Source organism: Hippopotamus amphibius, chromosome 8 (genome assembly GCF_030028045.1).
Source record: "Hippopotamus amphibius kiboko isolate mHipAmp2 chromosome 8, mHipAmp2.hap2, whole genome shotgun sequence".
Lineage (NCBI taxonomy): Eukaryota > Metazoa > Chordata > Mammalia > Artiodactyla > Hippopotamidae > Hippopotamus > Hippopotamus amphibius.
Genome location: NC_080193.1, coordinates 1138528 through 1259552, shown reverse-complemented (window position 1 = coordinate 1259552; position 121025 = coordinate 1138528). Strand labels below are relative to the sequence as shown.

The following is a 121025-nucleotide window of genomic DNA, read 5'->3' as shown; positions in this document are numbered from 1 at the left end:
TGAACTTGCTGGGTCACACGGTGCTTCTGTGTAATATTTTGAGGCACTGCTGTGTGGAGTCCCTTCAGCAGTGCACAAGGGGTCCAGCTTCTCCCACATCCTCTACAACATTATTTTGCTGTTTTTTTTCTTTGTTGGCTTTCTTTTTTAAACAGTAGCCATTCTAATGGATGTGATTATTTTTTTGCTTTCAATTCTTCGGCGTTGCATTCTCTAATTTTTATAACTTATAATTACAAAGTGACATCCGTAAAACAAGATGTCCTAGGGAAGTCTAGCTTTTATCCCTGTGCCCTGCACCCGGTTGCCCCCACTCCCGTGGAAGAAACACTTGATTTTTTTAATGACTCTGCTTTCTCCCCCTTGATAAGTGAACTGTGTACAGTCGCCCTCCCCTCTCCTGGTGAGCACAACAGCACAGCGTGTGACTTCCCTTGCAGCGCGTCTCTCTGGGCAGTGTGGCAGGTGGGCGTGTTGCTTACTCCACAGCCACCACAGCGGTGGGGGTGGGTCCCCGTGCTTCCTCAGCAAGGAGCCTTCTGCAAAAGTCTGTTTGTATTTCGCCAGAGAATCTGTGAGATGGATTCCTCACAGTGGGGTTGTGAGCCTGGGATGACCACACGCGTGACATGTCAGGATGCTCAGGATGGGGTTGCTCTGCTGCAGTCCCACCCTCCCCAGATACGGCCCCTTTCCCCACAGCTTACCCCCCCCCCACCCCATATTGTCAATCTGATGGGTGAAAAAGGGCACTTCAGGGTGGTTTCAGTTTGCATTTATCTTGTGATCAAGATTGAGCGTATTTTTTACATGTAAGGGCCAGTTGCATTTCTTTTCCTGAAAACTCTTCCTGTCATTTGCTTATCTTTTTTTTGTTTGTTTGCTCGTTTACATTTTTGGTTTTTTTGCCACACCTCATGCCGGTGGCTTCTCTTGTTGTGGAGCACGGGCTCTAGGTGCGTGGGCTTCAGTAGTTGCAGCACATGGGCTCAATAGTTGTGGCTTGTGGGCTCTAGAGCACAGGCTCAGTAGTTGTGGCGCAGGGGCTTAGTTTCTCCACAGCATGTGGGATCTTCCTGGAGCAGGGCTCGAACCTGTGTCCCCTGCGTTGGCAGGTGGATTCTTAACCACAGCGCCACCAGGAAGCCCCCAGTGTTTTGTTTTTTAGTGTGAATGTTTTTCACGTCTTTCCATTTATCCCCAGGAATTTTATGTTTGGGGTGCTATTGTGTAGAATTTTGTGTTTTCATTTCCACCTTTTATTGCTGGCATACAGGAATACAGTGGCTCTTGCATGTGGACCTTGTCAGCTGCGGTGCTGCTGAATTACTCCCTGCTTAGGTGTTTGAAACTCTTTCATAGCACCCTCAGGATTTTATAAACAGCCTTACTGTCTGTGAAGCAGGACCGTTTCTCTTTTTCCTTCCAATCCATCTACCGCTGGCCACATCCCCCGCACAGAGCTGGTTAGAAGTGGTGAGAGGGAGCGTCCTTGTCTTGCTCCGTATATGTCAACACCATGAACATGTTAACCACGGTTTTCTTAGAGATCTTTATCAGGTTGAGCAAAGTGTTCTGTTATTTCTAGCTTGCTGATTGTTTTTTTTTTTTTTTTTGGCCACAGTTTGCAGGATCTTAGTTCACCGACCAGGGATCTAACCTGGGCCCCCACAGAGAAAGCATTGAGTCCTAACCACTGGACTGCCAAGGGAGTTCCCAAGTTTGGTGATTTTTTATTATGAATGGGTGTTGATGTTGTCCAGTGCTTTTTCTGCATCTACTGAAATGCTATGGTTTTCCTTCTTTAGTCTGTTCACGTGAATTAGCGTGACTGTGTCTTAAGCCAACCTTGCCTCCCTGGGATAAGGCCCACTTGGTCACAGTGCTCCTTTTTTATACATTGTGTTCAGTTTGCTTATATTTAAAGGTTTTTTTAATTAATTAATTTATTGGCTGTGCTGGGTCTTTGCGCAAGGGCTTTCTGTAGTTGTGGCGAACAGGGGCTACTCTTCGTTGCGGTGCACGGGCTTCATTGCGGTGGCTTCTCTTGTTATGAGGTGGGCTTCAGTAGTTGTGGAGTGTGGGCTTATCATTAGCTGTGGCTCGCGGGCTCTAGAGCACAGGCTCAGTAGTTGTGGCACACGGGCTTCGCTGCTCTGCGGCATGTGGGATCTTCCCGGACCAGGGATCGAACCCGTGTCTCCTGCATTGGCAGGCAGATTCTTAACCACTGCACCACCAGGGAAGCCCTAAAGATTTTTGTACCTGTGTTCATGGGAGAAATATTGCTCTATCATTTGATTTTCTTGGACGGTCCCTGTCTTGTTTTAATATCAGGGCAGTGCTGCCCTAATAAAAAAAAGAGGAGGGACATGTTCGTTCGTCTCCTTTCTGAAGGGCTGGTGTGTTACGCTGGCATTATTTCTTCCTTACCTGTTGAGACCCATCCTGGCTTTATGGTGGAAGAAAATTACACCTCAGTAATGTTAACACAGAAAAGTACCTGAGTCATCAGTGTAGCTAACTCAGTGCATTTTTGTAGAATAAGAAACAATGTTACCAGTGCCTGACTCTCCCCCGCCTTCCTGGTGGCCCCCTTCTTCAAAACTAGCTTGTGTCCTGACTTCTAACACATCACATAATTGTGCCTGTCCTCCACACTGTCTGCTGCAGTTGTTCATTTGTTTCCCTTGTTGCCCTGTATTCTTCTGCCTGAATAACCACGCTGACTTTTCTCTTGTCCAAGAACATTTCGATCATTTACAGTTTTTGTTTGTTAGCAATAGTGACCTCAGGACAGTTTCGTGCCCATCGTACGCCTGTCGGGCAGGCGCGCAGGTGTGGAACTGCTGGGTTGAGGCGCTCAGGCTTGCTGGACGCTTCACACCCAGCAGCAGCGGCAGAGGGTTCCAGGTGCTCCCTGACACTTGACCTTCTGTATCATTTTATATTTCAGACTGGCAGTGGGGTGAGTGGGTATCACACTGTGGTTTTAATTTGCAATGATGACTAATGAGGTTGAACACCTTTTATTATGGTTATTGGCTGTTTGGACAATGTCTTTTGTGAAATGCTTGTTAGGTCTTTCTTGTGTCCATTTTTCTATTCAGTTGTGTTTTACTGATTTTTAGTAGTTTTTTATATATTCTGGATGTACGTTTTTTGAACAGATATAGGTAATTGCAGATATCTTCCCAGGTCTGTGGCGTGTCTTTTCAGAGAGTCCAACTTAATTTTTTCACCTTTATAATTAGTGCCTTTTTGGTTCTGCTTAAAAAATGTCTGTGTCCTGAGGTCATCAAGACACTTTTCTGTATTTTCTTTGAAAAGCCTTTTTTTCTTTCACTTCTCTTTTATGTATGTTTTAAAATAATTGTATAGTTTATTCATTCTTAATTTTTGCCATCTTTATTGGAGTAAAATTGCTTTACAGTGTTGTGTTAGTTTCTGCTGTACAACAAAGTGAATCAGGTGTATGTACACATGTATCCCCATACCCCCTCCCTCCCTCCCTATCCCACCCCTTTAGGTCGTCACCAAGCATTAAGCTGACCTCCCTGTGCTCTGCAGCAGCTTCCCACTAGCCATGTATTTTACATTGGGTAGTGTGTATATGTCAGTGCTACTCTCTCCCTTCATCCCAGCTTCCCCTTCACCCCCCACCCCGCCATCCTTTGTCCTCAAGTCCGTTCTCTGCATCTGCATCCTTACTCTTGCTCTGTCACTGGGTTCATCAGTACCATTTTTTTAGATTCCGTATATGAGTTAGCATATGGTACTTGTTTTTCTCTTTCTGGCTTACTTCACTCTGTATGACAGACTCTCGGTCCATCCACCTCATTACATATAGCTCCATCTCATTCCTTTTTATAGCTGAGTAATATTCCATTGTATATACGTGCCACCTCTTCTTTATCCATTCATCTGTTGATGGGCATTTACGTTGCTTCCATGTCCTGGCTATTGTAAACAGTGCTGCAGTGAACATTGTGGTACATGTTTCTTTTTGGATTATGGTTTTCTCTGCGTCTATGCCCAGCAGTGGGATTATTGAGTCATATGGTAGTTCTATTTTTAGTTTTTTAAGGAACCTCCAAACTGTTTTCCATAGTGGCTGTACCAACTTCCATTCCCACCAACAGTGCAGGAGAGTTCCCTTTTCTCCACACCCTCTCCAGCATTTATTGTTTCTAGATTTTTTGATGACGGCCATTCTGACCGGTGTGAGGTGATACCTCACTGTGGCTTTGACTTACATTTCTCTGATGATGAGTGATGTTGAGCAGCTTTTCCTGTGTTTGTTGGCCATCTGCATGTAAGTTTACCTTTAACATACAGCTCTCCAGTATACCTGGAATTAACGTCTATATCTGATGTGAGGTAGGCAGTCAAGGTTGAGTTAATGTGAAGACCATCTTTCCCTGACGGCCCTGCTGTGTCTGCATGTACATGGGTACGTCCCTGGACTTCATCTCTTCCACTGTTCACTTGTCTTTCCTTGAACCAGGAAGCCGCAGTGTCTTAACTTCCCTGGCTTAAGGATATGTCTTGGTATCTAGGTTTGTGGGTCTTCAAGATCCAAATAGCTCCCCTTTGCACTCCCATACAGATTTTAGACTTGCCAATATCCACTACAGAACCTTGTGGGATTTCGATCGGCATTTGCAGTGAAACTACAGATCAGTTTGGGGAGAAAAAAGCATCTGTGTAACGTTGAGTCGCCAACCTGTGCGTGTTTGGATCTTCTCTCTCTCAATGTTTGCAGTTGTCAGTACTTCTGATGAATATGTCATGAGATTATTTTCTTGGTACGTGACGTTTGGGGTGCACATGTAGATGGTACTGTTTTCATTTTTGTTGTGGTGAGATAACATGTACACACACACACACACACACACACACACACACACACACACACACACAACTTGACTTCTGTAATATTAACCTATATCCTGAACCTTGGCTATAGAATATATTCAGCTTTTGGATTTTTATGTTCACGAAGGCCATTTCTGGGTTTTATTTCTCCTCTCCAGAGTCTTACACTGTTTCCTTTTGTGGCCTGACCAGACCCGTGACACCCCCGGTGCTGAACAAGGTGGTGACAGACACAGTGTTGTCTAGCAGGACAGCTGTCAGTGTATCACCTTTAAGCGTTCTGGATTTTTTTGCACTCACGTCAAGGGAGCGGTGTTTCGGGTACACGCCGTCCTGAGTATAGACCAGGCTTCCCCAAAACCTCCTCAAAGGGCCAGGCTCTTGGGTTGCTCTTCTGTTTCCTGCATCATCGGAAGAGGAACTTGTTCTTAAGATTTTACATTTGGTTCTGAGTCTCTAGCGAGACCCATCTGCTCGGCAGCTCGGGCGTTTAGACCGTCCACCCAGTACTGTAAGCAGCACTGACTTCTCCAGACGTAAGCTTTGCCATGTTGCCGAGTCTCGGACGTGGCATCCAACTGACTTTCATGTTGCAGCCAACTCGACAGGCGTCCTTTCCAGGGGTTGTGGTTTGAAATCAGGTCTGCTGTGTTCGAGTGTATTTCCACATTTTATGGTGCGTTCTTCCTGTGCCCCCCGTCCCGGTCTTCTGTTCCATCTTTCTGGAAGCCACACCCTATACTCTGGTTTCCTTTCCACCTGAACAGGCTCACCTCTGCCCCCGCCCCCAGCAAACACGGCCTTAAGGCGTATAACTGGGACCACGCCCTCGGCTCTTACGTGGGTCGTCTGGTGTTTCAGCTCCACTCTTTCAACCCCTAGATGTTTAGCGTTCTTCCAGGTGTCTCAGAGACTCCTCACAGTTCTGTGGGGTCAGCCTGAGGTGGTGGACAGGGACGTCGGGGCAACATGGGAGACGGTGTCCTGTGTTCACCAACTTTCTTGCCAGTTTTTCTATCACTTGTGCAGAGAAGTGTGTTAAAATTTCCAACTCTGTTAGTTTATTTCTCCCCTGAATTCTGTCAGATTTTGCTTCGGAAACACACACGCGATGTTGATAAATCTTTTCTCCTCTACTTTGGCGTCAGGTCTGTGCCTCTAAAGCGCACTTCTTCTTGTCAGTGTGTAATTGGGTCTCACGTTTCCATGTTTGTAATTCTTGCCTCCTAATCGGAGCGCTCAGTTCACTGACACGTAACAGAATGAATGGTGTTGGGGGACTGTCAGTCATCTGCCACTGTGTGACGTCTTTGTCCCGTGTTACTTCTTGTTTTCTTCCTTTCCTGCCCTCTTCTGGATTAATGTAATGTTTTAAAAAGTTCTTTTAGCTTACATACTGGCTGCTTCTTTTTATTTATCCTGTGCTTCCTGCAGCTAGTGTGTCTTTTTCACCAACTCTGGAATCCCGGCGGGGTGGCTGGGCTGTCTCAGTTCTCCCTCTTTTACACCTCGTTGTTGGTAGTTTCACCGCCCTGCCTTTCATTGCGTGGTTGTGTCGTCACCTCTGTCTTCCCTGCTGTGTAACCAATCTCTCGTGTGAATATGCTGCCATGGTGTTCTTAGTTCTGGGTCTTCGGAGGGTCACGTGGGTGGGGATGGATGCCCTGGGGAGGTTGCTGCACGAGGATGGTGGTGTCGGAGCAGAGTGCCCGAGGATGGTCGAGGGGGACACCGGCAAGGCCCGGGGCAGAGACAGGACGCGGAGTGACGCCTGCGGAGGAGACAGGCGGCCGCTGGCCTCTGTGGGAACCCTGAGCTGCTGGTACCTCTGTGCTGTGCTGGGCCGTCTCTGTGACGCTCACAGCCCAGCCGCCGGGGCGCCCCCACCCCAGCAGAATGTGCACTGGATCCGACACTAAATCAGCTTCCAGTGCAGTGTTTTTGTTTTTATTTTGTTCATGTTCGGTGAATATTATAATTTTTCTGTATTTTATACACAAGAAAATACTTCATGTACCTCTGAGACAAGACAAGGAGGGAATGTGTGCAGTGCAAGCAGAGGTCACGCCCAGGCAGAGACCGGCTCTGATTGTCGTTCCGGCCACACGGCCGCGGGGGCGACGCCTCGGGATGCCGGGCTCTGCAGGGGCGTTGCTGGTCCGTTTGTCCACGGGATGAAACAGCGGGCCGGGCGCAGGGGCGGGCAGGGACGCGCCCGAGGTGCTGGGATGGCGGCCCCTCGGCCCTCAGTAGGGGATGTCGTTCTGATAGTACTGGATCATGTCGTAGGTCCGGCTCCTGGGGGTGGAGAGCAGAGGGGGCTGAGAGGGGCTGTGCTGGCCCGAGGACCCTACCCGTGAGCTGCAGCCTGAGTGCCCCATCGTGGGCCTCTGTCTGCCCGCCAGCCCCTCTGGCCCTGGACACGTGCTCCCTCACCCACGGCCGCCTCACATGTGGGCTTAAGAGGATGCCCTTCCTCAGCTAGATGTCACCCTTGGTCCTGGGGCCCAGGAGGGGGCCGGGGGGTGCATCGTGGGAGCTGACCCCCAGCCCCGGAGCCTGCCACGTGGCGGGAAGGGGTCTGGGCGTCCCCCACCCCCAGCGCACATGTGCCTCACGTCGCCAACAGAGCATCAGGAGAGCCTGCCTTGGGCCGCCCTCCAAACCTTCCTGCCGCCTGGAGCCACCCCGTTGCTCTGCTCCCTGGTCGGCAAAATCACGAGGGGTCCACTGCGGCCAGTTCTTGGTCCCCAGGGTGCGGGCCTGGGGTCTCTGCGCCTCCAGGGGCCGGGAAGCCTCAAGGCCATCTCTGACTGTTGCAGCCCCTGGGAGCCCGGCCCCGTCTCTTCTGGGGCCCCTCCTGTCACTGCCCCGGCAACAGCTACAGGGGTTGAAGCCTCTGGGAACTCACTTCTGCACTTCACCCACCCCGCTGGGCCAGGCGTCTCAGGGCAGCACATCCTGTCGCCTGGCCCAGGTGCGGCCCTGTGCAGGTGCCCGCCGGGCGGGTGACACAGGTGGGGGAGCAGGACAGGTGACTTGCCTGTTGCTGAGGAAGCAGCTCTGAATGACCTTCACAATGAAACTGGCGGCCTCTCGCTCCGTCATGTTGGGGCTGAACCTGTGCCTGGCGGGGGGAGGGGCTGCATCAGGGCTGCCGCCCCCGAGGCTCCCCCAGGCCGCCCTCCCTGTAGGGACGCGGCCTGGCCTCCTGTGGGGACGTGGTTCCCAGGTGGCCTCGAGGGCTTGGGCGCCTTCCCAGCACCTCCTGGCCCGAGGGGCCCGCGTCCGGGGTGGGACTGGCAGGGAGCTGAGCCGCTGCAGCGCTGGGGGCCCCAGGGCACGCCCTCTGCGGAAGGCAGGGCACCTCACACGCTGGAGGTCTGGGGACAGCCCTCACCCAGGACCCCCCGTGTGGGTGCTCGAGGGGCGCGCTCAGCCTGGGTAACGGTCCCCGTCATCTCAGGGCAGTGCCGCCCCCACGTGGCCTGCGCGTCTGCCCAGGACCTACTTCAAGAGCTTGATTGTCTGGCCACGGAAGCAGGGCAGGCCCGTGTCCAGCATGAGGGTGACCAGAGAGACGACGGCGTCCATGTAGGGCCTGGGGAGAAGCAGGGAGTCAGGGGGACACAGGCCTGGACGGGGGCCCTGCCCGTGGCCCCCACTGTGGTTCTGTGTGCAGCTGTGGAAGGGACCCTCCCTTCTCGCAGGGAACCGTGTGGGCACCACGCAGGCTTCAGCAGCCTCGGGTTGGAGTCCAGGTGTCACCACAGTGCTCTATGGCCTCAGCCACCTGACACTGGGGAGCCAGGACTTGAGTCCCGGCACGCAGCCTGAGGGTGCAGGGGCTCAGGCTTGGGCAGAAGGGTGAGTGGGGTGCTCAGAGGGGCCCCGGGGCACGAGCAGGAGGGGCCGAGCCTGGGAGGCGCAGCACGTGGCGGGGCCCCGACGCCTGGAGCTGGACGCTGCCGGCGTGGGTGGCGGAGAAGTGGCAGGAAGGCCAGGCCTCGGGGGCTCCCCCTGCCCCAGTCCACCCTCCACCAAGGGCCTGAGATGACCTGAGGGGAGCTTGGCAGGGCCGGTGGGCCCAGGACAGGAGCCCCTCCCGGCTCCTCCCGCCCGCGGAGCTCACCGGACGGCCAGGTAGCCGCGCACACACATCTCCATGAACCACTTGAAGGGCGTGGCCTCCATCTTGCCGCCCATGATCATCACCATCTCGTCTGTCAGCTTGATGTCCGGCTCCCAGCCGAGGTTGCCGCCCGGGGAGCTTTCAAACATGAAGCCGAAGTCTGCAAAACCCCCAAGAGCCATGGTGCGGGGATCAGCTCCGGGGCAGAGCCGTAGGGGACGCGGGCCGGGGGGTGGGGGGAGCAGCGGTCGAGAGGGAGCCCAGCCCCAGCGTCCCGCCGCAGGGCGCCCGCCCACCGATGTGGATGATGTGGCCCTTCTTGTCCAGCATGATGTTGCCGTTGTGCCGGTCCTTGATCTGCAGCAGGAACAGCAGCAGGCTGTAGGCGGCCATGCTGCGGATGAAGTTGTAGCGAGCCTGCGCGGAGAGGGCGTGCTCAGGGCGCCCGGAAGCCCCAGAATCCCCAGAACCCTCGGGCCCGTGCCCAGCTCAGCAAGTCAGACCTGGGAGCCGGAGTGGCAAGTGCGTGCATCTGGGGTGCAGAGCGGGGCGCCTTCCTCCCACCCCCCCGAATCAGCTTTCTCTCGGGGAGCCCAGCTCGAGGCCCCTTTCCTCCCGAGGAAGGTTACGGACGCCTCGGTTCTATCCCCAATCATACGAGGACTCGGGAAGCAGGGTGCTGACCAACGCGGGAGCTGGGGCTGGGGGCGGCCCTGCTGCCCACCTGCTGGAAGGCCAGCGTGGACTCGTCCCCGTACTGGCGCGTGAAGTAGTCATACATGCCGAAGTCTGTCTGGCGGCCCAGCTGGTCCCGAGAGGTGCAGTCGGGGATGCACTCGATCACCCCGCACTAGGGAGGAAGGGCCGAGGCTGCGGGCGCACCGCGGGCCAGGAGATCGGGGCAGCGCCCGGGCAACGGCTCAGGGAACTTACCCCAGGGGCGGTGGCCACCACGCGGTACGGGAACACGAAGAGGTCCAGGCCGACCAGCTGGAAGATGTTTTTGAAGAGGTCGATGATCTGCAAGGCCAGCATGTCCTGGGGACCCGGAGACACACAGGGTGGTGGCGGGCAGCTGGCTCCACACCCGGGGAGGGGAGGAGGGAGGCCCCCGCCAGTCACTGCCCACCGCGCCGCGGGCTGAGGGCGAGGACGCCCTGTCTGGCGGGCGCTGTAAGGGGCCCCCACCCCCAGGGCGGTTCCGCGAGCGGCCAGGGGTGTTCGGGGGAGGGGGCCGCTGGAGAGACCTCTGGGTTTAGCAGAAAGCCCTAATGTACTCAGAGGCACCAAAATCAACCGGGGAAGCAACAATTCCTATTTCCGTACGAGGTTGGGAAGCGTGCCCAGAGCCAAGAGGAGGCGCGGGTACGCCCTGGCCGGCCCCGCCCCGGACGACCACGCCCTGCACTCCCGGCCCCGCCCACACACTCTCGGCCCCGCCCCGGACGACCACGCCCTCCCCGGCCCCGCCCCCACCTGCCGGCAGTCGTCTCCCACTTTGAAGATGGCCGCCTGCCAGGAGACGCGCTGGCCGTCGGCCTCCGGCGCGCTGCCCTCCTCCTGGGAGTCGGCGCGGCAGCGCAGCCCTGCGCGGGGAGGGGCCGCCTGTCAGCCGCGGGCGGGGAGGCCCTGCTCCTGGGCCCGAGGAACCCCGAAGCGCCGGGGAGGCCGGCGGGCCCCGGGGGTCGGCGAGGAGCCAGGGCTCCCCAGCCACGCCCGGACCTGCGGGGTGACCCTGGCCCGGGGGGCGGCCGCGAGGATCCTCCCCGACGGCCGGGCCTCCAGCCGGAGAGAATGCACGGCTGCTGCCCAGGCCGCCAGCTGCGGCCACGCGGCCGAGGGCCCACCGCCCGCAGAGGAGGGCCCAGACGGACAGCCCCGAGGCCCTCACGCTCACGGCGACCCCAGCCTACATCAGACGTGCCCCACTGACCTTCCTTCTCAAGTTCACTCACTCCGCATCGTTTCACCTTGAACTTAGCCAGATAGGGTGCCTTTGCAGCACTGGAAGACAACAGAACAGGGTGCAGGTGACAGGCACGGGAGCCCGCGAGGGGGGCTACGCGGGGGGGGGGGGGGGGGGGGGGGCCGCCTCACCTCTGCATGGGCGTTCCGGACTTGTAGTCGATGTCCAGCACGATGGCCTCAGGGTTGCTGGGCAGGTAGCAGCCTGAGAGGGACAGAGGGGACGTCACAGGGCCCAAGCGGGAAGAGGTGGCCCGGGGCTCCGCCCGCGGCACCGTCCCATCGATTCCTTGTTCCGGGGCCAGTGAGGCTGTCTTCCCCGACTCTGTGCTGTTCCCCACTCCGGGCTGCAGACGCTTCCCCAGGAGGCCGCCTCGAGCCCTTGGCTTCCTAGGCCGCTGGCCGTCGGACGTGGGGGAGCCCCGGCGCCCGCCCACCTGACACCCCCAGCTCGGCCCCTCCTGGTCAGGGACAGCGGTTCCCTGAGCCCCTGGAGGTGGGGCTGCTCAAGGCGGGGTCCTGACAGGAGGGATGGGGTCCTGGGCAGCACGCGGGCCCCCACTTCCGTCTGCCCGCCTTCCCTGGCCGGCCCAGCCTCCCTCTCACGGACCGAGTTCTCTGCTCTAGAGCCTGGCTGGCTGCCCTGTTCACTGGGGACACAACCTGGCAGCGTGGTGTCCTCTGGGAAGCCGAGCCGTCACTGGGGTGGGGTGGGCGGGGCTCAGCACGGTCAGGAGAGGCCCACCCAGGGTCCTGCGCTGTGCCCACCACCCAGGTGGGCCACAGACATGTGTGCATGGCCAGGGTTTTAAACGAGCACACGTGACAGTTAAGTATGGAGAGCTGCGCAGTGATCTCTGGGTTCCTGTTTTGTCTTGAAAAGACATGAACCTGACCACGTGGCAAGAGCACCAGGGCAGGGGGCACGGGCTCTCTCGTCAGACAGGCCCCAGCACACCTGGGATGCCCCCACCCCTCCCCACGCCCTCTGTCTGTGTGGCCTGCGTTGCTTGTTACACCTGAGCTTTGGAACCTTCTAGAACCACAGCTGCCAAGGACAGGGCCTTGGCCTTTAGAAAACAGCTGTAGCCAGGAAGACCAAGAGTGACCGCTGGCCGGTGCACGTTCTGGAGAGGGACGCCAGCCACCCAGGGCCCCCACACCCCCGTCTCACTGGCCTTGAGCCCTGCTCACCAGGCTGCACCTTCACTTCAGACAGAGCCGAAAGACAAGCCCTTTTCCTCTCGTCACCTTTAGGGTAGGGCCTGGGGAACGAGACACAGACCCCAGCGTCAGCGGCTTTGGGGGACAGCCGGGCCCTGCTGTCCAATGGCCCCAGCCCCGCACTCCGCCGGCTGCGGCAGGGGGAGGGGTGCTGCTGTGCAGCCCACGCTGCGGCGTTGGGCCATGGGCTCTGTGGTTTCTGGCAGCCTGGCCTCGGGCAGGCCCTCAGGCCTCTGTGCCCCAGGACGAGGCGAGTGAAGTGGAACTGCACCTCTCACGTGGTGGAGGCCCAGGGAGCTCCCCCTGACCGTCTCTCTCTGCCGCAGGTCGCCGCTCTGTTTAGAACTGGCTAGGAGAGGACCGCGGGACACGTGGCCCCATGGTGACGGGGGGTGGGTGGGGGAGCCTGAGCGCTGGGGACAGTATGGGGACAGGCGCCTGGAGGATAGCACCCAGGGCTCCCCTGCCGGTTCCCCAGGTGCCGGGCAGCACCGACGACTCCAGGCCCCGTCCTGTACAAACAGGCAGCCGAGACATCCAAGGTCATCGTCCGCTCCACGTGAAGGGGGGCCCAGGAGGTAAATCAAGAGGACCTCAGGGGCTTCCCTGATGGCACAGTGGTTAAGAATCCTCCTGAGAATTCAGGAGACACGGGTTTGATCCCTGGTCCAGGAAGATCCCACATGTCACGGAGCAACGAAGCCCGTGCGCCACAACGACTGAGCCGGCACTCTAGAGACTGCAATCCACAACTACTGAGCCCGTGTGCCACAACGACTGAGCCTGTTCACCAAGAGCCCACACGCAGCAGCGAAGACCCAAGGCACCAAAAAAAAAAAAGGACCTCAGGGTTGCAAAGGAGTCTGGTTTCCCTAACACCACTGCACCGGGACCCTCAGAACCTGGAGAGCAGATGGCCTCAGGCTGGGGCAAGACCCGAAGTGAAACTGAGATGTGTTTTCTGTGCCTCCGCCAGGCCTGTGGGGGCCCTGGATGGCGGGAGCAGACGCCCCACCTGGCTGTTCCTTAGCGGCGGCCACAGGGGCACCGTGTCTGCAAAGCTCCACGGGAGACTCCCACCAGTGGGGCCTGGAGGACATGCCACTCACTTGATGATAGCTGACACGTTGGTGATCTTGTTGAAGAAGTCGAATTCCCGCTGGTAGAAATCCTTGGCCGGGCCGGACAGGGAGCCTGTGATCTCCTCCACCAGCTGCTCCAGCAGGTCTCCGATGTCGGCTGCAGGAAACGGAGGTGAGCCCGCAGTCCCGGGGACGTTCTCCGCAGACCCCACCCAGCGCAGGTCTGCCCTCCCTCCTCAGGGCACCGATGGCCTCATGGCCGTGGCGATCGGTGGGTCCCGGGGTGCTCGCGGGGCCGCACCTGAAGTTCAGGGTCTCAGGGGAGCGCTTGTGTCTGAGTGTCCCCTCTCCCAGGGAATGTCATGTTTACTTGAAGGAATGACTTGAAGGTACCGTCATTCAGACGTAGATTTATGGCAGGTGTTTTCTTGAAAATGAACAAAATAAACCTGCCATTTAAGGAAAACAACTACAAAACTTTGTTAAACTCGACAAAAAGCCTGACAGTTTCCCTACAGCACTTAGAAACGCTCTGTCCTGTGAGGCGGCCGGGCCTCCGCACACGGGATCTGTAAGGGCTGCGCCACAAAATGTGTTGGCGCTGGGGACCCTGCCCCACGTGTCGGGTGTGGCCACGGTGGGTGTCACGGGTCCCGTGAGGGCGAGTGCGGGGCAGGCAGGGGCTGGACGAAGAGCGTGAGGCTCTCAACACGGGGCAGACGCCACACGGCACCGAACGCGAGGCGCCGCCTGCCGCGCGGCCTGGACGCCAGACGCTCCTCCCTTTCCAGCTACGAGCCTGCGAGGCCCGAGCTCCTGCGGCCACTTCAGCCCGCATGGCACGTGCCCGTGTGAGACGCAGAGGCAGCATGGGGTCTCCCGCAGGCACTGACGGGACCTGCACACCTGGAGGCAGTGCCCCTCTTCTCGCGCGCTTTCTAACTTATGTTTACGAGGAACGGTTTCTATTTTTCATTTCCCGTGTTGGGGAGCACGACGACCACAGCCCACACGCACAGGCTCTTGCAGGGTCTCTGCAGTTGTCAAGGGCGTGAGGGTCCTGGGACGACCTGGTCTGGGAAGCACCACCTGGGCCCAGGCAGGGGTCAGAGGTGAAAGTGGAGGGAACGACGGCCCCCGGCAGGCGGGGAAGACGGGGTGGGGCCCGAGGGACGGGCACTCACGGTCTCTCTGGTGCCCCTCTTCATCCACGTAGATGTTCGTCTTCATGTTCCAGATGAACTGGTGAGCCAGGAGCTGGGACTTGGACGCCGCCCACAGGATGTACTCTCGCACGTAGCCCATCTGTAGGAGAGCGAGGTCACGGTCAGCCCAGGCCGGCCACTCTCACCCGAGCAGCACGGACTCCGTGCTCGAAGACCGGCGAGAAGCGCGGTCGGGTGGCGCTGGCTGAGCGGCTCTCCTGGGCTGCGGAGTCCAGCCCGAGTCCAGCTGGCTGGCCAGTCGCCGGGGTCTGTCTGTGCAGGCCTGCGCCAGCCTTCGTCTCCTCGGCTCCCTCCCCTGGACTCTAAACCCTGTGACTCTAACCACTTTCTGCTGTTGTCTGACACGTGGCGTGGGCGGGCGGGGTGCGAGCACCCCTGTGATCAGTGTCCAGAAGACAATGCCCACCGACGGGTGGGCCCCAGGAAACCCTACGTCACTCCCAGCTCAGGATGAATTCCGACGTCCTAGGTTACAAAGGCGGCTGGCCTTTCTGGAAGACTCCTGGGGGCAGCCTCATCCACCCCAGTCGTTTGCCATCCCCCGATCAAATGGACAAATGTCCTCAACGTGGGTGGGTGGGCTTCCCAAACAGGTGACACTTCAAATAACCCAATTCTAACCCAGGAGCTGGATCTAAAGATGAACCGTGAACGTGCAACCCCCGGCACAGGGCCTCCAGGCACAGCCAGGACACGGGGTGGTCTGGGGTCCCGCGGGCCCAGGGCAGGGGGCGTGTGCACAGGTGCTGCCGCCCTCAGACGCAGGCTCGGGGGTGGCCCCGGGCCGGGCGTGGGCGGGGAGCGCTCCGGGCTGTGGTCGCCCCGTGGGTATTTGCTGTCCAGCCCGTGTGCACGTACACACCCTGTTACAGCTGAGCTGTCCCCCTGCCCCCAGTGCCTCAAACGGTGACTGCATTTGGAGATGAGCCTTTAAAGAGCCGATGAAGTTACATGAGATCAGCGGGGGCCCTGATCCAATGCGATTCATGTCCTTATAAGAAGAGATTAGGACACAGGTACAGAGGGATGACACACGGGGACACGGGCAAGCCGCCGCCTGCCCGGTAGGGAGAGGGCCTGGGGGAACCAGCCGCCACCAGGACCTCAGGTGTCCAGCCCCCAGGCTGTGGGGGAGGAGCTCCCTGCTGTGTGAGCCCAGAGTCTGTGTACGTGGCCAGGGCGGCCTGAGCTCACTAACAACAACCCCCGGCCACTTCCCGCAGCAAATGGGGAGCTGCCGAGACCTCGCCCAGCGGGTTGGGGCCCCAGGCCAGGCAGCCCACCCTCCGCAGCGGGACTGGGCCTCGGGCGCTGGACCACGGCGGGTGGGAGAGCTCGGGCCCTGCTCCCAGCTCCCAGGCTACATCCCCTGCCTGCCCGGCCCTCGTTGCTGGCCGGCACGTGCTGCACAATCTTACCTTGTCGTACCTGAGGGCCTGCACGATCTGGGGGATGTAGAACAGGATGGCGTCCTGTGGGAAGGAGTAAGCAGCTGTGACTCCAGGGAGCGTTGAGAGCACCACACGGACGGGTGTCCCAGGGCCCCACCTGCATAGACTGGCCCTGCTGTCACCACGTACATCTGCCCCTGGGGACACATCCTCACCCTCGGTCAGGCCTGCCCTCCGCACGCCCCGCCCCGCCCCAGGCTGTCCCAGTGGCCGGACTCACCGGCGGGAAGGAGCGCAGGACCTTGACCCCGTACTGTGCGGTGAGTGGGTGCGGCGGGTACATGCTGGAGAAGTAGGACAGGCCCGTGGGCGGGTCGGCGGGCGCCCAGCACAACACGTGGCTGAGCTCCGGGGCGTCGGCGTCGATGGTGTGCCAGGTGACCAGGAACTGGGGAGGGGGCAGGGGGTCAGGGGCGGGCGGAAAGCCACGAAGCACTTATAACACTCCCGACCCGATGCGTATAACAGCACGGCTTCAGCCAGGGTAACGCGGTCACCGTTTTTCTACTGTAAACATGGGAAACACTTCATCCCAGGAATGGAGAACATAGGAACTGGGAGAACTGCAGGACCGCTGGCAGGCCAGCGGTTCCGGTCACGTTCCTCGCCTCCAGGCATCCCTGGGGGCGGCCCTGCTCCCCCGTCCTCGGACCAGGCCCTGGCTGCCTGCCACGCTACCTTGATGGCTTCAGGGATGTCGCTAACGGCCCCTGGGTCCAAGCGAACCAGACGAGTCACCTCGTTGCCGATGGCTTCTGTGTTTTTGAACCTGCAGGTGCAGAGGGTGTGGATGGTGGACACCGAAGCCGGGGGCCGGGGACGAACACCCAGTGACAGCTGAACGCTTTGGCCACTGACATGGTGTCGACCGTGACTGCCCGTGACCCGAGGGCAGGGCTCCCAGGAGCAGGGGTGACCCTCCCTAGGACACTTCCCGTGGCACCCCAGCAGCTGGGACATGGGTGCGAGCGTTCAGGAGGAGGCCGTGAGCAGGCAGGCAGCGTGGGCGCCGGGGAGGAAAGGCCCCCCTGGACGCAGGACACGGGCTCTGCTGGGATTCAGCACAGGGGGCCTGGGAAGCCCCCCTCAGCGGCCACAGCCTGTGTCCCGTCCCCGTGAGAGCTGCCGCGGGACGCTCTCGGGATGCTCAGCCGCCAGCCGTCACTCTGAGTAGTCTGCTGCCTGAAGACAGCACCCAGGAACAACCCTAACCCAGACCCACCTCCTGGAGTCACTACAGGGGTTTCCTTTCCTTGTCAAGCAAGACGGGGCCCTGGAGTGCCCTGATGTGACCTCCTTGGGCTCCGGGGTGCTGGGCCCCTGGCAGAATGGACCCCCCACTGCACAGGAGGACTGGGGAGCATCCGGAGCTATGATGCTCCCCTGACGGTCCTTGGCGGGGACACGCGCCCTCCTCCCCCAGGCGCCCTGCCCTGGACCCCTGCAAGGCCTCTCAGGCAGCCCACCTGGCTGGCAGCTGCACGGCCAGGTGCGGGGAGATGCTCCAGGCGAGGTTCACGTTGTCCTTCCACTGCTTCTCGCTCAGGCTGACGTACTTGGACCTCCAGTTGGCCACGCTACTCTCTCCGGCCTGGTCCAGCTCCAGCTCCGGGGCCGAGAGCGGGTTGTACCACGTGATGAGACGCTCGATCTCGGTGGCCTGGCGAGGGGCACAGATGCTGACTGGTCTTGGCGTGGCCTGTGCCCCTCCCCCACTCCGGTGCCGCGGGCGTGGCGGGCGGGCGGGCCTCACCAGCAGGGACAGCAGTAGCGTCCGGCGCTTCATGTAGTACTTGTGCAGCTGGGAGCCGCGGTTGGTCTTCTTGGACATGCCTGGGGGTGGGGGGAGGGCACAGTGTCCCTCGGAGCCGCTCCGCGACCCCGAGGACCCGCGGGACCCGGCCGCGAAGCCCCACTGACCCGACTTCTTGGAGATGGTGGACATGCCGCTGGACAGCGGGTACGTGTTGATCCAGCCCTGCGTGGCCTGCTGGCGTGAGCCCACCGCTATGTCCAGGTTGCTCCGCGTGTCTTGGTTATCTGCAGGCAGACACAGCCTCCTAAAACCAGGTGCCTGGACCTCCACCGCAGACGAGGCCGCCGTGGGGGAGACAGATGGCTTCCCGGCACGAAGCGGCACCGGCGACGTCCTGGTGAGCCACTGCAGACGGAAGCCGTGCCCCCCGCCCCGCCTGAACCTGAAGCAGAGCAAACCGAGGCGCCATCCTGACCAACTACAGCACTGGCTGACCCCCCGGGGTCCTCCCGCACGGCCATGACAGACCGCAGGGCTGCCTGCCCTGCCCTGAGTGGAGCCGGGAGCCGCCTGGACGATCACTGCGCCTGCCTCTCCCTTGCCTGGCGGCCAGGCCGTCCTCCTGGCGCTGCCTGAGGAGATCGCGCCTCCCCCGAGCTGCCCCGCTCCGAGCTCCAGAGAAACAAGAGCAGGGCTTCCTCCCACGGGGCGGCTGCCGGCTCCCACTGCAGACCCCGTCCACCCCCCACCCTCCGAGACGCAGCTCACAGGTCACTTCTTCCAGACAGCTGCCCCTGGTCTCCAGCTCCTGCAGGGCAAATGCCTGTCCTCGGGGCACGCTCCCACGACCCTCCCCCCTCCCCCCCACCCCACGTTGAAGTCGCCTGACAACAGGACCGGCCCCGCCAGGTGAGAACGGACTGTGTCCTATCCCTCCCAGCACACGGGCCGTGGCCCAGTACAGACCATCGGGCACGCAGGTGGCACCTGTGAACAGCCCGGCACTGTGACATTATGCCAAGGGGCGTGTGCCCGTCTGCTCAGAGCCCGGCCCTCTTTCCTGCTCCCAGCTGCGGCGGCGCTCACCTGGGGGCACCAGCTGGCTGGCGGTCAGGTACTTCTTGTCCGAGAACATGGCGGTCCAGAACCGGATCAGGATGCTTATGTCCTCCCGCAGCCTCTTCTCCCCCTGCGTGGGGAACCTCGGGGGGCAGCTGCAAACACCGGGGCCGCTGTGAGCGCTGGGCACGCGCGCTCGGGAGGCACGGCCTCCCAGTGACAACCCGGGGACCCAGCCCAGGGGCGCTGGGAGGGGGCGGCACCTGAAGTAGTCGAAGGCGGTGGAGTAGATCTTCTCGCGGAGCACGTTGCGGATGGTGGCGTTGGGAAGCACGTCTGCGTGCAGGAGCGACAGGCCGAGGGTCAGCAGCCTGCGAGAGGACCCGGTCAGCGCACGGCCCGCCCCCGCCCCCGCGCCTGGAGCTCAGGGGCCCCTGAAGGCGCCAGAGCCCCCGCCAGGCTGGGATCCGGACGCGGTCACTGGCCTCGGGTGACTGTGCCCGGACGTCTCAGGAAAGGTTTTTTAAACCTTCGTTTTGTTGGGGGGAAAACCACGTGTGTGTGAATCTGCCTCGGCCAGAAGCTCCGGTCCCACAATCTGTCTGCAAACCACTCCCTGAGGCGCCGTCACCTACGGGGGCCACGAAGTAGAACATTTAACTGGGTTCGGAGGACAGTCTGCCAGGTCAGGGCCGCTGGGCAGGTGTCCGCAGACACGCTCACCGGGACGGACAGCCCCGCCGTCCTCTCTAGCCATTTCCTGTGGCTGGGACGACCCAGCCTGGACCCCCATCGACTAACCCATGCTAGTTGCAGTCTGTAAAAGCACAGGCCCGTGACAGCGTGGAAATCAGGGACACGCAGAACTAGCCCTTCTGTCCTGGTCTGAGAAGCACGGCCCAAGGGGGCACCCAGTGGGCTGCAGGACAGGGGCCCGGAGCCCAGCGAAGGGTGGCGAGCACCAGCGGGCCCCTCACCCGCTTCCATCGGACCCCCCAGGTGTCTGCAGGCCCACGAGACCCCTCCCCACGCCAGGCCAGGCCTTCCGGCTGTGTCTGCAGTGCCCCTGACCACTGCATCTGGTTTGAGGCCCCCTAGGCCACATGCTGCCCAGGGCAGGGTGTGCCCTCCCCCTGGTGTGGCTGTTTTTGCCCAGGGCTCGGTGTGCTGTTGGCACGATCAGGTGTTTCCCGTGAGCACCCTGGAGGACCAGGGGCCCGGGCTGGCTGCCGCGTCCCACTCTCCACTGTGTCACCGGAGTCCCGGCGTTCGGCCGGCCACGTCCCCGCGTGAAGGGCTCCCCGCACACGCACCTGCCGTGGACAGCACGCTGCCCTGTGGCCCCAGCCATCGCGTGCGGATCCCTCTCCCAGGGGCCCTGCATGTCCTGGGGGCTCGGTCGGTCTCTGGTGAACATGGGATCAACCCCCGGAACCGCGGGGGAGCGGGCCCCGGGGCGAGTGCTCACTTGAAGCGGGGCCCGATGGCTGCCACGTGCCGGTTCATGCTCCCCGTGGCGCCCCCGATGCTCAGGGACATGGACCGCTGCAGGAGGCTGGAGAAGATCTCCACCTGGTCGGAGCTGCAGTACTTGGCGATCTCGAACCGCTGTACCAGGAACTGGGAGGGAAGGGACACGCTGCTGGAGGGGCCAGGCGACCCACCCTCGAGCCACCACTGCCTGCCAAGGAGGTGGGCCCACGGGAGGGCGGGTGGGCTCTGCGGGGCAGCGGGACGAGGCCGGTGGGGCCTGGGGAGAGATGCGCCAGCTCCCCCCAGGTGGGGGCAGTCTTCAACCTGGAGCCCCAGGGCAGCCCCTGACCCCGGGGTGGAGAAGGCAGAGCACAGGAGAGCCGGGGGGCACGTACGTCGATCCAGATGTAGTGAGGGGTCACCTCGGGGACACAGGGTTTGGGCTGACTGGCTTCCGATGCAGCCAGGGGGTCTGCTTCCTTTATTTCTGCTGAAAACAGGCCGAACTTCTGCTCCACTGTCATCTGCCAGGCCCCTGCCATCTCCCGCATGAACTGCAAGAACACAGCCGTTCGCGCCTCCGCCAGGCACAGAAAGGGGCTTGTGGGGTTTTTGGGTTTTGTCTTGTTTTCTTTTTAATTATAAAGGAGTATATGCTCACTGAACAAAATTTAGGAAACCGAGGAAGGTACCAAGAAAAAAAAATCACTAAGATCTCTCGATGATCCCACTTTCCAGTCTTTTTTCACCAGAAGCGCCTCCTGGACCACAGCCAGGCGTGTGTCCTGCTTTCGTGACAGCACTGCCTGGAAACCACCGCCGGCTCAGGGCTGGTGGGGGCTCGGAACCCAGTTCCTCCTCCCACCCGCACAGGCCTGCATCACGCCTTCACGCCGCGCACCAGGCCCAGGAAGAGCTGTGGGGGCCGAGTGGTGCCTGCGACCCCACCGCCTGGGCAAGGGACTCGCAGGGGAGCAGCCTCTGTGGCCTGACAACACCTGGCAGCTTCTCCCAGGCGTGCAGAGCCCCTGTGGGGACGCAGGGACCCCTCCCCCCGCCCCCCAGCCGCTCAGGTCCCCTCATCCGCTCCTTAGCACCAGCGAGCAGGGGGAGTCCGGGGAGCTCTGAGGAAGGAGGCGGTGCTCCCCTCTGCCCTCTGCCCTTCTCCCTGACTGCAGGCACAGAAGCCACCCAGAGGCCCTGAGGTGAGGACAGAGTCCACGTGCAGACAGGAGCCCACCCGTGACATGAGGACGGACCCCCGGCAGGCACCCCTGGAGCCAAACGTGCTGCAGGGTGGAGGGCGAGGGAGCCGCCTGCCGGGTCGCCTGCCCACCGTGTGTCCCCCGTCCTGCTCGCCACCTCGGCCAGAGCCTGCCTTCCAGGCCCGGGGCGCGCGTGAAGAAACACACCCGGGTCCAGGCCTACAGACCGCACCGCGCGCTCCACCGGGACAAACCACGGCGAAGGGCGGCGGGGACGGGGTGCTGGCATTTCAGGCGGGGGGCCGGGCGGCCCTGGGCGGAGGGCGCAGCTCAGACCAGCCCCGAGGGAGCCCGTCTGAGGGCAGTGCTGCTGAGGAGGCACCGGCACCTGCAGCCCAAAGCGGGAGCCCAGCGGGACAGCGGGGACCCCGGGTGCCCGTGGCGGCCGTGCGGGGGCAGAGGGGCCGCGCTGCTCACGGACACCGTCCGCCTCTGCTCCCTCCGCGTGCGCACGAGCAGCACGGACAGGTCTGCGCAGGGCAGGGACCGGACTGGACCCATTTTCCTGGCTCCTGTGTGGGAAGCAGGTGGAGGGGCCCCGGGGAAGCCGTGGCCAGGCTGCCTGCACGTCCAGGGGAGAGACGGGAGCCCGGGCTGGGGCAGCGGTGGGGCTGCCGGGAGGTGGTCAGACTCTGCAGGTGCTTTAAAGATAAAAGGTAGACTTGACAGGATGCGCTACGGCTCACCGTGGGGTGCTGGGGGGCAGCGTGTGAGGACCGTGTCCGGGTGTTTACAGACCGGGGGGTGGGGGTGTGTGCACGTGTTTCAGGTCACAGAACCAGGGGACCAGAACTCCCTCCCAGCCCAGTGGAGCGAAGGCTCAGACCCTCGTGCGGGACGAGATCACCTCCCCGCGAGGGGCGGGGTACAGAGAGGGCCGGGGGCCTGTGTGCCCGCCTCCGCGCGGCGGCCCCAGGGGACGTTTCCCTCGTTTACACTCATCCCCTCCACCTGCCCCGCAACCGCAGCACTGCCGCATGGTCACAGACAGCCACCCCGGATGCAGGGACACCACAGCCACGGAGATCCAGGGGAACGGCCCCCACTCTGGGGCACGGGGCATGGCCGGGCCGAAACAGCAGGTCCTCGCCGAGGCCAGGAGCGGGGAGACCGGCGGCCTTCAGCCCTGAGCTGACAGCAGGAGCTGGGGGGCGGCACGCCCGCACGCAGCTGTCCGGCGGGAGAAGGACGGCCGGGGGCTTCTTTGCAGAGAGGGAGCTGGCCCGGGGCTAGCGCCGGGTCTGGCACTGGGGGGGCAGGGGAACGGACGACGGGCCTGCTGGGGCTGAGACCTAAGCCAGCTGAGCCCCTGGCGACAGCAGGGGCGGGGGACAGACTGGAGTCTGACAGACCCCACGTGAAACAGCAGCTTGCTTGGCATAAAAACCCTTTCTTGACCCCTCTCCTGATTTTGCTGAAAAAAGAAATATAAAAGGAAGTGCAGGTGGCACACAGAGCGGGAAGGACCCACCCCTCTTGCCAAGGTGTGCCCCTCGGGGGCGTGACCTTCACGTCACACCCGACACGCGAAGAAAGGGAAGCAGCAGAGCCCCTGGGTCTCCACTGCTGTTCTACACACAGCATCAGGTCCACGGTCACGGACGTTAACACAGGGGACCCTGACGCCAGAACTAACTGACCACAAGGACTTTTAAGTCATTGTTATAAATACGTTCAAAGATTTACAGGAAAAGGTAGAAAGAAGAGGTGAAGATACAGAGATTCTCAGCAAAGAAACACAAAAGTATTTAAAAAAAACATAGAAATCCCAGATCTGAGAATCACCTCTGAAATAAAACACACAGAAGATGGTTTAACAAGGGAATGAATGAGACAGGAGGAAGCACCAGGGAACTGGAAAGAGACCAATGAAAACGGACCAGAGAGGGGATGAAGACGACCAAGGGCGTCGCCAGGGCCGGCAGGCACGCCGTCGTCACGTCCGCGCCACGGGCCTCCCTGGGGCCCAAGTGACAAGAAGGGGCCAACGGGGTAGAAAATACATTTCACGAAATACTGGCCTGAAATTTCCCAAGTCTGAAGAAAACCTGACTTCTCTAAATTTAGGAAGCTCAAGGAATCCCAACATAAAATAGAAAACCATACCCAGGCCCATCTGAGTCAAACTATTAAAAATCAAATATAAAAAATCCCAAATGTAGCTAAAAGGAAAAACAAACAGCACATGCTGAGAAATGAGGATAATTGGCGGATTTATCCCCCCAAACAGTGCAAGCCGACAGACAGATGTGTGTCACGTGCCGCCTGCAGCCCCGAAGGCGCCAGGAGAGCCAGGGAGCTGGGCTGACGGAGGCGCGTGAGGAGTGGAAATGGTCTAACACACCCACGAGGCTTAGGAAAAGCCTTCAGCAACACAGACAGCAAGACGTGTGTCACGCACCGCGATGAAACAGAAGACGACGAAACACGCACAGGTCCTGACGGGGCGGAGGCCCCTCCCCACCTCCACCGCAGCCGACGGGGGGTGGGCCAGGCGGGCTCCTCCTCACAAAGACTCTGCGGAGACCACCCTGACCCGCGGACAGGGACCTGCCCTGCAGCCCTGAAGGCAGCACAGCCCGCGGCCCAGGCCCAGCCTACTTCCCTCCTCCCCGCACCCGACCTGGCCCTCACAGACGCGCACTGCCGGGAGCCGGGCACTAGCTCCGCCTCACGCCGGGACACCCCCGTCCCACCCTTGCAAGTTATCCAGCGGACCCCCAGGGGCAGGAAACACAGAGCAGCCCTCCTGACCACTCGTCTCAACTTACCTGAAGAAACGCAGAAAGATCACGTCAAGTCCCATTTGAAAATTAATGGGATCTTTGAAAAATAAGCCTGCTCTCAGGTGTTCAGCGCATCTGCTGAAAAGGCGTGTAGGACCCTCCCTGTGGGCCCTCCCGCAGCAGGCAGGATGCGGGTCGCGGGGGAGCACACACATCGCTCGCAGAGAAAGGGCGCCCCCTGCCGAGCTTTGGAAGCATAACCTTTACCGCGAGTTCCCCTGGCCCCGGGGCCAGCGCTGCGGGCTCCACGGTCACTACCGTCACAGCCCTGCTCACACGGGAGGCCCGGGGCCGCGGCGCCTGGACAGCGTTCCACCTCTCACCGCAACCCCCACCCCCCGAGCGCGGCTGGCGTCTTACCGGCACCTCCACCCCGTTCTTGCCGGCGAGCAGCCACTCCCAGCAGGCCAGGGCGGTCTCCATGCCGTGCTCGTTGAACATCTGGAGGGGCCCCCAGCACAGGTGGTGGAGGAGCTGCGGGTCACAGTCTGGAAGCAGAGGCGCGCTGCTGAGAGGCCCTGACCGGCTTCCCGTGCCCCCGGCTCGGACAGCAGGACCCTGGGCCCCCGCGGGGCCAGCGTTGGCCCAGCCCGTCCTCCCCCCACCCCGCAGGCTCGACGCCGCGGGGCCAGGACGCGCTCCCTGGGACGGCCCCGGCGGCACCTCTGCTGCTGATGAGCATGGCCGTCAGCTTGAACATGGCCTGCGTGTACGGCTGAGGGTCAGCCGCGGCCAGCGCCGCCTTCAGCTCCTGCACCATCATCTTGTTCAGGTCGGACGTCTGGCCGGTGGCGTCTGAGAACCGGACCATCCCGTACACCTGCGGGAGGGAGGCCCGTGGGGGCGCGGGGCCTCGCGGCTCACGTGGGCGCCGCTGCCCCCCGCGCCGCACAGCCCCCGGGACCCTCCTCCAGAAGCGCATGCTGCTCCCCCGATTCTGGACGGCCCCCAAGGGCGGGGACCCGGCCCTGCCGCCTGAATCCAGCGCAGAGCTGCCCGCATGTGGGCGGGACAACGTCAGCCTCGTGCTTCTTGAGTCGGATGTTATTTTTTCGCGAGAAAGGTGTTGCTCTCTTACTCACAGGACGCGACTAAAGAGGAGCCCCCACTCCTTCCAAGAACCAAGCCTTCCCCCAAAGACAGGCCTCCCGCCCCCACGGGGAAGGAGCGGGCGCTGGACGGCCGGACCCGGTGGGAGGTACCTCGCCCGCGTAGCGGTTGCGCAGGTTGAGGGACGCCATGAAGTTGGAGTAGTCCTTCTTCACGCAGGCTGGCCGCTCCGTGAGCTGAGTCGCCTGCAGAGACCGGGACATGACAACCCAGCCGTGAGGCAGGGTCCAGCGCGAGCCCGTCCCCTTCAGCCCCAGGTTGTGAGTCTCCCGCGGTGGCGGGTTCGTGCGGCGGAACGCCTTGAAGCACCTCCGGGTCGCACGGAAACCGGGTTTTCAATGTCTTACCCTGAGTCATCTCCGGAGGGCAGCTGGGACGACGGCTTCCCCACCTCCACTGCTTCGCCCATGGGAGGCTGCCCTGGGGGGGCCTCGGCTCACCTGCCCCTCTTCCCCCGCCCCTCCTCCTGGCCCCTCCCATTGGTCCCGCCCGGCGTCCTGAGGGCCACCTCACACTGTCCTTTCAGCTCCGCCCCTACACAGCAGCACAGCCGGTCACACAGACATGACGGGACAGCCTCTCCTCGGGTGCTGGGGTGCTGAGCCCCTTTTTGTTTTGGGTGGTGGCGGGGGAAAGAGGGTCAGGGGGAAAGATATAAACAGAAAAACCGAACCACTAACAAACCAAAAATCCACGGTTTTCTCATAAAAATTTTAAGCTGGTTCATTTTAAACAAGCTGACGTGAAAGTGCGGCAGGGTTTCTGGAGACAGGGGCCTGGGGCAGGCCTGCGTGGGAACCCGGCTCTGCCCCTGCCCTCGGCCTGCTCCCCGGAGAGTGGGGACACGGTGGTGGACGTCTCTCTGACCCTGCTCCCGTGCCCCACATCGGGCCCCAAGCCTGTTCGCTTCTGGTGGCAGAGGCCGCCTGGGCCGCAGGCTCCAGGGCCAGGGTCTCCTGACGACCAGCAGTTGAAACACATGATAAAGAGAGTCCTTCCCTGCCCCTGAGCCACAGGAAAGGGAAAACCTTAACCTGAATCTACTTTTCTACGGAAAAGTCCTGAAATCTTTTAGACAGCATCACCTCTCCCAGGCCGGCCGACAGCCTGGACCAGGACGTCCTCAGCCCACCTAGGGAGCGGCTCCCTTCCCACCCAGGCGCCAGGCCTCCCCCGACCCCAGAGGGGCTGCACAGAGGTGCACATGGCCACCTGGGCTCCCGCGGGCCACAGAGGCCCTGTGCTGGGTGACGCCAAACCGCACCACTGCCGCTCAGGCCACCACTGCCAACCACCGGCTCTGACGCAAGGCTCTGACCTGGTTCAGAGGGGACCCCTTCGTGCACGTGCTGTCCCTGAATGAACCCCGAACAGAATCAGATGAAGCCAAGGACGTGGGGTGCGGCTCGGTCCAGTGGACATCCAGGCCAGCGTGACCACAGAACGTGCTGACCGTGTCCAGGAGGACACTTGGTCCGTCGTGGACCTGATGCCACTAGAGGACCCAGCTTAGCGCTGGGTCAGAAGCACCGTCAGCAGCTCCCCGGAGCCCGGGGTCCGCGCACATACCCCGAGGGTCGTGCTCTGCCTGTTGTAGCCGGCGAAGTTCAGGATGCTCTCGGTGGCCATGGCCAGCCCCGTGTGCTGTGACAGCCCGGCCACCCAGTTCTGGTGCTTGTTCAGGTATTCCTGAGACGGGAAAGGCCGTGTTATTTTAAATGTAAAGGCAAGCCTCACGCAGCAGGTGTGACACGGGGGAGCGAGCCCCAGCCCCAAGGCCGGTGCCGCCCGCCCAGCCCACCGACGGGCGGCCCTGCTCGGGCTGCCGCGCACACGGCACCGGAGCCAGCCGCCGCTCCTGCTGGCCTGCAGAGCCCCCGGCCACGCGTCTGCTGTGGGCGGTCCGCTCCCCTGGGCCTGCCCCCGGCCCCACCGCACCTGCTGTCCTGCCCCGGAACAGCACACTTGCCCCCGAGGTGCTCCTGTTACCCTGGGCCTGGACCAGTGTCCCGGGCCTGGACCAGTGTCCTGGGCCTGCTGGTTCACAGCAGTGCTGTGTGCGTGGCGAGCGGGCTGTCTGCGTGAAGCTTTCTGCACAGCCGGGAGGAGCTCACCATGGCTGCTTCTCCAGGATGTCAACAAGGTACCTGTAGGTGGGACTTGGTGACGGTGGGCGCCCACTTCATGGCCTCCTGCAGGATCATCCCACAGCGTGCGGCAAAGTCCTTGACGATGCTCTGGAAGAGGGTGCGCGGCTGTCAGCTTAGTGACCACGAGGCTGGACCGCGTCCCCCAGAGTCCTGCGTGGACGCCGCAGCCCCCGGCCCACCTCTCGGGCTTCGTAGGTGTCGGGAACGGTGATGCGATAGGGGGCGTCGGGGATGTCGTAGTAAGGCTGGTCCTTGTGAATGTCCTGAAAGCACACGGTGTCCGTGTTCCAAACGGCATCCCTGTGCGGCGCCTCCCTCCCTTCCCCCCACCTCCGTCTGTGACGGGGACCCCCCCACCCCACCCCCGTCACTGCTTGTGGAGTGAGCTGGGCTGAGGGCAGGCACTCACGGCGCTCAGAGACAGTGACAGCGTCTGCAGGGTGTCCAGCATGGTCTTCAGCACCGTCCCGCTCCAGAGCAAGTGGGGGAACCTGCGCCCAGAGCCCCCTCTCAGGGTCCAGCAGCTGTGCTCCCTAAGGCCCCTCCAGCTGCCGGCCCCATCGTCCTGGTTACACGCCAGCCAGCCCCTCCCTGCTCCCCACGGGGATCCTCCCCTTTTCCAACCAGGGTCCCCCAACCATTCCCTCATGTGGAACATGGTGGGACATGTGACCCTGGAACAACGCGGGGCTGGGGGGCCGATGGTCCCCACAGCAGGAATTCCAAGTGTATTTTTCGCTGGCTGGCTGTTTCCACGGTCCCGCCACCATGGGTCGTGCAGCGCTCACTGCAGTGTTTCCCATGGAAACCCCCGCGCTGCTAAAGGCTCCGCTGTGTCTGCGAGGTGCCCCAGGAAAGAACAGGAGCTGCTCAGAGCGGCAGCCGGGCGAGGGGAGCAGGCTGCAGGCCGGGGGACCCAGCTCAGACACGCACGCGGTGGACGTGCCCTGCGGCCCCACCTGGACGGCACTCGGGGACGTCTGCCGCAAGTTTCAGGGACACCTGTGGGTGCCACGGGCAGGAGCCATGTGCGGCCTCTGGCCTTCGTGGTGCAGCGAGGCCAGCCCGCCCATCTCGAGGGCCCTCACCCGGGGGGCCCGGCCCAGCACAGCAAGGAGAGCCCAGGTGGAACCAGCTCAGGAGGAGGTGGGCTCCCCCGCTCCTGACGGCTGGGCAGACAGATCCTAGCGGGGCCTCTGGCCAGGCCTGGGCTGGGAGGCGGCCCTCAGGACGGCCGTGAGCCTCCCCGTGAGCGAGCCCAGAGCGCCCCGCAGGGAGGGTCGGGTTCCGAGACGCGGAGACACGAGCCCCGGTCAGGGACACGCCCTGAGGAACAGCGACGGCTGACCCCTCCCCACATCCCAGCCCTGGACGTGCACGCGGGCGCGCGGCACCAGGAGGCAGCCCGGCTCACCTGTCCACCAGCCCGGACAGGTACCTGTCGGCCACCCTGCGGATGCGCTTGTGGAGGTGGTTGAAGTGCACCAGCAGGAACTGCGCGTGGTGCTCCAGCTCCTCCTCGTGCTCCTTGGTCTTGGCCTGGATCCAGAGGAGACGGGTCACAGGCCCCACACGGCCTCGGGGGGTGGGGGCGGGGCTGGCGCTCCGACGAGGCTTACCTTCTCCGCCATCATGTTCAGGAAGGCCTCGAACACCTTGTCGGCGACGGCGATCACGCACTGCATCATCCCTGCCGCGGGAGGGCGGCGTCAGCGGAGGGGCTGCCCAGCAGCGCCAGCCCCGCCCCCCGCTTCCCCAGACACCGCCTCGTCCTCTGCTGCTGCTGACGCTGCCCCCAGACTCCCAGCGTCGCCTGCACTCCCCCTGTGGGCCCCTTTCTCTCCCAGGGCCCGGTCCAGGGCCCCCCGCAGCATCGGCTCGGCACGGCTCCGAGCCCCTCCGTCGGTGCTGACTCCTCGGGCTGCTGTGGTCTTTCTGGCCCCACTTCCAAAGGGCACGGGCATCGGGTCGGACGTCCCTCAGTGGAGGGGTGTGCGATACGCACTCGAGCCTGGACCAGGCTCGCGGGATTTCAGGTGACGTGCCCTCCTGGTCGCCCCTGACCGCGGGGTGAGCTGGGCTGGCTCCGAGCGCTCCTGCGCACGCCAGGCTGTGCAGAGCCCGGCTCCTCCCGGGAGCCTCCATGGGCGGGCGCAGCGGCAGCTGTCCCTCTGGCTCTCGTCCGCATCTTCTCTCTCCCTCGTTCTTTCTCCTTTTAGCAACTGGACTTCTGTGTGAAGGTTTGTTCCCCCCACCCCGCCCCCCATGTTTTTTTGTTTTTTTCCCCCCGATTTATTTACTTTCTTTTTTGCCTGTGTTGGGTCTTTGTTGCTGTGCGCGGGCTTTCTCTTTGTTGTGACGAGCAGGGGCTACTCTTCATTGTGGTGCACAGGCTTCTCATTGCGGTGGCTTTTCTTGTTGCAGAGCACGGGCTCTAGGCACACAGGGTTCAGGAGTTGCAGCACGTGGGCTCAGTAGTTGTGGCTCACAGGCTCTAGAGCACAGGCTCAGTAGTTGTGGTGCACGGGCTTCGTTGCTCCGCGGCATGTGGAATCTTCCCGGACCAGGGCTCGAACCCATGTCCCCTGCATTGGCAGGCGGATTCTTAACCACTGCACCACCAGGGAAGTCCCCCCACCGTGTTTTATTTATTCTGCCATATGGTCAGCATGGACTCCGGAGGCTCTTCATGTGCCTGGCTGCACCCCAGCTGGGATCCTGGGCCCTGTGACCTGCCCACACACCTTCCCTTCTCGAGCTCCTCTTCCTCTTCGGTTCCTACACGACCTTCCTTTCTAGCCCTGCAAAGCGTCCAGGGCTCAGCCTGTCCTCTCCCTGCCCCCACTCTCCCTAGAGACCAAGACCACTGTGCCCACTGCTCCTGGGGTCAAAGCAGAGTTTGAACAGCAGCAGCAGGAGAACCACAGTGTTGACGAGAGAACTGAGGAAACGCTGACGTGTCCTCCATGACACGCCCGCACAGCTAGGACGCCGGTGGTCATCCCAGCGCTGCCAGCAGAGAGGCCTCCGGGCCCCCCCACCCTTCCTCGCCAGCCCCACTGGAGTTGACCCAACCTCCTGACTCGCGCAGGGACACAGGGAGCAGCGCTTCACAGTCCCTCGGGAGATTTCTCAGATTTCTCCAAGGACTGATTTTTCAACAGAAGGAAAGAACGGTACTGAGACACCTGGAGCTTAGCTCTCTGGTGGCAAGAAGGAGCTGCCAGAAGCTTCCATGTGCTGATGGGGCTGGCGTGGGAAGCACCCCTCTACCGAAGGTGCTGTATCGCTACTGAATTTCTTAACCTTAGAATCATCACTCAGCATTCCTCAAAACATCCACCCACGCTGCTAATCAACCAGGCCTTGTGGACCTAGCAAATCAACGATGCTTTTAAAAAAAAAAACCTCCACCCAAGGGCACCTGGAGAGTACATTAGAAGAATGTGTAAAAAACAGTGAATCCACTGAAATCTGTTCAGGCTGGGAATATGTGTAGGTACACGTTAGCTGACGCCAGGAAGCTTCAGAAAGCGTGACTCAAAAAAATGCCTTTGAGAACAGTAAACCCACTGTTCACAGAATCTGAAAAGCTCATGTTTTGGAATCAATCAATGAAAACAATACTTGTTTAAAAAGATCCTGTAACATAACTTCATGAATAGTTTCCTCTTAACATTTTAGGAACTAGTCTAGTTTCTTAAAAACTTTTATTCTGAGAATACTTGAAATGATTACTAATACCATTTACTGAATAAACTCATTTTTACATGAGATATATTAAAAATCCGTGGACTGAGTGTACCAAATTTCAACTATTTAAACACAATTATAAACTTCATCAGATTCTTGTATTTAATTAAATATTTCAGAGTCTCTTCGGTTTTTAAATACCTTATAAATTAGCACACAGACCAACACAGTGATGCTACAGTTTATCAGTGTCCTTGCACTACAGCTGGCAAACAGCGCCTGTACCACGCACGTAATTTTCTCTGCGGCCTCACCTTTAGCATCTCTTCACATTCTAACCCCTATTCTTAGGGTCGCCTCACTAGAGTTTGGTACCACAGAGAGGTTAATTCTGTGTCTCCCAGGAGGGTTGTCCTGTTGGGACTGGCCACGTGGAGGCCTGTGAGCCCAGGGTCTGAGGACACTGCATCCGGGACCTGCAATTCCTTGTGTTTCACGCGGCCTTCTGCATCCTGAAACTTTCCCAGAAAAGAAGGATGCAGCCTTAAGTCAGATGTGGCCCAGGCGTCCCGGCCTGCTGGCAACGTGTGGTGGCGAGCGGGGTCTGCACGTGAGCAGCGGGCCTGCTGAGCCGAGGCATGGGGCTCCGCTCCCCCAGCGGTGGGCTCTCTGCTCTCTGCGAAGGAGCGCCTCTAACTGGCTGCTCGCAGGCCGTCTCTGCCCATCACCTGCCGGTGGCTCTGAGAGCAGGTGTGACCGTACGCGGGTGCCTGGCCTCTCCCTGGATCGTGTGGCTCTTTCCTGCTGCCCCCTTTCCTGACTGCACGAGAGAAGCTACATGTTGCTACTTCACAGACACTCAGTGGAAGACACAGAACTACACATCACATGCACACGTGTATACGATACACATGTAAGCTGATGTATTTCATCGATTGACTTTTGGCTGCGTCAGGTCTTAGTTGTGGTGCGCGGGCTTCTCTCTAGTGGTGGCGTGTGGGTTTTCTCTCTCTGCTTGAGGTGTGCGAGCTCAGCGGTTGAGGCACGCAGGCTCCAGGGCCCGTGGGCTCTGTAGTTGCGGCACGCAGGTTCTCTAGTTGAGGCACGCAGGCTCAGTCGTTGTGGTGCATGGGCTTAGTTGCCCCGCGGCATGTGGGATCTTAGTTCCCTGACCAGGGATCAAGCCCACGTCCTCCGTGTGGGCAGGCGGATTCCTTACCACTGGGTTTCCCTAATCTCACGTGTTTGGACATGCACGTCCTAGCGTATTTGCCCCTTTAAAAAAAAAATATTTATTTGGCTGCACTGGGTCACAGTCGCAGCACAAGGGATCTGCGGCTCTTTGCCACGGCATGCAGGGTCTTTCGCTGCAGTGCACGGGCTTCTCTCTAGTTACGGCATGGGGGCTCTAGAGTAACAGGCTTCGTTGCCCCGTGGCATGTGGGATCTTCATTCCACAACCAGGGATCGAACCCACACCCCCTGCACTGGAAGGCAGATTCTTAACCACTGCACTGCCACGGAAGTCCCTGCCCCGCCACGGAAGTCCCTGCCCTTCTTCTTTTATTTTTTTGGCTATGTTGGGTCTTCGTTGCTGCACACAGGCTTTCTCTAGTTGTGGAGAGCGAGGGCTACTCCTTGTTGCAGTGCGTGGGCTTCTCATTGCAGTGGCTTCCCATGTTGTGGAGCACGGGCTCTAGGCACCTGGGCCTCAGTAGTTGTGGCACATGGGCTCAGCAGTTGTGGCACACAGGCTTAGTTGCTCCACGGCATGTGGGATCTTCCCATGGCTTGAACCTGTGTCCCCTGCATTGGCAGGCGGATTCTTAACCACTGCACCACCAGGGAAGCCCCCTGCCCTACTTTTAAGCAGAATAATGGAAACACCATATGCGTGTTCGGTTCTGGTAATAAGTAACCTGGTTTTCGGTCCTCTCAGCCCGCCTCAGACAGAAGCACGACCACTCCTTGGCCACAAGACGCCCGGGTCCATCACCTGGCCTGGGGAGCGCAGGACCCCCGCAGCAGAGGACGGCGTCTGGCGCTGCAGCCTGGGGGCCCTGGCAGCAGAGGCGGAGCCACGCGATGTGTATGGTTTGGGGTCAAATGTCTCACATTCATCTTTCCAAGGTAGCATGTACCTTCAGGAAACTATTCTCCCCACACAAACAGAAGACAAGGAGCAGTATTCTTTTCATACTATTAAACCTGAATTCACCATGAGAAGCCACGAGAGTCAACTTACCAGACTTGTCTTTCTGAATAGCTTTATCCTCAAAGTAGCAGAACATCACCTGGAAGCGGTCAGGGTCGGTCGAGTGCAGGACCCTAGAGGGAACAGCTTTGAGTGAGTCTGAAGCTCTGGCCCCCCCCACAGATGGAACGCTGCCCAGGCGGGTGAGGCTGTGTGAGCCGCCCCTGCGAGCCAAGGGGCCCTAACGGCACCGGCTGCGTGTCCGTTGGCCGACGGTGCATCAGGCAGCCACCAAAATGAGAGGCAGCTCTCTCTGTGCTGCTACAGAAGAGCCTCCGAGACGCTGGGCTGGAAGGAGAGGCCAGGTGAGGGGCAGGCATGGACTGCACGGTGCCGCGCCCCGCCGTGCGCAGCAGGATGCATGCGAGCGCAGGTGCCTGACTGCTAGAAGGGAAAGCTGAGAGGCGGCAGGGGCCTCTCTGGGCACAGGACTCCCTCCCAGTGCTTCTCTTCTCTGTCCTGCTTTATGCACCCTGGACATTTTCACACACAAAAACCATCCTCAACCTTGAGGAAACAAGGAAGAGAAAGGAAAGGAAGGCATGCGCTTGAACCAGGGCCCCGGTGCAGGGCGCTGGGCGCCTGGGGCTCAGCAGGGCACGTGCGTGACGTCCGCGCCCGCCCTCTTGGGTTAAGGCTCTGTGGGCAACGGGGGCTCGGGCACAGACACTCTCCAGCGCCCCCGAGCGCACGGCGAGCACATCCCCTCTCACAGTTTCCACGCTGTCATCTGAAAGCTCCCCGATAATGGTGGCTGGAGTGTGAGCCAGGCTCCTGACTAAAGGCCTTGGGGCCGCCTGTCGGCGCCGACAGTGGTCCCGGCGACCTGGCAGGCAGCCCCGGGCCGGGCCGGGGCTCTCAGAACCGCCTGGGCTCGGGGTCGCCACGGGGCACACAGGGAGCGGACACAGCGCACAGCCCTGCCTGCGATGCCGGAGGCCTCCCTTGGATGCACAGGCGCCAGGGTCAGAGCCAGGCGGTTGCTGTTTGCCTTTCGCGTCTCTTTGAAAACATTCTTTGCGGCAAAAGCCCAGAAGGAGCGACACGAACTGCTACAGTCGGTGCTGGTGAGCTCACTGGGCTCCTTCCCTCAACCATCTCCACGGTTCCCCACAACGTTCCCCTACTCCTTTCACAGCGGAAACAAATACGTAGCGAAAAGAGAAAAGAAAGTCCAAGCTCCCTCAGCTTGGGGACTCCGGGGCTGCCAGGAGGAGGGGCCGAGGGGAAGGACTCACTCCCACGCGCCCCAAGCAGCCTCCATCTGGTTATACGTCCAACTTCCCAGCACGTCCCTGCTACCGGAGGCTCTCGCAGCACCGGGCAGCGGTTAAAACAGCGGCACTGTCCAACATCCCCTCTTTCTGAGAACAAATACTTCCCTCTGTAAATGGCCTGAGAACTACCTGCACCTGCCCTGTGCCTCACCTCACACAGGCAACCTCTGCGGAGCAGGGCCACGTCCTCCCGAGCCCCCACAGCGTCCTGCGCTGCCTCCTTTCTCCCTTACGGGGGCAGGGCAGTGGGCTCGGCGCCTGGAGACCACGTGGGTCTCAGGCCAGATCAGGGACCATGACCGCGGGCAGCTTCCTCAGGTGCCCTGGCCTCGTTCCCTCCTGTGAAGTGGGGTGCAGTGCCCACCTCACGGGCTTGCTGGGGGCCTGTCATGTTAGAGCTCCCGGCTGTCAGCTCCCTTTGGTGGCAGAGGCGTCCTGGGCGTCAGGCCCCCCGGGGGGCTGTTGGAGCACCCCCCCCTCACCTTCCCGTCTGCTGTCTGTGCTCCCATGGGGTCCCGGTACCAGCCTGGGGGGCTGGGGGGGGCCCTGGAGCGTCTCCGGCAGGGGCTCCAGCCCGTCAAGGGCACTGAGCTGGTAGCCGCTCCGGTGACAACTCCGAAGCTTGTTCCCCGGAGGGCGGCGGCCTCTGCGTCAGAGCCCTGACGCGTTACTACCTGCGATGCCTGGCGCCCAGGAAGGATGAGACATGAGCAGAGCAGGGGTTGGGGTTGGGGTCGGTCTTCCCAAGAAGGCCTGTGCTTAGGAGCAGCGGAGAGAAGCCCCAGCCCGGGAGACACACGACGCTGAAGCAGCTGGGCGGGGGTGGGGTCGCTACCTCATGTACTCCAGCCGGTAGACGGACAGGAGGTAGGTGGACATGGCGAAGTCCAGCTTGCTGATAAGGGCAGACACCTCGGGGGCCGGGTCCAGCAGGTTGACGATGGTGCCGCGCAGCTCGCTCAGCTCCGCCTGCAGGCGAACCCGGGGGAGTGGGCGGGCAGCCGCCCCCCAGACGCAGCCCCGGGGCCGCGCGCCCGAGCCGGACACGCGGGCCGGCCCTCGCTGGTGCAGGGGCTTCCCAACACCCTGCCCAGGTCCTTACCGGGGTGACCGTGTCGTTCTTCATGGCCGAGTTGTACTGGAGCACGGACCGCAGGGGCTCCTTGCTGGGGAAGGTGAGCAGCGGGGACTTGGTGGCTATCTCGCAGACCCCCTCGTACCACTCTTCCGGCCAGAGTCCTGCAAGAGAGCGCGGGGCGAGGTGTCTCCTGGCTCAAGACGTGCCCGGCGGGGCCCTTGCTGACAGTCTCTGGCGCTATGGTTCCTTTGCTTGAGCCGGTGTTCCAAAAATGCAGCACAGAAACAAGTGTGTTTCCTAACTGAGGCAGGTTTCCCTAAGGTACGTGGTGTTCCCAGAACCCTAAACGACTTCCAGGAAGCGTTTCCCACAAAGCAGCAGCCGTGCTGGGCCTGTCTTGCATGTGGGCACAGGTGCATTAAGTCAGGCCCTCCCTCACCTTGGTCCCCACTCGGCCCTGTCCTCCCCGGGGCAGCAGACGTCTCCTACCTGACCCCTCCACAGCGAAGCCCATCAGTACGGAATAGAGCCAGAAGTCCCGGAAGAGCTTCTGCAGCCGCGGCTTCGGTTCCTTGATGGGTGGCAACCGCCTGGTGAGCTGATGGGCGGAGGAGAGGAAGAGAGGAGGAGAGAAGGTGGTCATCTGCGCGTGAAACTGTAAGCTCACAAGCCCCCTTCAGGCTTCTTCTCAGAGAATCGGTCAGCCTGGCCAGGCAAAGGCCTGGGCGCAGTGACCAGCAGCCCTCAGCGAGCTCACCTGGAATGCGCCTGAGACTTTCGTGTGCGAGGCGGGCTCTGCGCTGGGAGGGAAGAGCCCTTCTGCCTCACTGGGAGGCAGGCAGCCTCCCAGAGCTCCCAGGGGCTGGGGCGGAGGTCGCAGGCGGGCAGGGAACAGGGAGCAGCTGCCTGGCCACAGGAGCACCAGGTCCAAAGCTGGGGACCCCGCGGGTGGTGCAGCGACCTCGGGCAGAATCCCAGGGTGTGAAGCGGGCACAGGCGGGGTCGCTCGGGGGCGGGGGCGAGGCACCGCAGGTACGGATAAGAGTTACAGGCGTGCACCACGCCTGGCGGACGGGAGGCCCTCCAGAGCCCCCAGCGGAGGTCGAGCCCCCGCACAGCGAGGGGCACTCTGCGGCCCAAACGCTTACGATCCACGAGCGCCGCGTACGCGCCAGACGCTGGCCAGGGTTCACTTCTTACCGGGGCCCAGGTTCCACCCCTGGTCAGGCAACTAAGATCCTGCAAACAGTGCGGCGGGACCATAAAAAAAACCCAAAAAACACCAAACAAACCCCCTCCCCACCCCCCAACTAAAAATGGAAACCATCACAGCCTCAGGGCCCCTGTGAACGCCCAAGCGCAGGTGAGCCTGGGAAGCACGTGAGCACGGCCCTGGCTGTCCTACGACAGACAGGAGAGCAGGGCCGCACGTCCTGCAGAGACACAGGCAGGCCCAGGCCAGGGTCTCCTTGTGCTCTGAGTCAGCTCACAGGAGAGTGGGGACACCTGTCCATTGGCCGTGTCACCCCAGAGCCCGGGAAGAGGTCAGAAGCTGTGATCACTTAGAGGAAGAACTCGGAGCTGGTGGACACGAGAGGGGCCCCCACATCTAAGGGAGCATCAGAGCCGCCCCCCCCCCAATGCGACCCAGCCCAGGCCACATAGCGTCCTGGCTGCTCCCGAAAGCTCGTCCACACAAACACTCAGGCCTCCAAACACCGGCAGTCACAAGCCACGCAGCGGTGGCCGAAGACGCAGGGAGGACTTTGTGCTGACAAAGCTGGCTGAGTGGTGTTTGATCTGGGACGTGTTTACTTTGGAAAACACGACAGCAGCCCAGCACCAAAGGTCACACTGAAGCCCGCAGGGGACCTTGGCCGGTCCTGTCCCTGCAAAGCCACTTCTCAGCAGCACAGAGGTAAGGAGGTTTCTAACGTTTCTGCCGATTATGAATTCTCCCCTGTGGTGGTGAGAGACGGGCGCAGGCTTCTCTAGTCTCCTGCACACCTGCGTGCTCTCTACGCCGTCTCAGGAAGGGGAAGAGGTTCTGCCAAGCTGCCGTGATAATGCTGTCAGTTACGCTAGGGGACGGTCGGCCAACCGGGCGGGGGGGACCGCGCTCGGTTAAGGACCTGAACTGGGACGGCGCTGGGGGCCGTGGGCGGGCAACCTGGTTCTGGGACATGGCAAATGGTTCAGAAAAATGATGTGTGCATTGTGCATGTCACACGTGCGCACACGTACGTAGAGAGGCCTGGTGAGTCTGGAGACGTGGGTACGGGGGAGGGGTGTTCTCTGTGCCGTGCTTCCAACTCTTTTGTGAGAGTCTGAGGTTGTTTCAGCCTGAGGAGTGTCCACAGCTCTGTCATCCTCCTCGGCTGGGCCAGGAGCCCGCAGCCGTGGGGGGACGAGGGACCACAAATCCGGCCCCGCTCCACGCAGCCAGCCCGAGGTGGCGCCACAGGAAGTGCCCAGAAGGACACACCGTTTGCATGTTTACCTTGAAGAAACACTGCTTCCCCTCACAGACAGGAACCGGGATGCTTTTAAAGGACCTTCTTTCACTTTTGTGACACTAAACAGCAAAACAACAGGAAGATTCACCTTTCAGGTCCCTAATTTCTATCCACAGAAAATATGAGACATATTACAAGACACCCTCTGCTCCCTCTGACGAGGGCACGATGCAAAGTGTCCGGGCTCTTCATCATTCAGCGCAGGAAGAGGAAGAAGCAAGTAGGAGCAGCTTCCACGCGTACTCTCCGAATCCGGGAAAGACACGACTGTCTTCACCTCTGCCTCCCCGTCTGGTCTCAGATTCCTTTTCCTGAACTTTTATGTATTCAAGTTGGGTTTTTTAAGCTTATTTTTAACTGAGACAGATGCTTTCAAGTGCAGCCTACCAAAGAGACCTCCACCAAGCAGCTTCCTCTTATCTTTTCTCACTTTTTCAGCGTCTTGCCATCTATACCCACCCCCAGTTCTACCCGGAACCTGGGCCTGGTTCCGCCGGCAGCCACACACATTAGACAGTGTCCTGGGTGCAGATGATGTGTACGGCAGCCTCGGCTACAGGCTGGGGGGAGTAGAGGAGGCAGGAAAAGACAGCAGACAGTTCCAAGTCAGAAACCACACGACCTTCCCTCTCCAGAACGTGGCGCTCAGAGGTGTGTGAGCTGCAGGAAGAGCCGAGGCGGGGACACCAGTGCTGGGCGAGCGGGCAGAGCCCCGGATGCGGGGAGGGGCTGCACTAACCTGGCCCAATGCAGCCCCTGGGTCAGCACCGGCGCCCAGCAGAGGCTCTGTCAAGAGGGCACTGCCATCGCACCACAGCAGCTTCAGACCTAACAAGTCCCGACGTCCACCTGACGGGAGCCAGGGACTCTCACCTGGCCTGGACAGGAAGCAGGTGTTCCGGTTCTCGGACACCCAGCAGAAGATATTCACACACACAGCATCCCCAACAGGACACCCTCCTCCCTGGGGTGATGAGAAGGGATGCTGGGACCCTGCTCGACGGAAGGGCAGTATAAACCCCTGCCGTCGCTGTGCTGGAGGCACAGAAGCACCGAGTGACAGCTCGTCTCCCAGGATGCAATTCACAGCCAGGAAGGAAGGAAGACAAGGGCAAGGCTGTCGGGTAGCCAGACGGCCGGGACAGGCGTGGGGACGGAAGACAGCCGGCTGGGCCCATGCCATCTGTTAAAAACGTGCCTCGATTCCACAAACAGAGGGAGCCTTCAGTGAGAGCTTTCTGACAGCACCCTCACCCAGACCCCACATGCCTGGTGAGACTGTAACTGCAGCCAGAAGCATGTCTGTGGGAGAGCACTAGTCCCCACTGGTCTGCAGACACGAGGAGCAAGCATGCACCTGCGGCGAGCTGTACACCTGCCCCGGCTGCGGCTGCAGGAGGACCGGCACCAGCCACCTCCACCAGGCCCCAGGCTGTCTCTGCACTGCACACACAGTCCAGGTCACGCAGGTCAAACCACCCAATAACTGCCAGCACGGGAGGCGGAGCCTCAGCCCGCCCCACGGCCCGACTGGCCGTGTCCTTGTGAGCCATGCTTACTGCACACGGGCCCCACCCAGCTGAGGGCCTTTTGTGCCTCCAGGGCCCACCCGACGTGCAGCTGCAAGAAGAACACAGTGCAGTGAATGAATGGAAAGGAAACTGGCCGGGCCCAAGCCCCACGGTTCTGCACACCTTTCAACACAGGTTCTGATCTGGTAGCACAGGTCCTGCGGGCAGGTTCACAAAGCCACGGGCGTGTTTATCTCCCGCAGATCTCATGTGGTGAGGGCCTGGCGCCCCGGGGCGCCTCCTGGGTGGTGGCCGGGGCCCCGCAGAGGGGTGTGTGTGTGTGTGTGAGTGTGGGGTGCGCGGGGTCTGCCAGGCCACCCTCACCGCGTCCTGCCCTCCCTCCAGCTCCAGCTCCGTCAGCATGCGGTGCCCGCTGCACCAGCTCGTGGCGGCCCTCCTCCTGGCGTCCACGTGTGGGAGCCTCGGCCCACGGGCTCAGCTTGATGGCGGAGGGGAAGACCCCGCGTCCGAGGACCCCCAGTGGGGGCAGCTGAGGAGCGGAAACCTGAGCAGGCCCCTCCTGCCCGCCGACTTCCACAAGGAGAACACGGTCACCAGCGAGTGGCTCGCGGACGGGGAGGAGGACGAGGACTACCTGGACCTGGAGAAGCTCTTCGGGGAGGAGGACGACGACATCGACGTGGTGGACGCGGTCTCGCCCGTGGACCTGGCGGCCAGCGCCGGCAGTGTGCTCCAGCTCTTCCCGGGCAAGACCCGCATCCAGCGGCTCAGCCTGCTCAATGCCAAGTTCGCCTTTGACCTCTACCGCACGCTGAAGGCGCAGTCCGGCGCCTCGGACAACGTCTTCCTGGCGCCAGTGGGCGTGTCGGCGGCCATGGCCATGCTCTCCCTGGGCCTGCGCGGGGACACGCACGAGCAGGTGCACGCGGCCCTGCACTTCGCCGACTTCGTCAACGCCAGCGCCACGTACGAGCTGGGCACCGTCCACAACCTGTTCCGGAAGCTGACCCACCGCCTCTTCCGGAGGAACTTCGGCTACACGCTGCGGTCCGTCAGCGACCTGTACGTCCAGGAGCAATTTCCGGTCCTGGACAGCTTCAGAGCCAAGGTCCGACAGTACTACTTCGCCGACGTCCGGGCGGCCAACTTCTCCGATCCTGCCTTCGTCTCCCAAACCAACCAGCGCATCTCGCGGCTCACCAAGGGCCTCATAAGAGACGCGCTGGAGGACGTCGACCCCGCGACCCAGATGATGCTCCTGAACTGCATCTACTTTAAAGGTGAGAGGCAGCGACATTTCTCGGGGCAGACATGCAGGTGCCCTCCGCTCGCAGGCGGGCCGATCGGCAAGCACTGCAGGCTCTACCTGCCTTCCTCCGGGAAACCCAGACACAGGGTTGGCTCGCCGGGCCAGGGAAGGTCCTGATGAGGTGACAGGGCAGCAGACACTCAGACACCCCGTGCTTTACGCGTCACTGCAGCCTTCAGAGGCCATCAGCGTTGTGAGTGTCTCCGTTTTACCGACAGGGAATTAAAACGCTGCTCTCAGGAGACGGCGGTCAGGGGCAGGCCATGCCCAGCCTCGGTCAGATCAGAGTAACACGAGGACCTTTTAGCACCTGGCCAACCTGGATCTGAGCTTTTTCACTTCCTTTACCGATGGACACAAGGCTGAAGGGCTGAGTCCCCAGTGTTCACAACCCCCCACCCCTCTCAGGGCAGGCAGGGTGGGGACATCAAGCCTTGTGTCTAGAGCACCTGTTCCGGGCCAGCACCAGGCACTTCTGAAAGAGGACACTCGCCCCAACCGCCCACACGCGCACGGAGCTCCTGGGACCCTAGAGATACAGGCACGGGTATGTAAACGCCAGGCCTCACTTTCAAATGCCCTGGTGGGACCTGAGCGGGAGAAACCTCTGCTGCCCTGCACCCGCCCAGAGAGCCGAGGGCAGATATCAGAAGCGGGCTCGTGGTGCACTAGTGCGCTCACACGACCACTCTCCCCTCCGCCCGAGGGCCGGCGGGCACCGGCCAGGTCAGTCCCAAGGTCTGGGAGGCCATGCTCCCTGGCTGGTCAGCTCTAGGACGGTTACGGCGGCCCAGGAAGCCCCGTTCCTGGAGGCGGCTGGGGTGGTGGGGCCGGAGCCCGCACCTGCCGGGACACCGACAGCTGTGCGCAACGCTGCTGCTGGGCAGAGCAGGGGAGGGAGCTGGGACGGCAGGAGGGGCACGGAGGCCGAGCCAGACCCCGGCTCCCCGGATGCCAGGCACAAGGCCAGCCTCGTGGTGGGCAGGTCCGGGCCAAGGCTCCAACAGGCCCGTGACGGGCCCACGTGACACAATCGGTGAACACACGTCCTTTCCTCCCTGGCTGGCGGGACAAGCTTGGGAATGAAAACTGGAGGTCAGCCCTGGCCTCACCCCCCGACCTGTGTGGCCCCCGCAAGTCAGGCGTCTCTGCCTGGATCTCTGACCGTGACCGTGGGGGTGACGGCAGCACCGCATCGCGGAGACACAGGACACAGCTCAGCGTGGTGCGGCCGAGGCCGGGGCTCCAGCACCAGGACGGCTAGACTGTGGGTCCCACGGTCACATGCTCAGTGGGTCTGGTGCTGACACTAGAGAGTAATCTCCTGCGTTCAGGGGTGACAGGGACAGCCAGAGGGAAACCCCTGGGTGGCCCCTTGGCCCTGGCAGCCTGTGGGCGCCGCTGCGTTCGGAGCAGGCAGGGATGCGCCCAGCACGAGACCCGGGGCCACGCGCAGGGCAAACATGGCAGGGCACGTGCATCCCGGCCACGCCCGGGAGACGCGCTGGGTCAGGGCCGGGAGTCGGGGTGAAACGCCGGCAGCACCGGCTCTCAGGGGTGTGCACCGCAGCAGAGCTCCAGCTCCCAGGACCCTGCCACTGCTTTGATTTTAATTTCAAAGGTTACGAGCACTGTGTAAAGCACAGTGAAGACAGAGGCTGGGCCTCAGGAGCACAGGGAGGAGAGAGCCTGGGAGACAGGGGCGGCTGCCGCAGAGCTGGGAAGGCCGCAGCTGGAACCCAGGGGAAGGGGGGGCTCCCCCAGGGCAAAGAGCACAGCCTGGGGGAGGGGAGAGGCCAGGGACTCTGCTCACACCCACCCCACACAGGACAGACCCTGCAGAGAGCTGCCCAGATGCCCGCCGCACGGAGCTGGGCAGCCCTGGGCAGAGGCCAGCTCGGGAGACGGACCCAGATCAGAGGCAGGCGGGAGTCTACTGCTTCTCTGACCCCCTGCTCCACCCACCAGCTGGAAACCTTGAGCAGGTTCTCTCCTCTGCTCACCTGTGAGGTGGGGGTGGTGAAAGCCACGGTTGCTAGACGAGGCGGCACAGGAAGGCGCTGCAGGAGGCCAAGCACAGGGCCAGTCTCACTGCCAGTTACCAGCACCTTAGAGCCACACGGACACATCCCCACGGGGCACACAAAGCTGCCCCCAAATTCAAGGTGAAGGTGGTGACGGCAGCGCTGCCCCCCAGGCGTCTGGGCAGTCCCTGCAGAGCTGACGGGCGCTCGGGGCCCCCGTGTTACAGAGGCCCAGGCGAGGCAGGTGACGTGCCAGCGCCAGCGAGGCAGCGTCAGGACCCAGCCCGGCCTTCACCCGGCCTACTCACCCCTGCCCTCGTCCGCTGCCTCCCAGAGCCTCTGAGACAGCGGTTCTCAAAGTGTGGTCCCCGGAGAGGCGGCTTCAGTATCGCCTGGGAACTGGCGAGAAACCTAACTCCTGACCCAAACCAGACCCGCGGGTTCAGACTGTGGGGACGGGCTAGGCAGCCTGTTGAAACAAACCCTCTAAGACCGCATCTGAATGAAAACCCGTTCCCGCTGACCTCACAGGGTCCTGGGCGAACAAATTCCCAGCGGAAATGACACACAACCACAACTTCCGGCTGAACGAGCGAGAGGTGGTCAAGGTCCCCATGATGCAGACCAAGGGGGCCTTCCTGGCGACCAGCGACCAGGAGCTGGACTGCGCCGTGCTGCAGCTGGAGTACGCGGGGGGCGTCAGCATGCTGGTGGTGGTCCCGCACAAGCTGTCGGGGATGCAGACCCTCGAGGCCCAGCTGACGCCACAGGTGGTGGAGAGGTGGCAGAGGAGCATGACCAACAGGTACCTCTGGGGCGGGGCGGGGCCAGTGAGCTCGCGGCAGGGGACAGGCCGCCTGAGAGCGGCGGTGAGAAACGCACCCGCGCTCCGAGACACGGGGGCAGGAGCAGCGTGGCTCTGCCGCACACTTGCTCTGGACCCTCGGGTCCCTCGCGGTAGGCCTGGAACCAAGACGGGCCCCCAGCTGGCCCGAGGGCTCCCGAGGTCCCCCAGACCCCCCAGGGCATCACTCACAATCTCACAGGCAGGACCAGCGGCTCCAGGGCTGGGGCAGGGCAGGACGGGCGCACCGCACCTCCGTCCTCCTGGGCCCCGCCGGGCCGGGTTAAGAAGTGAATCTGGTTTGGGCCTCCTTCCAGGACGAGCTTACAAAGAAACACCTCCGAGGGAGCGGAGGCTCTCAGGGGCTGGCCTGCCCAGGAAGCCGGGCGGTCATCAAGCCCCGTTGCCTGCTCCTTAAGGACTGTCCCTCTGTACCCGCCTCCTTCCTAACTTCACTGCCCACGACCTTTGCCCTGAGTTGGCAGGGGCATGAGCAGTCTGACGTCCCACGCTCAGTCCATCTGGCAGCGGCCGCCAGGCAGCGCCCCCACCTCCCTCTTCCTGTGACCTCTCTGTGCACCCCAGCCACAGGATGCAGCCCGCCGCCCGGCCTGGCCCACACGCTGTCTTGTTCTCTCCCTCCTCCTGCCCGCAGCCCTGAGCTCTCTCCAGCAGGCCCTGCTCAGGGACCCCCAGGTCGTCCCCCCTCCTCCGAGATGGCCCAGTGGTTACGCCTGTTCTCATCACTCAGATGCTAACGTGCTGTCTTTGTGCTTTGCTGCCTCACATGTGGGGTCCTGGCGCACCAAGAGGGAAGCAACCTTGGGTGGGGTGGTCACATCGTAGCCCCGTGAGCGCCATCAAGGCACTGGCTGTACAGAAAGGGCTTTTTTACGTGCACTGACCTGCGCTTCAGCTCCTTAAACAATAAAATAACAAGTGTCTGAAGCAGGGACCCAAGCGAGAGAACGACATCAGATGCCTCTGAGCCACAGCTGGTAACAGCTCGGCCGCCCGGCCGGCAGGACACGAGCCCCACAGTACCGTGCACGTGACCCTGTGGAGTAACCATGCCTCGATCCTCAGTGACGGGATTACCATGGGATGGTCTTTCCAAAATCCTCCATTGGCAGGACCAGGATATGCATTTTACAAGTGCTGTGTCACTTCTGCGGTACATGGACTAGAAAAGGGTGTCTGTGTTTACACATGTTTAAGGGGAAACGTGATTCCTCCGTAACTTGCAGTGAGTAGAACCAGCCCGTCTTCCCCGACCAGGACGCGGGAGGTGCTCCTGCCCAAGTTCAAGCTGGATAAGGACTACGACCTGGTGGCGGCCCTGCGGTCCCTGGGGGTCACGGCACTGTTCAACAGCAACAGCAACACGACAGGAATCTCGGACCAGAGGATCGTCGTCGACCTGGTAGCGCCCACCCTCTGCCCGTCCCCGTCCCGCCCCGGGCCTGCCCCCCTTGGAGCCCCTGCCGATACCAGAGAGGAGGCGGGCGCCTGGGTGTGCCCGGGCCCGGCAGGCCTGCTCTGGCAGAGGCCCCAGGGCGTGAGCAGGGGGGCCTGGGGCCGTGGTCCTGCGCGCAGAGTGCCGTGGGCAGCCCTGAGTGGCCGTGGTGTGCAGCGCAAAGGCGACACCACTTACACCACGTGGCCTCCGCGTAGCGGACGGGTGAGGACCACGTCCCGAGGGCCATCCTGCCCAGCCGCGTCCACACCTCCCCCGCGGTCACTCCACCCCGACCCTGGAGGACACGCGACCCGCCCCCCCCCCACACCCCTCTGTGAGCGACTGCCGCTGTCTGACAGCTTCCCTTTCGCCCTGATGCAGTTCAAGCACCAAGGCACCATCACAGTGGATGAGGAGGGCACACAGGCCGCGGCCGTGACCACCGTGGGGTTCATGCCGCTGTCCACCCAGGTCCGCTTCAGCGTCGACCGGCCCTTCCTGTTCCTCATCTACGAGCACCGCACGGGCTGCCTGCTCTTCCTGGGCCGGGTCGCCAACCCCTCCAGGTCTTAGCGGCGGACACCGGGGCGTCTCGAGTGCTCTGGGGCTTCTGCGATTCCGTTTCCCTTCCAACAACGACCACAGGGCACTGGCGCTGTGACCCCTGGCTCAAGCCACCTCTCTGGGAGGCGCATACAAAGAAGAGGGACGCTCGCCGCCATCGGGCCTGCACAGCCAGAGGCCACCGCAGCGGCAGCGCCCGGCTGTCACCTAGAGGGTGTTGGCTCCGGACAGACCAGCTCCCTCCACCTCTCACAGCAAACCCCTCCCCAGGCCCGGCAGCACCGCCCCCCCTCCCCCCGCCCCGTCACCCAAAGCCTCCCCGCCCCGAGCTCCCCACCTGACATGGAACCAGGCAGGGGCTGCCCCCTCCCTGAGGCCCGGGGTGCTCTGGGGCCTCAAGCTCAGTCTTCTCAAAGTCCAACCTCCTGCATTAAGGCTAAACGTCTCTGCACCTGCTGTCACCTTACGGCCGCCCAGAGGACAGCGTGTACCCAGAGCCGTGACTTCCACCCTAGAAATTAATAAACAGCGCCACTTTTGCTGGGTATAATTCTACTTTTACAAGGTCAAATAAATAGGAAAGGTCAAATTCAAAACAGCTGACACCCAGCAGAGCTAGAGGTTGGCAGAGTGGCCTGAGCGCCTTGCAGGGACCCAGGGTAGGGCACATCCTTGGGCTGGGACGCGGCAGTGCTGCAGGTCCTGGGGGGGGGGGGTGCCACACAGACGGGGCTGCCTGGGGGTCTGGAGACACCAGTCGGCACGCGGGGCACACCCTTCGGCTTCCACCCCAGGACGCGGGGAGACCCTCAGATGTGCCTGTGGTGGGTCTGGCTAGAAGAGGCAGGTGACACCCGAGGACTACGTTTCTGGACCCTTGATTACGGAGCAAGACCAGTAGAATCCATGCAGGTGGCTAAGACAGAGGAGCACAGGGCCTCCGCGGGGTGGGGCGGGCGGGGGGGGGGGGGCTTCACAGCTGCTGCACGTGTGGCCGTCAGACCGGAACCCCATGGGCCTGCAGTGGGACCAGGGTCCGAGCCTGGCAGGCCTGACTCCATGGAGGGCTTCTGACCCAGCGAGACCAACACAGTCGGGGCAGCACAGGGCGCACGAGGCTCCCCGACGTGCTCCGCCCACCCGGCGTCCACTGTTCCAGAGGGGCGTGCTCTGCCCCAGGCCTGAGCCCCCCACCTGCCCCGACCACCCCCCTAGCCTGCGCCAAGGCCCCCTCAGTGCCTCCCGCCCACCCTCTCGCTCTCTCGGGAAGGAAGCTGGGCTCGCTGACCACCAGCCCCGAGCCCCCCTCTGTTCCGAGTCTGGGCTGGTCTTGCTGTGGTTCCTCTGGCTCCCCCCGCACCCTGCCACGTGCATCTCAAGATCCCACATCCTCCACCCAGAAGGCACGTGGCCAAGTCTCCTCCGTGACCCTGTCCCGTCCAGCCTAGACGCCTTCGTTCCCTCCATCTGTGTGGAACGCCCTGGACCCCTGGACCCCCTTCAGAACCGGGCAGCAGATGTGAACCCAGAGCACTGCCCTGTGCCCGGCTGCCTGGGCTCCACTCCCGGCCCTGGCACTGCGAGGCGCCCCCACCACAGGCTCCCAAGGTCACTGAGGGGGGACCGCTTCCTGCTGAGCCCCCTGGCACGGCCCCTCAACCAGGCCATCAACACTGCCATTGAGTGACCCAAAACCGCCTGGTTCTTCAAAACTGAAAATTAAAGGAACGAAAGAGGGAACAAGAAAAAAGGGAAAACATTAAAGTAGAGAGACAAAACAACTATGGAGATGAGCTTCTCCCAGAGCTCCTGGCTTAGGCCATGGGGGGCCCAGAGCACAGGCCATGGGGACCCAGAGCACAGGCCACGGCGGAGGCAGGGGCAGAGCACAGGCCACGGGGAGGCCCAGGGCACAGGCCACAGGGGGGACCCAGAGCACAGGCCAGAGCCGTGGAGCCCAGGCTCCAGGTTGAGCAACAGAACTAAATATTTGCTTCCTCCCCGCAGCATAACCATTAACCCACAGACCCAACAACACTGACTCCGCTATTGGAAAGGTCACCGCGGCGCAGGAGCACGGGTGTCCCAGACGAGCCTGCACTAGCCTATCCCCGCCCCGCCTGCCCGCCCCGCAGACGGTCACCCCACCTTCTGGAGAAGCTCTGTTGGTGGAGCAGGCGTGGACAGGCTGGGACACACTCCCAGGACCCCACACGCAGGGCCAGGAGTCCAACCCTGGCCCCAGTGACCCTAAAACCCCTGTGCCCCCAGCCCACCCCACCAGCCATCACTCCCCAAAACTGCAAAGTGTCCCCAATAAGTTCCTTCTGTGCATTTATTAAACTCCAAACCACCACCACCAAGCACGCTTACAAGCTCACAGGCATAAACGTCAGACACCGGCGGGGCTCAAAGATCCTAACTCGAGGGGCTCCCGGGTGTGCTCCCCGTCCGCCAACCTGCTCTCCATGGAGCCTCCGCGGGCCAAGGACTTCACGCCCCCGCCCTTCCCTCCAGGCCAACAAAGGGCCCTCGTGGAGCTGCTCACACTCACCGTGCGAGCGGACACCAACCACGATGTCTTTAGAAACTGACCAGTGGGCGCTGGTAAAAACGCCAGGGTCCCAGCAACCGCGGGCCCTCGAGGGACGGCGGGGGGCCTGACTGCAGGGCAGGTGGGAGGGCTCCCAGGGAACATGGGGGGCAAGAGGCCAGCCCGAGCCCCGACCCTGCAGCACGCTCAAGAAGAGGACGCTGTCCTGATGCCCGGCCCAGTCCGCCACCTGTGGGGGAGGCAGGAGGGGACAGGCAGAGGGCGGGTGGCCCGAGGCGGAACCCTCCGTGGACACAGCCTGCGACATCTCATTTTCAGAGCCAAAAACCAGAAGCCAGTCAGCTGCCGGTCCCCATCCCCTCGGCCAGCCGACACCGGACCCCAACAGGCCCCAGACTCGGATGGTGAACACCCACAGAAGCAGGGACCGAGACCACTCTGCAGAGATGGGAAAGGGCTCTCCACCCGCCCACCGGGCCACCATACCCCTGGGTCGCCACGTGGCAGGAGGGCAATCCCTCTAGGGTCCCACGTGCTGGGACACACACGAGGCTCACACGACCAGGGAGCCCTGGGAACAAGGGCATAACCAGAAGGCGGGTCACGTGGGAGCCCGAGAGTCACCAGTGGACACAAAGCCGCACGCGGGCCCGGCTCAGGACTGGCCGCTGGGAACGCCCAGGAAAAGCGGCCTCCGTAAAGGCCACAGGGAAGAAGCGGCCACAGGCTGAGACAAGACAAGATGGACACAGGCCTTTGGCCACGGCAGCGCTGTGGCAGGGACAGGCCTGCACTGTCCCCGACAGGGTGCCGAACACGGCAGCTTCAAGGCCCAGCAGCCGACGAGAGGCCCCGGCTCCCTGCGGGGGTGGGGTGGGGTGGACAGTCAGAGGCAGGGAGGCCGGGCGCGGGTGCAGGGAGAGCCTGAGTCAGACCCCCACACCCGCGGGACGTGGAGGGGGTCCCGGGCAGCCGGCCGGGGATGTGGGGGGGAACCAGAGAACGGCAGCGAGGCCACGGCAGGCTCACGCACACGAGACAGTGGCGGACGTGCTGAGACACGGCCGCAGCGCCAGGACCCCTGCGGCCTGAGGACCGCATCCCGAGGGGATTCACCGTGGGCCCCTGCGCGGCACTCGGCAGGCACAGGGACGGGCGGCACTCACCACAGCAATCACGGGGATGAGGACGCCCAGGTTGCCCGCGCTGCTGGAAGCCTGGAGGAGAACAGAACCCCGTCACCGACAAGCACGCTTTTATTACAAAGAGAAAAAAGACCTGGCGGTGTCACGAAAGCTGACATTCCTTAATCTGCACGGAACGATGAAAAAGATACAGAGAAATGTATAAAAATGCATAATCTTAACAGCAAAAAAGGATATCAATCTGAATGTCAAATGGGGAAAGATGACATAAACCCCAGCAGCTCCGCACAAATGCCCAAGCTGTCAGAGGCAACGCTCTGAAAGGCACTCAGTCACCTTGGAAAGTGCCCACAGCAGATGGGGCCCTTTTTAAATGTAAGAGAGGCAGGGTTCGACAGTGTGTTCTCACACAGCGCCGACCACATAAAATAAATATATCTGCGTAAAAGACCAAGGAGAGAGTCTCTCAAAAGGTTAACAATGACCGCATCTGAGAAGAGGGATTCTTACTTTATAATTTATAGGTTTCTGTAACTTTTCTACAAAAAATATGCATCCTTTCAAAGTCTGGGAAAACTTGGGGGTTACTTAGAAAAATAACTAAGTAAAACATCAGCCACTTGGCCAGACACACAGACGTGGCCACAGGGTGGCCCACGCGGAGCAGCCCGGCTCGGGAAGCCCAGCCTGAGCCGCTCAGTGACCAGGCAGCACTGGGGACAGAGGCCTGAGCGGGCGGCGCCCGGCGGCTGGTGTCTGTCCTCAGCTCCTGGTGGCCAGCGCGTGGGCCGGTTCCCCCACTGCTGCCCCGAAGACACCTGGCTCCTCACCGCACGACAGGAGGGGAGGGCACGGGCAGAGCTCAGCTTGGTGCCCAGGGTGCCCCCACCCAGCCGGCAGGTGAAGCAGGACACCTGAGTGTGGAGCCTGGGAGGCCCAACGTTGGGGTGGGGGTGGGCGGCTGGAGCCTGGAGCCCTCAACAGGGTACAGCCCCGGCCTCCTCCCGGCACCCCGAGCCCATCCCCTGTGCGCGGGGAGGAGCGGCCGCCCAGCCCACTGTGGGGCCAGCAGGACAGGGCTGGCGGGAGGGAAGGCTCTCAGGCCCCATCTCACCAGCCCCGGGAAGCACCCGGGCCCCCGGCCCATTCCTGAGATCGCCAGGTGGAGGGCACGCGCACGCCTTGCGTCGTGCAGCGCCCGAGGCCATGCCTACCTTCAGGGCGGGCCCCTTCTCGCTGGCCCGCTCGCTGGCCCGCTTGCCCTCCAGCCCCAGCTGCACAAACAGCTCCAGCAGGTTCATCAGCAGCTCGTCCGCCAGGTGCTCGTCTTGGACGTTGGCCGCGATGTTGGCCAGGGCGTTGATCACCGCCAGCGAGCAGTGCCTGCGGGAGGGGAGTGACACGGCCACGGATGGCGCCCCCCCCACCCCGTGCTGTGAGCCAAGACCGCAAGGTGAGGGACGCGCCGAGTGGGGACACCCGCCCTGCAGGAAGGGCAGCTCTGCGGAAGCGACCCCGACGTCCCCCGAGACGCACTGGGGACCCGGGGGCTGCCCAGCTTCCAGAAGCCTGCGCGTCGGGATGAGGGAGGTCTCGGGACACTTCCTCCGAGCGCCCAGGCGGCCACGCAGCCGCAACCGGGCGTGTCACTCCCCGGCACTTCCAGGGGACCGGCCTTCCCCGCAGTCACAGTCGCCCTCCATCACCATCACCCAGGAAACTCTGACGACACTTCCTCCTCCACCCGGGACTGACGTGAGGGTCAGCTCACCCCAGACACTCAGGAGGCGCTCAGGGGTCCTGACAACCCGCCCCGACCCCGTCACCCCACATGAACCCGAACGGGAAGCCGACGCCACGCACCCCGGGACGGCCAGGCTCTGAGAGCCAGGTCAGCCAGGCCCGGCCGCGGCCAGGCTGCGCCGAGGAGCTCAGGTCTTTAAGCCCCGGCTTCTTCCTGAGCCAAGCGAGGATGATGATCCCGCCGCGGGCCGTGGAGGAATCAGCCTGCGTGAAGCAGGCTGCTCGCTGTCTGGCTCCCGGGGTTACAGAGCAGCGGCGGCCCTGACGAAAGGCACCCCTTCCCAGGCAAACCCGAGGGGACGAATGGCCGCGGATGCCCCTCCGGCGGGAGGGGACCAGTCACCCTGGGTGGCAGCGTCAGAAAAGGTTTCAGGAAGGGAACGTGGCAGAAGGTGAGGAGTTGGTGGGCGCGGAGATGGCGAGTCGTATGTGGCAGGGGCGGGGTCAGAGGTCAGAAGCAGAGACAGGGAGGGAGGGGTGAGGGTGCGGGGCCGCTCTGCAGCGAGAAGGAAGGGAAGGGCTCTGGTCTGCATGCTGGTGCCACGGCAGAGACCAGGAGGGACAGGAGCCGGCCGCTCCCCGCCCCCCGGCCAGTGCTGGGTTCTAGTGGCCAGGGCTCCCGTGGGCGCGGCGGTGAGCAGGCCGAGGAGCGGCCCCAGTGCTGAGAGCCGCCAGGCGCGTACACACAGCCTCACGCACCCACAGGGCTGCTGAGGCCACACAGCCGCACCCCTGCCCCTCACCCGGGGGAGCGCTCAGGAGGGGAGAGGACGGCTCCGCCCCGCCCGCCACCTTCTGGCTTCACTGCCCTCCTCCCTCCCTGGATCTGACCACGTCTACGGAGTCCTCCCGATGGCAGGGCCCCCCCGGGAGGGCGAGGACGCACACCAGTGTCACATACCCGAGGCTGCGGCGCCTGCCCCCTTGCCCCCTGGACGCACCCCGAGGAGAGCCCCCACATCGCACAGGCGCGCAGCACCGGCCAGCAGAGCCACCAGAGGGTCCCTGCTGTGCGGCCAGGGCGGGCCAGACAGACCGCGGCTGCCACCCGATGGACACCATGAGGACCTCCACAGTGACAGCAGGCCGGGCTGGCGCTGCTCTGAGCGCACACAGTCCCCGGGGGCACTGCGCCCGCTGGGTGAGGAGCACGGGGTGCTAGCTCGGGGGCGGCCGCGTGCGGGTCAGTCCCGCCTGGGTGCCAGGATTTCCGGCATGTAGTGCTTTTGTAAGAAGATCTGTGTCCAAATCTCACATTTTCAAAGGCTCAAGAGCGGCAGTGAGGCTGGGGAGACGTACCGGTAGCCGTGGTCTTTGTAGTCTTTGGTGGCCGAGTACACGGCAGAGCTGGCCTTCACGCTGATCTGCTGGAAGAGGTTCCACACCTCCTGGTAAATGTATTGCTGGAGAAGAGCAAGCGTGACTGTGGGACCACGTCTCCTCCGGGAGCGCCCTCTGTGGACACTCAGAGGGGACACCCCAGGGACCAGGGACCGTGGTGCCTGAAACAGCATCAAGTCCAGCCCTCCCTGAAGCTTCACGCACACCTCGACCTCCACACCAAGAGCGGGAGCGTCCACGTCCATTCTTCTATCTCATTAACATCAGCAAGAAATAGTTTCCACCCCCTCCCCAGCACTCTCGGAACCACCAAACTACTCTCCTGTTCGGGAAAAACCTCGCCACTCGGTGTTAAGGAAGTGGGGCGCGGCTAACGTGTCCGCAGGGTACGTGTGACCTGTGCCGTGCGCGCCCAGGCGGGCGGCGGCCGCCCTTACGTTTCCGGTGATGACCAGGCAGCCAAGCTGGTCGATGATGAGCACGTCGAGGGGGGAGGGGGGCTGGCAGAGCTTCTGCTGCAGGATCTGCAGGATCGGCTCCATGACCTTGGGCGTGTCCCTCAGGGCCACCGCCATGTGGCCCAGGGCGCGGATGGTGTGCTCGGGGATCAGGTGCGCGTCCCTGCGGACGAACGACAGGCGCCCTGGGACACGGAGCCGGCGGCCCCGGCCTGGGCAGGGTCATCGGTCTCTCAGGGGAAGCATCCCTCTGACAGTCGTGGCCTGGGACCCGCAAGCAGCAGCACCAAGTGGTCTTTACCCCCAAATGGTGTCCAGGCTGGACATTCCAAGGTGGGATTCAGCAGACTCAGCGCCCAACTCCACGCCGTGCCGGAAGCAGCACAGGCACGCCAATGCCAGCTGCCCCGCGCGCCTGCACAGGACGGGGCCCCCAGCCCCGAGTCCCCCCCAAGAGGGGACGGAACAGGACATACTTGTCGCTCTCCTGGGAGATGTAGAGCCGGTTGGAGAGGCTGGCTAGGAAGGCCTCCACGATCACCGCGTCCACCGTCAGGCCGGCCTTCAGGCACCTGAGCAGGGAGGAAGCCACGCAGTGTGAGGCACCACAACAACCAGGGCAGTGCTTTGTGTCTGGTTTTGGTCTCAGGTCTGCGAGGTTTCAAGACCTGCTCTGAATACTCTTTCCCCAGAAATCTGAATGAACGTCATCACACAGAACGCATTCAAAGAACGGTGCATGCGTCACCACCTGACAAGTGTCTCAGTGGCAGACAGTTCCTTCTTCATTTTGCCAGAACAGTTCCCTCAGCATCACACACACCCCAATTCCACTTTAAAATCTCTCCTTCCATAACAAAAGTCACAGTCACTGATTCAAAAGACACCTGGCCCCAGGGTGACTGAGAGAATGTTTAAACTACATATCGAGGTTTTAACAGTATGGAGAAATGCTTACGTTCTAGAGAGGGGAAATCTAACAGCCGTGAGGAACGTGCAACCTTAGCGGCGTCTCTTTGGCTCACGGGCCACAGTCAGAGAAGAGAGTCCGAGGGAGCAGCCGGGCTCCAGCCTGACTTGGCCCTCAGAGCAAGGCACCAGGACGCAGGGCGTACCTGGTCGCCGAGGACAGACAGCAGTGGCCCCCACAGCTGCAGCAGGGGCCGAAGGGACTCTCAGGCACAGAAAACCCCTTGTTTATACCAAAAATCACACAGAAAACAAGATGAAATAGGACAACATGTCATCACTCTGGATGAAGGGCTAAGGGGTACTTCTTCTCTGTCTACTTCTCTACACATCACAGGTTTTCTCTGTCTTTTATTACATTTATGATCACGAAAAGAAAGGCACAAAGTTTTCTCTAACACATGAAACAACTTCCCTTTCGGGGTCCAGTGCAGGTTCAGAAGCTCCCCTGAACCCCACGGTCTCCGCCGCTGCCGGACACCCCCGCCCGCCCGCCCGCCCAAGGCCGCCCACCTGCAGACGTTGTCAATGGCGACATCCCGCAGCTGCTCGTACATGGACGGCTGGCTCTTCCTCCCCGACGCCATGCTCAGCGTTGACTCGGAGTGCTCGTTGGTTACGCTGATCTTTATGTCGTTGCCGGCAGCTGAAAGTGAAAATTCAAACGTACCCGGTTAATCCTGTTGTTTTCCATGCCCTTGTCTGAAATTCAAAACCAAAATCATATGCTAATCCTTTTTAAGTATAAGAGCAACCATTCTAGGGCTTCCTAGGTGGCAGAGTGGTTAAGAATCCACCTGCCAATGGAGGGGGCATAGGTTCGATTCCTGCTCCAGGAAGATCCCACATGCCACGGAGCAACTAAGCCCGTACACCAAAAAAAATAAAATAAAATAAAAAATAAAAGCAACCATTCTGAAAAGATTTCTCCGAGCATTTCAGAACCCAAAGTGTTGGAGAATAGAAAGGTTGAAGCAAATGTTTAAATCAAAAGGAAGCACACTTAGGTTACAAAGTGATGAATATATAAAACAACGTCTCAAGAAATGATTCAAAAGTCCTGGGGCCTAGGAGCCCAAGAGCCCAGCCCCAGGAGCGAGGCAAGCCCGTGGCTGAGGGCATCCAGCTCAGGGCGGGAGGCCGGGAAGGGTGGGTGAGCACGTTAGCCGGCCCTCAGACTCTCTCCACCTGAAGGGAGAGGATGAGACGCCCACCTCGGCGGGACTCGGGGCAGCGCGGTGGTACCACCCCAGCACCCGCACGGGCGGCAGGTACTTAAACAACATCGGTCACTGCAGGTCACCAGACATGCTCTGCTGCAGCAGGGGGAGCTCCAGGCCCGCTGTCGGGACACGGGGACTCACTGCAGGCTGCCCCAGGAGAGCAGACGCCAGAAAGAGCAGGCCTGGGGGAAGGGAGGCCTGGCGCCCCGGGGGTCGGGCGGGGAAGCCTCGGGGGAAAGGCGGAGGTCCAGCCCAGGACAGGGCAGCTGGTTACCTGTGTGGTACTGGCTGTGGCACTTGTACAGCTTCACCAGCACGGGGGATGGGACCACCAGGAAGTCCCGCAGAGACGGCGTCACCGAGTGCACCACCACCGGGAACCTCTCGCACAGGCGGCCCAGGCCCTGCAACACGGCAGACGCGTCAGGGGCCGCGGGGGAGGCACCCACCCTCTCAGACACAAAGTCAACCGGGGACCTCCAAGGGCTACCCGGCCACGGGGCACACAGACGGGGAGGGGGTGGTCGGGATGCTCCACCCGAAGGCAAGATCCACTGTTAAAGTGCGCCCATCTCTTCGGGAAGCGATTCGGGGAGAACGCGCACTAAACATTGCTTTTCCACAACTGCGAACGTGCAGTCAGTGGGGCTGGGACGAGGTCAGAGTCTCGGCACAGCGGGCTCACGTCCGAGGCCCTGGGAACGCCCGGTAGGTGCAGGGCAGCCTCCAGGACGCAGGGCCTGGACCCCACTCGCAGCACGTCGGCTGGCCACGGGGATCACCTCCCAGCAGTGAACGTGCCCACAGGAAGCTCTAGTTCCAGCTCCTACAGGCAGCAGCTCAGGCCCCGCTGCTGGTGCCAGCCACAGTCCGGCCACAGCAAGAAGGCCCTGCTGACGGCATCCGCCCTCCCCCTACCCCACCCCACGCCCCGCCGCCGGGGTCCACGACGCTGACCTGCAGGCAGCAGATAAGCAAGGGCAGGTGCGCGATGATGACCTTGCTGGACGTCTTGGACTGCAGCTTCTCAGACAGCTTGACGCACAGGTTCTCTGCACCTGAGCTCAGAACAGAGGCGGGCACAGACCTCTAGCAAAGACCAGCGGTCAGAGACGCCTGTACCAGTCACCACAGCACGTGACGAACCCTCCTCTCAGGGCTCCCTCGCTCCGAGCGGCTCCACCGGTGTCGGGGGCGTCCCTGCTCCGTTCCTGCCGCTGTGACCTCGCCGTCCCGTGGGGTGGGCCATCCCTCCTCTTCCGGCCCACATCCCTCCTCTATCCCGTGTCCTGCACGTGGACCCCTCCCCACGTCTGCCACGCTCCCCCTCCTCTCCCCGCACACAGAGGACACGGCAGGCGGGGGCGAGGAGGACGTACCCTGCTCGTCCTTCACGGCCCACACCATGAGGTCCACGCAGGCGGCGCTGGCCTGGCAGCGCAGCTTCAGGGGGCTCAGCTCACTGTGGGTGCGGTCCACGTCATGCAGGGTCTTCTGGAGCTCCCCCTGGCTGGCGTTGAACTGCTCCAGCACAAAGTCGTGGACCTCCTTCACGAAGGAGGTGGGCAGGTCTGCGGAGGGAGAGCCGGAACCGCCACAGTCTGTCCCTTGCAGACGCGCACCCAGGGGGAGGGTGCCGCGGCGGCCACCACACTTCCAGGAAGGCCGGCTGGGGCAAGCCCGGGTGGCACGTACGCCAGCCCTGCACGTGTGGCACGAGACACATGCCACATGCCACTCAGAGGAAATGGTCACTTTCCAGTGAAGGGAGAGCCACACTTCGTTTCAAGCTGTCAAGACATTCAAACCTGAACACACGAGACACACCTCGGGAGAGCCACCACCAGAACTGGCCCAATTAACAGGAAGTGCTCCTGGGATACTTTCTAAACGGGAGTCGGCTACCAGACGGGGGAAAGCTGGGCGCAGCCGAGGAGGAGCCCTGCGCGGGCGGCTGCCCAGCGTCCACAGGCCCTCCCAGCTCTCGTCCTCGGGGCCTGGGCAGTGCAGGAAACCCAAGAGGCGGGGCGGCCTGGCCGAGGGAGCCGGCAGCACCGGCTGGGGGTGGCGCAGGCTCCGGGGCCAGTGCCTACTGCCCTCCAGAATCGAACCCTCGCTGGGGCCCTGAGCAGGCTCAGCTCCAAGGAGTGCTGGGAGCCTGGCCAGGACAAGGGCTCAGGAGGTGGTGGGACGCCCACAGGACACCACACGGTCAACAAAGCTTTTGAGTGACGCACAGGTGACAGCCTAAGGGACAAACCTAGCAGACTGTTTAAACCACACAAGCGCCTGGAAAGAACCGCTACCTCCCTGCGTGAGCGCCGCTACCCACAGATCACCACCGCCTGGTTTCCTCACTTTTTTAAACATTTTAAACCATGTAAGGTAGACACGTCAGACTGTACGCGTGACCAGGGGGTCAGGACGACCCTACACATCCGTGTCAGACGTTAGCCGAGGGAACACGCCCACTAGAGGCCGCGCTGCTGGCGGCAGCCCCGGGGGCAGGACGTCGGCCCGTGTCCTTCATTGCCTGCTTCTCCCGGGCATCCAGCCACGGTCCTCGCGGACGCTGTGCCACGGCCCAGCACCAGGGCAGGCCCCACCCTCACCTTTCATGTAGTACAGGGTGTCCCGCAGCATCTTGAACATGGCCACGTAGAGGGGGTCGCTGAACGTGCTGTAGTAGAGGTCGGCGCTGGGGTTGGCCTGCACACAGAGGCATGGGTGCGTGACCAACACCACCGGCTGCCGCGGCCACTCTCTCCTCCCTCCTACACGCACACTGCCCAGAGACGCCTGCGGGGGAGCAGCCCTGGCCCCCCTCTCGCTGAGGGCTCACCCTCCCTGGGCATCTTTCAACAAGGAGAGTAGGGGAGCAGGCGCCACCAGACCATGTTCCACCCTGTCCCGCTCGGTGACAGACACGACAGCCAGGGCACCCTCGGATTCAGCCTACATTTTGTACCTAAAAAACCACTTTAAATTTTCTTTAGCAATCTCAACTAAAACGTGGCACTATGTTTCTTCTGGAGAAAGCCACCCGACGTCTAGAGAGCTGAGTAACGTGCTGTCAGCCCCCTCCACACTCAGTCTAGTGCAACGGCGAGGCATGACTACGGGAACTCCTGACGCGGGTAAACACAGGGCAGGGGGACGCGGAGGCAACTCCCTGGCGAGGCCAGAGGCTGGGCTGGAAGTCTGCGGACGAGCCGGCAGCACCCGCGGGCGGCACGGCGGAGCTCGCAGGGCAGGACACGCGGCCTGCAGCACAGCGTGCTCCCCGGAGGGTCCCTCCCTGCCTCGTGGCTGAGCCCAGCGGTGCCGTGCGCTATGTGTCTTACAATCGGGTGAGACAAACAACGCCAGGCTAATGAGGAATCTGGGCCCCGCACACGGCCACAGCAGGCACCAGCCCGGGGAGCGGCGCTCTCTCGGGACCCTGACAAAGGGGGCTGACCCAAACGGCCCCGGGGGTTCTGAGGCCTCCCAGCAGCCACATTTAATGATTTTATCAATGACACTGTGGGCCTTGGTTCCGAGCACGCGTAAGGACAGAGGCACCTGAGTACACATCCCTCACCCTCTCACACTAGGGCCTACGGCGCCTGGAACCACGAGGGGTGTGGACCGGGCCCGCGCGGCAGCTCTGCAGGCGCCGCAGGGGCAAGGACCACAGTGGAACAGGGTCGGGGCCCGGGCTGGCCGTGGGACGCGGCCACCAGTTAGTCCCCCTGAACCTCGGCGTGCACCCGTGAAGCACAGACCCTGACCGCTGCTCAGGGGCCGGGACAAGGCACCGGGAGGGGTGCACCTGAAGGAGCGCGGCACAGGGCGAGCCCCGGGCGGCAGGCGTGCTGTCCCCACTGGAATGAGGCTGAAGCTCCGGGGCGAACCTCTCACTCACTCCGCACCCCCCACCCCCTGCAAACCCTCCTGCTCCCCCCACGCAGGGGGACGTGCCTCAATCACGCTGGCGACCACTGCGTCCAGGGACTTGAGAACAGGCTCCTCAACGATCTTCTTGACCTGTGAGGGGATGAGACCACGTGAGCACCTGGCACGCTGGGAGACGGGAGTGCCAGCTGCTTCCGCTGAAGAGCAGGTCGCACGGACGGATGAAACCACGACACAAGCTCACGGTGAAAAACGGGACAGAAACGAGAGGCCGAGGACACGCGCCTCCCTGGAGCCCCACGGCTCCAACACACACAAAATGTCCCCAACCTGCCACTGCCTGGGACTTCCTTCTTACCCTAGGTGGGAATTAAATAGAAACAGAAAAGGAACCAACTCCCCCAGATCTGGGCACCTAAGGTTTCCATTCCCAGGAAGTGAAAGCGCTGAGACTCCAGCCAAGAATGACTTTTCACCCGAGGCCCCTCCCGGATGTGGTGGACGCCGGGCACCCACAGCCCCCCCATCCCCCGGGCAGGGGCACTGGCTCCTGCAAAGCCGCCCAGGTCCTCGAGCTGCAGTGCACGCTGTAAGTTCCTCACAGCAGCACTGGCTGCCCTGTGCTCCGTGCCAGCACTCGGCACAGGAAGGGACCGCTCTGCCAGCCACCTGAGGAAATGGCCCCCACCAGCACGCGTGAGGAAGCGCTGCAGACACAGAGGTGACCACAAACAGCAGCCAGGTGCAGACACCTGTGAATGGTTTACAAGAAAACCTAACTTTTAAAGTTAAAATGTACCGGAAAAAAAAATTCCCCTGAAGGACCCAAAATATCCAGCCCTCAGCTGGGATCTCTGACACAACCCTAAAGGGCTGCTGTCCCATTGGGACGCTGAGTGCGTGGCAGGCTGGGGGTCTCAGGATCCCAGACTACTGAGCAGTTCACCCTGACTGCACCCTCCTCGAGGACGCCAGGACGTCTTCTTGCTTCTCCTCCCGAAGCCACTGTCTCTGGGTCATTTCTGGTCACACTCCTCACAGGCAAGGGCCGCCGCCCTCCCCAGCCCCCACCTCACCCCACCCTTCCCACCCCCCCTCCCAAATCAGAACATCCCATCTTCAGAGTCTGAGCTGGCCCACCCGAACCCATCACGCAGCATCCTGACGCCAGCACAGCGACTCCGGACGGGGTCCCAGGCCCGGCCACTCCAGGACTCGGACAAGGGCATCTCTGACATGATAGCAAGGGTCACGCAAAGGTCCCCAGACAGGAAAAGGTAGCTCTGTATTAACCCAAACAGAGCAGCCCCTGAGCTAAGTCAAGTGCAAGAGCAAGTGGGCTTGGGGTCAGAGCCCCGGTTGAGCCTGGGCCCCGCCCTCAGCCCGTAAGGTACTCGACGTGGACGTTCCCACCTCTAACGTGGGGACGCGTGGCCACCTCCCCCGTGGCAGCTGCTGGGACAAATGGGAACGTGCCGCACAGCGGCTCTGAGGATGGGACCCTCCTTCCCTCTTTAACCTGACAACCGTGACCACTAACCTGTGCTGGGACATGCAGGCTGACGCCGCTGGCAACTACTGGTTGATACACCTGTGGTCCAGGCCCCCATCAACGCTGTGCTTACCAGGTTTAAGAGCTCCCGCAGCATCTCCAGGGGGATACTGAACTCCTTGTAGGTGACGCCATTGAAAAGAGGAGACACAGAGAAGCTGGAGCTGACGGTGGAGAAGTAGTAGTCGGGCTCCGGGGCACTGCCGTCGGGCAGGCAGGAGGCTGGCGGGCAGAGCCAGAGCGTCAGTCTCGGGCACGCGGTCCGGACACGCCCTCAAGAACCAACAAAGGCATCTTTTGTTTATACTCCAATTCCACTTTTCAATTAAGAAGTAAAGGCTGGGACTTCCTAGGTGGCGCAGTGGGTAAGAATCCACCGGCTAATGCAGAGGACATGGGTTCGATCCCTGCCCCAGGAAGATGCCACATGCTGCGGAGCAACCAAGCCCATGGGCCACAACTACTGAGCCTGCACTCTAGAGCCCGTGAGCCACAACTATTGAGCCCATGTGCCACAACTACTGAAGCCCACGTGCCTAGAGCCCGTGCTCTGCAATGAGAGGCCACCGCAATGAGAAGCTCTCACACCACAACGAAGAGTAGCCCCCACTTGACGCAACTAGAGAAAGCCCGTGTGCAGCAAAAAAGATCCAACACAGCCAATAAAATAAATAAATAATTAATTTAAAAAAAAAAAAAAAAGTAGTAGTAAAGGCGGTATGACCCAGCAGTCCCACGCCTGGGCACACATCTGGAGAAAACTCTAACCCAAAAAGACACACAAACCCAGCGTTCACAGCAGCACTATTCACAACAGCCAAGACACGGGAACCACCCGAGTGTCCCTCGACAGAGGAATGGAAAAGAAGACGTGGTACGGTACGTGTGTACAATGGAATACGACTCAGCCACAAAAAAGAAAGAAATAAGGCCATTTGCCACAACATGGATGGACCTAGAGATTATCACACTGAGTGAAGTAACTCAGAGAAAGACAAGTATTTGATATCACTTCTATATGGAATCTAAAAAAAAATAATACAAATGAACTCATTTACGAAACAGAAACAGACAGACACAGAAAACAAGCTTATGGTTAACAAAAGGGAAAGGAGGTGAGGGAGAGATAAATTAGGAGATTGGGATTAGCAGACACACTACTATATATAAAATAGACATCCAAGAAGGTCCTAGTGTAGAGCACAGGGAACTGTGTTGAATATCCTGTAATAAGTCACAAAAGAAAAGAACCTGAAAAATATTACATATATACATGTGTAACTGAACCCCTGTGCTATATATCTAAGAAACTAAGTCATTAACAATCAACTATACTTAAAAACAAGAAGCAAAGGCTGGACTGCAAATTCTCGGGGAGGGATGCCTCTCCCTGGGGTGTTTCAGGTCAAAGCTTAGATAGAATCATGTCCTAATGCTTTCCACCCAGACATGTGAGAAGAACAACAAAAACAGAATTACGCCTTTTTATAACAGGCTAAGCGCCAGGGCGCTGTGAGGCGGCGTGCAGCAGGGAGCAGGCGGTCATTCTGGAGGAGCCGACACAGCGAGGCCCACTGAGAGGGGCTGGGGGGCACGAGGCCAGATTAAAGGGAGCAAGTGGGAAGGGGCGTGTGTGTGCATGAAGTGCATGTGAAGGTACAGAGAATGTGTGAGCACCCAATGTGTGTAAACATGCCTGCTCTATGTCTATTCCGTGACGCGTGCACGTGTGTGACCGGCTGATGGCACCAGCATCACGTCCAGGTGCATCCACGCTGTCCCACGTGGCGGGCGCTCCTTGTTTAAGGCCCAGTAACATTCCTGGAGGGCACGGTGCCGAGTGAAGTAAGCCGGTCACAGAAAAAATACACCTCATGATCTCACTTACACATGGAGCGGAGAGAGGTGGTGACTGGGGCGGGAGGTGGGCAACGGGGAGAAGGCGGCTTCGCGGCTGAGTCTGCAGAGCTAGTTACATTGTGCTGGATGCCGGAAACGCGCCCAGAGAGAGAATTCAGGTGCTCCAACCACACTCGCACACGCACACACATGCGCACGCGTGCACAGTGGCGACTACGTGAGGTGGAGAGTTAACAGCTTGGCTGCAGTAACCACCTCACCACGTTCATGTGTATCAAACCACCACGTCGCTCACCCTAAGGACACACCAGTTCACTGTAAAAAGTCATAAAAGAAGGCAAGAAGAGGGACCGGGGGCAGCTCCCGGACAGACACCACGGCGGCAGCATGCAGCGCCGCGTGGCTGAGCCAGCGCGCGGTGGGCACAGACAGAGGTAAGAGGCAGGAGCTGCAGGGACCACGGACTTAAGGGCTGGGATTTATGCAGGGGGTGTCACTGAAAGTTTTTTAGCAGGAAACAAAATGATCAGATTTGTGCTTTAAAAAACAGTTCTTAAAAGCAAATTCTTGCGGTGTCTGGAAGGAGACAGGGAGCCCAGTGTCAGAAAAGTCAGAGAGACGGGAGCCTGCGGGCAAGAGGAGGGGCGGAGGTCTCCTGAGGGCCTCCACACCCACCCGCACACCAGCCCTGGGCGCTCGTGCGCGTGCGTGCGGGGGGCTGGGCGGGGGTGGGTGCAGGGGCAGCCACAGGGGCCCCAAGCACAGGTCCGCCACGGAAAGCGAGCACTCCAGGGGTGGTTTTTTGTGGTTTATTTTTTAAAAAAAGTTATGTATTTATTTAATTTATTGGCTGCGTTGGGTCTTCGCCACTGCACTAGGGCCTTCTCTAGTTGCTGCGAGCGCGAACTACTCTTCATTGTGGTGCGCAGGCTCCTCACTGTAGTGGCTTCTCTGGTGGAGCATGGGCCCCAGGTGCGTGGGCTTCAATGGCTGTGGCACATGGGCTCAGTAGCTGTGGTTCACGGGCTCTAGAGCACAGGCTCAACAGCTGTGGCTCACGTGCCTAGTTGCTCCGTGGCCTGTGGAATCCTCCCAGGGCAGCGCTCGAACCCGTGTCCCCTGCGTTGGCGGGCGGATTCTCTACCACTGTGCCACCTGGGAAGTCCCCCTCCAGGGGTGTTTGAGGCCAGGAGGAATACGCTCTGGACAAGGGGTTCCCTCCAAAGGGATTTCGAGCGGCTGAACCTGGCTTCTACATGTGCACACACATGGACTGTAACATATCACATCCTCACACAGCCAGGAGACTCCGTGCCCACGCTGTCCACGTGTATGCGTTCAGACACACCCCTCCTTTTTTTTTTTAAAGTTCCTCTCATGTCTCAAGAGCCTCTTGATAAAGGCTCTTGGAGCAATCAGCGTCATCTGACAACGGAACAGACGGCATCACGAGGCATGGAGCTCTGGTTTCCCCCTTCCTACCCCCTAATCCCCGTCTTACTTCCCTCGAGGATGTAAAAAGGTGTGTCTGACACTGCACATGGCTGTCATACGAATCAAATTCAGTAAATTACATTAAAGTCCTTTGTGAACAACGAAGTTCTACAAAAAGTCTTATTATAAATGAGGTATTACTCAGTCTCCTTGCTACGTTCTTTAATACTATCCACGTACTTAATGACCTGAAACAAACAGGAACAAGCGGACCCACTGTTACTCTTTCCACCTGAAAAGCAGTGCTTTCACAGGTTAATGTCAAAAAATTCAGACGGCAGGCAGCTGGGGTCCTATGTGTTCTTGTCTGCACTTTTCTCTATGTTTGAAATATTTTTAGATTCAACTTCAAGAAGTTTAATCAAAAATAGACAATAAATGCTTTCTAAAAGCTCGACACTCGAGGTGCATGACAGCACTGTCTGTCAGCACCTCACAGCAAGGGAAAGCCCTGTGCACCCGCCCCGGGGGCTGGGCAGCAGAAAGGCAAAGCCCACCTTCGAAGCAGTGAAAGGTGGATCCTCCGGGGGAGCTGGGAGGGGGCGCCGCTCGTTCAGGGCTGACCTGAAACACAGACCACACGCACATGTCAGAATAGTCAGTCAGTCCTCAGTCACATCCGTGTCTGATGAGGCTCCCTGTGCGGCCGGAGCCCTGGCTCAGCCCCACCTCCTCCCTGGGCACCCCGGCCACGGATTCCTGTGCAATTCTACACTCCTGATGTGTGACCGCCTGTCCTGCACCTGACGCCTGAGCCAGCTCATGCCCCGTGCCCCGTGTCCTGGTCTTTCTCCACGAGTCAGCTACGCATCTCCTACGGGCACCCACTGTCTCCGGCCCAGAAGAGAGCTGGCACCTAGCATTAGGAAACACACACTTCACGTCCAGGAGATGACTCACTCACAGATCTTAAAAGGGCCAAGGCGGCCTCTGTATTAAAGAGAACCCTAGTGAGAACCTCCCACGTTTCCCGGATTCCCTCAACCCACACGCGAGGGGCACCAAACAAGCTGCCGTGCCCTGTCTGCCCAGAGCGCGGCCCCACCTGCGAGATGCTGGACACGCTGCTGGCCTTTCTCTTCAGGGTGCCCTCCTGACACACCGCCAGCAGGTTGCTGGGGAGGATGGAGCGGAAGTCGTTGAAGGACCGCCTCCGCACGCCTTCTAGCTCCTCGGGGATGCGGAGGGAATGCGGGGGGACTCTGGGGAAGAGCCTGGACAGGAGGGACTCCTCCGTGCTGCTGTAGCGCCCGAACGCACGGGAGATTCCTATGAGGCACGGGACTGCGTACTTGCAGAGGTACTCTGGAAGGCAGAGGGAGGCCGTGGCGGCACCGCCTGGGGACCTGGGAGGCCCGCCTCACGGCCCCCACTAGCAAATCCAAGGGCCAGAACCAGCCACGGCAACTAGGCCAAGACCAGGCACTGAGTGGCGGTCCTCAAGCACAGCTGCAGACACGGCCCGTGGGCGGGAGGTCTTAACCACGCACAGCACCTCCACATCAGTCCCTCAGCCATGACACCTGAACAGGCTCCCCGGCAGGGCTGAATCAGGGCAGTCAGTCCTTCTGGGAACAGATAGGTAGCCGCGCACCAAAGGAAAAATGACCTTTAGGCACATTACAGGTGGGAACCGAGCCCCAGAGGGGTAAGGGGCCCAGCACCCCGGCAGCAGAGCCGTGCTCACGACCCCACGCTGCTTCTCAGCTCATGGGCGACACGGTAACCACCAGGTACACAGTCGCAAAGAAGAGAAAACGTGAAGACGGGAGAAGCAGGGACAGGACAACCAGAAACCGTAAAACAAAACGCACCTTTCTCTTGAATCTCCAGGGCCTGGCACATTCCCAAGAGGACATGCAGAACCTGCAGGAGCGCCTCTAGGATCTGGAACCGAGGGAACAGAGCACACACACTCTCACACAAAATCACATAAATACCACAGCATTAGCTCAGAACGAGAGGGAGCTTTCAACACCGTGCTGTCCACCTGACACCTGACCCGCAGCCCCTGTGCAGAAGCTCTGGCGAGGGGCCGGGCAGCAGGCCTCCGGGCAGGAGCCCCATCTCTGGCTGCTGCAGAGGCCCCTAACCCACAAACGGGGCAGCCCCATCTCCCTTTACAGCCCCACAGCCCTGCTGCTTCCCACCCGTTCCTCACGGTCCAAGTCCTTGCTGACGGCCTGCCTGACCTCACTGTATCCAGTGTGTCAGAAACTGCGGTGCTCAGACACACACATCTCCACAGTGAGGGGACCCACCCGGAGTGATCAGCAGACGCAGCACGGACTCCAGACGTCCGTGGACGTGACACTGGCTGCTGGCTGAATGAGCTTACAAAGAGATGACAGCCTCAAGCGTCTCTCACACACACTGCTCTGGGTGAGTCTGGGCCGTTCAGCCTCCACCGCAGGGCGCCCCTGGGTGGTCTTGCGGGCAGCTCTGCAAACCCTGCCCTTGGCCACACTGCTGACCCAGGATGTCAGGAGAGGGCTGGTCCAGGCCCTGATGAAGGGTGCCCAGACTGAGTCCCTCTCTTTTCCCTCGTTTCCAGGCTTCAGGAATCCAGGCAGCAAAATGAAGCTGGCCTGAGGTGACTGGTTCACCATCATGCCAAACTGCTCATGTTTTGTGACTGTCAAGTGATGTGGAACAAGTGAGGACTTGAAAAGCGACACGCTGTCCGTTTCACATATTAAAGTCACACCACCATCTTCCAGGGTGGCCTCTCTACTTCGATAGGTGTTACTGATAGAAGAGCCCTGTTAACGTCTTAAATGATAATAATACGTGATTCTACTGTATCTAATTACCTCTTTAGCCAACCCATGAGTAAACAAAGAACCTGAACTAAGAAAGAAGGATGGAGACCAACACAACAGCAGAAATAGGGACAACGGAATTTCTGGTGTGATAGTAAGGAAAGAGATTCTAAAAATTAAAAAACAGATACAGGAACTCAAAAAGCATGACTAGCTGGGAACATTCAGCATGTAGGCAAGCAACCAGGCCGTCCTCGGCAGGACCTGAGGTCAGCAGCACACGAAATGGGTTCTGAAAATAATAAACCCGGTTAAGAACAAGTTTAAGCTACGATCGTATACTTTGAAAGGAGAGAAGTATGAAATACATTTAGGTAACATTTCCAACAAAATAAACTAAAACTGAAAAAACAGCTCCAGCTTTCTAGAAAATGCTCTCCTATTAACAACTGTGGTCCCCAGCGTGGAGGCAGGAGGCCAGGCTGCGTCCACTCGTGCTGCCCACCTCACAGGGCACCAGGGGGAGCCGAACGCAACGAGACTTGGGGTCCATGGGGGACGGAGCACCGCAGGCAGGATTTACCCTTCCTTAGGTCGGTATTAACCACATGAAAGAAGCCACCACAAACAATCCAGTCGCTTCCTTTTCTTGTCCTGTCGTCACCTGGGGACTCTGGGACCTGCAGTCAACACACACTTACCTCGTCCCTGAGGGCAGGCGCCCTGTAAGCCACGTCAGACAGCAAGGTGACCAGGCAGAAGCTGAAGCTCTCGGCCACCGGGAGGGCGCCTGCAGGCGGAAGGAGGGAACCGCTCGTCACCCGCCAGCACCCTGCCCGCCGTGCCCTCTCACGCGGCTGCCAGGGAGCCCGACAGCGGAGGCCCCCTCGTCAGGATGAGCCTCCAGACACGCCGGAAGGGCTGCCTGTCTCCTGGCCCCAGCCTTCCTAACTCAGTAGCTCCGACGTCGGGGCTGAGAACCTGCCTTCTGGCAAGTTCCCGGGGGGCTGATGCTGTGGGTGCAGGGGTGGCCCTTTACAAGCTCCTGCTCTGGAGGGTATCGAAGCATAAGAGATGCTGCCTTAACAGAGACTAGGAGGTGAAATGTCACCCAATAATCGGAAATTTGTATAACTCTGACAATCTGTAAGTAATGCCAAAAAATTCATTCGAATGAGTCCATGTATATAGAAGGAACACGTTTCGAAATAGAATGAAATAGGATCAACACTTCCTAGTATTCCACTCCTCCCCAAATTAGACAACGATGGCAGACACAGGTGTTCCACTTCTCAGCAATGCTCTCTTTAATTTGTGGTCTTTCGAATTCCTGGACACCTCCACAACTTGGGGTCTGCCGGCTTTAGGCACCGTAAGTCACCCAAAGGCCAAGAGGAACACGGCAGGCACAAGGGATTTCGCGAGGACAGCACGGTCTCCAGCAGAAACTCGGGCTGTGCCACCGGCAGGGAGGACGAGGGCCTTCTCCGCAGACACCAACCCCCGCCAGGTCTGAAGGCGGGGCCTCAGGCCTCAGAGAGACGGATCATAAGGAAACGTCAGTCTCATAGGTCATAAACCCTGAAATGTGAGTGATCTTCCAAGCTGGCTCTGGAGTCTTGGGAAACCCGTTCACAAGGTCCCGAGCGCTATAAGCGTTTGGTGCCATGCCTGGCATGCAGTGGGCCTGTGTACGTATTTCAGGGGGGACAGGAGGAAGGAGGGAGGGAGGGAGGGGAGGGCAGCGGACAGGGGAGGGAAAGATTATCTAACTTTCTCTTTGACCTTAAAGAAAGATCAAAATCAAACACAAGTTAAAAAGAAATACACATACATTTACTCCGTTTCTAAAGATGCAAAGTTCAGCTGAAACTTCGCAACATCCATGAAGCAATAAAACCACTGACAGCAGACATCGCAGTGGAGTCCCATTCTCCCGTCTCCCCTGTGTCTTCTGAGCAGCCGCCAGGCCACCTAGGGAACTGGTCTCCCTGCAGGGTGACCCTCCCCATCCAAGGTTACAGCCCAGCTCAGGGAGAGCAGGAGACCTGGTGCGGCCAACGGGACGCGAGCAAAGGCTCCTGAAGGTCCCTGTGGTCCCGCTGCGCCCGCCCACCGCGCCCCGGGCTCTGGGCACATGAGAAAGCGTGGCCCACGGGGCTGAAGGCAGGCACTGTCCTGCAGCCAGGGCTGGGGCCGGCTGGAAGCACCCTCACCGCCGTGTTCGTGTGATTAAACACAAGCCTCACAGGCAGGGAACACATGCACGCCTCCTTGCATTCCGGGAAACACTGAGCAAAATTACCTCTGCCTTTCCGAGCCGTGCTTTCTTCTACCCAATACACTTTTGGAAGACCTTTCAGAAGTCGAAGAAGGTAAGGAACCACAGAATCTTTGTGCTAAAAAAACAAATCAAAACAAAACACATTTAATTAAATACACGACTGGGAGCTTTTTAGCACAGACTGAGCCCAAAACAAAGCACATCCACACCCTGATCCTCTCAGAGAAGGGCGTTCCCACAGCAGTGCAGCCTTCCTGCTGCACACGGCGGGCGGCGTCCCTCCGGCGGGCACCTGCCCGCTGTGCTTCCACGTCCAGCCTGGCTCTGGCCTCCAGAGGCGGCACATGTGCACACACTCAGAACTGCCTCCTGACAGGTGTTCGAAGTCCCCAGACCCCAGCCCGGGCCTCGGGAGCAGATCCTCCCGACCGGAGAGGAGCTCCTAAACTTGGTGACACCTCTGCCGCTCACGGCCCTTGTGCTCTTCCTTCCTTCCTTAAATTTTCTGCTTCACGTTTCCTTTGTTCCTCTCATACTGAGCATCAGACTTTACAGGCAACATTAGCCAATGGAAAGTTCTTTTCATCCAGTTTCCAACCCAGCCAACCAGCACAGAGCTCGCAGCCTCCCACCACGGGCTCTCTGGGTCCCAACGTGTGCTGCCCCTGAAGGACCCGACAAGCATGCTGTGGAGAAGGGGCCGCCACGTGATGCCCTGAAACGCTGAGAAAGCATGCTTTTGCAAACATGGTTGTGGATTCCGCCACACTCCCTTCAAAAGGCAGAGTCAAATTCAGGTCCCCTGGAAACTGGGCTGCCTTGGTGACTCGCTTCCAGTATAGGGTCAGCCCTCTGCACCCGAGGGTCCACGTTTGTGGACACGAAGAGCCAGCGGCACGTCACCACTTCACACGGATGCCTGCAGCATGCTCGGGCTGTGGAGCCTTCAGGGGCCCTGGAGCCCGGCCCCGCAGGTGCCGCGGGGTGGCTGATGCGCCCAACTTCCCAGGCCGGCTCAGAGATGGCAGAGCCCCCGCCCCCAGCTCCTTCTCAGGATACGCACACCTGGAGCGCAGACACTGTGCTATGACAACGTGACACAGCGCAGGCCACATGGGGAGGCCACACACAGAGAGTGGCCCCAGCCGAGAGCCCCAGAGAAGGTCCAGCCAGCAGCCAGAATCAACCCCACATGTGCGGGGGCGGCGCCTTCAGGTGACTCAGGGCCAGCCTTTGAGCCACCCCAGATGACACTGAACGGAGCATGGACTGGGCTCTTTGAGCACTGGCTAAACTGCAGATTCATGAGCAAAAGCCCTCCCCCAAACGAAACCAAAACCCACATTGTATTAAGCCACTAACTTTGGGGTAGTTTTTACACCACAGTAGGTAATGAAAATAAAGAGAACTTCCTTCAGTGAAAACAAAACCATTTTTTCTGTACAACAACTGCCCAGGAGCCTGGTGTCCTAACACACACAAGACCCCTAAGGGCCCGCACAGCAAGGCCCGGCAGAGGGGGGCCCAGGCTCTCCCCCACACACCCTGCAACCATGTCACCACCGCTACTCTGGCCACAGCTGCCGCCAGGGCAGCCCACTGACCGGGCAGGAAGGAAGCCAGGGCCAGCGCCCACCCCAGATGGAGGAAAGGAACAAACTCCAGTGGACCACGAGAAAGCTGGTCCCCAGGCGCAGGGGCCGGCAGACACCGGGCTCCTCTCCGTGAGGCCCCCGGGGCTTCCCTGGAAACACAGGCTGCCTGTGAGGCCCATAGGATAGCCGCTGCCACCCCTGCCACCCTGACCTAGAACCAAATCACACTGAAAGTAGCTCACATTCACCTCTTCCCGCCATCTTAAACAGCCTAAAACAGATATTAGGGACTCACAGGTAAATCTATCAACTGATGTGTTTGCCAAAGATATCGGATTGTCCAAAAAGTTCATTTAGGTTTTTCCGCACCATCCCAAACGAACTTTTTGGCCAGCCCAATGTTTTTAAGAAATACACATTCGAATAGCAAAAGCTTCTTATACAGATTTTTTCTGAAAACGTATTTTCCTCCCTTTATTTTATATTTAAGTTTAAATAGGTCTTGGCAAATAGAAAATGATTATCCTTCTTTTCACGTTTATAAATAAAAAGGAAGGAGAATTAACATGCAGCTTACGCATCTAGTTTTGGTTTGTCACGTGGCCTTGGTCAGACAACGGACTTAACTTTGAAACTCCTGGTCTAAAATTAAACTGCTTATGTTTATTTCAAATGTATAAATACTGTCAAAAATATTAATTCTTATTGAAGTAAAATTTCCAGGACATGCAAGCTAACTATTTTAGATATATAAAAATTCAAATATCTAACGTCTTTATTTTTTTAATATAGAATGATTAAACATGGAATTTAAAATAAGAGATGATTCTCAACTATGATAAAAATACATAAATAAAACATTCTGTATCCACAATTGAGCATTCCCTTCAATTAGCCTTCGTAAATACTAAAAAAAAAAAAAAAAAAAGGCCTTTTTCTGTTGTAGTGATAACACTGGCTTGTGAATCACCTTTAAAAGGCACATTAACATGTACACAAAAACAATTTTATCTATCACCGCTTTGAAAACCACTAATAAATCACAAAGATCTCAAAGAACACCGTCCTTTCCGAAGGAAAAGAAACAGTTACTCTGAGTCTGACGCACAAGCCTTTTACCTGAGGTTGAAAACCAAGTCTACTCTGGAGGGCACACCTTTACTTCACAAAGCACTCTAACTCACTCTCTGGTGAAAACAAAACCCGCACTTCCCAGAGGACCTGTCCACAAAGGTTCCCACACGTTCTGCCCTCCCCCACCCCCCGACCCCACCCCCACCCCGCCCCCACTGGCCCTCAGCTGAGCACTTTCACCAGGTGGGTTCCAGAATGCTCCTCTAGGCCTGATTTAGGTGAATGAAGCAGGTACAAATTTACACTAACTGCACGCTCTTGTCCGCACAGAAACACCTTTAATTTACGAAAGTCCTACCTGCAGATCTGATTCAATGAGGAAAATGCCCAGTGCAATCACCGCATCTCTCCGCCTTTCATCCAACTGGAAGATCCCATGGAAATCCACGGGGCACATGCACAGAAGCTTCTGGACCTAGAAAATGAGACCAAAAAAAAGAGAAAAAAAAATCCCATGGATTAAAAATATATAAACCCACATTCAGAATGAACCAGTACCAAAAAGCCCAGTGAGTCTATGCAACCGATAAGTCATGTTTTCCAATCAAAAGGTCATAGAAAGGACACCTCCGGCCTTTGAAATGACAATACACACGCCCCTCTGAGGATCCTGGGCTGGAAGGCTGTGTCCACGGAGGCGGAAAAGCACTTATGCCCCTTGGTGTCAGGACAGTCCAGGGTCCCCACCTCCCAGCGGTGCCCGTGAGCAGGTTCCGAAACCTCACAGGTAGCTCACCTACAGTCACGAGGCCTCCCCTTGGGACCCTTTAAGCATCATGTGTGTAAAGCACTCAGGACTGTGCGGGGCACAGGGCACATGCTCAGTAAACAGTATCTGTTGTCACTGGACATGCCATGGTGGTGGGCAGAGGGCGGCAGGCTGGCAGCCAGGCAGAGACTTACTGAATAAATGGAAACACTATCCTCAGAACAAACCAACAGTAAATGTCTGTCATAAAAGAACTAAAAACCGGGATTTAGTATGAAAAAGGAAACAGGTGATGCCAATCTTGAACATCTCTGCCAGAGGAAGCTCTGAACAGGGCATTGAGACACAGCAGGAGGCCCCACCCTTGCTGTCCCGTGGACCCGATGAGAAGCCTCTTGCTGACATTCACGTGGTCTGCGGGGACGTTTTAATGGCAAAGGAAACGGAATCTAATGATTGGCATTTGCCCTGAAAATGCATCAGTCAATTATCACCATAATTTTTTTTTAATTTTAATTTTTTTAAAATTATTTATTTGGCTACTTTGGGCCTTCATTGCTGTGCGTGGAGCTTTCTCTAGCTGTGGTGGCTTCTCTTGTTGCAGAGCACGGGCTCAGTAGTTGTGGCACGTGGGCTCAGTAGTCGTGGGGCACGGGCTTAGGTGCTCCGTGGCATGTGGGATCTTCCTGGAGCAGGGATCGAACAGTGTCCCCTGCATTGGCAGGCAGATCCTTAACCACTGAGCCACCAGGGAAACCCCACTGTAATTTGTTAAAGAAAGCAATTTGCTGTTGTTCCCTTAAGATATTAAAAGGGCAAATTATATGGGGACAAATTGAAACTGGCAAAGATTATGTAAAATGCTTTCACCCCAGTGCTGTGAACACTAATTACAGATCGGAAACGGTCTAAACTATTTAACATTAGGAGAATAACCATGATCCAACCACTTGATCAATCATGAGGTTAAATCCTATGAAACTGCTGATATTCAACCATTTTGACCTACAAAAACAATGCTTTTTAAAAGTTTAACCTAATATTACAGACATTAAAAATGGCATTTTTCTAAAGATAAGCAATAACACAGAAGAATGCTCTAAATGTTCTATAAGCTCACGAAAGGAATTATTTGAATTATACACAGAAAAAACTCTGGAAGAAAATACTTCAGGGAATTCCCTGGTGGTCCAGCAGTGAGGACTCAGCGCTTTCACTGCCCTGGCCTGCATTCAATCCTTGGTCAAGGTATGAAGGTCCCACAGGCTGTGCGGCATGGCCAAAAATAAAATAAAATAAATTCATCAAAGTGTTAATAGTTTTGAGAGAGAGGATGACCAGAGATGTTATGTTTCTTCTTCATGCTTTTTTATATTTGCCAAAATATGTTCTAAAGGAAAATTTTCCTGTTGTAATGAGGAAAAGCATCCAGTAGGTTAAAATAAAAACATACACACAAGGGGGATTCCGTGTTTGTGTACTTAAATGCTTAGACAAAAGTGCATGCAGCCACGGGCAGGTGACCTGGTCACCAGGAGAACGCGCCTCACCATGGGGGACAAAACACGAAGCAGCCCCAGAGGGGCACGTACAGCGGCCGTGCAGGGACGCACACTCACGCAGAGTCGCTTCTCCCAGACACCCCCCAGGAAGGCGGCTCACATCAGAAGCAGCCACTGAGACCCCGAGCTGACCCAAGGCCGTGGAAGCCCCAGCTCAGGCCCCGCCCTGGGCAGCACGGACCTGGGGGTGACCCCCAGGGCTGGAGGACAGAGTGAGACTCAGAAATGCGGCAGGACTGGCCCAACCTCATTACTAAATACGGAAAAGACGACTCTTCGACACCCCACGCACCAACACAGACAAGCCTAAGATTTTTAAAGGCTCGTGCTCTCAGTCCTGTCCTCTGTCCCTGGAGGCTTTTAAGGGGGCAGGGTAAGGATTGTGCTGTATTTTTCTGTGGAAGTGAAGTGCACTTGGACTTTGGAGTTAGACCCAGAGTCACCAGGCGACATGTCAAGCCTCAGCTTCCCGTCTACACGGCGTCCCCGCGGGGCCAGGTGTGGAGGCGCAGCCCGCCCCTGGGCTCAGGACCCGCTCCACGTCAGGTGGCGAGCATAGTCCACGCCACTGCGCGTCAGCAGCCGCCTTCGAGTGGCTCCTGTGAGGGTCCATGGAAGCACTGCGCCTCTAACTCATCCACCCCCTGCTCACTGGGCACGATGCGTGGGAGGCGCCGCCCGGGGCACCACGGACAGAGTGAACCTCGGCCCGGGCCCTGCCCTCACTCCAGGCGGGGACGGACAACCCAGGTGAGGACCAGAAATGAGGTCGTGTAAGAGGCTGATTCTCCCTTTGAAAGTAAGGGAAGAGCTCTTCCTCTCTTTCTCTCTCTGTGAGACCTTACACTAGAAAACTTGCCATTGGAAGTATTTCCTCCTTTCTTGGAACGGTACATAAATTCTTTTGAAAACTAGATGGACATTTTGTGAGCTTTATGACCCAGGAATGTCTTTCTCCAGGACCTGGGAGCCACCTCTTTGGAATGTACACATCGAGGGAGACAGCGCCCACCTCCCCATCTCTGAGGAGGGCAGGAGCCTAACTTCCATGGGCTCCAGGCTCCAAGTTGCAAAACCACCTCCTGTCGTAAAGATGGGAGGATAAAGCCAACCAGCTAGCATGGACACTCACTCCAGTCACCAGGTGGTTAGCGTGAACTGTGTGTGACAAACAGCGCTGACAAGTCCCCTTACTTGATTTCAGCCCACTGAGGATTCTCATCTAAACAGCTACAAAACAATAATAGCTGTTCTAAGCCACTAAGGTTGTGGGGGTTGTTACAGCAGCAATAGGGAACTAATACTATTGGTCACGGAGTTGCAAACAAAACTCAAAGCCTGGACTGTCTATCAAGAAAGACAAAAATTAATCAGGTTATAGGCAATATTTATTTCCTTTCTTACTCCTCTCTGTATTTTCCATAAGGAATACTGTTAACTGCAGAATCAGAAAAAAAAATATTTTAAAATAGTAGAAACAACTTTACCACTAATGCAAATCTTATTTCTAAGTGGACAATAACACACATCGTCTTGGAGCTCAGAAAATAAGAGGAAAGTGTCTAATATTTCCATGGATAGACTCTGGGTAATCCAAGAACAAAGAAGTAACATAAAACTGAAAGAAAATCTAGGTCACCTAACGAAGCAGATGTTTTCTACATACAATGGTCCTACTCCAGCTTCTTTAATCCAACATCTTAATATCACCTTTCTTTAAAATAAATTTATTTATTGGATTTATTTTTTTATTGGCTGTGTTGGGTCTTCGTTGTTGCACACAGGCTTTCTCTAGTTGCTGAGAGCAGGGGCTACTCTTCGTTGTGGTGCGGGGGCTCCTCATTGTGGTGGCTTCTCTTGTTGCAGAGCACGGGCTCTAGGCACGTGGGCTTCAGTAGTTGCAGCACGTGGGCTGAACAGTTGTGGCTCATGGGCTCTAGAGCATAGGCTCAATAGTTGTGGCACACGGGCTTAGCTGCTCCACGGCATGTGGGATCTTCCTGGAGCAGGGATCGAACCCACGTCCCCTGCATTGGCAGGCGGATTCTTAACCACTGCACCACCTAGGAAGTCCCTTAATATCATCTTAATAAAACTGCTACTTAACTGTAACTTCCCCAAGAGTCTTAATCTAAGTAGAAGGTTTTTCTCTTTTCAATGGAGCAGGCGATGCAGCTGTCAGCCCTGAGGGACACTGGGGCTGCAGCAAGAGGCAGGGAGGGCTGGGACCCAGACCTGCGCCACCTGGGACAGGAGTGCCAGGCACCTCAAGCTTAATCTCACAAAGCAGCCTGGAAAATATTCCACAGCTCTGTGTAAACAAAACCCAAACGGACTGAATTACTCCATTAGCAAAAAGATCACAGAAAAACTGGATTGTGACATTGAGCTTTCCTTGGTAAAATTTCTCTAAGGAAAAACAGAGCACATGCAGGTCTGACCCCTACACTGAGAGGACGCTCGGACCCAGGCCTGAGGGCCCCTGACTACCCTGGGTCACAGGCACATTCCAGGCGGAGGCCCGGGAGGGCGTCGCCTTGGCTACCAAGTGTCCACTTACAGGAGATCGCACGCCACCCCGCTTCACAATGGGAGACTCAGCCCTGACGGGCTAAGTACAACCTCACGCAGCAGGCCCTTCCCTAGACCTCCCTCAACTTCTGTCCCCGTGCTCACGTACCGCCGTCGGCCCCCGCTCCGACGCACAGGCACAGCCTGGCCTCCTCCAGGGTCTCCACCACCTGCAGCACTTCTCAGCCTGCCTCGTCTCCCACAAACCCCCCATCCTTCTAAGACGCAGCTCCCCGTCTCCTGCCTGTCAAGCTGCTCTGGACCCCAGGTCTGTCCCCTCACACCTCTCAGGAGCCCACCAAGAACCCTGGGCTGAGCTGCCTGCCCTCCTCACGTCTTACCTTAGAGCCCCTGTGTGCCTACCTTCCCCCTGCAGATGGGACTCTGTCCCCCTCATCATGTGCCCACCGCACCTGACATGTTCCAGAAACTTCACAACTACTTAGTGCAACCAAAGGAGCCAACGTCACAGGGACTCAATGAAGCAAGAGGGAAAGAAGACAGCGAGGACCGCCAGGGCCCAGGCATCCTCCTGTGGGGTTCAGCAACGCCGCGACACCAGCCACACAGCCAGCACGGGGCAGTCACCTGCTGCATCGTTGCGTGAGTGGAGGGACGGAGGGAAGAGGCCCCAAGCCAAGCGATCACACACGTCACTCCCTTACAAGCCATCGCAGTCACAAAACCAATACAACAAGCGGATAACACAAGTCAGAAACCAAATGATGGAGGCCCTGAAAGCCTGGTGCAAGGTTCAGGCTCGGACGCAAAAGAGGCCCCGAGGAACCGGGACTTGTGAGAAAAACGTGTGGAGACTTGAACCTGGGGCCTGAAGACAAGGAAGGTGGAACCAGTTCTGGTGGGTGCCCATCTTCAAATAAGAACAGCCAACAAGGACTTCCTAGGTGGCGCAGTGGTTAAGAATCCACCTGCCAAAGCAGGGCACACGGGTTCGATTCCTGCTCCAGGAAGATCCCACATGCCGAGGAGCAACTAAGCCCATGCGCCACAACTACTTAGTCTGCGCTCTAGATCCATGAGCCACAACTACTAAGCCTGTGTGTCACAACTACCGAAGTCCGCACACCTAGCGCCAGTACTCCGCAACAAGAAAAGCCACCACGAGAAGCCCGTGCACCACAACGAAGAAAAGCCTCCACTTGCCGCAACTAGAGAAAGCCCGTGCGCAGCAGCAAAGACCCAACGCAGCCAAAAATAATTAAATTTAAAAAAAAGCTTGAACACTATAATAAAAAATGAAAAGAAAAATTAACATTGATTTTCTTCAGAAGTTTACAACAAATTAACAAGTAGTTTGTTTTTGGCACGGGAGTCAGGGGAAGAGCCTGTCATTATAAAAGGTCATAAAACTCAGTATCTGACAGAGACGGCCAAGGTTGCTCCCGTTTACGGACGGGTCCAGAGAGGCTGGCTCTGCGTGCCACTCTGGGGAGGTCAGTGCACAGCGGACCACAGGAAGCAACAGAGGTAACTTCCTTAGACTCTGAGAAGTCTTGACAGTACTTAACCCAACACCATGAAGAGAGATGCCATGAGGTGAACTTACTGCCAAAGTAAGGAAACGCCAAACCAAGTCTGAGCAAATGAGATGCCCTCACGAGTCTGGGTGCCTGGGCAGAACACCGCAGGTGAGAATTCAACATGTGCGTGGCTGCAGGTCAGGTATGTAGGTCAAAATAAAGCTACAGTACTGGCCAATTAAACTTTTTTTTTTAAGTATGCAACTTTTGCTTATCTGAAACCTCTGGGAATAGTCTTCCTGGAGAAACAAAATTCCCTGAGAACTGAAGATTAAGCTTTAAGTATTAGTGGTATTTTGTTGTTGTTGTTAAATCTGTTTTTTAATTGTCACTCCTCTATGCCCTGCCCCCTTAGAGAACACTGAACGTAAGTAGACATTTGCTAAGTGACTCAAAGCTAGCATGACAAAGGTGACTGTGACATGATGCTTGTGTCTTAAAACTATGCCAATTTTGGCAAATTGGCAAGTCATCCCCCTCAAGCCTCAGCTTTCCCAGGTAGAAAAGGATAACCAGGTAGGTTTCTGCAACGTCTGCTCTAGCAATAAAATCCTGTGAGCCGAGAACTCCCACCTGCAGCCATGAGGGAAGAGCAGGATCTGGATTCACCTTCCTGCCATAAAACAACAGAAAACTGGACAAATACATGAAACCACTGGTTTCTCACACTGGACAAGCAGCACAAGACTGAAATGGCTGGGAGAGCGAAGCCGGTGAGCCCTCTGGGGGCCCTGGTTTTCTGCCAGAAGATGCATCCTGGACCACAAAACAAGGAAGGGCATCCCAAGCAGGTCATGCTGGTCTCACGAAGCTGAGGAGACAGAAATGGGAGGGTCGGAAATCTAAAAGCAGCTGGGAATTCCGGAGAAGAGAGAGCTCAACAGAAAAAAAGCTCCACAAATCTGTAAGAGTGCCTGAGTCTTTGATGAATGCACTAAGACAGACTAGGATAGGGTAATACTCCACATAGTCGGGCAAAAGAACAACCACGGAACTGTGAGCTGAATGGTTCCCAGGTACTCACAGAGTTCAGAGGAGTCTGAGTTACTGCCAGCCAGAGTGAAAAGCCCACAGAGCATTCAGTGGAGAACTCGGAGAGCCACATCTCAGCAGGGGAGCTAAACTATCTCTGTGGCAAAAGCTATTTTAGACCTGCCCTAACAAAGTTTAAAAACCAGCTCTGCAATGGACGCAGAAAAAGCATGTGAAAAACATTTGAAACCCTTCATGATAAAAACACTCAACAGGGACTTCCCTGGCAGTGCAGTGGTTAAGACCCCATGCTCCCACTGCAGGGAGCACGGGTTCAAGCCCTGGTTAAGGAACTAAGATCCTGCATGCCATATGGCCTGGCCAAAAAATAAAAGGAAAACACTCAACAAACTAGGAACATAAGGGAACTTCCTCAACCTGATAAACATTATCTATGAAAAACCCACAGCTAACATTGTACATAGTAAAAGACGGAAAGCTTTCCCCCGAGATCAGGAACAAGATAAGGGTGTTCCTCTCAGCACTTCTACCCAGTGCTGTGCTGCCTCGTTGCCTGGTCGGGGCAATTACATAAGAGAGTGAAATCAAAGCCATCCAGATTGGAAAGAAAAAAGCAAATCTCTATTTGCTGATGACGATCTAAAGAATCCACTAAAAAAAATTAGATCTAATAAATAAGTTAAGCAAAGTTGCAGGATACAAGACCAATATACAAAGATGAACTGTAATCTGAGTTTCAGTTTTACAAGATGAAAAGAGTTCTGGAGATGGATGGTGGTGATTGTTGTAAAACATTATGAATGTATTTAACACCACTGAACTGTACACTTAAAAATGATTAAGATGGCAAATTTTAAGTTATGTATATTTTACCACAAGAAAGGAAATTAGGGAAAAGTCAATTGCATTTCTATACAATACTGATGAACAAACTGAAGATGATAAGAAACTATTCCATGGTGAATTTTACGTCATGTGAATTTTATCTCAATTTAAAAATAATTCCATTTACAATAATATCAAAAGAACAAAATACTAAGGAATACGTTTAACAAAGGAAGTGCAAAACATATTCTAAAAACCACAAAACATCATTGAAAGTAAAGCCCTAAATAAATGGAAAGACATCCCATGATCATGGATGATAAGACAATATTAAGATGGCAATTATACTCCAAATGACCTACAGATTCAGCACAATTCCTGTCAAAACCCCAGGTGACTTCTTTGCAGAAATTGGTAAGCTGATCCTAAACTTCACAGGGAAATCAGGGGCCCACAAAAGACAAGGCAATCTTGAAAAGGAAGAACAAAGTTTGGGGACTCACTCTTCCCAATTTCAAAACTTAGTACAAAGTTACAGTAATCAAGACAGTGTGCTAGGGTAAGAACAGATATATAGACCTGTTACCCTAGAATTCTATAGTCCGCAGAAATGAAGCTGAAAAAAAAACTTTTTCAAACAAGACAAAGCTGAGAGAATTAATCACACTAGCAGAGCTGCACTACAAGAAAAGTTACAATCAGTAAAGTAAGGGGGTCTTCCTTGGCGGTCCAGTGGTTAAGACTTCACGCCTCCACTGCAGGCAGTGCAGGTTGGATCTCTGGGCAGGGAACTAAGATCCCACATGCTGCAAGGTGTCCGGAAGAAAAAAAAAAAGGCAAGAGGGGACCTTCCCTGGTGGCACAGTGGCTAAGAATCTACCTGCCAATGCAAGGGATACAGGTTCGATCCCTGGTCCAGGAAGACCCCACATGCCACAGAGCAACTAAGCCCATGCGCCACAACTACTAAGCCTGCACTCTACAGTCCTTGAGCCACAACTACTGAGCCCACATGCTGCAACTCCTGAAGCTTGCGAGTCTAGGGCCTGTGCTCCACAACAAGAGAAGCCATCACAATGAGAAGCCTGTGCACGGCAACAAAGAGTAGCCCCTGCTTGCCACAACTAGAGAAAGCCTGCACAGAGCAACAAAGACCCAATGCAGCCAAAAATAAAAATAAATAATTTTTAAAAAAAAATCAATAAAGTGTAAACATGAATTTACATAAAGGAATAAAGATAACTGAAAATACTGTATATACGAATATGCATATGTTATCTATTTTATGATTATTTAAGTAAATTATAATAATGTATTGTGGAGTTTATAACATAGAAGTAAAAATCTATGACAGCAATCACAAAAAAATGGGGGTCAGATGGAATTACAATTGTAAGGCTAATATACTATAAGTGAAGTGGTATAATGTTATTTGAAGGTGGACTATGATAAATTAAAGACATGCGTGTTTCAATCCTAGAACAACCACTTAAAAAGAGAGAGATGTATAACTAATAAGCCAATAGTGGAGATAAAATGGAATACTAAAAAATCCTGAATTACTCCAAAGGAAAGCAAAAGAGAACAAAAACCAGATGGGACAGATAGAAAACAAATATCAAGACGGAAGATTTAAATCCAACCCATACTAATAATTACATTAAATGCAAATGGTCTAAAAACTCCAACTACAAGGAAGAGATTTTCAGACTGGAAAAGAACATGCTACATGCTGTCAACAAGAAAATCACTTTAAGTGTAAAGGCACAGGCTAAAAGTAAAAGGATGGAAAAAAGATACACTATGCAAACCCCATTAACAAGAAAGCTGGACTGGCTGTATTAATATCAAAGTAGATTTCAGAACAAGGAATGTAACTATTCATGATGATAAAGAGGTCAAATGATGACAAGAACATAATTTTTTTTTAAATAAATTTATGTATTGGTTGCTGCACAGGCTTTCTCTAGTTGAGGAGAGGGAGGCTACTCTTCATTGCAATGCACAGGCTTCTCATTGCAGTGGCTTCTCTTGTTGAGGAGTATGGGCTCTAGGGGAGTGGGCTTAAGTAGTTGTGGCACATGGGCTCAGTAGCTGTGGTGCACGGGCCCAGCAGCTCCGTGGCATGTGGGATCTTCCCAGATGGGGACTCGAATCAGTGTCCCCTGCACTGGCAGGCAGATTCTTAACCGCTGTGCCACCAGGGACGCCCATAACAATTATTAATGTGTATGAGCCCAAGAATCAAATTTCAAAATACATGAAGCAAAACTAACAGAACTCAAAGGAGCAGTGGACAGATCCACAATTATGGCTGGAGACCCCAACAATCCTCTCTCAGTAATTGATAAAACAAATAGAAAATCAGTAAAGATACTGAAGACTTAAGAAACCTATTTGAGAAGGGAGGGTTGGGGGGGGAATGAATTGGGAGACTAGGATACCAAATTGTACACTCTAAATATATGCAGTTTATCGTATGTTATAAAAAAAAAAGAAACCTACTTGACTTTACTGATATTTATAGGAGACTTCCTCCAACAAAAGCAGAATATACACTCTTCTCTTGTACAAATGAAAAATTCACCAAGATATATGTTACATATGCTGATTCCTAAAGTCAATAAATTTAAAAGAAGTGAAATCAAAGTACTTTTTCTGACTGCAATAGAATTAAATTAAAATCAATATCAGGAAAACACCTGTAAAACTCCCCAATTTTTCAGAAATTAACATACTTCTAAATAGCTCTGAGTCAAAGAAGAAATCATATGGGAAATAAGAAAATATTTTGAACATAATGAAAAAGAAAACACAACACATTAAAAATCTGTGGAATGCTGTTAAGGCGGCACTTAGAGGGAAATTTATAGCTTTAAAGGCTTATATTATCAATAAAAAAGATAAAAGGTCCAATACCCTATGATCCCATAATTATATAAGTTCTCCCCAAAAAACTAACAATTTTCCTAAGTGAGAAAAGACATCTAGAAAAACAATATTTAATATTCATATTAAATGCAGTTTTCACAAATCCATGTAAATTGGTCTCATTCCCATCTACATGCCAATCATAATTGACATTTTATTTTACTTATTACTAAGATTTCAAATTCTTCACCAATCTCCTAAAGGCTATTAATCTGTTAAACTGCTCTTAAGATAAAGTCAACAATCATTTCCACGCCCTGTCCTGGGTGCCCACACCCTGCCCACGCCCCCAGCCTATTTTCGTGCCCCACCCCCCCAGGCTCCCTATACTATATAACCACTATAGCCTTCTTTAATGTCATCAAATGAGTCAAAAATGTTCCCACCTCCAGGCCTCTGCACAAGCTGTACCCTCTGCTAGGGGAATTCTTTTGTACACACTTCATCAGCTACCTCCTTCAGCTCTGTTTGAAGTCTTCCCTGACCCCCTATAAATCAGGACCCCATCTTATCTCTCCTCATACCATCTACCTTTTTTTTTAATTGAGATAAAATTCACCATTTTTTTACCTGAAGTATAATTGATTCACAATGTTTCAGGTGTATATTGTAAATCAATTATATCATTTACTTTTGTTTCATGGCACTTGTTACCATTCTACATCATATTTACTTGCAGTTTCTGTTTCACGCTGTTTGCCTGTCTCTCTCCATGGTAAACGCCATGAGAACAAGACCATGTCTATCTATTCGTCCCTCCAAGGCGCCCCCCAGGGCCCAGCGCAGTGCCCAGCACTCAGCAGGCACGCGAAGACTTAGTGCAGGAATGAGTGGGTGGAAGACATCACCATCTGTTGCTTTCATAATGGTGTACCCTTGGCTGTCCTGAATCCCCGCTTCCAGACCAGCTCTAAACAGAAACATTCAGAAAAGAATGGCTTCTTCAGCAGAGATAGAGCCTCTCATCCTCGACAAATAAATACAAGTGAGACCTGAGCAGTTTTGCCTCAAACCTGTATTTACGAGTCAGGTTATCAAACAAAGTAGGGCTCTGGCTGGCTTGGCAATACTCACAAAAGGCCAAGCTTTTTCCATGAGAGAAGCAAACACAAAAATAAATATATAAATAAGAAACCAGGGGGGAAAAAAAGGGACTTCTTAGGTGGCGCAGTGGTTAAGAATCCGCCTGCCAATGCAGGGGACACAGGTTAGGGAGCCCTGCTCGGGGAAGATTCCACATGCCGAGGAGCAACTAAGCCCGTGTGCCGCAACTATTGAGCCCGTGCTTCGCAACAAGAGAAGCCACTGCAATGAGGGGCCCGCGCACCACCAAGAAGAGTAGCCCTATACTCCGCAACTAGAGAAAGCCCGTGTGCAGCAATGAAGACCCAACGCAGCCAATAAACAAATAAAATAAATAAATTTATTACAAAAAAAAAGAAACCAGGAAAATAAGTGCAGCACAGAAACATTTCGGCAACTAAAATCGATGATGAGAACAGCTGCTGGTGGAAGGGATTGGAGGCAACCACATCTGCACTGGGTGCAAACTGCAAACACTGACAGCAGAAAACAGAATCCACAGTAAGGAGTCAGAAATAGAACACTTCTGCCCTCTGGGAGAGCAGACGGCTAGTGACGCGTCACTGCTGAGACTCCCTAGGGCACCGGCGCAAACATCGCAGCCATGGTCACCTTCCTAAGGCACAGCAGCCTCGGGCCCTGCGGCAGCCATGGGCTCATCCCTGTCTCACCAATTAGATGCAGACTCTGGGTCTAGGACCACAAACCAGGTCGCCTGCTCTCTTTTCCAGTCTCATCTGCACTCTCCTCTGAGCTGTCTCTCGTGCTCCTGCATGCTGTGCCCTCTGTCCTCCACCTGAAGCGACACTGCAGATGCCCGTCCTGGTGCTCCTAAGCCGTCCCTACTCAGCATCTCAGCTGAGGGGGACCTCCCAGAAAGCGCCCGCAACACCTGCGCTTTCTTAGAGCACGTGCAACTTCTTTACCTTCTGTTGTATTCTTCACAAACCTATCAAGAGCCAGGGAGAAAAGGTTTGGGGCCCAAATTTGAAATTATCTGCACCTCCCACTCCCACCCCAGCAAAGTACAAAACAGCTACATGTCTTCCCAGGGGATTTTTACTGAAAAGCCACACAGTTCACCCCAGCTCCTTTCTGGAAAGACTCTGGCCAGCGCTGCACCTAGCACCGCTGAGGCTCATTTACAAGGTAGCTGAGGGCCAGGACTGTGTGCATACCTAGCAGACCCAGAGGGGCACAGCCAGGCGTCCGTACTCAAGCAACAGCACTGTGAGCATGAAGGGACCACGAAATCCAAGCTTTCACACAACGGAATACAGAACACGGCAATACTACGCGGCCCTGGCAGTTCCGCCTTGCAGGTTGTTTCTTTGCTTAACTCCCAATACAAATAGGCAGGCACGGTCAGATGTCATTATCTCGGGCTCAAAAGAATAAGGTGCCCTTTTACACTTACTGGGTTGGCAGGAAAAAATACAACAAAATTCAACCCCGTGAAGCTATGGAAAAACATGCACAAGGTGTCTTGCTGATGTTACCACAACTAAGTACAATCCTTCAAGACCCAGCCACGCTTTAACACAAGGACGTAATTCAGGCAAAGACAAAATGCTAGGTGCACAAACATGCGTTTTACAAGGAAAAACTAGAAAGTCTAAGCAGAGAAATGCTGAAGTACGGTCTGTCAGTGCAAAAAATGACCTGCCGCCAACAAAATAAATATGGCTGACTTTCGCAAAAAGCAATAAAGTGAACATAGCTATCTATATATGGTTAAAACCTAAAAAAAGAACTTTAAGCAATGACAGTACTGATGGGTTTAACATTATGGGCTGACTGCATCCCACATCAAATTCATATATTGAAGTCCTAATGCCCAGGTACCTCAGAATGTTACTGTATTTGGACACAACGTCATGAAAGAGGTAATTAAGTTAAAATCAGGTGATGAAGCAGGGCCAGTCCTGCCGATCTGACTGGTGTCCTTCTAAGAAGAGGAGATGAGGACGCACACAGACACAGAGGCAGACCATGTGAGGACACAGGGAAAAGACAGCCATCTCCATGCCAAAGAGAGAGGCTTCCAGAGAAATCAGCCCTGCTGACACCGTCGTGGCCTTCCAGCCTCGTAACTGTGAGAAAATTCATTTCTCTTGTTCAAGCCATGGTGGCACTTTGTTACGGCAGCCCCAGAAAACTAATACAGTTAATGTGGCTTGATCACAGGTAAAGGTATGTTTCTTCTTCCAATTTCTTCCTAAAATATTTTAGAGTTGACTTCATAGCACTGGATCCAGCAACATGAACACCCTCTGCCGGAGCTCATTCTCTCTCCTCTCACTTTGTGGTCTTTTATTTCAACACAGCCTCACAAAGGAAAGGGAGCAGGATGGGAAATTTTCAGCTTCGTGATGCTGAGAAAATGCCAATACCAGGATTTTCACTCCACAGCAGACCACTCTAAAGGACAGACTGGATAACCGTGAATCCCAGAAAGCCCACTGTCCTGAGCACCTGGCCACACGTTCCTCCAGTCATTTAGAAAAGCTACCCAGCGCATCTCCTACACCCACCAGGGAGGGTCCAGCCTATCCCTAATGCCACAGTGCCCTTTAAACGTGGGGCCAATAGTCAGCTGGACACCTCGAGATTCCGGCACCCTGACTGAAGAAGAGAGGGGGGATTTTCTGACATGGGGAAGGAGTCTGATCAAAGCCTCCTGAGGGTGGGAAGAGCAGCGGGAGGCACAGAATGCTGCCTGCTTTGCAGCTCTGCCTGGAACTCTCCGTGTCCCAGGTTCAGGGTGTTAGTCAGCACAGGCCAGGCGAGAAGAGGCGGGCACAGGTTCCCTGGTTTCCTGGGTACAGAGGAGTATGACCAGGCAGAGCCAGGAGGAGGCTCAGCAGGGACGGTGCAGCAAATTCTCAGGACCGGCAAGAACCAGGAAAGCAGCGCAGAAGACAGGCAGGCAAATGGAAGTCAGAGATGGATTCAGTGTAGACGGGACGCTCTCTCTTCTCAGTTTTTCTCCTCTCATCTTTCCCCCAGAGGGAGAGGGCTGAGGCCTGAGTGGGCCTCACAGAGGGTGTCCTCAGAGGTGGGCTGCAACCCCAGGGGTGGGCCTCAGGGCTGGGACTCCAGTCTTAGAGGCAGCCTAGGTCAAAGCTCAGATCAGGATCTGAGAAGAGACACCCAGGGCCCTGGGACCTGGCTACCTGAACACGGCAGAAGCCTGGTCAGCAGAGCTGGGGCACAAGAGCACATGGGGGACTTGCAGTAAATCTGACTTGTGGCTGGTCACCTGTGCCACCAAATTAGGAGTTTCTCATTTACCTGGCCTAATGCGTACCAACTCACAACAGGTGCTCAATCAACGTTTTCTGCATGAAAGAGAAAATTAAGGAATTAAGGACAAGTAAAATGCACTGAGGAGTGACAGGCTTCGCTTCACAGACTGGGGTTAGAGTGGGTGAATGGAGTAAGCCAACCCTACTGTGGCATGCCAAGGAACAAAGACAGGGTAACCTGTGTCATTAACATGTCCCACCAGCACTAAAAGCATGTCAGGAAAAAAGGAGAAGAGAGAAATGAAAAGAAATCGGGGGTGGGGGGCGGTTTCAACACATCTCCCCCCTGAAGTCTCCAGCTTCCTTATCCCAGGTGGGTACTCAGGAACTCCTTTACTCTTAAGAACGTCAAGAACCTTTCTCTCAAGAATGCTGAGGGCCTCTTGTCAACTGTTCTGACGTAGGGGAGTGGAGCCAACAGACACGCAGCATAGGACTAAATAGTGACAGTGACCCCAGGCATAATCAGGTCTCAAGACGGTAGATGAGGACGAGAAGAACTCACACATTTCCCACGCCATCAGCCACCTACAGAAGCCTCTTCCTTAGAAAGAAGCAATTTTGGGGTCCTCAGGACCACACACAAATGTACAGTTATCCTCCCAGCTAAGGACCCCAGCAAGGGAAACAGACACAGATGGAGTCTGGAGAGAGCCGTGCGCGGCCTTCCTCTTGTGTTTCCCTCCTGGGAGGGTGTACCCCAGGCACCGCACCCCTTACAGCAGCACGCAACACAGGAGTGATGTTTATGCCAAGGTTTTTACTGGGGGCTGGTCACTCAGGCACTGCCTGCCTGGCAACCATCGAAAGGAAAGCAGCTGCTCACCAGAAACCACTCTGCTCACACAGAGTCAGACACAGCGAACCATCCTCTTCCGTTCGGGGGTGGAAGGAACAGTTCAAACACAAAGTTGCCGAGGCCAGCCAAGGCCCAACCTTGCAAGCAAGCCCTTTTCAAGACAGCAGCCCCAGGCTTGCTGTTAACTTTTCCCAGCTGTGGTTTGTAAATGAGCCAACGAAACTGAAGTGCTCCCAAAGCAGGAGATGGTATTAGGGAGCTCAACCTAAGAGCTGCCTTAATTAATGGTAAAACATTTTGTGATCTCCACAACCCAAGCATTACCACAAGATACAGAAGCCAACAATGTTGCAGTTACAGACAGTTCTTGTGACTAGTGAACAAGGCTGAAGAAGGCGAGCTGAACTGAAGATGCATTTCTCAGTTACTGAGCAGGAAAGGGTGCCACCACTGCTACAGCCGCAGGACCCTCTTCTTCAAGATCATCCAATTCCCTGCACCCTCTTCTCCGAGCCCAGCAAGCAAACTTCTGCTACGCCTTTTGGTCCTCCTACTAAAAAGAGAATGTGCTGACTGGCGGGCATGGATTCCATTCCACAGACCAGCGCGGTGGTCCATCAGGGAGGCTCATGCAATGGTAACAGTGATCTTCATGAGGCACCCCCACACACACCGCCCCCCGCTTTATGCGTGTCATTTTGTCGATCTTCGCAATACTCTTATCAAGTAAGGCCCTTGTATTTTGCAGGAAAAAGCAGAGGATCAGACTGGCGAACCGACCAGCCCGGAGTCACACTAATAACATAAGGGAATGACGCAGGACTGAAACTCAGGAGATCTCATGGCTAGACAACCCACAGTCTCTCCATTCTATTGCACTCCTCCTCTGACTACAAGTCAGGCTGGCATCGGTCTCCCAAGACCTGCTCACCCTGCAAGACTAAGAACCTACAGACCCGAGGAAGGACCGGGTCCCTCTGCCGAAGTGCCTGCAACAGCCTTGTAGCTTCGCGCCTCCCCAGAGCCACCAAAGCACTGCCAACCGCCCCTCTACTGTCAGACCACGTTCTCCGCATCCGCCGGGGAGCTGCGGGGAAGAATAATCGCACCCCTCTGGCGCTCCCGCAGCATCCCGCAGCATCCCGCAGCGGCGGCGGAGGAGAGCTGCCCCTCCCGCCCACCGCCTCCGGGCCAGGCCCCTTCTGCTCGAACTCCTGTAGCGCCGCGTGACCCACGTCACTCCACAGATAAGAACGCAGAGGCTCTGCGGCTTCAGTAACTCCTCCGAGGCGGCGCACAGGGCCGGGCCAGGGACCTCCCGGCTCCAGAGGCTGCGCCTGTCGCGCCGTCCCGGGCACCCCGGAGACCCCGGGCCTGCCTGCCTCCCTCAGACGCCCCCGCGAGTCGCAGAGCGAAGCCGCGCGCGGCACCTCTGCGTCCCGGGGGCCGCCCCGCCGCAGGGGCCCGGCACGCCAGGCGGGGAGAGCGCGGAGCCGGCCCCGGGCGCGACCCCGGCGTCCCCAGGCCGCCCCGCCCGCCGCACGGGCCCCAGGCCCGGCCCTCGGCCTCCCGCCGCCCCCGCCCCGCCTGCCGCGCCCCGGGCCCTCCTCCTGTCAGCCGGCGCCCGGCCGCCCGTACCTTCTCCAGGGATGCCGGCCTCTGCACGGCCAGGGAGCGGGCCAGTGACAGGACCGTGTTGAAATAGAAACCCCGCGAGGCGCCGGAGCCCGAGCCCGAGCCCGAGCCGCCGCCGCCGCCGCCGCCGCCGCCGCCGCCTCCCCTGGCCGCTGCCGCCGCCATCATCGCACCGCGGCGCCGCCCGCCGGCTCCCAGCACCCGGCCCGCGAGCGCCGGAGCCCACGGCGCAGGCGCGGCCCCATCCGGCCGCCCCGCCACGTGACCTCTCGGCGGCAGACGCCGGCGGGGCGTGGCCTCGGGCGGATCCACCGCCGGGGGCGGGGAGGGGGCCGGGAGCTGCGCGGGCTGCCGCGGTCCCGCGCGCCGGGCGTGGCTCCCCCGCCGCGGGGCACGATGGTCGGATCCGGGGCGGGGCCTCCGCGCGCGGCGGGCGGAAGGAGCTCCTGGCGGCGGCGGCGTCTGGCGTACGGGAGCTTCCTCGGCAGCCTCCTCAGACGGTTCCTCAGGCCTCGGCGCGGCGGCCGCTTTCCCGCGGCCCGAGAGCGCCCCTCGCCTCCGCCCGTCCCGGGCCGAGCGCCGGCGCCATGTCGGCCCACCCCCGGAGCTACAACCCGTTCGACGACGACGCAGAGGACGAGAGCGCCCGGCCGGCGCCATGGACCGACAGCCGCGACCTCGCGGACGGGCCCGCCGAGCGGCAGCAGGCCCTGCGGCAGGAGGTGCTGCGCCGGGCCGAGGCCACGGCCGCCAGCACCGACAGGTCCCTGTCCCTCATGTACGAGTCCGAGAGGGTCGGGGTTGCCTCCTCCGAGGTGAGTCCGCCGGGCTCCCGGGGGCTCCCGCGCGGCCAGGACGGGCCTCGCGCTGCGGGGACGGCACGGCCGGTCCCTGTCTGTGAGCCGAGCCCGCGGGCGCGCCCCCCGCGCTGCCGGACAGCAGAGCCGGGCGTAGGGGCGCGGGGCGTCTGCTCCTCTCCCACGCTCCCTGGGCCGGAGCCTGGCGCGGGGCTGCAGCCCTTCCTGCCGGGGCGACCCAGCGAGGACCGGGTCCGCCGGGGTCGAGCGTCCGCGGAGACGGGCCCTGGGGTCCTCTCGGGACGCGCCGCCCCTGCGGCCGCGCCAGGAGGGGAGTGGAGCCCGTGTCTGCCGGGCCGCTGCTGAGGGCGCCGGAGCCCGGCTCTGGTCGAGTCCAGGGCCTTAGCTTTCCGTCCCCATCCCGAAGAGGTCCCGGAGACACGGCGGCGGCCTGCGCCTCCGGCTCCCCTGCGGCAGTTCCTCTTTCCGTCCGCAGCCGACTTCAGAGAGTGCGGCCGCGGGTGAGGGCCGTCGGCTCTCGGGCACCGCCGTCTCGCCCGGCGTACTAATGGAAGAGCTGCGTTGAGCGTTCCTTTTAAAAGTTTTTTAAAATGTGATGTGCTGTTACTCTTTTTTCAGTTGAAAATAATTGATGTTAAGCATTTGTATCTCTGGAAGCTAAAGCGTCGTTTTCCTTGCTGGGTCTCTTCGTTCATTTTTTTCTCTGCCAAAAGTGCCTCTGACCCGGTAACTTACAGGCTTGGACAGCTTTGAGGTCCCGCCCTTCGGCCTCCGGTTGCCGCTTCTTGGGTCATCTCCCTTTCCCACCTCGCCCGCCACCAGACCCCCCGGTGGCCCACCTGTCTGTCTTTACCTTCTGGAGGAAGCTTAGCCTGTGCCTGCTGGATTCTCCCGTTCCGGTCTAAACGGAAGATGTTGACTTAGGTTTAGGAAGATTGAGGTCTTGGGGCCCAGGAGGAGGGGTCACTTGATTAAGGGTCCCAGGCTGAAGGAAGCCAACTAAGAACTGTTTACAAGACATTTTGGGGGACTTCCTGGTGGCACAGTGGTTAAGACTCCGCACTTCCAATGCAGGGGATGTGGGTTCTATACCTGGTCAGGGAACTGAGATCCCACATGCCTTACAGCTCGGCGGGGGGAGAAAAAGACATCTTTGGCAACTGAGCACGGGTGAAGTAGGAAATCAGAGTGACGGAAAGTAGAACACTGTAGCAGAGGATACGCTGGAATCTGGCTTCTAAGGCTAAGATGTAGATAAGAGGAGGAACAGGGATGTTTCCAAGGAAGAGAGGAATCACGCAGAGGCCCTGGCCGCAGCTCCTGGGCTCCTGAGCAGGAAAGTGCCGCCCAGGAAGCCTTCCAGGTAAGGGCGTGAAGGAGGAGCCTAGGGCCTGCGTAGTCAGGGGGAAGGTCAGCAGCGCCAAAGACACAGAGGATGACGTTGTTTCCTAGGGGTAGTGGTGACAAGCCCCGTGCTGCCCCCAGAGGTCCTTCTCCACATTGATGGGGACCACGAGAGCAAAGGCAGAATGGCCCCTCAGGCCATGAGGCTTGGCATGGCCAAGCCAGGTGTTGCTCTGAGAGGTACAGTGTGATCATGACTGAGCAGGTGACAGGCTCTGTCGTCAGTGTGATTACACATTGAATTCTTCCACTGTGCAATCAGTTCTCAATTATCCAAGGCCCTGGGAGGCAGGAGTGGTCAGCACCCCTGCCCTGCCCCACCCTATAATCTCTGAAGTGTCTTTCAGTCCCTCTCATCAGTCTTTCATTCCCCTTGGGGGGGTGGTGAACTCTGTCCCAGCAGACCCAAGTCACCTGCTAAACTAACCTCCCAACTTAGATGGGTGCCCGTCACGTACCCAGCACTGAGATGTGCCAGAACAGGACACATTGTTAGAGGGTTGGGACTTGACTTTTTCCAGGTCGGGAAGGTTGTAATGCAGGCCCAGTGTGGCAGCAGCAGGAAAGTGACTTAGGTCACCCCAAGCGAAGGAGAGCTGCCCTTCTCCTGAGAAACCTTCCAGCTTCACCTCTCAGGAAGGCTCTCCCCTCAGGTCTGACCCCACAGGACAGAGGAGAGGAGGGCTGGCCTGGGGAGCACAGTCCACAGCCACAGAGGCCTGTCGGCCACCCAGCTCTTCCCCTTCGCAGGTGTAATTTATTTCTTCTTTTCTTTCCCTGAGGTATAATTTTTGTGAAGCGATCATCCAGTCTCAGGCTTCAAAATTCAGAACACACAGGCTATGATGGCTCCTCCCACCCTCTGCCCCACCCCCAGCCGCCTACCTTCCATTCCTTCAGTGTCCCTGTGCAATCCTGTGTGTAAAGACATACTTATCATCTTTTTCCTTTTTTTCTCCTGCTCTTTATTGGAGTATAATTGCTTTACATTGTTATGCCAGTTTCCACTGTACAACAGTGAATCAGCTGTATTTACACATATATCCCATATCCCCTCCCTCCCTATCCCACCCTCCCTATCCCACCCCTCTAGGTTGTCACCAAGCATCGAGTTGATCTCCTTGTGTTATGCAGCAGCTTCCCACTAGCTATTTTACATTTGGTAGTGTGTATATGTCAATGGTACTCTCTCACTTTGTCCCAGCTTCCCCTCTCCCCACCCCCAACCATGTCCTCAAGTCCATTCACTACATCTGCATCTTTATTCTTGCCCTGTCACTGGGTTCATCAGTACCACTTTTTTAGATTCCACGTATATGAGTTAGCATACGGTATTTGTTTTTCTCTTTCTGGCTTGCTTCACTCTGTATGACAGACTCTAGGTCCATCCACCTCACTACAAACAACTCAATTTCATTCCTTTTTATGGTTGAGTAATATTCCATTGTATATATGCGTCACATCTTCTCTATCCATTTATCTGTTGATGGGCATTTAGGTTGCTTCCATGTCCTGGCTATTGTAAATAGTGCTGCAGTAAACATTACGGTACATGTTTCTTTTCGGATTATGGTTTTCTCTGGGTATATGCCCAGCAGTGAGATTGCTGGATCATATGGTAGTTCTATTTTTAGTTTTTTAAGGAACCTCTAAACTGTTTTCCATAGTGGCTGTACCAGCTTATATTCCCACCAACAGTGCAGGAGGGTTCCCTTTTCTCCTCACCCTCTCCAGCATTTATTGTTTCTAGATGTTTGATGATGGCCATTCTGACCGGTGTAAGGTGATACCTCATTGTGGCTTTGACTTGCATTTCTCTAATGATTAGTGATGTTGAACATCTTTTCATGTGTCTGTTGGCCATCTGCATGTCTTCTTTGGGGAAATGTCTATTTAGGTCTTCTGCCCATTTGTGGATTGCATTGTTTGGTTTTTTGATTTGAGCTGCATGATTTTCCTTTTTTTTGTAAATTTTAACTTAAGCAGAAGTGTTCCGTATGTCCCAGACTACACATGGCTTAACAGGGTGGAGGGCATTCTATAACAACATGTGATGTGCTGAGTTTTTTTGGTGTTAGTTTTGTTTGTTTGTTTGTATGTTTGTTTTTTGGTGGCTTGTGGGACCTTAGTTCCCCCACCAGGGGTTGAACCCTGCCCCAGAAGTGCAAGCACAGAGTCCTAACCACTGGACCACCAGAGAAGCCCAGGCTCTTTCTGTGTCGTGGTCCCTCTAGTGGTTGACTTCTGACGGCCAGTCCCTAATGCTGGGCGTTTGCCTGTTTCTGTCCCACGTGGATGCAGTCTTTGTACGCCCTTTCACCACCCTGGCTAGGGAGACCACCTGCCCTGTTTGGCCCCTGGGCACACGCCAGTGACCTTTTATGGGGCTCGGGGTGTCAGTTCAGGGAGTCCAACAACAAAGGGAGTTGGGCCACGATGGTCTCAGCAGCTCAGCCAGCACATCCTGCACGTGGTCTCATGCGGGCACCTCACCTTGTCGATGTCTTTCCGACACTAGACAGTCACCACAGCCCCGCTGGGCCTTTTGGTTCAGAGCGGTGGGCTCAGAGCGGCGGGCCGCGGGAGGACACCTCTCCAGCCCGGGAACGGAGGCCATCGCAGCCATCTGTTCTGGGTGTCCTGTGACTTAGAGTGGTGCCCTCATCCTCTGGGCAGACCCTTTCCCGCTCCAGGGGAGGGGGTGCCGACTAGGCACCCCGGGCTGCTTCTGATGTGGCCAGAGTTCCTAGCACAGCCCTGTCCTGAAGTGAGAGCTGGTGGAGGGTTGGACAGCTGTTCACTAAGTACTCCCCTGTGGGTTCCTGGGTATCAGCTGTGAAGGAAGAACCACCCACCCCGCACGTGTCAGCACCGGGGCCTTCGTGCGATCGGCGCTCCCCGAATAGTTGGCAGGTGCACAGAGGACCCGGGCAAGGGGAGGAGAGGTGCAGGTGGGAGCACGAGCGGAGCTGTGCAGCCTGCGTGCACTAGGTTTGTAATTTTATTGATTTTTTTTATACAGCATCAGTGATTGGATTCGACTGTTGCAAGGTTCTAGGGTCAAACCTGCTGGCTCCTTAGCTGTCAGGAGCCACCTTGTGAGGCCCGGTCGTTACTGTCCAGGCAGGTCATACATCCCAGGCCAGCGCCTTGGCCTCTGGCGTGTCTGCTGCTCCTTCCTGAAACGTCCACCTGTGGCTGCCATGGTGGCGGGGGAGCGCAGGGAAGACCTTGCTTTGCTGACCAGGAGGTGTGCTGGGGAGGCCGAGGGGCCACCTGCTCTGCGGCCTTCTGCCTCTGAGAGTGAGAAGTGCTGCTTAGAGGTGATGTGGGGGGTCCCCAAGACCATGCTCAGTTAACGATTCCCTAGAAGGACTTGCCGCACTCAGCAGAGCACTTATACTCACGGCTGTGGTTTATTGCAGCAAAAGCATGCTGATTAAACTCCTCAGGGGACGCAGGCTGGTGCGCGGGGTCCAACTGAGCAAGCGCAGCCTCGCGTCGTCTCCTCCCCAGGAGTCATGTGTGCAGCTTGCCCGCCCCCGCGGGAAGCGTGACAGCCCGGAGCATGGCTGCCTGCCAGAGGTCACGCCATGTGGCCCAGGCCCCCCATACGCCACAGACTGTCGGGCGGACCTGAGGACTCAGGGATGCAAAGTCACTCTTCAGGGTAATCCCAGGGCAAGGAGACTCACAAGGCCTTTCTTGGCAACACGCGGTGTGCGCGGCCCTGGCAGCCTGCACACGTGGCGAGGGGCGCCAGCCTTGCTGCCTTTGCCCTCAGTGGTGCTCATGCCATCTCAGACCACCCTGCACTGCCACTCCTGCCGGACAGAGCCCCGCGTCCGAGCATGTTCCCCGCCTGCTCCTGCATCCCTGCTGGTGCATGTGTCACACTCCCCAGGAAGGGGAGTGACATGACGGGGGGTAAATCTCAAGTGTCTAGATTCAGTGTATCGACCCCAGGTCGACCTCCACCTGCTGCTTGTTCCGCACCAAGGTCAGTCACAAGCTCAGGACGAGACACTTAGTGCCAACATCTTCCCCCCAGAACTCGGAACTCAGGTGGGACTCAGGTTGGGGCGAGGCCTGTGTTGTCCCGAGTGCTGGCCGAGGGTTTTCGGAGAGCCTCCCCCACGGGTGACAGGTGACGGGAAGTTACAGGAGGTGCGATGCCATCGCCTCTCGTCCTCCCCAGGAGCTCGTGCGCCAGCGAGGGGCCTTGGAGCGCACGGAGAAGATGGTGGACAAGATGGAGCAGGATCTGAAGACCAGCCAGAAGCACATCAACAGCATCAAGAGTGTGTTCGGGGGGCTCGTCAATTACTTCAGATCCAAACCCACGGGGACCCCGCCTGCGCAGAACGGCGCCCTCGCCCCCCAGCCCAGCAGCAGGTGAGCCGTGCCCGGCTGGCCGGCCAGCGTGAAGCAGCAGAGGGGCGTTCACTGTGGGTGGTCGAGGCTTTCAGGCCACTTGTCATGCCTTAGAAGGATCCAAGGACCCTGAAAGTTACTCACAGGGAGGGATTTGTCTTCAGACATTTTGAAGCAAGAAGCATTCTCCACTGCTCCTGATGGGGTGGGTGTGACTGCTGTCCAGTCCTCAAACTCTTCGTACACGGGGTCTCCGTAGGTTACTGCTGCTGGGAATTTGAAAGGTAGAATATTCACTCTAATCAGTACCAGTGTGACTCCCTTCGCAGAGTTTTTGCTTTAAAAAGTCTTTATGTCCAGCTTTCCCACATCTAATCCAAGTAGCCCATTGATTATCGTTTTAAAATCCAAGATTATTTTCCTCCAGAGATTTGGTTAGAGATATAATAAAACCATATGTGTGATTTTGACGGGCATGTGAATGTCGTGTGTTCAAACATGAAAGAGTTGAGGTTGTGCTAAGACAGATGATTGTTGCTTGTGTGTCAGATCACTGTGTGTGTCTCTCATTCTAAAAACAGTATCGCCGCGTTACAGAAAACCTACACCTGACCTGACCTACCGTCACACAGAAAATCTAGGTTGTCCCCCTTATTCCGTGTCGTCATAATTGCAGTCAGAATACGCACTTGGTTTTGTAGCTTGGTCAGAGAAGGCATTTAATTTTCTCACATAGGCACTGCCAGACACGACTGCACCGTTACAGACGGTTTGGCTTTTGAGAAGTTTTCTTTTTCTGTTAATTTTTATCCAAAGGTTGAAAGAAGCCATAAGTACAAGTAAAGACCAGGAGGCACAGTACCAGGCCAGCCACCCAAACCTCAGGAAGCTCAACGACTCAGGTCAGTGCTCCTGCCAGCACGCAGGTTCTGCAGGGACACCCTGTGCTGGGTGGGGGCGGTGGGGGCCCCAGCACCTCTCTCAGGGAGCTGGGGATGAGCGTGATGGTGGGGTTCAGCTCCCCTCCCCCATGGAGGGAGGGATAAGGAAGTGGGAGCCTGGCCCACGTAGCTCTGAGATCTTCGGAAGGGGAGACACCTATGCTGAGTAGGGTATGACCCCCAGGACGTCCGCGGCCTAATCCCCAGGCCCCGGGGTTATGTCAGGTCGTGTGGCCCAGGGGGAGTCATGGTCGCAGAGGGAAGCATGGTTGCTGATGGGCAGACCTGAGGCGGGGAGATTACCCTGGGTCCTCCGGTTGGCGCAGAGGTCCTCTGCAAGTGGGAAGGAGGCAGAGGAGAGAGTGACGGAGTGAGAGGTGTGAAGGTGCCAGGTGGCTGGCTCTCAGGCGGAGGAGGGACCGCCACCCAGGACCGACCTCCAGGGGCTGGAGGCAGCCAGGTGTTGGAGTCTCCCTGAGAGCCTCCAGGGGAACCAACCCCGTTGACACCTGGGTCTGAGCCCAGGGAGACCCGGCTTGGACGTCTGACCTGCAGAACTGAAGGATGGTGTGTGGCGGTTTGTTGCAGTTGCAGAAGGAGGCTAACGCAGCCCCTGAGCCCCAGAGGGTGGAGGAGCTGCCATGAGGACAGGGAGGACAGGGAGTGCAAGACAGGAGGTGTTTTGTGTCAAATCGTCCCATTAATATCCCATTAATATTAAAATGACGGGCCCAGAAACATCCCTCATCTGGAAAGGAACTGAGGCCTCCTGGGGGCTCTGTTGACCCTTAGAGAGCCAGGCACATAGAAGTAGCCAAACACTCCCTGTGCCGCCTGCAGTGCTTCCACAGGCTGTGCTGGAGGAGAGACCCCAAGTCTAGAGGCGGGTGGTCCCCAGAAGATATAATCTGGGTGACAGGGCTTTTCTGTGTGCATTCGGAAACCGAGGTTCAGATGGGGCAAATGTGCACCACTTAACGTTTCTTTTCCCGAGCCCGTGTGGTGTACACGGTGGCCGCTCCGTGCCGGGTAATTACGTGCCTGAGTCTCTCCTGAGCTCACAGGCCGGGCTCTGGCCGGGCGACCCATAGGTTGGGGGTCCTTGACCTCCGAGGGGCTGCCCGCAGGAAGCGTCTCCCTCCTGCCCCTTCCCCATCCCCCGCCCATCTCGTGGCCTCAGAACTGGCCACCTTCGTCCTTCCACTCGTTTTTCAGATTAAGGTGAGTTTTGTGAAGCGACATGGCAAAGGTGGCAGTTCACTGTTCTGGTGTTTCTTTGTCAACCCAGACTCTGTCCCTGGAGGGGCCGGTTCCACTGTGGTCTCCGAGGCTTACCCGCAGAACGCACGCCTGCGCGCCTGTCACCAGAGGATCGACAGCAACCTTGGTAAGACCAGAGCCGCGCCGCTGTCACCATGCGGCCAGCATGGCTCCCATGCGCCGGGGCCCCCGGTGCGTGCCCCCCCCCCACACGCACACACACGTGTGCAGGTGCACAGTGTCCCAGCCCGCGTGCTCTCCCAGGCCTGCCCGCTTGTCTCCGTCCCCACCTCTCGTCTGGGAGGTGACAGCAGTAGGCGTAGGGCCTGGGCGATGGTCAGGTGAGCCACGCCGGGAGACTCGTGGGAGGTGGCCTGGCAGGTCGGGCACGTGTGGGGCCAGCAGCACCGCGGCCGCGTGGCCAGGCCCCCTGCTTGCCAGACCGCGGGCCCTGGGGCACCCTGTCATAACTGCGTACCCACTGGCTTGTCCTGGAAACACAGGAGCAGCTCAGGTGTGTCCCCACTTTACGCCCAGGGCCCCATGGGCGAACATGGAGAGGGGAGGGGTTATTTGCAGCCCCCTGTGACCTTTGCTGTCTGAGCGGGAACCTCCCCCATGGCCACCTGGGTCACTTGTCAACCCTCCTCCCCCTATGGGATGGCAGAGAGGGCGAGACGGAAGGAAGGCTTCCCCGCTCCCTCCCCCCAGGGGACGTGGCCGGCTCGCCCAGGGCAGTGCCCACTCCAGTGGCCCGGGCTGCAGGCTCAGACGGCATGTGAGGCAGACCCACACCCTTTGTTTAACCTTCATTTAAGCTTTGTTTCCCAGCACATAGACTCACTGTAGAGAATTGTGAAGTTAGGTAAGTGCCCTGAGGAAACACACACAAATTCTACCATCCAGCACTGGCCATTGGTTTGGTGTCGTTTCTTCTGTTTCTCCACCCTGAACCCCAACTGCCCTCTGCCCTTGGAGCCCAGGGGCAGCCTGGAGGCCACCGCTTGCTGTCCTCTGCCCTCGGCCCTGGAGCTGGAGGCGTCGGGCAGAGGGTGGTCTGCCGGGCCCGAACCCAGAGAAGCACAGGGGCTGGCAGGCCCCCCGTCCTCCCCACCAAAAGTTTCTCCGCCAAGAAAGGCTGGCACCAGTGCCTTCTGCGGGGGGAGGGGGGGTGCAGGATTCAGAAATGCACGGAGTGAGGCGGGAAGAAGGCCAACGACGCCTCAGATGCTGCAGGCGTGGGGCTGTGGGCAGGGAGAGCGGGATGCAGGGCAGCGTGGCAGACCCCTGCATGGGCTGCACCGCCACCCTGGGCAGGTCCCACTCCCTCCTGGACGCCCGCCCCTGCCAGCAGCCCTGAGCCATCCCAGCTGCCAGCAGCTCCCTGGGGCCTGGACAGCCCCACAGCTGTCACTCTCTGTGGGACACGGGCACAGGCTTCAGAAAACTCAGGAAGACCATTTCTGAAAAATCCAATTCTGCCTAGATTTGCAGTGCCAGTGCCAACTATTTGTGTGTTTTGACCTTTTTCACTTAATGTTTTAAGTTAGTAAAAAGCACCACTTCTTCTGTTTTTCCCCAGCTCTTTCCTAGTAAAAGGGCAGAAAGCAGCTCTGGGTGTGCTCCCCACTCCTCCCTATGCACGTGCTCACACACACATGCACACGTGTCTAGGCATGTACGTGCGCACACAGGGTCGCAGAACCCGGGGGAGGGGCTTCACGTTCACCCAGACAGAGTCAGTCAGGTCACGACTCCCCTCTGCGGTTGGCACAGCCCCGTCGGGACCCGGGAGCTGGACGTGGACGGTGTAAAGGCAGCTGAGAGTTGTGTGGCTCTGTGTGAACGTCTGGAGCAAACACCGTGTGCTGGCCGTGGGCATCTCTGTGGGCAGCGGGGAGGAGTGCACGTGTGTTTTGGAACACGTAACCAACGCCCTGGCCTCTGGCCTGTCTTCCGGGGAGGAGGGGTCAGTGACAGCAGTGCTGCCGCGCTCCTGGGGGAGCATCTGGGGATGGGGACACAGGTCCCAGTGCCGTGACTTTGCTCAGGCCCACGTGTGCTCTCTTGCCCCGCAGATGAGCTGTCCGTGGGCCTGGGCCGGCTGAAGGACATCGCCCTGGGGATGCAGACGGAGATTGAGGAGCAGGACGACATCCTTGACCGCCTCACAACCAAGGTGGACAAGTTGGACGTCGGCATCAGGAGCACAGAGAGGAAGGTTCGGCAGCTGTGAGGACGGAGGAGGACGTCGCCCCACGTGATGGAAAGATCTGAACGGTCTTTTCAACGCCCAAGAAACTTCACTTATTGCTTCAGAATGTGATTTAACATGTGTTTGCCAGTGTTGTAACAGAGTGGATCTCGAGAGGTTTTGTTGTAGAGGAAGCGTGTGCCCCGCAGCTCTCAGGTCCCTGGCTGGAGGGGTGCGGGCACGGCGGTCGAGCGGCCTCTGCCTCCGTCTGCTGTGCTTCTCGTCCCCAGGCCTCCGTGAGGCAGAGCGCTGAGGGCTGTGTGCCCGTGTTTTGGGGCATCCTTCCTCCCCCACCCGGACAAGCACATTGCTGCTCTGCGCCCCTGGGAAAGGAGCGCAGTAGGTTCAGGGTGGAGTGGGGGCATTCTTGCTGTTCGTGGACAGACATCACCTCTTCTGCTCCCAGCCTCCATGCTTGGCAGGCGTTTGATTTTAGTAGGAGGGGTTCAGACCAGCCCTGCTCACTGTAACGGCTGGAAACACGCAGGGAGCTGGGTGAGCGCTGCTGTGCCTGCGCGGGGTCAGGAACAGGTTCTGCCCTGCTGGAGGCTGCCTGAGCGGCCCGCAGGACCTGCAGAGCACGGGAGAGGAGCGGCGCACAGACGCCTCCTCCAGCTCCCCGCCCTCGGGTCTCTGGACCAGGCCCTGTCAGCTGCGTTCCCTTGGTGCCCGGGCTCCCCTGGCACCACTCTGGGGTCCCCACCCACTCCTCCGCGCCGCGGGTGACGGGCCTTGACCCGGCGCCTGGTTCTCTGCCCCCCGGGTTTAGGGTTGGAGCCCTACAGGTGGCGCTGACTGTGTGCAGAGGGTTTGGCTTTAAAAAAACACCCAGATAGTATCATTCTCTTCAGCCTAGTTTGTTCTCTTTTCATTATAGAGTAAAAAGGATCATTTAAAAGGACTAATTAAAGTTGATTTCTGTACTTAAGTGAACTTCTTTATGTTGGTATCCCCAACCAAACAATTGAAGCCACAAGGTCCTGGTGTTTTTAAAGCAAATTATTTATTTTGAAGACGGTGAAAGGGACTGATTTTAATAAGACGGGTTAGGTCAGAAACCTTAGCATCACAGTGCCTTTCACCTTGAAACCTGGCCCTGGCACAGTGACCTTCACCACTGGTTCAGTAGCATAAAAAACGAAGTCCCTTAAAGGAACGTCTTTAAGGGCTGCAGCAGTGCTTATGTAGCAATTCAGGTATAGAAGCTCCATCCCACAGTGCCTGACTCTCCTGAAAACACTGGCAGCCTCCAACTTTCTGTTGCGTTGCTGCCTCCTCGTGAGTCTGACCCACGTTGCTGGGACGGTCCCAGGACGTGCAGACGCCATGGAAGGTGACCGGATCCACGTCTGCTTGTCACGAGCCCGTCGCGGTGGTTCCCCTGGTGAAAGGAAGAATTTTAAACATCCACCCAGCCCACACTAAACGAGTTCACAGGGTTTCCAGCAAAAAAGCTGGCCCGCAGGTGGCGCTCGGCTGCGTGTCCACCCAGCATTGATCCTGGGATTTCCTCCCCGACACTGTCCTCCGCGAGTGCCGTGAGGACTGTTCCTGCCCCTCGCCCACAGGTGCAGACCCGTGGAGATGAGTCAGCACATCTAGACCTGAGCGTCTGCGTTCAGGTAGATGCACGCGAAGGCCACTGTCAGGCACTCCCTGCCGCACTCCTCTCTCCTCTCGTGTAACAGAGCCAGTGATCTAGCCACCGTGAAGCAAAGCAGCACCTTGTTTTGTGTCTTCTGTTGGATTGATGAAGCCCATCACCCCCCACCCTTAACCCCACACTGTTGGGGGAGAGTTGCCCTCTTCTAGAAACGTCTCCCCGTATACTTGATTCTGGGCTTGTTCACGTCCCGCATTCACAGGCGTGGGCCGGGGCCTGTCTGCGCCTCGCGCTGGGCAGCAGCTCTGCCGGGTGCCCGCCTGGCCCCGCACCCGCCCATGGGGCTGGCACTGGCGGCTGCTACACGTGGCACAGCTGCCCGTGCTCTCAGAGGACAGAGGACCCGGGGAGCCTCTAGACTCTGCACATGCTGGCGGGGCAGGAGAGCTCTCTGCCCTCTGGACCACGTGTCAGAGAGGCAGGGGGGTGCCCAAGTCAGGGCGTCCTCCTTGCCACGTGGGGTCCGGAATACAGAGCTGGATTTCCACGGTGAACCCGGGAACAAACTGTGCCTTCCGAAGCGCGGCTTTTCTAGCTCACGGTCGGTTACGTGCGAAGCATGCTTCTAACTTAAAAGTAAGTGCATTCTCCTTCGGAGACAACTTTCTAACATCCAGTGATTTGTCCTTCAGTTAACAGCTGGTTGCTCTTTTTCGCGTTCGTGGGCAAGGAGACCTGAATTTTCCTCAGGTGACGGGAAGGGAAGTACATAAGTGCATTTTAATTTCTCTTTCTTTAACTTCTTTTTGTGAATACGTGATTTTAAGTGTACACTACACCAATTTAGTAAACACCTTATACTTTGCCTACATAGGCCTTTTCTGCAGAAATTGTAAAGTTAGCAATGTCGGTAAGTGTCTTCAGCTCTGACGGGTGACATTTGTGTATGAAATCATGAGCGTGTCATTAAAAGTGCACACAGGAGGGGCTTCTGCTCAGAGTCTGTCAGAGCAGCTCTTGTATTCATGCCTTCAACTCAACAAATGACCGCATTCCTTAAAATAAAATGTGAAGTCGTTTTTTAATCAAACTCTGCCTCCTGTGTCGTCCTTTTCCAAGAGCTGTTGGGGGGACCCTCCTTGTGGAGTGCTCACGTGTTTGGTCCTGCTGCCACGTCTCACGCTTGCTGAAAGCCTGCCGCCCCATCTGTCCTGCCTCCCGGCCCCTCTGCAGCGCAGTCTGGGTCGGGGCTCGGCACACCGTCAAGGGACAGAGCTTGGATGTTTTAGGCTCACAGGCCAAGCCGTACTTCACATCATCTTCCCTGTGTCCATCTCTCTGGGTCCAAGTTTCCCCTCCTTAGAAGGACAGCAGTCATTGGATCAGGGCCCACCCTAATGACCTCACTTTAAGTTAATTACCTCTGTAAAGACCCTGTCTCCAAATGATACATTCTGGGTTCTGGGAGGGGGTGGGGGAGGAGCTGACGTCTGACAGCCTTTATCCTCTTGGCAGGAGCAGAGGGAGAGGATGAGACAGGTGGATCATTGGGGAAGGGCTGTCAAAGGCCCAGCCGAGGTGAGGACTCAGAAGGACCCTAGTGATTAACACCTTTTATACACTTTTTAAGTAGTGGCGTTTCCAGCCCTGGAGTCACCAGGTGCTTCCGTGGCTGGAGCTCCAGAGCAGGCCTCCTGCCCCGTGGCTGGCCGGCAGAGCTGAGGAAGGCTAGTGAGAGGCCGGAGCTCTGGCCTGAGGCTTCGAGCGATGGTCTGGCTCCTTGACCGGGGTCACCAGGCCAAAGTGGGGGCACTGGCCCTGGAGCTCAGAGCAGAGGATGACTGACCTGGACCTTTGCACTTTAGTGCCTCAAATTCTCCCGGAATAATGTCCCGAAGTCTAGGCAGGACCCGACTTGAAAGTAGGCCAAGAGCCCAGAGTGAAGCAGGTTGCACGAATGTGCGTGACACTGCCTCCCCCACAGAGGCAGCTTTTAGGGCTTCCTACCCACTGAGGGCAGAGACAGACCTCAGACCAGGGGCCCCTCCAGGCCATTTAGAAATTAAGTCAAAATCAAGTTCTGCTGGGGGTTGACTGACCTTTTTTTAACATTTTATTTTGAAGATTCAGTTCTTTAAGACAGGCTGCGGGACTTCCCTGGTGGTGCGGTGGTTAAGAATACGCCTGCCAATGCAAGGGACATGGGTTTGAGCCCTGGGCCGGGAAGATCCCACATGCCACAGAGCAACTAAGCCCATGTGCCGCAACTACTGAACCCGAGTGCCACAACTGCTGAAGCCCATGCACCTAGAGCCCGTGCTCCACAAGAGAAGCCACTGCAATGAGAAGCCCATGCACCACAATGAAGAGTAGAGGAAGCCCATGCGCAGCTATGAAGACCCAACACAGCCAATAAAGTAAATAAAGAAAAAAAAGAAGGCTGTTATATGTGTTGTTCAGATTCATCAGTTTTTAGTGTAAAAGAACCCATCCTATATCTTTATCACTTATGACCAGAGGTAAAGATTTAGAGATATGACATGGTCTTTAAATTAAAATAGTTACCAGCCTTTCTGTCCTACTCTACAACGCCTCTGAATGTAGAATGTGGGCCAAAATATCTATTTCTGTCTATACACTTTACTCTCAACACAAACATGTCTAAGGTCAAAGAACACCATGCCCCTCCCGTGGGTTTATGGTGACTTAATTGTTTAAGGGAAGCTTCACTGCCAATCACATTGCAAATTTTATATTTGTTTGAAGGCCTGAATGCAGGAACAGGTGGCCTTGAAGATAATGAACTTCAAGTTTCAGAGCCCCTCTCTTGACTAGAGAGTTTACTGTTAGTTGTAGACTCTTCCAGGAGAGGAAATGAAGACAGATTACAAGCAAGAAGCATTTCTGTGTAAGCAGTTCTGGTAAATTGCCTAAAGCAGTTTCACAAGAAATGGACCTCGAACTCCAATGTTCCAGTAATTATTTATGACTTCTTTTCTTATTGTGAATAAATATTTACTTCCATACCTACCTTTATGCTTACAATTTGCATTCTTTTTCCTAAAGCAGACGCCTTATCTTTTATAAGTTTCGGTCTCTTTAAAATCATGATCTGTCTTTGCTACTGGAGCAATGTTCAATTGTGAAGATTGATTACATGAGAAATAAGCCATTCTTTTTTGAATGTAGAAGAAGGAGAATTTAGATAAAAAAGGTAAGATAGAGGACTTCTCATGATGCCTCAAAAAAAAAACTCTTCTAGGCAGGACTCATTCAGTATTTATAAAATTTGAGTATATAACAAATAGTTCCTTTTTAACAGCCTTGTTTACCCTTGCAAAATCTTCAGGTATCTAGGGTGTGTGTGTGCCCCCGTTTGAGGACTGCAGTCCTGGTCAACTTTGTTGGTGGTTAACAGTCCTTTCAATGTGATTATTTGAATGGTTTAATCATTTAATGCTATTGTGTTATACCTGTGTACAATCTAGACATTGCTTTTCATTTTGTCATATAGAATCCAATTTGTGTTCATAGATTCTGAATAATTGTTCACTGACTTAAAAAAAAAGAGGCTGGTGTTAATCACGCTAGTCCGCCACCACTTAAAAACCCGCGCTGGCTCCCACCACAGTTGTGACACTGGTGCTTTTAGGGGGGCCAGCACTCAGCACGACCTCCATGGCCCCGAGTGGCAGCTAGTTTCTCACAGAGACTCACCAAACTAACGACTTTATTTTATATTCTATTTATTTATTTTCTTCTTGGCTGTGCCGTGCATCTTGCGGGACCTTAGTTCTCTGACCAGGGATTGAACCCGGGGCCCCAGCAGTGAAAATGCCCAGTCCTAACCCCTGGACTACCAGGGAATTCTCAACAACAACGTTTAAAATGAGCTAGAAGGCTGTAATTACTCATTTACAACAAGAAATATGATTGTCAAACAATTTAAGCTGGAGTGTAATCTGCAGAGTAGATGGGACTTCAGAGCTTGGTGTCCAACACAGGGCAAGCTCTCAGTAGGTTTCTGTAAAATGAATGGTTTAAAAAAAAAAAGGAAGCCCGGAGGGGAATGAAATTCTTGTCCAGTAGGTACATGAAAATCGCTCCACATCACTAGTCATTAGGGAAATGCAAGTCATAACCATGATGAGGTGTCACCTCACACCTGTCAGAAAGGCTGTCATCAAAAAGACCATAGATAAAAAGTGTTGGGACTTCCCTGGTGGCCCATGGCTGAGACTCCAAGCTCCCAATGCAGGGGACCCAGGTTCGTTCCCTGGTCAGGGAACTAGATCCTACGTGCTGCAGCTAAATGAAGATTCCACACGTGGCAACCAGAATCCCGCATGCTGCCACTAAGACCCGATGCAGCTAAATAAATTTAAGAAAAAAATTTTTTTTAAAGATTTGGCAAAGATGTAGAGAAAAGGGAATCCCTGTGCACGGTTGGTAGGAATGTAAACTGGTGCAGCCACTGTGGAAAAGAGTGTGGAGGATCCTCAAATAAATTAAAAATAGAACTATCATATGATCCAGCAATTCCACTTCTGGGTATTTATCCAAAGGAAACAAAGTCACTATCTCAAAAAGGTATCTGAACCCCCATGGTCGCTGCAGCACTATTTACAATAGCCAAGATGTGGAAGCAACCTAAGTGTCCATTGACAGATGAATGGAAAAAGATGTGAAATGCACACACACACCTGAATATTACCCATAAAGAAGAAGGAACCCCTGCCATTTACAATAAAATAGATGGAACTTGGACTTCCTAGGTGGCGCAGTGGTTAAGAATCCTCCTGCCAATGCAGGGGACAGGGGTTCGATCCCTGCCTCAGGAAGATACCATATGCTGCAGAGCAGCTAAGCCCGTGAGCCACAACTACTGAGCCTGTGCTCTAGAGCCTGTGAGCCACAACTACTGAAGCCCATGCGCCTAGAGCCCGTGCTCTGCAACAAGAGAAGCCACCACAATGAGCCCACGCACCACAATGAAGAGTAGCCCCCACACCCCACAACTAGAGAAAGCCCGTGTGCAGCAACAAAGACCCAACACAGCCAATAATAAATAAATAAATAAATGGAACTTGAGGGCATTATGCTAAGTAAAATGTCAGAAAAAGAAAATTACTGTACGATCTCATTTATATGTGGAATCTTCAAAAAAAAAAGAAAAAGGCAGGGACTTCCCTGGTGGTCCAATGGCTGGGAGTCTGCCTTCCAGTGCAGGGGATGCTGGTTTGATCCCTGGTCAGGAAACAAAGATCCCGCAAGTCATGGGGTACAGCCAAAATAAATAAACAAATAACAAAATAAAAACAGCACAGTGGTGGCTGCCAGGGGTGGGGAATGGAGGTGGGTGAAAGAGTAAAGGTGGTCGAAAGGCACAAACTCCCAGTTATAAGTAAGCTCTGGGGGTGTCACGGGCAGCGTGGAGACCATACTCAACACTGGATTGTGTATTTGTATGTTGTATTTGTGAAATTTGCTGAGAGTATAGATCTTAAAATTTCTCATCACAGGAACAAAAATGGGAGAGAGGGGTAAACCGGGAGTAGGGGATAAAAAAAAAATGAGAAAAAAAAATTGAAACTATATGAGGTTATGGATGTTAACCAAATTCATCACGGTGATCATTTCACTGTATACACATGTAGGGAAACATGTTGTACACCTGAAACTATTACAAGGTTATATGTCAAATATGCCTCAGTTAAACTGGGGCCAGGGGAGTGAAATTCTCACCACCACTGCAAACCCATTCCCTCCCTTCAGGAAGCCTATTGGAGAAGCCAGGGTAAAATCAGAAGATCTCTTGCTGCTTAGTCCTCTGTAGACTGAACGCCACCAGGCAGGGTGTGTGGTTTTCACCTTTGTGCCCCAATCCCAGCTCCCAGAAGATGCTCAGCACACGTGGGCCAAGTGTGTTCACCCCCTAAATGTCCAGTATCTCAGGGTCTTAGAAAGGGCTTCTTGGGCTTCCTGGGTGGCGCAGTGGTTAAGAATCTGCCTGACAATGCAGAGGTCACGGGTTCGATCCCAGCTCCAGGAAGATCCCACATGCCACGGAGCAACTAAGCCTGTGTGCCAAAAAAAAAAGAGAAAGGGCTTCTTCCCTGATTTTCAGTAAGGTGGAATTTTAGTTTGGTTTGCTTCAGTATCTACCCAGAAGTCATTTTTCTTCTTCCTGATGCCAAAGCCCCACTCTTGTTTGGTGCATGTCAGGCAAGGGTGGCCCACGTGACCCGTTGGGTCATCACGGGTCAAGGATGGGAAGGGGAATCTCCCCGGCAGTTTCTGGAGGAAGTGCTCTTTGCTCTTAAAAAGGGGTACAAAGAAATCAGTCCTTCCTCCACTGGGCCTTGCCATGACTGGTTAGGGTGAGGCCTGGGGTGACTGCGGCCACCTAGCCATCAGCCAGGGGATGAAGCCAAAATCTGAAGGTATGTAGACCAAGAAAGTCAGAGAAGCAGACCAAGGGCCTCGAGCTGCCTGACCACAGACCTCATGTTCTGGGAGACAACAGATGCCCTTTCTGCTTCGACTGTTTTGAATCAGGGTTTTGAATCATCACAGCAGAAAGCAGGCCTAGAAAAGATGGTTACAGCATGACTCCGTAGTGAGTAAACTCTCCGGAGGTCACTGAATCACTCTAGAGCTGCAGGAATAGACCGATCGGATTGCCTAATTCGTAGGAGGGTTTGACCCCAGGCCTAGTCATCACTACTTTTCAGTAGGCTTTGCACTAGGAATTGAGAGGATCCTGGGTGATCTGGGGGTAAACAAAAATAAACGCTTCATTTTCAGAAGGAAAGATGTCCAGAGGAACTGCTATTATGATGGGTAGGAAACTGAAATGTCTAAAGAGGGACCTGAGTAGGAAAAAAAAAAGTGTTCACACTTTCAGACTAGCTTTTGAGGTTTTCATATTGTGTGAAGAAAGGGATTGAAGTTTTGTGTCCACCGCCTACATCATTGAAAGGATGTTCCTTGGGAATTCCCTGGTGGTCCAGTGGTTAGGACTCTGCAGTATCACTGCCGAGGTGCTCCCACCAGCCTGGATTGCCGAGTGGATGCCCAGAGGGACATGCCCTGTGACTAAGGCAGAAGTAAACCTTTCTTTGTTGAGCTACTGCTGCATACGCCCAGCCTGGTCTGACACACACTGTTGATGAGGCTGTGGGGAAACAGGCATTCCTGTCTGTTACCACTGAAGGACAGAATGGTGCAAGCTTCACGGAGGTCAGTTTGACCATCTCTGTGGATGTGTATTTATCCTTTAATCTGCAGTCCCATTTCTGGGAATTCATTCACAGAAATACCTCTCTCATAGCCTGAATGTTTGTGTTCCCCCCAGAAATGCATATGTGGAAACCTAATGCCCAATGTGATAATGGTATTCGGAAGTGGGATGTTCACCCCTGGGAGGTGATTAGGTCATGAGGGTGGAGCCCTCAGGAATGGAATTGGTGCCCTTACCAAAGGGACCCCAGAGAACCCTGTCGTCCCTTCTACCACGTGAGGACGCAGGAACCTCGATCCTGGACTTCCCAGCCTCCCGAACTGTGAGAACTGAATTTCTGTTTATAAGCCACCTAGTCTATGGTACTTTGTTGTAACAGCCCAAACAGATTGACACCTGTATACATGTGAAATTACAGGCATACAAAGTTATGCATTGTGGCACTGTCTGTAACAACAAAAGTCTGGGAGTAATTTGAATATCTGCCTGTAGAGACTAGTTACATAAACTACGGTATATCTTCACGACGGAATAGCATACAAATGTAAAAACAAACAACAAATGCAGGGGACACAGGTTCGAGCCCTGGTCGGGGAAAGATCCCACATGCTGTGGAGCAACTAAGCACGTGCGCCACAACTACTAAAGCCCTCGTGCTGCAACTACTGAAGCCCGTGTGCCTAGAGCCCGTGCTCCACAACAAGAGAAGCCACTGCAATGGGAAGCCTGCGCACCATGAGGAAGAGTAGCCCGCACTTTCCACAACTAGAGAAAGCCCACTCACAGCAATGAAGCCCCAACGCAGCCAAAAATAAATAGAAAAATAATCAAAACTTTAAAAAAAGGAGTCAAGTAGTGACTTAAAAAAAAAACACAAGTATTATATACAAGAGGCAAATAAAAATGATAAAACAGGAGCCTCCGAGGTAGATGGAGTGGGAGCAAGAGCTTGCTGAATATCATTTGTATCATTTTTGTATTTGAACCATATGAATGCATTACATATTTTTAAAAATATAGTACTCAGGTCTCCCCATGTCAATTAAATGAGTCTCCTCAGATGAGGCCTGGGCATGTTTTTTGCTTTCTATTTTAAATGCTCCCCCCCAAGGTGATCAAATTTTAGCAAGAGTTAAGAATTGCTGCTTTTTGCCTCCGTCTCAAATGAAACAAGGGATAAGAGAAGCAGTTGTGTGCTGCACATATGGCTACCCTGGCCTGTGCTCTGGGCTCTAGAGCCTAACTCCAGCCCTTGGGGACGGAACACCACACCGGCGTGAGGGAGCTCTGTCTGGCTTGAGTGTTGACCATGCTGTGAATGTGACAATGGCCCGTGTGTCAGGCTGTTGGGGGCTAAATGCCGTGAAGCGGAGAACTAGCCAGACGTAGTGATGGAATAAGAGGCAAACCAACACTGAATATACTGACCAGGGATGTGTGGTTGTGACCAGGGGTCTTTTCTCAGGGAAGAGAATGTTAGAAATCCTGGGTCACACTGGGAGCAGGACAAAAGGCACACATTCCACATGGAAGATTCTTGGTCTAAAGATGGCAAATCCATAAGCCAGATCCATTTGTATCATTTTTTTTGTGTGGCCTTGTGGGAAGACATTCGGGAACCTTTTTGATGTGGGCCGAGCGATGGGATTCTTGAGCAGTGGAGGAGCTGAGGGTGCAGGGCGTGGAGACTAATATCACCCTGTTTGGTCCTGAAGGACGGCTGGTTAGCCAAAGACGGGTACGATTCCTCAGAGGAGGAACAACCTAAGACAGGCACAGCCGCAGAGGGGCCAACAGGGGTGGTGCATAGAGCCTTCCTTATATCACCGTGTTTGGCCCTGGAGGATGACTGGTTAGCCAGAGACGGGTAAGATTCCTCAAGGGAGGAACAACCTAAGACAGGCACAGTCGCAGAGGGGCCAACACGGGTGAGGCACAGACCCTTAATCCTTCTGAGAGAGGTCTCCTGCCCCCAGGGCTGCTTTGCTCTCCACGCCCAGCTCAAACCCATGCCACCCCCAGCTCAAATCCACACCTGCTCAACTCGGACCCAGGAAGTAAACAAAGATAATTGCCTCAGTCATGTGAGGCCTTTGATTGTTTATGAGTGTAACCTGAGAATGTTAGCCCACGAACTCAATAAAAGCAGCCTGGGATGAGTCAGCGGGGCTCTTGATCCGAGAGGTCTTGAGCCCCCCGGTCCCACTTTTCTCTTCAGTCTGTGTCTGTGTCTTCTTCAAGCTTGCGGCACCCGTCACTCACCTCGAGTCGCCGAGCTGGTCTCGGCAAGTGGCGCCCAACGTGGGGCTCGAAAGGCTTGAGTGACGAAGGTTCACGGAAAGTGAAATTGATAAAAGTAAAGAATTGGGAAGTGCCGTGAAGCCCCCAAGAGGAGAGTAAGAGGCCTCTGAGAAAATCCTGCCAGTAAGTAAATCTCTTGGGTAGTTTGTGTTCGGGGTAAAATATGGGAAATAAAGTTCAGATTAATATCGACCAGATGTATGCCTGTTACGGCAGCTCCTAAGGGCAGGTGGAGTAAAAAGCAAGTGAAGGTCTTGTAAAAAGCAAGTGAAGGTCGATTGTTAGAAATTCTGTAAATAATTGAGAGAATATTGTATATAGTTTCCTTCTTTAGGCTAACACTGGGTTTATGTACTTAGGGATAAGGTTGGGAACGAACTTAAAAAACTGCATTCTAAAGGGACTCCCGTACCAGGTTCTGTTTGGTCAAATGTGGTCTCTGATTAAGTCAATATTAGAGCCTCTATTAGAGCCTCTATGGGCTCCTGAGGGCTCAAATGATAGCTTTGATGAAGAAGCCGGTCAATCAGAGGACCGATGGGCATGTGCGGTGCCAAACGAAACTGAAAAACAAAAAGGAATTAGAATTCATACTGAAGTGATTGATACTGATTATGCTGGAGAAATTAAAGTGATGATATCAACTTCGGTTCCATGGAAAGCCCATCCAGGTAATAGAATAGCACAGTTGCTTATTCTGCCATATTATAAGATTGGCAATAGTACAAAAGTAAGGGGAACAAGAGGCTTTGGAAGCACAGGAGAGGCTGGAGTTTTCCTCTCTGAAAAAATTTTAGAAACACGCCCAACGTGCTCAGTAACTATAAGTGGGAAAGCTTTTAGAGGATTAATAGACACAGGTGCTGATGTTTCAATTATAAGCAGTAATCATTGGCCTTCTCGCTGGCCTACTTGTCCTGCAGACATTACAGTGGTAGGTTTAGGTAGATCTCATGGCTTGCAGCAAAGTGCTAAAATATTGCCTTGTATTGGCCCAGATGGGCAGCCAGCCCACTTACAACCCTATATAGCAGACCTTCCAATTAATTTATGGGGAAGGGATTTATTGCAACAATGGAAGGCTGAAATCCACATTCCAACGTTAGATACTTATAGTATGCAAAGTCAAGAAATGCAAATAAATCAAGGATATCAGCCAGGGTTAGGTCTTGGTAAATATCATCAAGGGAAACTATTTCCCATTCCAGCTGAAGGTAATGCAAATAGAGAAGGTCTTGGATATCAGTCTTTTCACTAGTGGCCACTGTTCGTAAAAGCTTACTGCTTCCCCCAGCACCAATCCCATTGACCTGGAAAACCGATACACCTGTATGGGTTGAGCAGTGGCCTTTAACCATAGAAAAGTTAGAAGCTCTAACAGAATTAGTGACTGAACAGTTAGAAAAAGGACATATTGAAGAATCTTTTAGCCCATGGAACTCTCCAGTATTTCCAATAAAGAAAAAAACTGGTAAATGGCGTTTATTAACAGATCTCAGAGCAGTCAATGCAGTTATACAACCAATGGGGGCCTTACAACCAGGCCTCCCATCACCTAATATGATCCCTGCTAATTGGCCTCTAATAGTTATTGATCTGAAAGACTGCTTTTTCACCATTCCATTACATCCCAAGGATAAAGAAAAATTTGCTTTTTCTGTGCCTGCACTAAATAATAAAGAACCTCGAAAAAGGTTTCAATGGAAGATGTTACCTCAAGGCATGTTGAATAGTCCTACTATTTGCCAGAATTTTGTTGCTAAAGCCCTTGAACCAGTACGACTAGAATTTCCTAATTGTTATCTCATCCATTACATGGATGATATCTTGTGTGCTGCTCCTAATCAAGATTTACTTACTTCTGCGTATATTAGCATGCAGCTTTGCCTTGATAGAGCAGGACTTAAAATAGCTCCGGAAAAGGTACAAATGCATAGCCCATATCAATATTTGGGCACAATAGTTGATAGAACAACTATTAGACCACAAAAGGTGGAACTGAGGTCAGATCAAATCCAAACTCTTAATGATTTGCAAAAACTCCTAGGAGATATTAATTGGCTTCGCCCATGCGTAGGGATCCCCACCTATGCATTGTCTAACCTATTTGCTTTGTTAAAAGGAGATTCAAAATTAAATAGTCCAAGAACTTTAACATCAGCTGCTTTAGAGGAACTAAAACTTGTAGAAAATAAAATTCATTCTTCTCAATTACAGAGAGTAACTGTTAATCAGCCATTGCAATTAATTATATTACCTTCTCCTCATTCACCTACAGGGATATTAATGCAAAATGAAGGAATTGTGGAATGGTTGTTTTTAGCAAATACTATGGTAAAATCCTTGTCACCTTATTTAGAATTATTAACTCAGTTGGTTCTGAAGGGAAGAACTCGAAGTAAGCATTTAATTGGAACTGACCCTTCACATATAATTATTAATTTAACTACTAAAGAAATTCAGGCTTGTTTCCAAAATTGTGTAAGTTGGCAAATTGCCTTTGCTGATTATATTGGAAAAATTGATAATCACTATCCGAAAAATCCCATTTTGCAGTTTCTTAAGAGAACCCTATGGATTCTACCTCGAATAACAAAATCTGATCCTATACCAGATGCTTCTATAATTTTTACTGATGGCTCTAGTAAGGGCCGAGCGGGATATACGGGATTTAAAACACGACAAATCCCTGTCCCTCACTTTTCAGCTCAGCAAGCAGAATTATATGCAGTTATCTGTGCTTTGCAAGACATACCTCAGGCCGTTAATATTTTATCTGATTCTGCCTATGTGGTTCAAGCCACTAATATGATAGAAACTGCTACTATCAAGCAGTCTATTCCACAGCCTCTTTATGATCTTTTCCTATTACTTCAACGAGTTGTCCATTCTAGAAACGCTCCTTTTTATATTACCCATATTCGGGCCCATACTACTTTGCCTGGGCCTCTGGCAACAGGTAACAGAGCTGCTGATAGACTTGTTGCACCCGTATTGGATGAAGCTCAACATTTCCACCAATTAACTCATGTAAATGCTAAAGGCTTAAAAATGAAGTTTGATATTACATGGAATCAAGCCAAAGATATATTAAGAACGTGTCCATCATGCCAAATTATTAATAATCCTCAGCAATCTGAACCTGGTGTAAACCCACGGGGCTTGCGCCCTAATTCTTTATGGCAAATGGATGTTACTCACATCTCATCCTTTGGTAAGCTCTCCTATGTGCATGTAACCATTGATACATTTTCTCAATTTATATGGGCTACTGCCCAGTCTGGTGAAACTGCAAAGCATGTGCAAAAGCATTTATATGCATGCTTCGCAGTCATGGGGTTGCCACAAGCCATTAAAACAGATAATGGCCCTGCTTATATTAGTAAAGCATTTCAACAATTTCTTGATATGTGGTCTATATCACATTCTACAGGACTTCCTTACAACCCCCAGGGACAAGCAATAGTTGAAAGAGCAAACCAACTACTTAAAAACATGCTCCAAAAACAAAAAGGGGGAATCACCCAAGGGCAACAAACAATTTTAAATAAAGCCTTATTTACTATTAATTTTTTGAATGTATCTGCACAGGCTACAGATACAGCAGCTGAGAGGCATTTTCAAGCCTCGTCTAAGAATGTGACTCACTTTAATGATGCACAGCCGCTGATATGGTGGCAGGACCCATTGACTAATATCTGGTCATCAGGAAGGTTAATCACATGGGGAAGAGGGTTTGCTTGTGTGTCACCAGGACAAGGCCTGGAACCTGTGTGGATTCCATCTCGGAGAATTAAGCCATATCATGAGCGTTCCAAAGAAACGCCATCTTGAATGGGATGTAGAATCTCCGGAGATGAACTTTGTACATTTGTTTTCAGGTTTGAGCTTTGGAGACTAAGTTTACTAATTATGCCATCCCTGATAGACCTTTGTGTAAAATAAAATGGATATGGGCTGACAGACAAGATCAGATTCTTTGGGATGTTTGCTGTGGGACGGAGGGTGTGATACTACTTAATGGTTCCTATGGAACAGTATGAAACTGGTCCCCTAAGGGGTATGCAGTCTCTAATGGTTTACACCAAAACAACTCCTCCTGCAATCCCTATAAAAGGTTGTGATGGCATATACCAATATTGCCATGCACTCGCCCTATCCCATTTTATGGCTTAGGATTGGATTAATATTTCCTTGGCCTCAATTAGAGAATGGCAGAGCTCAAACAGAAATATGGAAACTTCCCTTGAGTATAAGAACATTACAAATCTGGAATGGCCATGATGCCAGTGACACATCTGCTGGGATATGGAGCGGATGGTCTCACATTGGACATACAACAATTACAAACTAAAATTACTGGCATGCAATATGATTTTTGCAGTCTCTACACCAAATTTGCTACTTTACAAAGTATAGCTGATGGATTAAAAGCATTGCATCCATTGGATTGGATAAAAGGCATGAATAGCAGTCTCCTAAGCATTTTGATACTTTTTGTTGTCTTTTAATTATCCTATGTTTAAGTTCTCAGGTGCACAGGAAGAACGCTCCAAGGATTGACTGAAAAAGAAATAACTCGAATAGGCTTATCTTCTCCTACAGGCTTATCTTCTCCTACGAAAACAAAAAGGGGGAGATGTGGGAAGACATTCGGGAACCTTTTTGATGTGGGCCGAGCGATGGGATTCTTGAGCAGTGGAGGAGCTGAGGGTGCAGGGCGTGGAGACTAATATCACCCTGTTTGGTCCTGAAGGACGGCTGGTTAGCCAAAGACGGGTACGATTCCTCAGAGGAGGAACAACCTAAGACAGGCACAGCCGCAGAGGGGCCAACAGGGGTGGTGCATAGAGCCTTCCTTATATCACCGTGTTTGGCCCTGGAGGATGACTGGTTAGCCAGAGACGGGTAAGATTCCTCAAGGGAGGAACAACCTAAGACAGGCACAGTCGCAGAGGGGCCAACACGGGTGAGGCACAGACCCTTAATCCTTCTGAGAGAGGTCTCCTGCCCCCAGGGCTGCTTTGCTCTCCACGCCCAGCTCAAACCCATGCCACCCCCAGCTCAAATCCACACCTGCTCAACTCGGACCCAGGAAGTAAACAAAGATAATTGCCTCAGTCATGTGAGGCCTTTGATTGTTTATGAGTGTAACCTGAGAATGTTAGCCCACGAACTCAATAAAAGCAGCCTGGGATGAGTCAGCGGGGCTCTTGATCCGAGAGGTCTTGAGCCCCCCGGTCCCACTTTTCTCTTCAGTCTGTGTCTGTGTCTTCTTCAAGCTTGCGGCACCCGTCACTCACCTCGAGTCGCCGAGCTGGTCTCGGCATGGCCTGTGAGTGAAGAATGGTTTTACATCTTTACGTGGTTGGAGAAAAAAGTCAAAAGAAGGGTATTTCATGACACATGAAAAGTATGTGAAATTCACATTTCAGGGCCCATAAAGAAAGTTTTCGTGGATAAAGCTACATGCACACCCTTAGGGATAAATCCACGTCGTCTGCGTCTGCAGCTGCATCTGCACTGCAGGGGCAGAGCTGAGCGGCGTGACAGAGGCGGGTGCACCTCTCACATCCTCTGCAGTGATACAGGGATGACTCAACAGCGCTTCCAACGCCACGTTATCACTGTCCCACAGCATCTTATGTTTTCATTGCCAAAGCACATCCATGGTCAAAAGAAAAAAATCGGACTTTGAATATCACACTTTTAAGGCACAGTGCAGTGTAGATTATTCTGTTACTGGATTCAATGGCAAAACGTTGGCTTGATGATGCAATGACACTCCATCTGTGCTAAAAGAACGCAACATACATCAACCTAGACTAAGCAGTCATCACTGCGTTCCTAACTCACAGTCAGGAAACAAACAGGAAATTTCAGGTGGAATATCTCATCAGAATTTCTTCACAAAAATGAAAAAAGGACATTAGGTTGCCATCGAAGTAGGTTTCCAAGTGGCTGATTTTTCAGCCAGAGAGAGCTACTTACTGATGCTAACTTAATTGTGCTTGATTTTAGCAGCTGAAGACCAGCGTCCAGATAGAATAAACTTGCTTTAGACTCAGTCATTCAGTAAGAAGAGTTGCTCAAAGACTTTTGGATATTGGGAACACCATCAATGGTCAGTTAAAGAACAGGATGGGAAATTCCCTGGTGGTCCAGTGGTTAGGGCTCCACACTCTCACTGCTGAGGGCCCGGGTTCAATCCCTGGTTGGGGAACTAAGATTCTGTAAGCCATATAGCAGGGCCAAAAACCGAAAACAATAGAGTAGAATAGAAAAAAATAAAATAGAATAAAATGAAAAAATAGTGCTTATATGTGAAATGTATACTGTGGCAAAGTCATTTTGGCAATAACTAATGTTGTTTTGAATTACAAGGAATGTTAAGCTGCTTTATACACTTCCTGTGCTGTCAAAAGTTAAAACAAGAAGCAAGATCTCATTCCCACACAAATTTGCAGCAGATATATCTTCTGAGCTCCAGCTACAGTTCCAGCAGAATTCTTCAGATCTTGATGCCAAGTGCAATGGAAATTTCCATATTTCAAAATCTATTTAATTGGGCAACTGAGGAGTTTCCACCCAACCTTCAACTGAAGATGATTAATCTGCAATGTAACAACAAGCTAAAAGGCAAATATCCAGAGAAGAATCTAAGAGAATTCTATACATGCCACCCCACAATAAATATGCTCAATTAAAATCATGCAGTGTTGGCAGTACCATCTGGGTGAGAGACGCTCTCAAAGATGGAATATACAGTCTCATTACAGCTCAGCATCAACAGCTTGACATTTCACGATGGGGACACTGATTTTGAAACCCAATTAAGCAAAGTATTATCCCAAACAAAAGAATTCTATTATTCTCATCAGTATACCTGGATTATAAAAAGGTTATACGCAATTACTATGATATTTTGAATTTCATTTTCAAAAAAATTGTAGAAAAAATTTTTTCTCATTAGACAAGAGAGCATCCCAGATAAAACAGGTGGTGCAAATACTCTGAGGTATTAAGATGCTCCTGTTTTAGAGGATTTTTGTTTTGTTTTGTTTTTCTGGCTGTGTTGGGTCTTCGTCGCTGTGCACGGCTTTCTCTAGTTGTCGCAGGCTTCTCAGTGTGGTGGCTTCTCTTGTTGCACAGCACAGGCTCTAGGTACGCGGGCTTCAGTAGTCAGGGCACACGGGCAAGTTGCTCCAGGGCATGTGGGATCTCCCTAGACCCGGCGTCAAACCCGTGTCCCCTCATTGGCAGGGGGATTCTTAACCACCGTGCCACCAGGGAAGCCCCTAGAGGGTTTTCTGTAGGAGCCAGTGAGGAGGAGCAGGAGACTGGAGCAGGATTACATAATATTTCTTGATTTTCCTCTTGTCCTGTAAAGCCTAGAATATTTACTATCTGGACACCTTTACAGAAAAATTTGGTGACCCCTCAGGGTCTAAAATGTTGCACAGAACTGACTTTTCTGAGGTTAAGTGTGAAAGGGAATCAGTGTCCCCTGAGTGAATTTCACTAAAGGTGTCCCAGAATGCTCTGAAATCCAGGGAAACAAGAAAATTTGCCTTTCAGCTCAAGTGACAAGAAAGTGGACATTTTATAAAAGAGGTGGCAGAGCAATTAAAACTACTTTAGAAAATGCCAGGGGCACCATGACCACACTTTAAAACACTGGCGTAAAGTTGACCAGCGTTTTCTAGAAGGGGTAGCAGGGCTTCCAGATACAGCAGCCAAGCCTCATTCAAAGATGTCACCCTAGGAAAGACGTGATTAGTTGATATTTTAAATAGTTTGGCATGGAAAACTGTAACGGGGATGTGAACATTATTTTATGAGTATAGCAGTAGCAAAGTAATAGGAGTAAAAAAGTAATGAGGAAAAAAAGAAAATAATCAATAAGCTCCTTTTTTCGTTTTACGGAGATAAATTTGGAAATATACGTAAAGCATGGGGGAGTAGTGACTGAGAACTGCAGAGTGAGAGGGAAAGTTTACTGCCTGGGAAGGAAAGGTCTCCAAGGACCAGGCTAATTAACACAGTGGAAACTGATCAGGTCAAGCAGTTCTTGGTGGAGAGCACAACTGAGAACCACTGACCTGATCAAGTCAGCTTGGTAAACACACTTCCTGCTTCTCCCTCTACAAAATCAGGCCTCTCCTACCCTCAGCATCACTGCCAGGAAAGAATCCAGGGGAAGAGGAAGGGAAAGATGCTTGTTCTTCTGGGTCCTCAGCAAGGCAGCAATCTAGGAAGTCGGCCTGGCCTTAACCCTCACCCTCCGGGCTGGACCTGCCCAGATAGGGGAGAGTAAAAAGTCAGTGGTGGGTCCCAAGGTTCCGTCCTCAGTACAGAGGCAGCCGCGGGAACAGGAAGTCAGGAACCCCGGCAAGTTGCTCGCAAAGCCTTGTCAGTCCTTCGAGTCTAAATTGTAAATATCTTAGAAGATGAGTGTAAGGCCATCTGGAAACCCTGGGACTGAGCAAGCCAAGGCAGAACCACAAATCTCTATGTTTCAGCCATTTTTTAATGCTTCCTTGTGGCTTGTCCATTTATTTCCATTTTGTGATCTCAACATCTAGAACTTTTTTTTTGTTTTGTTTTTTAATATATATTTATTTGGCTGCTCTGGGTCTTTTTTTTTTTTAATTTTTTGGCACACGGGCTTAGTTGCTTCGTGGCATGTGGG

The 121025-nt window shown here is 56.1% G+C and overlaps 3 protein-coding genes across 4 annotated transcripts; 2 read left to right on the top strand and 1 right to left on the bottom strand.

Annotated features, from left to right (window-relative positions):
• Nucleotides 1-4907: 4907 nt before the first annotated feature.
• On the bottom strand, nt 4908-90315 carry PI4KA (phosphatidylinositol 4-kinase alpha). 2 transcript variants are annotated; one of them, XM_057745241.1, is made up of 55 exons: nt 90139-90315; nt 72477-72593; nt 69471-69564; nt 67867-67955; nt 66218-66290; nt 65449-65708; nt 64901-64967; nt 61123-61271; nt 59564-59629; nt 58213-58309; nt 56980-57171; nt 56558-56658; nt 55875-56004; nt 54891-55023; nt 53885-53980; nt 53388-53571; nt 52909-53012; nt 51021-51189; nt 49828-49878; nt 36349-36457; nt 35884-36020; nt 35617-35750; nt 33496-33578; nt 29177-29247; nt 28972-29096; nt 27967-28048; nt 27737-27820; nt 27555-27644; nt 26977-27096; nt 25500-25592; nt 24961-25117; nt 24658-24785; nt 20642-20800; nt 20242-20393; nt 19037-19144; nt 18801-18928; nt 17879-17998; nt 17712-17791; nt 17425-17618; nt 16637-16727; nt 16179-16346; nt 15926-15979; nt 14466-14586; nt 13309-13438; nt 12170-12240; nt 11108-11180; nt 10944-11014; nt 10487-10596; nt 9944-10048; nt 9735-9860; nt 9307-9427; nt 9011-9170; nt 8390-8479; nt 7922-8005; nt 4908-7176 (listed from the first exon to the last, which is right to left on the bottom strand). In XM_057745241.1, exons 1-55 carry the CDS (start codon nt 90301-90303, stop codon nt 7125-7127), a joined length of 6318 nt encoding a protein of 2105 aa, XP_057601224.1. In that variant the 5' UTR covers nt 90304-90315; the 3' UTR covers nt 4908-7124. The 2 variants fall into 2 exon arrangements, with proteins under 2 accessions (XP_057601224.1, XP_057601223.1); XM_057745240.1 differs by having other exon boundaries at nt 4909-7176; nt 28996-29096; nt 90139-90300.
• On the top strand, nt 40304-46401 carry SERPIND1 (serpin family D member 1). Its single transcript, XM_057745242.1, has 4 exons — nt 40304-41187; nt 43772-44045; nt 45363-45507; nt 45925-46401. Exons 1-4 carry the CDS (start codon nt 40308-40310, stop codon nt 46114-46116), a joined length of 1491 nt encoding a protein of 496 aa, XP_057601225.1. The 5' UTR covers nt 40304-40307; the 3' UTR covers nt 46117-46401.
• Nucleotides 90316-90534: 219 nt separating the features above from the next.
• SNAP29 (synaptosome associated protein 29) lies at nt 90535-101281 on the top strand. The gene is made up of 5 exons (XM_057744100.1): nt 90535-90950; nt 96556-96752; nt 97548-97633; nt 98961-99059; nt 101011-101281. The coding sequence occupies exons 1-5, from the start codon at nt 90723-90725 to the stop codon at nt 101166-101168; spliced, it is 768 nt and encodes a 255-aa protein (XP_057600083.1). The 5' UTR covers nt 90535-90722; the 3' UTR covers nt 101169-101281.
• Nucleotides 101282-121025: the final 19744 nt, after the last annotated feature.

What these genes read in the sequence shown, in the direction of transcription:
- SNAP29 (XM_057744100.1), top strand. Translation starts at nt 90,723, where the DNA reads ATGTCGGCCCACCCCCGGAGCTACAACCCGTTCGACGACGACGCAGAG. An exon ending in TCGGGGTTGCCTCCTCCGAG is followed by an intron (nt 90,951 to 96,555) that starts GTGAGTCCGCCG and finishes CGTCCTCCCCAG; the next exon opens with GAGCTCGTGCGCCAGCGAGG. An exon ending in GAGGATCGACAGCAACCTTG is followed by an intron (nt 99,060 to 101,010) that starts GTAAGACCAGAG and finishes CTTGCCCCGCAG; the next exon opens with ATGAGCTGTCCGTGGGCCTG.
- PI4KA (XM_057745241.1), bottom strand. Translation starts at nt 90,303, where the DNA reads ATGATGGCGGCGGCAGCGGCCAGGGGAGGCGGCGGCGGCGGCGGCGGC. An exon ending in GCAACCGCTACGCGGGCGAG is followed by an intron (nt 25,118 to 25,499) that starts GTACCTCCCACC and finishes TCCCTCCCGCAG; the next exon opens with GTGTACGGGATGGTCCGGTT. An exon ending in CAGCCAGCTGGTGCCCCCAG is followed by an intron (nt 17,999 to 18,800) that starts GTGAGCGCCGCC and finishes GTCTGCCTGCAG; the next exon opens with ATAACCAAGACACGCGGAGC.
- SERPIND1 (XM_057745242.1), top strand. Translation starts at nt 40,308, where the DNA reads ATGCGGTGCCCGCTGCACCAGCTCGTGGCGGCCCTCCTCCTGGCGTCC. An exon ending in GAACTGCATCTACTTTAAAG is followed by an intron (nt 41,188 to 43,771) that starts GTGAGAGGCAGC and finishes CTGACCTCACAG; the next exon opens with GGTCCTGGGCGAACAAATTC. An exon ending in AGAGGATCGTCGTCGACCTG is followed by an intron (nt 45,508 to 45,924) that starts GTAGCGCCCACC and finishes GCCCTGATGCAG; the next exon opens with TTCAAGCACCAAGGCACCAT.